Source organism: Anolis sagrei, chromosome 4 (assembly GCF_037176765.1).
Source record: "Anolis sagrei isolate rAnoSag1 chromosome 4, rAnoSag1.mat, whole genome shotgun sequence".
Taxonomy (NCBI): Eukaryota; Metazoa; Chordata; class Lepidosauria; order Squamata; family Dactyloidae; genus Anolis; species Anolis sagrei.
In genome coordinates this window covers 161,735,139-161,879,317 of record NC_090024.1, presented here as the reverse complement: position 1 = coordinate 161,879,317, position 144,179 = coordinate 161,735,139, and the positions used below count along the sequence as shown (strand labels likewise).

General features: G+C 38.8%; 2 protein-coding genes across 5 annotated transcripts; one reads left to right on the top strand and one right to left on the bottom strand.

The window, feature by feature from the left end:
• Window positions 1-69,006: 69,006 nt before the first annotated feature.
• On the bottom strand, window positions 69,007-126,653 carry LRRIQ3 (leucine rich repeats and IQ motif containing 3). 2 transcript variants are annotated; one of them, XM_067467821.1, is made up of 9 exons: window positions 126,490-126,653; window positions 120,249-120,391; window positions 118,177-118,473; window positions 115,203-115,526; window positions 113,390-113,523; window positions 100,185-100,353; window positions 95,395-95,530; window positions 78,326-79,043; window positions 69,007-73,538 (listed from the first exon to the last, which is right to left on the bottom strand). In XM_067467821.1, the coding sequence occupies exons 3-9, from the start codon at window positions 118,438-118,440 to the stop codon at window positions 73,325-73,327; spliced, it is 1,959 nt and encodes a 652-aa protein (XP_067323922.1). In that variant the 5' UTR covers window positions 118,441-118,473; window positions 120,249-120,391; window positions 126,490-126,653; the 3' UTR covers window positions 69,007-73,324. The 2 variants fall into 2 exon arrangements, with proteins under 2 accessions (XP_067323922.1, XP_067323923.1); XM_067467822.1 differs by having other exon boundaries at window positions 118,330-118,473.
• An 83-nt stretch (window positions 126,654-126,736) lies between these two features.
• On the top strand, window positions 126,737-141,118 carry FPGT (fucose-1-phosphate guanylyltransferase). Of its 3 annotated transcripts, XM_060773732.2 has the most exons (4): window positions 126,737-126,835; window positions 134,545-134,712; window positions 136,674-136,766; window positions 138,491-141,118. In XM_060773732.2, the coding sequence occupies exons 1-4, from the start codon at window positions 126,757-126,759 to the stop codon at window positions 139,930-139,932; spliced, it is 1,782 nt and encodes a 593-aa protein (XP_060629715.2). In that variant the 5' UTR covers window positions 126,737-126,756; the 3' UTR covers window positions 139,933-141,118. The 3 variants fall into 3 exon arrangements, with proteins under 3 accessions (XP_060629715.2, XP_067323924.1, XP_067323925.1); XM_067467823.1 differs by lacking the exon at window positions 136,674-136,766; XM_067467824.1 differs by lacking the exons at window positions 134,545-134,712; window positions 136,674-136,766 and having other exon boundaries at window positions 126,756-126,835.
• The last annotated feature ends 3,061 nt before the right edge of the window (window positions 141,119-144,179 follow it).

Genomic DNA, 144,179 nt, shown 5'->3' with positions numbered 1-144,179 from the left:
GAAAGCAGCAGTTCCAGATCCACACCATATTGTATTTTAATGTAATGTAGTGTAGTTGTTTTATTTTATTTCCTTTACCCTGTCATTCCCCCAGCATGGGCTCCAAAGTGGCTTACAATAATTTAAAATAAAACTTTCGTTAAATTGAATTAAAATTATATTATAAATACAGTCAACTGAATTGCTGTTCTTCTTAAAAGGCACACCAATCACAACTATTTAAAACACATTTAAAAATAGAAGATAAAAAATACAGCACACCTTTCAAACGCCTTCAGCTATAGAACTAGAAGTCAAAGACCTGCCTAAATTAAAATATCTTTGCCTGCAAAGGGAAAGAAAGATCTCCTGTGGACAGGAGATTCCCTGGCTGGGAGATGCCACCTAAGCTTTGAGAAGTCTGTCCCTCTGTTTCGGATATACTCATCAGGTGAGCTTGTCATGGTGGTAGGGAAGTGATTTCAGCTAGGATAAGAAGGTCTGTGGCCAGTGAGGTTCAGCTAAACCACATCATCTAGAACAAAGAACAAGCACTCTGGGTTGAAGGAAAATTACAGAGGTTTATTACACTTTGGCTAAATGGATGCAAGTACCAGCCAATGCTCAAAATGTACAAACATAATTCCACAGAAAATACAAGACATGTTATACACTTCTGACAGCTATTCAAACTTCCCATGCCTTCTGATTGGCTTAGAAATTGCATGGTTAGGATCCACACAGGGATTGGGGGTTTCCCTGGTTTCACAGAAATGAGCAGGAGATCCCCATGGCAAGAAGAAGAACAGCTGATAATTGGCAGGTTGAAAGGTCCAATCTGCTTTTCTTTTTTAAAAAAATGCAATGCATCTTTCCAACTTAGATCTCAAAATTGTTAATTGTTTATGCTGTTTTAAAATATAAAACATATATTTTTAAAAGGTCCAATCTACATGAAACTGAAGAAAATGACAACATGGGTATGCAGATGATTGCGTGATTAAGTGTTCTGTTCCATGAAGACAAAGGTGAGGGGCATGGAGAACATAAGTTGATAATCCTGTATGACCAGAGGTTTGGCTGCCCTTTCAGAAGGCTAATATATTTATATTTCCTTTAGCCTTTCCTTCCATGAAACTGTGAGCCCCCAGTCATTTTTAAACAGGTGAACAGTTGGGACACAGCCCTGGAAATAAAAGAATGGTCTGTCATATATCTGTATACAAAGGATATAATGATAGAACACATTTACCACTGTTAGCCCATCAAGTTTCAGAACATTTCACTTATCCACAGAGTTTTGGGGAATTCTTAAAGTTTTAATAAACAACATTTTTAAAAAATAAACTACAAGAACTATCTACTTAAATTTTCTATACAATGACACAAGATAACAAGGGATCATTCCTCCAAACAGCTATCTCATTGAATGTGTTCCATATTAACCAATAGAACTTCCAGTTAGGGATTTCTTCCCAACCTAGCACAGAAATTTACTTACTAAAAGTATCAGTCTGTCATCCTCTTTGAAGTTTTAACAATTTATTAGAACTCTGGCTGCTGCTGCTGCTGCTATGGAGGAACAAATTTCTCCCCTATCCTGATTGGGACTTTCTGATACTGAGCGGAATTCTGGGAAAATTTGGTTTAGAACAAGGCCTTTTGAATTCTCTCCCATAGCAGTTCTCACCTTCCCAAACTACATTTACCAGAATTCTGTGGTTCTCAGTCTCTTTCCTAGCAAACTATGCTTTCTCCAAGCTGCTTTCCTCTCCTAATGGTGAAAGGCTATTAATTTAAAGAGGAATGGCAGCCTTTTTGGCTTTATTTTGTGTGCACTGAAAATGAAACTGACTTTGGGAGGTTTACAAAATTAAAACAAAATAGTATTGGATAAGTTTCAATTCTTAAGTTTTTTGTGCGGGCTATGCCTATGTGTTGGATATCACATTGTAAGTACAAATTTATTCCAACTTATGAGGACTAACAGTAATTTTACACAGCCCTAGTAAATGGGAGGTGGGGGTGGATGCGTGCATATAAGTTTATACATTTTAGGAATTGATACGGTACACAAGCAATACAAGTTACACAAGAAATATCACTTTATTCATTTATTAAAGGGTTTGGACACAATATAGTTTGGGGTACACTTGCTGCTGGGTCCTTTTGAAGCCTCCAACAGCTTTGATATTGTGAAACTTTGAAAAAGCAGAGAATGTTGAAAAATAGAGGGAAATATCGTATCTCTTGCTTGACATCTCTCAGAAGGTCCAGATCAATTGGCGGAGGGAGCTGCAGTGGCTCAACAACAGTAGGACTGGGAGGATGCAGTCAGTTGAAGATCTTAAAACTTTAGCTGGCTCATGTAGAAATATACCATCTTTCAGATAGTCTAGACTCCAAGACTATTATAGAATCACCTTATATATGAATTCAATATCCATGGTTCCACTTGCTCAAAAAAACGATTCCCCCTAAAAGTGTTTATGGGTCTTGTTACGTTCTCCAGTGCAACTCCATGGTATGCTTCTGGCCCAGGTAACGTAAAAATATAAAGTTTGCTATTACACAGCCCACAAAAAATATTTCTTGTTGTCTTGGTTTTCAGGCCTGTTCCTGAAGTTATCTGATTCAGAAAATTGCATTTGGTAGACCACATCAGCTCTAATTTCTTTAATATGGTTATCCTGATTTTCTGTGGGTGAACAGATGAAAGCTGATATGTAGCATATATCTTAAAAACTAGAGCTGATGGGAAAAACTTGAAATCAGCAGGTCAAATATACCTCAAAACAGACCTAACATCTGAGGCACCAAAATGTGTTAGTGTTATCCAAGGAGGTGGGCTGCCTTGGGATGTCTCTCCTATGGTTACAGGGGTCATACTGTATAGAGCTTTAAATATCACAACCAGTACTAGTATGGTGTGTGTAATTATGTAATTATGTCATGCCATATCAAATGATATCATATCATCAAGACTAATTTTAATGGGAAGGATATGGAGCTCTTCCTAATGAATCCGAAGCTGGGCCCTTTTTAAAGCTTTCTATTAGTAGTTAAGAGGCAACTCCATTGCCCTCTTAGATAACGTATTTGTAAGGCAGGGTAATGGCTGCCAGATAGCAGCTGGGCATTGTCATGTCATCACCCTAATCCTTCCCTCTTCAGTGCAGACTTCTGTAAAAGTAGCAGGTTGGGGAAACATTATGCTCTGCCAACTTCCAATGGATTTTCAGTCTGCCAGTACAGGCAACCCCCAAGTTACAAACATTTGACTTTCAAAGGACTCATAGTTGAGAGAGGGGCTGAAACAACAGGAAGTGAGAGAAATCTGCCCCTAGAAAGGAAAATTCACTCCTGAAAGAGTTGTCATGGGAGAAAAGTGTCTCCATTAAAGCTTTATCACCAATCCTTGTTTCCACAACAAGCATTTTTTTTTTCAAAATCCAATTTCCACAAAGACAGAAAATGAAGTGAAATCTTCTGAACAGGGGCACAGACCTCAAAACAAACCCCACGGGGTGCTAATCCTTCCCTATGCTATAGTGCTCCCCCCCCCTCTCTCTATATGTGTGTGTGTGTGTGTGTGTGTGGAGTTACACTTTAAAAATGTACCTCTTCTGACTTACAAATTCAACTTAAGAACAAACCTATAGAACCTATTTTGTTCATAACTTGGGAACTGCCTGTACTTAATATGATCACACTTTCCACAGTTTATCAGTTGCCTGTATATGCATCTGTGAAGAATCAAGAAACCGATTCTCCAGAAAAGAGATTTGGAGAGTGCTGTGCATGATACTGAATCAGCTTTTCCCTCCCAATCCCACCATCTCCATCCTAGACTATTACAAGGATTAAATCTTGTCTGGCCCTTTGCTGATCTGAAAACAGTTTTACATGATTTAACAACATCTAGACAGGATTACTGTAATTTGCAGTTCATGGTCCTGCCAATGTCGTCATTACGGAAACTGCATTTGCTTCTGAATGCAGCTGCAGCAGCTTGAGTGATCTCTGGCACCTTTTGAAATGAGCACACATTACCGTGGTCGTCAAGGCTTTTTGCTGGGAAAAGACTATATGCTTTCCTTTCAGAATTACAACCCCATAATAGTTTGAGGATTGATTATCTCAGCCAACTTGTTTTTTTAAAAAAATATATAATTTGACCATTATGGGCCCAACCAAGCTATCCAATAAGTGACTTTATCTGGCGCATAGGACCATTAACTCTGAATGATGTCCTATGGAGAAAGGGGGATTACATGTGCTTGGTGCACAGATCAATAGCTTTAATACTGGCCTATTTATTTTCTCTTTATTTCTAAAATTTCTTCCATCGGAAGGACAATTTCAGAGTACTTGTTTCTTCCCTGCTACCCCAAATCTGTTATATTTTCATTCTAAAAATAGTCCTGGATTTTAAAAGTAAAAAAAAAAAAAAACTTTCCACAGTGGAATTGAGCCACATTAGCTAAAATGGGCTGTAAACTCAGTAAAATTTAACCACATATAATAATTGTTGAATTAACATATTTAATACTTGTGAATTTCAGTAGGAAAACTAAACTTGTAGTTAAATTGGGAGATACTAGAGCGCATATAATTTATTTGATTTATTGAATTTGTATCCTGCCTTTCTCTCAGAATTTTACATACTCAAAAGGTTTCAAGTTTAATCCTGTAGCACCTCCTAGTTGGTGTAGTGTTCCTTCAAATAATTTCCAATTGAGTCCTAGTCCAGCTCTTCAACCACTAAACCATGCTAGCTTTCTCCAGTATGTCTTATAGCTTTTCTTAAAAGTTGGAGATCCTAGAGAGTTCTGTTAGTCAGAAGTGATAATATTGGGATAGGCTAACAAGGGACCTCTTCCACAAGACCTGAGAAATCAATGGGGAATTTAAACTAACAGCAGTGATGCTTTATGGCCAGCATGGCAACACATTACATGACCAAGTGGAATAAAAAGACAATGGAAACAATACACAGAAAAACTTTATAAAAGAGCTGAATGGATGACTGATTCATTTGAGGAAGAGCCATTTGAAGACAAACTTCTAATTTTAGAACATGACATGGAAACTTCACTCAAAATATTTGAGGAAAATAAATCAGATGGCATATCAATAGAGGTGCTTCAGGAGACAGAATTTCTTCTAGTTCTAATTTAAATCCATCAACAAATATAGATAAGAAAACAATGGATCACAGTTTGGAAATGTTCAATATGCATACCAATGCTCATGAAAAGAGAAGTTCTGTTCAAAATTATACAAGAAAGACTTATATGGAGAGAAAAATGCCATATGTTCAAGGTGGGTTTGAGAAAGGAAAAGGCTAACACATAGTTTGGCCTAGTATTTGAAATGAAGCATTTGCTTATTTTTTTCTAACATACAGAAATGATTAATTTCATGTACCAGCATCAGAAGCAAGGAGGAGACCAACCTAGCATCCCTTGGGGGGACATTATGCAAGCTTAAAGCAGCCATCAGGTTTGCAGCATGATCCCCTTTTCCATCTTCACAAAATTTGATTACAACAGTTTAACTTTATTGATGTAAGATAACAGTGTTTCCATATTGTCAAATGGAATTACCTGCAGTGTGCATTCATCTGTGTTGTTAACCACCTTGTGTCCTAAAGTGAGGCTGGATATGAAATAATGCTGGCATTCTGTTTTGGAATTACAGATGTGTGAGTTTTCTATTTTCATTAAATTAATCCTCTAGCCCACCTTTGGGAAAAGCAGGTCTCTTCAGTCACCAATAAGGGTTCAAGGGGGAAGATTTTTCCAGCCGCATACTGCGAATATTGACCCCTGTTGCAATTCCTTAGAGTGGCTTTGTTCACTAATAGACCTTGTTAACCTTTACCTCCTTGTGCATTGAATGACACCTGAACATACCTATTCCACCCGTTGTGACTCCTGGATGTTAAGGTGGGCTGGGGTGGAAGGCACTCAGGCCAGAATTTAGAATATTGGTGTAAATAAGAAAATAAATAAATACATCATTGTCATCTGCCCATGTCATATAAAATGCTCTTCTTGCAATTTTAAAAATTATAATGATAACTGGAGGCTACAGGTCTGAAACAAAACAATTACCATGTAAAGCTGTGGGGCATGCATCTAAATAAAAATGTGTAACAAAAGTTTTAGACTATTCACAGACAGTACAAAAATCTGGATTTTTAATCTAATTGAAATTCCATGAATAAAATCAATACTTACATGGATCAACTCTCATGTTGCATATTTCAATCATAAATAATAGAGATTATACTTTCAAAAGGACTTAAAATATTCATTAGCCTTGAAATCTATTGCAAATCAAAAAATATTGGATTGAATTTGTATTGATGTGGAATTTCCCCCAAAGCAAAAACAGTGGATCCTTGCTATCTACTGGGATTTGGTTCCAGGACCCCCATAGACATCAAAATCTGTGGATGATTAAGTCCTGTGATAAATAATGGTGTAGTAGAATGAGTTCCTTTATATCAAATGACAAAATTGAGACTTGCTTTTTGGATTTTAAAATATTTTCAAGCTGTGGATGGTTGAATTTGTGGATACAGAATATATGGATACGGCTAACAGTAGTAGCATCATAGTAGGGATGTTCCTCAAGACAGAGCAAAAGAAAACAAACATTAAAAACCAGAGAATTAACACACAAACATTTCTGCTATGCTATTTTTTTGTCAGAATCCTGTCCACAGAATTAATCAGCCACTCACTGTCACATAGTCAAAAAGCAGACCAGAGTTATACATAGTAGTCAGTCCAGACAAGTGTGAAACATAAGAGTTAGGGCTGGGTAACCACGGAAAAATTTGTTTCTAAACTCGATTCGTTTTTAGGGGGTTTTTGCGTTTCGTTTTTTAAAAGAATTCCGAAATTTTTCTTTAAAAAAGTTCGAAATATACAAAATTTCGGAAATTACAAAACAATTACGAAACAATTACGAATCGATTCATTAATGGCGGACGCGATTGCGCAATATGCAAAAAAAAACTCCAAATGGGACAGGGGGAACTTCTGAAGCTTCCCTCTCCCTCTGTTGTTGACTGTTGGTGTGATAATTTATTTTTTATCACTGATAAATCAAACAACAACCCTAAAACTTGCACCAGACATACGGAAACAATTACGAAACAATTACGAAACAATTTCGAAACAATTTCGAAACAATTTCGAAACAATTTCGAAACAATTTCGAAACAATTTCGAAACAATTTCGAAACAATTTCGAAACAATTTCGAAACAATTACGAAACAATTACGAAATAAATTGAAAAATTTGTTTCGATTTTTAATTGCTCCTGCATGGCTCGATATCGGATCGTAAGCTAATTTAAATACGAATTAATAACGAATTACGAAATTAACGAACGAAACCGCCCAGCCCGAATAAGAGTAGTCCAGAGTTCTTTCCAATAACTTCAGTGCGGAACAATCTCATCAACACAGAAGCTGTAAACCAAAAATGTAGTCTAATTGCCAGAGTCAATATCCAATCAAGAGTTCACCAACAGATGTTCCAGCTGTAGCAGTTGCACCAACATTGCTCCCAGCAGCTAATTGATCCAGCCTTCAGCTACTTATGCCACTTTCCCAAGTGCTCTCACCTGTTGGCCCTCCTCTGAGCCAATTGACTAAATCTCCTCAGTTAAATGGCATCAGTCTTTAATGGCACCCTAGGTGGAATATCTAGCTCCTGGTCTTCTTCTTGAAGCACCTGACCCTGCCCTGACTCTGTATCCCTTCTTCCTTGAGGCCGCTGCTCCTGCTCTACAGAGATCGGTTCCTCAAGCTGTTTGTGCTACTGCCCTATGTTTGCCCTTGACTCAGATGCTGAGCGAAGACCACCTTCATCTTCATCTTCATCACAAGCTCTGACAACCTTTGAGAAAGATCTATTGAACATCACGTCTCACCTGGACTTTGCTGGGGGGCACTAGATGAGAAAGATAATTCAATCCAGAATCCTCTTACTGAATTGCATCAGCACTGGCATGTGTTCCAAAGTTGTGCAGTAGTGTTCAGTGCAGCAGTCTATTTCCTCAGTGCCTTACTTCCTTTAGTTCTTTTTCCAACTATGTTGCTATGTCAGTGTAGCACACCAACAGTCTGAGGGGACCTGTAGAATTAATGCAGCTTGGTGCCACTTTAACTGTCATTGCTTGATGCTATAGAATCATAGGAGTTGTAGTTTTGTAAAGTCTTTAGTTTTCTCTGCCAAAGTATGCTGGTGCCACACCAAACTATTACTCCAATGAATCCATAGATTGAACTATGGCAGTTAAAGTGGTGTCCAGCTGCTTTAATCCTACAGTGTAGATTCAATTTAAGACTGTAAACCTTAGTTCTACTGTTTTTAGGACCAGACTATCAGCCAAACAAGATTGTACTTGAGGCTGCTGGGAGTTGAAATCCAAAAGACCTGGAGGACCAGAGTTTGGGAAGCACTGTTTTAGTGTATCATTTTATTAAACATTTTACTCTACGGTGCACAAAAAAGGTTTACTCCAATTATTTTAGGAATTATTGATGAGGACATTCACTCGGAGGGAGAAGGGTATTCATTAATTAAATGGAAAAGGAAGTGGCTATTTCCTTAAAAGGTCTAATATTTTAAGTGAGAATTCCACCCAACCCCACACCCACCAGAAATAAGTAGTTTGGATCAAATAAAGTTTCTGAAAGGATTTCTGCAGTGAGGTAAAAGGTAACAAAGACCTTTGACATTCTTGGCTATACTGCCTGCTGCAGCTGCGTTCCCATTAAAAGGTAATTCAGCTTTTAATGAACTAGATTAAAAGGCCTATCTAATTTTAATGCCTAATGGTGTCTTTTTTAAAAAGTTAGTAATAAAATTCAAAGTGCCTAAGGATATAGCTGTATGTTCTAGTCTCTGGTAACAAGAGTATATTTGGCCAGACATTTCAAATGAAAATGCCTATCATTCACATAATTACTAATTTCATAATGTATACAGTGGGACCTTGGTGTCCACTGGGGTTTGGAACCAGGACCTTTTGCATATATCAAAATTCATGGATGCTCAAGTCCCACTGCATTTAATGGCATAGTAAAATGATGTCCCTTATATAAAATGGCAGAATCAGGGTTTGCTTTTTTGAATTATTTTTTTTCCAAAAAAAAAATGATTGTTTTATCCATAGATGCAAAATTCAGAGATATGTATGGGTCATCTGTATTCTTATGATACACGTGGTTTGCCCTGCTATGTAAACCTTTTACCCCATAGTCCTTAAAATGAAGGGAATTAATGCTATTGCTTTAGAGCTGTACAGTTAGAAAAGTGTCATCATAAGCACAAATGCAAGGCAATCCTCAAATGTGGGAGGAAATATGTTCACTATGGCACATTCTTGTTAAAGAAAAACATTATCAGAAATATTAACAATTATTTTTTCTTCTTCACATCTGTGATTTCCCATATGCCTGACATAGATATTAATATGTTATTGCAATTATCATATTAATATTTACTCAGAAAGAATCCCCAGTATATTCAATGGGAGTTACCTATTGGGTTAAGTGAGTACAGGATTGTAGCTTAAAAGTCTGTTGTTGATCTTGGCCTTCTGGATTTGTGGGAAAGAATATCCAAATACAGACTATAGAGCAGTATTTCCCAAACTGTGGGCCGTGAACCAGCAGTGATCCGCAAGAACAAAAATATAGTGTGTGGCCTCATTATTACTATACTGTTGCCTCGAAACCACACAGCAACAAGAGCAACTGGCTTCGCGAAACCTTCTTATGTTGGGGATGTTGGGAGAGAAGAGGCTGACTACCCATAAAAGATTAACACTACCATATCAACTCTAGATTATTAAATATGGTTTTCTATGGGTGAGTAGATGGCAACTACTAGATAATATATGTTCTGTATCAGAAACTAGAGTTGATGTGATCTTTCAAATGTAATTTTCTGAATCCGTACCCCAAATAACCAAACTGAATCTCAAATTGACCCAAAACTGATTTGTAACCCTTTTGGTACTAATGTTGAAGAATGGTCCCTGGTCAAAGTGGTCCCTGGTCAAAAAAAAAGATTGGGAACCACTTCTATAGAGGGAGCAGGCTTGTTTTCCACTGCCCTGGAAACATGGACTCAGAGCAATGGGTTCAAATTACAGGAAAGGAGATTACACCTGAATACTAGGAAGAACTTCCAGACTATAAGAGCAGTTCAGTGGTGGAATTCCGAGGCAGCACATTCCCTGCCTCGGAATGTGCTGGAAGCTTTTAAAAAGACGCCATCTGTCGGGATGGTCCAACGGTCTTCAGGCCCCACATACACTGCCATATAATACAATTTGAAACTGCATTGTATGGTAGATGGGGCCTTGGTTCCTCTGCCTTTCATATTTTTCACTTCTGCAGCAAATAGTATCTTCTCCCTGTGTAGTCTTCCATACATCTGAAACCTCTCCATACATCCAAAACAACTCAAAAACATACAACAACAACAACAACAGCAACAACAACAAGGACATGTTGCACCTATGTTTTCTCACTTGTCTTTTCTTTTCCTTTTCCCCTTTGAATGTTTGGTATAGAAATATCTGGATGGGTCCATATCACCTTAAACTGTGCCTTTCTACAACACAACCAAAGTGGACCAGTCTAATCTGATCTGTACCTTGTTTACCTGGTTTGGATTAGAATTTACACAAATCAAATGCAAAACTCTGATCTGAGAGTCAGAGTGGTGTTGTGCTTTGTGTGTTGGACAAGGATTCTGGGAGATCAACTTGGAATCTCCTCTGCTCAACCATGGATACCCACTGGGCAAGTCACACTGTGCCATCCTACTGGATGGCAATGGCAAACCTCTTCTGAACAGATCTTGCCAGGAAAAGTCTGAACCAACATGCAGGTTCACCCCAACAATAGGAGCAACAAATAAGCCTTATCAATAGTATTTTTTTTTCCTGAGGCGAAGTCTGTGAATATACCCTTAGGGTCTCCACTTAGCTATGCCATTTGATTTTCTTTGTTATGTAATTTTTCTAAATACCTTTCAGCAAATATTACATCATTCCTTGAGCATTTTACTGTTTTTCTACTTTTTTGTCTGTCTAATAATCACAATTTTAGCTTGTAGTAGCTTTAGCTTGTAGTATCTAGTTTTGTGGGAAAGTATAATTTGCAAAAGATGTGTTAAATATTTGGAGATAGATTGATTGATTCCCTAGATGGTCTGGCTATTGTGAAGAATCTGTTTTTCCTCCATCCTATATACAGTGTATTATAAGGTATGTTTTTTGAAAGAAGATACAAAATGAATGGAATCAAATGCCATTTTCCTTTGCAGGCTGTAGTATTCAATAAGGTTTGCAAATAATCTAAGGTTGAATGTGCCAAAAAAAGTTTGAGAAAGAATAAAAACGTTTCACAATTTTTGTAAAAGCCAGTATTCAATTGATTGTATACAGAAAATAGCTTGCTAAAAGAAGGATTTTAGCCAATTTTTATATTGTTCCCAGTTCTTCTCTACCATCAGAAGACTGTACCCTTTATCCATTGACTAAATTCCATAGAGCATAAATATAAAGCGAGAAAGCATTTCTACACTGAGGTGTTGCATAGAGCCTGTGAACTTTGAAATCCCACCATTCCCTTCAAATACAATGTATCATGACAAAGTTCAGACTACAAATCTCCCCCGTGGAGGCAGGAGCACACATCCAACCAAAGTATGCATGTACAAGCCCTGCATATTCAGATGAATGTCTACAAATCAGTGTCTGGACCATTGATCCTAATTCCTGTTTCCATATTTTCATTACAGATAGAGTTTCATGGAATTTTATGAACTAAAAGGAAAGTGAAGCTAGAGGACAAAGCTAAACATCTGAAAATCTGCCAGTACAATTTTCTTCTATGTTCAGGTTGTGTTTTTAAAAAACTCAAAAACCGAAAATAAACAAAAAAAAGCATGTCTTTTCATCTTGAACACAGACATTTTTTTTAAAAAAATGGATAAAGTCTTCTAACAAGAACAGAAATGGAAACTGTCTCCATTTAGAATCAACCTGTAGAGCATGAAAAGAATCATTATTCTTGATGCCTTCTATAAAGATGTTAAATTTTATAGAATTTGAGAAACTCCTTGCAAGAGATAGCAAAACTAAGAAACTCATCGCATGGAGGGAGGCCTCCATTTCTACACACATCAAAGATGAAATCCCATGGATTCCATTAAATGATGCATGGCCCATTCTGTGGGTTGCCCATGGGATTCTGTCTCTGCAGCATGTAGAATTTACAGATGGGCTGGGATCGACTCCACTCAGCTCCCTGCACTAAGAGTTCAGTATTTTTCCATGGGATGGTAAATGGTGCAATTGCCCGTTTACAGTTCATTTTGTGGCATCTCAGTGTGGACATGCATGTGGGTGGGTTTTTCATGCCCCTCAATGCTCCTTCTGCTGCCATTACTCTTTAAACACTGAAAAGGACTGATAAAAAATTATATCCACCTTTTTAAATTAAATTATCCATGGAGTGCCCAAGTCACAGGGTGATTATTTTTAAAAAAATCATGCAATTGCAGAATGTCAAAGGGTTGAAATTGAGCAGTTATAGCAACATAGGGGTTTTTTTTGGGGGGGGGGGGGTTGGAAGGTTAACTGTGTGATGAAGAATGAAACGCATGGGCAGAGGAGCATTTTGTGTGATGGGGTTAGTAAATTATTTGTTTTCTTTCAAGATGGAAAAAGATGGTCCCTCCACATTAACACTACTATAATTGATTTCTAAGGAATGTGAAACAGTGTTCTTATTTATTTATTTACTTTGCTTATATACCGCTGTTCTCAGCCCGGGGGCGACTCACAGCGGTGTACAACATAGGAAGAACAAAATTCAAAACACAGTATAAAAACAATTCACAATCCATTATACAAAAACATTATACAAAAAGCATTATACAAAACATTGTCATTACTACGAAAACCATTCAGCGTCCTCTGAGAACTAAGCACTCAGATTCTTGGACTTGTTGGATAAATCTGTATACATAGCTTTCTATTGATTCACATGTTTGAAACCTCAAATTCTTTGCATTATGGATATGAGAAAACTGATGCATTTTGGTAAATTCTTAAGAAAACAAACTGTAATGAATTTGTTGTCCATCCCAAGATCATCTACACACAGGAAGCTAATAAGAAGTCCTTTTGAATTTGTACCAATCAAAATCAAAATAGAAGATGGGTCATAGTGTGGTGATTTGGAAATGAAGAAACAACTTCATAAATTGATTCATTTTGGAAGTGCTTTTAACTAATACAGTGAATTTCACCTAACAGTTAATTATCCATGAACAATGTGCACATTAATGCTTCTGCTTAATAGTTTATTTATGAAGTCTTTTAACAATCTTATCTTCATAAATAGGATTTACTTTCCGTTTTAAAAATTAATTCTTATTTCTCCCCAAGTGACATTGGCTTGAATGTTTGCCAGTAATATTGTAGTATTGCACTATATATCAATCCCAGTGGTTGAATATGCTGCTGATGAGTGAAGGTCAAAAAGTACATCATCTGTTACTCATACACATTACTCACTTTCTATTCCCAGTTTCTGTTGTAAGCTGAACCTATCCATCTAAAAAAAGGCATCAGTGTAAGAGAGCCTATGTTACATAACAGCAAAGAAACTGGTTTTCCCTTTGCTCTTCAACAAGAGTTACACGGCTTTCAAGTCTATGCATACAGACATGGTATGTAGTGAAGGGGAGAGATTTAAGTCCCAGCTTGTAGATACAGCAGTAAATGTAAAGTGCACAATGCAATAGAACACAAAGGAGGAAGAAATCTTTTAAAATAAGTCAATTCATTAATTATGATTTTAAAATATGCTTTTTGGATTGCAGAAACAGTACTTCAAACAAAAATAAAACTGTTCCTGAACAAGACTATTTCAGAAAGTATGGAATGAATGTCATAATTGTTTGCTTTGTCAGATTTTTATTAAAAAAGAAGTTCTCAAGATAGCAAAAGCTAGCATATGCAGAGGTGAAATTTCACAGAACGTTGTTATTCTGAGTGGTATAGTGACTCGGCATTAGTCCATAAGTAACTTGCATGAGGAGAACATTCAACTGTGTAAACTCATTATTCACTAGTTGATTTATTTGATCTTCTCTAATGGGCGTAACCAGTGTGGGGTGGGAATTATGCTTATCCCATATTGAAGAATGCTGAAATTTGCAGGCCATCCCTATCTGGAGGATCACATAATGTCCATCCCTGATCTATCAGTGTTTACTTAGTCCCATTCAACACACTGAGCTTTCCTTTCAAAAATGCAAGTTTAGGATTGTCCTACACAAGCCATTCTGTCATTAATAACACCCAGAAAGCTGGTTATGACATTCCTACTTAAGAGTTCCTTTGTTCAGAACCTGTTAAATTGGAAGGGTGCTTCATGTTTCATTTCTTCACACTCCCACACCCTCAACACACCCACAGGCACAGTCAGATCTCATATGTGTCCACTGGAAATAGATTTCAGATGAGAAAGACCTAAAAGCTGAAATGACCTAAGCAAAGAACTAATTCATCATTCCAGAGAAGACTGCTGAAAGGAAAAGGGCCAACTGCTGACTTGTATGCTGTACTTGAGCTGAAGTACTCAACACTTGCAGTCAGCGAGGAACATATACATCTTGAAAATGATGGCTTGTCATAATACTTGAACCCTGAGATATCACACTGGGACTTTGGCCAGAGATTCAATTAATGGATTACAGTCTGCAGCGGTCACCGTAGAGATTATTTATTTATTCATTTATTGCTTTTGGTGACAGGTGGCACTTTGGGGAAAAAATAGAGGAGGCCAAGTGGATATATATTTCTCCCCCTAGCTATATATGGTGCCAGCCTCGGGCCCTTCTGCGCATTTTGATGGCAAATAAATAAATAAACCCTCAAAGGTCAAGCAAATGACTTTCTCTTTTGCAATTAGGGAGTCAAAGAGGATCTAATGTGATGGAAAATATTCTGCCCTCTCAAAGTGGCTCTTGATTGCAGAGCAATTTGCACAGCTGGGCAGGCCCACAGGTGGCCAGAAGTGTGATAGGCAGGTGGTCGCCTATTAGGGAGGAAAGTGATATGCAACAGATAGCAGCTCTCCCAGGGATGCGATTTTGCCAGCTATTAGCACGGGTGGCCATGGAGAGCAGGTGTCCAGAAGTGCAGGTCTGGCTATAGAGTAGACCCCTAATTATTAAATATTAACTACCTCATTATGGCAAACAACAGTTTCATAACAATCTATTTTGGGGGAGGAGGAGAAGACCTTTAGATTTCATATGTACAAACAGCTTCTTAAAACCCTTCCACAGAACACTGCAATGGGAAACCCCTGATGACTTTAAATGCCTTGTGTCTAAAGGGATTTAAAAACTATAGAAATATGAGCAGATGACAAGAGGAGGGGACTGTTCAGGCTCTGACTGCTTTCATGAGTTTTTAATTATGTTTTTATGATGTTGTATATGTATTCTTATTGTGTTATATTTTATCTCTGTATGATTGGACTTGGTCTCCATGTAAGCCTCCCGAAGTCCCTTTGGGGAGATGGTGATGGGATACAAAATAAAGTTATTGTTATTAGGGCTGGGCGATTTCGTTTCGTTAATTCGTAATTCGTTAAAAATTCGTTATTTTTTTTGTTAACGAAGCGATAACGAACCATTCTGGAGCAACTTAAAAATGAAATGAATTTTTCAATTCGTTTCGTAAATGCTTCGTATTTCATTATGTATTCGTTTCGTTATTGGTTTGAGGTCGTTTCGTTATTATTTCCGCATGTCTGGGGCAAGTTTTATAGTTGTTTTTTGTTTAATTAGTGAAAAAAAATTATAATATCACACCAACAGTCAACAACAGAGGGAGAGGGAAGCTTCAGAAGTTCCCCCTGTCCCATTTGGAGGTTTTTTAGCGTATTGTGCGTTTGCGTCCGCCATTAACGAATCGATTCGTTATTGTTTCGTTATTGTTTTGTAATTTTTTTACCATTTACGAAATTTTGTAAATATCGAACTTTTTTTAAAAAAAAATTCGGAATTCTTTTAAATATCGAAACGCAAAAAACCCCAAAAAACGAATCGATTTTAGAAACAATTTTTTCCGTTGTTACCCAGGCCTAATTGTTATTACTATTTTAACACAAAACACAGTATGACACAGCAAACGAGACATATATGCTGGATTTCATATCACAAAATCACAAGTTGAACACTTCCCAAGTGTTTAGGACTGTGTGACGTATTTTTGAATGATACACGCAGATCCAAGTAAGCTTTCTACATCCTTACATGATTGTGAATTTTAAAATATTTACTAGCTAGACAAATCTGTGTACACTTAGCCTTCAGAAGTACTTCCTTTTCTTTGGGTCTCATATAGCATCCTTGCATAATTCTAGAATGTATGACCAAGATATAGCATGAGCGTGTGGGAAAGACTACTAAATAAAGGCTAACAAGCCATCTGCTTCATGACATGCACTTTCATAAATGTCATGAAACTTTATGCTTCCATAAAACAGTGCATTGGAGGAAAGGACCTCTTTTATTATTTTGCAGCAAAGGGCAAATGCTCTTTTTTGCTTCTTGTCAGGGCTCGAATACAGAAAGACAATGAAAAATAAACACACAGAGAAAAAATATTGCAAAGCAGATCATGGCTTTGGGAAGCACCAGAACAAAAAAAAGGAGTTTGATTGTTGTGATGTGGAACAGTATCTTTACATAATAAATAATATACTTATTACCCTGCTTTAAATTGTAAGATCCACAGGGAGCAGTAGAAATTGTGTATCTAACCCCTTAAGAAATGTTGCATTGTATGTCTTCAGGCATTTTTATCACACGGTTTAGGATGTTCATTATTTGAGTCTCTGGGAGAACATTATATTTTATTTTAATACTCATTTTGCAATTCAGTAAGGTTGTGCTAAATAAATGGAAGAGGCAGGTGTGAAAGCTGGTGCATTTCTGCCTTGTAGCTTGATATGAGTAATCCTGTGGCTTTATTGTTATCAAAACTGATAGACTCCAGTTTGAGTTGTTTAAATGAAAACCTGAAGCCTTTGATTTTGAGAATTCCCAGTTCTGTGGTCTTGACTCTTGAGCAGTGTGGGTTTGACAACAATGTTATTACATTACATCACTTGAAAAGTATCCAAAATTACACACACACAAGCTCTTACATCAAACACTTTTCTTCCTAGTCCAGCAGAGAAAATCACAAGGAACAAGTTATATGATAACATCAGAGCAGGCGCTGTACTTGAACTTTTGATCCATTTTCAAGTGACATGTGAAACAATACTAAAATAAAATGTCTATGTGCTTTTGCAGTGCGCTATTCCACTCTGTTGAGCAAGAACAGTCTACACATTTGTACCCATTAAAAAGTCATGTGCTTTCAAACCATTCATAGTGCAATCCTACAAAATTGTGGGATCTAGAGTTTGATGAGGTACTTAGAATGCTCTTATAGAGTTCTACTGCACTTCCTTTAATTATAGTACTAGAGGTCTCTAGTAGAAAATTCTAAGTACCCCATCAAAGGCCAAACCCTACAATTCTATAAAATGGCACCATAATAACAACCAAATTATTTAAAGGAGATAGGTCTGTAGATAGGAATTAGGAAGCCTGATCTTCAGGATATGAAATGTGCATAGCAAGCAGACTTTTAAAAATCAATCATTTGGGAAATGTCCACCTGCCTGGATGTCTAATTTATCTGAATCAATGGTTCCCAAACTTTGGTCCTCTAGATGTTTTAGATTTAGCTCCCAGGATTCCTGACTGTTGCCCAAGTCAGCTAGAGCTTTGGAGAGTTGAAGTCCAAAACACTTTGAGAATGAAAGTTTGGAAATCATTTATTTAAATAAACTAAGAGTAAAGGGAAGAGGGGGGAAATGGTATAATACTAATTATAAAGAAATAAAACATGTATAAGTAGATAAGTAGATAAGAAATATGCCCAAAGATGTATTTGATTACTTTTACTGTTAGATTGTATATAATATGACAAATTCTTCTATCTAAGATGTTGTAAAAAGAGGGAAGAATGTATGCTTATACATGTTGTTTGATAAATGTATAATAAAAGCAATTTAGATCATAAAAAAATTAAATAATATGATTTGCACGTAATTTCTGTTACATGGCACATGTATTTCATTCTTTTTTAAAGTATGAAAATATATTCTGGAATTTATGACTCATGCCTCTAGAATCTAGGTTTCCCTTTTTGGCCTAATCTCCCTAGCACTGAGAAATCTGAGACTTGTCATCCGATTAAAAAAAGATTAATGCTTCTTGATGGAATCCATTTTCCTAGACTGTTTCTTAGACCCAGTCCTTATTTTCTATAGTGCTATTTCAATATTTATAACAAAGGCATTTAACAACTATACTTGATTTAATGCTTTCTCAAAGTCATGGGGCATGTTGAGACAGGCAGCTGGAGAGACCTCTCTGGTTTCTGCCACAATTTCTTCTCTTTATGACCAGAACAGTGCTGCAATCATTTTTTCCCTATGTCCCCAATCCACAATACCTTGGAAACCCTTTACTTGTTGTGCTGCCCAGCATATCATCTTTAACAACCATAAACATGAAGCATGTCAGCCATTTATTGTTATTTATTTCAAATATAAGATGAAAAAATGATACAATAAAGGTAATGTAGCTGTTGTTAATTTAAAGTCAATTTAAAGTCAATTTAAATTTAGGGAGACCCAATGAATAAGAATCCTCCATGTCACCTTATCATCAACAGCTGTGCTCAGGACTTGTAACTCAAGGTCATGGCTTCCTTGATTAAGGACCTCTTCACACTGGTCACTGGAATTGCCATGCATCGTGGAGAATCTAGTGACCACCATCAGGGAGTGGGGAACCCGGCATCCCACATTGCCCAGCTTACTGGCAGGGCAATCCCATTGGGGGAAGTATCGACCATCCAGCTTCCCTCCATTGAGCAAAGGCAACACGGGAAGCCTCCTGTGTTGCTGTCAGCGTGGCATGCTCCACTTCACCACTGCTTTAAGCATGGAGTCCTGCCAGAAGTAAGAGTACATGGTGTAATGGGAGCCAGCAGGCTTTGTGCTTAAAGGGGTGGCAAAGTGGAGTATGTCACTGATTCTTCCCCCATTCTGATGAGGTGGGTTGATCCATCTGTAATGCAGACTTACTTTTTCCTACTGTCTTCTACCTTATCAAACATATTGCCTTTCCTAGTGAGTCATGCTTTCTTATAATATGGCCAAAGTACAGGCTTGATTTCCTCTAGGGCCTATTTATTCATCTTTTTAGCAATCCATGGCATCTGTAGAACAATTCTCCAACAGCACATTTCCAATGAGTTGATTTTCTTCCTATCAGCTTTCCTCATTGTCCAGCTTTCACAATCATATATAGAAATGGGAAATTCAATGGCATGGACAATCTTCACTTTGATATTCAGCAACTGATCTTTGCACTTCTGAATCTTTTCTCTCTCTCCAAGTCCTAGTCTTCTTTTGATTTTGAAATTTGGGGCCTGAGGTAGAAATAACATGCAAGGAATAGGATTGGGTTCCTGCAACAAACACATAAAGAAGCAGGCCAACATGTCATAGCAAATGTTTTTGTTTTAAAAATATGCATTCATAAAACAAAACAACAGACTGAGAAAATTCTTGCATAAGTAAACAAAAGCATTATGGATGTCCGTAAACCCACTTGAAGTCTTCTTGAAACATTTATTTCACTAGCCTTCACTTTTCTTACAATTTCAATTTTGGTGGTCAAATGTATAACACAGGCAAAGGAAAACTTTGGCCTTCCAGATGTTTTGGACTTCAGCTCCCACAATTCCTAACAGCCTACTGGCTGTTGGGAATTATGGGAGTTGAAGTCCAAAACACCTGGAGGGCCAAAGTTTGACCTTGCCTGGTATAGAGGTTTGCTTTAAAAAGCATGCTGGGGATAGCTGGTGTGACAATCCTATCTGCTCTCTTCTTTTTTTCTATCAGTTTTGCTGTTCAGCTACTGCACGTAGGCAGGGACACACAGTTGCAGCCGCATCAGCTAGAATAGAATCCCATTATTTCCACAGCTCAGGCTTTATTTATGTGTTCATAATGGGCATATTGCTGCAACATAGCACAGAAAGTCTGCGTTCCTCCAGTCCTCCCTCAACATAGCAGTGTCTCTCAATGCCAAGGAAGTAAAACCATCCAGCTAGAGGAGATGGAAGAAAAAGAATGGGGTGGATTGTCGAAGGCTTTCATGACCGGAATCACTGGGTTGTTGTAGGTTTTTCCGGGCTATATTGCCATGTTTTAGAGGCATTTTCTCCTAACATTTCGCCTGCATCTATGTTAAGCATTCTCAGAGGTAGTGAGGATGCTTGCCATAGATGCAGGCGAAACGTCAGGGAAAATGCCTCTAGAACATGACCATATAGCCCGGAAAAACCGACAACAACCCAGAATGGGGTGGGATAATGTAAAAAGATTTTATAAAAAGGAGCTTCATCATCAGAGGCTTTGCTCACAACGATATGCAAGTATAATTTGAAAACTTCAGTACAGACCCTGCATCACAGACTGTAATATGTAACTTTACAGCAGCATGGCTTTTAAATAATATACTCCTTATGATGATGTGGCCCAAAATTCCATTGGCTTTTTTTAGCTGCTGCATCACATTGTTGGCTCATGTTCAATTTGTGGTTTACATAAGAATCCAAGATCTCTGGAACATTACACATCAGGAGACATTCTGTATCAGCAGGCCCGTGGCCAGGATTTGGATTTGGGGGGAGGCTGAGTTTGTTTCGGGGGGGGGGGCTGAGTCTGAGTGAAAGAGGGTCTACCCTAGCAAACCTTTTGTATCGTTACCCCAATACCCCCATGCATATGGGATATATTGAATATGGTGATCAGATCATGATATGAATAAACATAACAGTTTAAATAATGCACCAGTAAGGCCTTTTCACAAACCACCATGAGAATTGGGGAGGGGGGGGTGCTCAAGCCCCTCAAGCCCCCCCCCCCCCCCCGGCTACATGCCTGTGTATCAGGGCATATTGCTCCGTGGGACATGTTGTGCATTTGTACACATTGTGCAATGGATATACTTGATTGAGAACTTTGCATAAGTGGATCTACTTGTGCAATGGTCTCAATAATATAGTTGTGTCTCCCCACCCCACCCCCACCCCTGCCAAGGATATAAATGTTATATAATCCAACTTTGTGAGATTATAAGTCAGCTGTGGTGACATAATTTCACAATAAATTCCCCTCTAAAAATGAATTCTTTTCCGAATCTTTTTAAAATGAAAAACCTAATGTGTGTTCCTTTTGCAAGTACACAGAGGATGACACACAATTGACAATAGATGTCATCTGAGGAAATGTCTCTTGGGTAGTTTGTAGCACTTAGACCCCAGATCCTAAAATTCAGTACATTGAATCAGCAATAATGAGTGAAACTATTGCAACTCATTAAAGAACTTCCTAATCAGTTTCTTAATTGAGGCTATCAGCGTCCCATTATGCCAAGACAAATTAAGCAGGTTAAAATGATTCTCAAAAAACATCTGCTGTATCAAGTCAAAATTAATGATAAATAAAATTGCGTTCCCTTTGTGCTTGACTCCCTCTTCCCTTGACCATCATCCATCTGCACTTATAAAAAGGCTATTAAGAGAAGTAATTCCTTATTTGTCAATTCCAAACTGGGTTAAGCCTTCTGAAAATACCACTTCAACAACAAATCGGGGTTTTTTTCTAGGTAGTTAATACAATGGAAAAGAAAGGATTGCAATTAAATGGAACATAAGAGTCCATAAGAATTTAATATAAGACCAAATACCATTGTAGTCCAGTATTCTGTTCATATAGCACCTAGCCATGTGCCTATCATAAACAAATAATGGCTTGAAAGAGCTGGGCATGTTCAGCCTGCAGAAGAGAAGGCTGAGAGGAGACATGATGGCCTTATATAAATATGTGGGGGGAAGTCATAAGGAAAAGGGAGAAAGTTTCTGCTGCCCTGGAGACTAGGACATGGAACAATGGCTTCAAACTACAGGAAAGGAGATTCCACTTGAACATTAGGAAGAACTTCTTAACCGTGAGAGCCATTCAACAGTGAAATTCTCTGCCCCAGAGTGTGGTGGAGGCTCCTTCTCTGGAGGCTTTTAAACAGAGGTTGGGTGGCCATATGCCAGGGGTGCTTTGATTGTGCTTTTCCTATAGGGCAGGGGGTTGAGCTGGATGGCCCATGAGGTCTCTTCCAACTCTATGATTCTAGGATTCTATAAATCTTGTTGGTTAATTTCAACTCAAGACCCATAGAACCAATTGAATCAACATGTAGGCAAATTTAATTGCTTCAATGAGCCTATTTGGTTAAAACAAATAATAGGATTCAGTATGCTGACAGCAATAGCAACCTAACAATAGTAAAAGCACTCTACTGTTTGTGTTTCCCAGCAACTGCTATACAAATGCATGTTTCTAGTGACACTGAACATAACATCCAAAAGAAAGATATGTCTTTCTGTTCCAAAAAGAAAGAAAGAAAACTTCACTGTAAATCCATGGTTCTGGTGAAGAATCTTGCAAATGGCTGCCACCCCAAACAATGCAAAATGACAACTCTCCCTCCCTCCCTCTCTCTCTCTCTCTCTCTCTCTCTCTCTCTCTCTATATATATATATATATATATATATATACATACACACACACACACACATACACACACACACACGTTTTAACAATGTAGGAGAAATTGTATGAACTGCCTTCTTTAGACAGCATTGAATAGAGAGACTAGTTTTTTTTTTCACATGCTCACCATTAATAAACAGATTTCTTTTCTGAAATCAAATATTTGTCAAAGAAGAAAAAGGTTTTCCCCTGGCCATATTTCCTCACCTTTTCCCAAATTAGACACACAGAGGGCAATCTCCTTCTTTATCTCCCTTCATCCAAGCTACAGCCGTGATGTGAAAACAACAAGAGCAAAATGTACTGTATCATCTGGGAAGATTTCCAGATCGTTTTGAAGTGAGAGATAGGCATAGCACAGCATGCGCTGAGCAAGGTACTTCTCTGTCACTTTGCCACCAGCCTCATCAGACAGAGCACGTGGAGGACACTTTGCTTGCTGGATGGTGTGCTGGTAGATAACAATGATTTTTTCCCTCCCACAGCCAAAGAGCAGCAGCCTACTTGGTAAATGAGAGAGTCTCAGTGACACTGATAGGCATGTCACTGTGGAGCTATTTCCTCTTTTAAAATGGCCGCAGAGTGTTTTGCCTGTATTATCTATTCTGTCCGATGACAAATGGCCCTGAGATTTCAGCTGCTCAGCTGAATGTGTTTTTCCACTTAGGATTTCACTTCAAGATTCCTCCCCACCTTCATTGTCACTGCTGCTGCGGTGCTTTCTTTCTAACAGCTTTTGGTAACCTGGGGTTCAATAACCTTTCTGTTGACCTTGCTAAGATGTTTCAGAACTCAATATCTGGCCTTTGCTCCCTCTCTGAAGGCAAGTTAGAAACCTGGCTCCTCAAGACAACCCAGAAGCATCGAAAACCATGCTTCATGCAGAGAGCTTCTACTAAGAACTTCTTTCCCATGAATTTTCTATTCTTTATAATTAATGGAGTTTCTGCCAAACTGCAATTACAAGATTCGGCTTTGAAACGGCAATATAGAAAGTATTTTTATTTGTTTTTTGCAATCTGTGGATGGGTAGGAGAGAAAGAAAGACAGCAAACATGTAAGAGGGCGGTTATTCCATTAAGAGCAAATGCTCCCGGGCAAATATTCCATTTAAATAAATTTTGAATACATCCTTTCGGAATGTGTGTACATTTCACAGTGAACTGCTGACAAATAAATTGCACCACAATTGCCCTTCCTTAATGATACAAATGGGGTGGTTTGTGCACAAATGTGTCAGAATTGAGCCACTCTATTCTGGCACACACCGGAGGAATTTGCAAAAGGAGCATTGGAAGGTGTGACCTTGACAGAAAATTGAGCAAAACTGTCAAGGTAAAATCTAAAGGTGTCACTGGGAGAAGGGGTGAATTGACTGGTCAGTTTCAGTCTTAGCTGTGACTTCTGTTCTTTGCAAGCTCCGATCATCAAATATGAGGAGATGAGTTGAACATGGGATGTTTTTATCACCGGTGTTATTATGGTACCTATATGTTTTGATTGTTGTGAAAATGTGGTGCCTGTGACAAAGAAGACCATGTTTAGGACTGATGTCTCTGTGCTTGTTTATAAGATTGCTGAATTTGTTGTGACTGATGCCAGTTCCATTGGTAATCATCTGGAAAAGATTGTTACAAAACCATGACAGCCAGATCACTTAAAGAGTTGTGTTTGCCAGGCATGGGATGAATTCCAGATATTCAGAGGTTACATTGTCAACCACACAGGGAGTGCCAAGTGCATCCCATTTTCAATGAACATGTCAAGGAAACATAATGGAGCATCACTGATGTATCTATCGATGCTACTTTGGCAGGCCTAATTAGAAGTGCAGAAACAATGAAATATCTAATTTTTCAACTACAATTCATCTAATGCCTAAGTTAGTCTCTGGAGGGTCATTTTCATAGTAAATTAATCTTTGTAATGTCAGGTTTATATTATCAGCAGTGACATGCACAGCCACTGTGTTAGTAGGAGCAATGGCTGTGGCAGCTTGGCTGCAGCGATGTGTGGTAGTAGAAACTGATGTTATTGAACCTGACCATGTAAAAAATTGGTTCAGAATTAAAATATAATAATTAAAATAATTCTCATTACAAGCAAAATGGGGTGGGGTTTGTAAGGAAACACCATAGCATAAGATTGTTTACAAATTACAAGTTTTGTTCATTTCTGGATGGGGGAGACAGAGAAGGTATAATGACAAATACGTGGAAGAATAGGAGCACATGCAAATTTTACAGATCACCTTTAAAACACCTCTAGGAATTGCTAGGTGCTCCAGTTGGCCATTTGTTATGCAGGGCCTAGGGATTTCCAACAGAAAAATCAAACTTGTGAATAATCAAATCTATTAAAGATCTGGGAATTTCTTGGTTGTCACATCAGCTTGGCCTGGGTTATGCTGGATATTATGGTGAGTGATGGCTTCCATGGCAGTAGAACACTGAATATAATAATAACCTTTATTTATACCCCACCACCATCTCCCCGAAGGGGACTCGGGGCAGCTAGTATGAGGCCAAGTTCAAAGATACAAAACAGCAAAATAAAGTGCAAAATACAATAACAAAAATTACATCACAATAAAGTACATACAGTGGCAAAATAAAGTAAACAAAGCAAAATATCATGATAGAAAATTGAGCACAATGGGCAGGCCAAATAGACAAGATAAAACGATAAAACCCTGGATGAGGTAGTAGAAAAGGTTTATTTGAGAAGAGCCCAAAAAGGATGAACAGTACAGTTAGGCTTTCAATTTACGATGGGGACAACATTGTAGATGGAACAGACAGAAATGGGATAAATGGTCACTCTCCAAAGGTGGAAGAGCCAAGTTTTCAGATCTTTCTTAAAGGCTGCTAGGGTGGGGGCTTGCCTAATCTCACCAGGTAGTGAGTTCCAAAGTCGGGGGACCACAGCGGAGAAGGCATAGAGTGCATTGCAATAGTCCAGTCTAGAGGTAACTAAGGTGTGGACCACTGTGATCAAGTCAGACTTCACGAGGTATGGTCGCAGCTGGCACACGAGTTTTAATTGTGCAAAGGCCCTCCCATCCACCACCAACACCTGCGCATCAAACATCAGCACCAAATCCAGAAGGACCCCCAAGCTGCGGACCTGTGTCTTCAGGGGGAGTGCGACCCCGTCAAGCACAGGTTGCCACCCAATACCCTGGTCGGATGTACGACATATTTGAATTTGCTATGTTTTTAGTCTACATTTTAAGAGGTATTCTCCATGGTATGGAGTCCTCATGGATAGATTCTATATACTGTTGAAAATACTAAAATTCTACGAATCAAAACTGTAAGCAGATTCATCAACCCAGTGACAACGGGCCTCTAGCCAACTACTGTTTAGTAGGGCTGTGCAAAATTATCCTTAGTCCTCATAAGTCAGATCCATTTCATTACATTAGTACTTATGGAACAATATCTGACATGAGGGCAGATACTGTGCCATAAATGCCAAAGACTTAAGAATCAGCATTTACCTAATGCATTTTCATTTGAATTTTGTAAACCTTGGAAGCCTTCCAAAGTCAATTTCTTTTTCAACCCAAGGAAGCAAGGCAAAACCAAAAGGCAACCTTTTCTCTTTAAATTAATGGCCTCTTGCCATTAGGAGGGGGAAGCAAGAGGGTGAAAGCAGAGTTTGATGGGAAAGAAAGCACAGAACTTTGGGAAATGTAGTTTGGGAAGGTGAGGAGCCTTATTCCAGAGAATGCAAAAGGCCCTACCCTAAACTACATTTCCCAAAATTCTGCTCAGCATAAGAAAGCCCCAATCGGGATAAGGGAGAGTGATTTTCCCTCTGTAGCAGCAGCCAGCCAGGGTTTCAATAAATTGTTGAATCTCCAAAGAGGAAAATTGACTGATACTTCTAGTAAGTAAATTGCTTCTGTGCTGGCATGCAAGCCGTTAAGTGACATCAAAAGATGAGATTATTTATTTTACTCTCCTTTCATTGCTAATCCCAAGATATTTGCTATCTATCTATCTATCTATCTATCTATCTATCTATCTATCTATTAGGCCTGGGTAACAACGGAAAAATTTGTTTCTAAAATCGATTTGTATTTGGGGTTTGTTTTTTTCCCTTAAAAAAGTTCGGTATTTACGAAATTTTGTTAATATTTACAAAACATTTTGTAAAGATGGCACCCTTTTTTTTCAATATTTTTTCAATATTTTTTAAATTTAATTTTTAATTTTTAATCTGGGATAAACTGAACACCTGGGATCAGATCCTGGGATATAAGTTCTGCCTGGAAGGGCCCTGTGATAATCCAATCAACTCTGGGGTTTTTTGTTTTTTTTTTTGTACATCCCCCTGCCATTTGTATTCTGGATCATGTAGTTGTGCAGTGCAGATTGCCCTAAACCTCCCTCTGCACTGCCATATACTCATGGTGAGTGGGTGGCTGGGAGTGGAGTGAGGAGGAGGTCGGCGGGAGAGGTCGCCCCCGGCTGCTCTTGCCCCACCCCCATGGATGCCCCTTCCTGCCGCCGCTGCCCAGTCACTCCAAGCTTGAGATGGAGCCGGGGGCAGGGACAGCTCAGCTGGCCACCACCCCACCAGTCTCCCTGATAACCGGGCCTGCCGCTCCTCCTCCTCTTCCTCCCCCCTCGCCCTCAGCATCTCCGAGCGGCGCGGCCTGAGGAGGAGGAGGAGGAAGAGAAAGGGTCGGAGGATTGGGGGGGAGGAACGGAAGGCCCCATGACCAGGGAGACTGGCGGGGTGGTGGCCAGCTGAGCTGTCCCCGCCCCTGGCTCCCTGTCAAGCCTGGAGTGACAGGGCGTGCCGGCAGTGGAAGGGCCATCCACAGGGGCGGGGCAAGAGCAGCCAGGGCAAGAGCAGCAGGCTGCGCCGCTCGGTGGGGGCGGGGAGGAAGAGGGACCCTGCTGCTGCTGCTGCTGCTGCTGGAGGCGGAGAAGGAGGAGGATGGGAGGAGGAGGAGCAGCAGGCTTCGACGATACCACCAGCAGCAGGGTCCCTCTGGCCTCTGATAGCTTCCCTCACTCTCGGCGCCCCTGGCAAAATAAAGTGTTCCGCAACGGCTTACTTGATTGGCTCCCGGAGCTCCCAGCAAGCATCTAGCCAGTAGCCATCTTACGTATTTCCGAAATGGACGGAAATACAAAAATATTTGGCGCATGCTGTTTCGATATTTAAAAACACTTCCGGGTTTAAAAATAAGTTTTGTAATCGTTTTGTAATTGCTAAAATTAACGAATATTTAACGAATTACAAAATTAACGAACGAAACCGCCCAGGCCTACTATCTATCTAGACCAGTGGTTCTCAACCTGGGGTCCCCAGATGTTTTTGGCCTTCAACTCCCAGAAATCCTAACAGTTGGTAAGCTGGCTGGGGTTTCTGGGAGCTGAAGGCCAAAAACATCTGGGGACCCCAGGTTGAGAACCACTGATCTAGACACAAACACACACACTTGCTGGATTTTTAATGCTAGAAGGGCACAGTTGTGCTAAAAGTAAAAACTATAACTACAACCAAACCACATAGCATGTTGGTTAGAGAGTAGTGCAGGAAGACAGGATTACATGTGTGTGTGTAAGTCTGATGACAGGCCCGTGGATTGGCAAATCACTGCAGTTGTGTTACCTAAGAGAGGTTCAATATTGAAGGTGCTCAACTTGGAATGTATCTATTATCTAGAGCAGGGGTTCTCAAACCTTTTGGGCCATTGAGCCCTTTTTGAAGCAAAAATTTCTCGTGGAGCCCCAAAAATATTTATATTATACATATACATATACATATACATACACACACACACACACACATATATTATATCAGGCTTTGCTTTTTGAGCTTTGATTCCTTGCACTGTGATCAGTGATCAGAATTTGCTATATGCATAATAAAAATGAATCTTTCACCACTTTAATCTATGAATTAAGAAAAACTTTCATTTTTTACAATATTTTAAATAAGCAATGTTTTTAATATGGTAGTTTATTTAATTTTTATCTTTTTTCTACATTAATATATGTAGTGAACCATCTTGAGTTCTACACTTGGAGAAAGGTGAGGTATAAAAGAAAAAGGAAGGCAGTGAAAAATATGAAACTGATATTGGAAGCCTGATGAGATTTACAAAACTATAACCAAAAAATATGGAGTACATTTCAATTTCTAAATTTTTGGTGTGTGTGCATACATGTCGGATATTGCATCATAAGCACAAATCATATGAAAGTGATTCAACTTATGATATTTTCCCATGTTTTTGCACATGCCTAGTAATATAATTACAGTAGGAAAATGGGTAGGTGTGATAAAGTTTATAAACTGATCTCCAAGGATAAAGATTCGTGGGATTTCTATCACAACGGCTCTCCATGGAGCTAGAAATTTTCCCATGCTGTGCAAGTCTGAGTCCAAAGTTGTAACTTCTTCAGTCTCTGTATCTTTGTGTATGGTGTGGATATAAACTCTTTGAATACTACACTGTAATTAATCAGACACGTTGGCCTCACATAAAAAGGATGGAGTGATATGTCAAGTTTCCATTCTGTGAATGATTCACACATTTGATTAATTTCACAATCCCTAGTTTTATTCCTTTGCATGTAAGTGGAAGTGCAATAAAAAATAGTGGGACATCTGTTTTATAACCTAAAACTTCAGACATGAAACTGAATGCCCCCTTCCCAAAAAAGCAAAACAAAAAAGGCAATTTATTAGTAGTGACAGTTTCAATAACAAAACTAGCACTGTACGGAAGAACTCACACTATCAGGGCTCGCGCAACACTGCAAAATGTAATGATCCTTGCTGCAGCTACTGGACCATTGACTCTCCAGCTTTGTCCCATGTGTTCATACAAGCATAAAGTACAAGCAGGATTCAATAGACTGATATGTTTTTTTGATGTGAACAAGAGACAGCATGTAAGCAAGCACGCTGATCCACCTGTGATGCCATGTCTTTGGAATTTGGCCCAGGTAATTCACTGCACATTAGGAAACTTATCACTGTGACATTAGAGTTAGAAGAGTGCATCATAAAGACTGATGATCCATAAAAGCAATGGGGAAAAGTGCAACTAGTTCTCCCTGACATTGATGATGTTTCCATCCCCTCTGTCTTAAAAATGAAGAGCCATTTCAGTTTGAAAGATGTTGGTAATGGATCGAATCCAAATAGATTTATTCTCTGTTGATCGGCTTTCATGCTGCACCATGATTTCAATTCAGTGCAAAATAACGGGGGGGGGGGGGGGGGAATAGTGTGTTCTTTTGAAATGTTTTTTTTCTTTAAGGTAATGGTTTATCTACTCATAACCACAGGACTGATATACTTAAGCTGCTTAAGTAACTAATACCAGTGAATAATAATTAGGAGATGCATTGTAACTTTGGACAGCAGAACCATCATGGCAACTCTTTCCCAAAGAACAGGAACTGCAGAATAAGGACAATAGTGAAGATAGTGATCAGAATTTGCTGTATGCATAATAAAAATGAATCTTTCACCACTTTAATCTATGAATTAAGAAAAACTTTCATTTTTTACAATATTTTAAATAAGCAATGTTTTTAATATGGTAGTTTATTTAATTTTTATCTTTTTTTTCTACACAAATGTATGTAGTGAACCATCTTGAGTTCTACACTTGGAGAAAAGTGAGGTATAAAAGAAAAAGGAAGGAAGTGAAAAAAAACCTAGATAAATATTTCTTCCATATATATTCCAGTACAATCATGTACATGTCAACACAATTCTGGCTCAATTACAAATCCTATCAACTTCTATCAGTCTCCTGTGCATGTGCAAACTAAAAGTCTAGAATAAAGGTTTCAGTGATGGGAGAAGAGAGGGAGGCTAAACAACAACTGGAGGGTTAAAAGGGAGAGAAAACCCAGATTGGGATGAATTTCCCTCTGTTGCTTCCATGCAGAAAGAGGAGACGACAAGACATGGTGGAGCTTCTTCAATACCCTCATCTTCTCATCATCATGTGAAGAACAGCGAAGGCAGCCTGTCCCTCCCATGATCTGCCTGACTTCTTTTGCAGAGGCCTTCAAAAGCTTAATTTAAGGGTTTAAAAGGGTGGAAGAGTCTATGGGGTAACAGATTTTAGAGCAGAAGAAGAAGAACTCAGACCAAAACAGAACAAGTAGAGATGTGAAAAGGAAAAGGAAAAGAAAAAAAGTTCTGCAATAAGAATCTGAAAAAAAAAGAAGAAGAAAAGTGGCAGGTAATAGTTTGGAGACTGAAGAAAACATTGTACAAGTTGAGCATCTCTTATCCAAAAGTCTGAAATCCAAAATTCTCAAATAAACCAGAACTGTCCACGTGGGTGGCTAATAGAGGTGTGCACAGTACCATTTTTCAAAACGGGTTCTATGAATTCCAACAATTCCAGAAATGGGACAGGCAATGGGGCTCAAATTGACTCAGCTGAAAAGGACCACGTGACAACTGAAATTGGCTTTTTCTGTTCATTTCAGTTGCACCGTGGCAGTGGCCACACACACGAGGGATTCCCCCCCCCCTTAGCATTGTCTGAACCAATCAGAGCAAAAAAGCAGATCACGTGTCTTTTTGTCAAGGTGTCTATATATACCTGAGCAAGCTCCTCCATTTTCCGGTGGTATCCTGGTGTCTGAGAGATATCATGTGCTAGATAGCTTCATGTTCTATTTCACAGATTGAACATGGCTAGGATTGCTTTTTGACTCAGTTTCAAACTTTTTTCTTTTCTTTTCTTTTTTTTAAAATATTGCTTCTCTAAAAACATTGGTTTTTAAACATGACTCTGTTTCTCACAATATTTTTTAATTGGTTTTCTGTTTATTCTATTGTAGTGTTTTTCCTCTATGGGCCATGCTTCTTGAGGATGCTGGCATCTTTCATTACATTGACAACTGTGTAGAAGCGCAAATTCTGTGTTGTTGAGGTTTTCGGGCTATATGGCCATGTTCTAGAGGCATTCTCTCCTGACATTTCACCTGCATCTATGGCAAGCATCCTCAATAAAAATTCTTATCAGTAAAAAACACTTTTAAAATTTCCTATAAATTGTGTGGTGTGTGGATTTTTATAAAAGTTAGCAGGAATGATGCTCTGCTGCTGCTTGTATGCTGTCACTGTGGAGAAATTCCAGGGGATACCTCTTTGGAGTTTTTTAAAGGCATTTTATTCCTAGAAAATTTAAGAGTTTCCTAAAAATCAATGGATGATCCAAACTTTCTGAAACTTGGGAAGGCTTTCAGTCATAAATGTGTCCTCATGTGTGGCCATTTTTGTCTCAATAACCTTAAAAATGATAAAAATGGGAACCTCGGAATTTCCCCCATTACTGCCAATGGCCAGATCTTCCCAGAGCAAAAATGAAACCTCAAGCTGATGGATCATGAAACAGCATATTCCCCCTCCTGATTTTGGGAAGTTCCCAAAAAATGGAATGGGGGTTGACTGAAAATCAGCACCAAAAATGCCATGGTTTTTTTTCTAAATTACACACCCCTAGTCATTAAAATATTGATCGCTTTGCTTTCTGATGGCGCACACACCTAGTTTATCACACCAAACTATTACTATCAGAAATATTTCTGACCCCTAACATTTTAGAAAACAAATACTCAACCTGGAAAAACTGAAATTGCATATGTAAAAGTAACAGAAAATCTTACTGAAAAAACAATTTGAGATCATCCTGAAGGAAAACCTTAAAAGTGGTGAGAGAGAGACAGTGGAATATAGACATGAAAGTAAAATTATAAAGAGACACTTTAAAGGTGAGAAGTGATTTAAAAAATAATAAAAAAAGAAATGAAAACAGATAATCAAAGAAAATAAAACTGTATTCTGTGTAAACTGTGCATTTTTAGCCATGCCCCGGTTTACTATATACAAGCTGTCCCCAGGTTACAGACAACATAGATTCTCTAAGTTTTTAATTGTTTACAGAAGAAGGGGCCCAACTCAGTTTGCTTTTGGTAGAGTGCTCAGGAACCAGCAAAATGATCTCCAATTCAGTCCCAATCTCAGTCATTCAACTATGACAATCTCAACCGATCCCTCTTGAGCACCCATACGGCTGCTTCTGACCTACATATCAGGCCAGTAGACAATTTTATGACTACAGATCAATACCCACCATCTTGTCATACTAGCAACTAAGAAAAGCAAATGAAGTAAACATATTTTAAATGATCACTACTGTATTAAAATATGTCCAGACAATGCCTAAATCTCAAAATGTATGAATGAAAACAAGTTAAAACAGACTAAATGTATAGTCATTTTGTTAAAAGGAAAGAGTATTTGAATATTGCTATTCATATTTTCAGAATAGGATTAGAAATTATCATCTTCACTTTTAGTTTCTAGTTTTTTTAATTTTTATTTTTAATAAAGGTATGCACACAAGTGAAGTGTGTACACACAAAATACACAAATATCTAATCATCGTTATACCTGATAACAAAAACAGAGATGTATAGATACGACCAAATAACAGCTGAGATATCCACTCTTCAAGTTAGCCATGCAGAAACCTATATTAATAGGAACATCCTATCGACATAGCAAGTAATTATCTCTAAATCAAACTGTATTCTTTGTAAATTCCAATGTCAAGTAAATGTGATTGATGAATGGAGCTTAATATTATCAGGTTAAAAATACTTGTAAGTAGTGATGGGTAAAGATATCGTGTCAGTTCATTTTGAAAAAAAAAATGCCAAACTTCAGAAATCTTCCTTTCTATTCAACCATGTTGTTGCTGAATTAGGGATAAAAACATCCCATTCATGAAGATCATTGACCCATGGCATTAAAGGGATGCCAACCTGCCTTACATCTACAGTGTAGCTTCATCCACAATCAATTGATGTTGACCAGGGATCCTCTCACATTCCTGAAATATACCACTAGGGCTTGATCTACACTGCCATATGATCCAGTTTCTGAATCCAGATTATCTGCTTTGAGTGTAGACTCATATGATCCAGTTCAAAGCTGTATTCTGAATTCAGAAACTGGATTATATGGAAGTGTAGATCCAGCCAAAGATTCAGTTTCAGCTGCCATGGGAACAGTTTGCACAATCCTTGTGTTTGTAGCACTAGAGTTATCTGCCGGCAAATAGGAAATATCCCTCCTGAAATTAAATATCCCAGGACACTACTTGAGACCAGCAGCTTTGTAGGATTCAGGTGTTTGTGTGTGTTTTAAAAGTAACTAAAGTAACTAAATAGTGACTTCAAAAATTGCTTTACTGTTCCCCATTAGTGTTTGGTCTTTTAAAGTAAGTTGCTGATGAACAGCAAATGGTCCTTTTCTACCATAGGATAGAACTGCCAAAAATCTTATTGGCTCACTAAGTCTGGGGCTACTAACAGTGGGAAGTCTGGTAAATTATAATTCTGTGATAGTAGAAGGTAGTTCAGAGCAAAGAATTACATGAGCTCCATTACTCCTCTTGTGGAGAGCTCTTCTGTGCCATGCAGAGGCTGATTTTATGCAGCCATGCAAGACAACAAATTATTTCCCCAAGTGCACTGTGACACATCACAGACTAAGTGGGAAGGGTAACAAAAGAAGTAGATAAGTAAATAGATTTTGTTGGAGGAATAGAATAACCTGAGCAACAAAACAATTTAGGGTTAAGGGGGTGGATACAACATCTCACATGATAAACAACCCAACACAAAACAAGAGGAAGGCCAAGAGAAAGTATATGAGAGGCTGGGCATGATGGCACTTTTAGAAAGCTTGACACCTAAATGAGCTTCAAAAGAAATAACAGGCAGCCAGAGCCCTCTATCAGAAATAGAAGGTTTAGTTGCTTCTCAGACATTTCTGTTTATTAGGCTTTTGTTCTTCCTAAAAGGATTTATTTCAAACAAAGAATTAGCTCACAATATATGACAACATTACTCTCACTCTTCCTGAATGTGTGTGTGTGATTTCTGAATGCATCTTGGCAAATGATGAGGAGAGAAAGAGAGAAAATTATGAATTATTGAGCTTTCCATTTTGGATCAGAGTGCAAAAGTGTATGGCAGAAGAATGACATCATTCTTTCAATGCTTTATTAAAATGATACATCAAAACTCTCAAAAATAAAAAAAATACTTTGCAGTTTGGTTTGGCTTTTGAGAAAGAGAAAGATCCTGTAAAATACATTTTACTTTGTTAAAGTGCATTAAATAGTTTCTCATACCCTTTTGACCTCACCACTTAAAGTCAGTGTCCAATATTTTTTGTTACAGCATGGAAGCTACTTAATGGAGACAGTCCAAGCTGGGTGTTTGGATGTCCTAAGATTTTAAAATGTTAGCTGAAGAACACAGCAGTAGTTACTTACTTAGCAAATGCTTGGCCTGCCCCGTGCTGGGTTATAAACATTTTCTGACGCACTGGTACACAAATAACAACAACAAAAACTTGTACACACCTACTCTCCTTCATTTCCTTCAGTATGATAATAATAGATTAATACTTAAATAGAAAAGCTGAATACATAAGTGCCTAAAATGTATGGTATATAAATCATGGGAGGATGGGCAAAAGTAATGATTTTCTTAAAGCTGACTTGAAGCCAACATTTTGAGAAACTTCAAAAATTCATGACAATGGAGAGCTAAATGTCGTCAATGGCATCATCAATGGAAAATAAGAATCCAATTTCTGGATCAGGAGTAGTGGAGAGAAAAGAGCTAATAACGATTGCTTTGCATTGGTGAATTTCAAATTATTCATGAGAGTACTCAAGACATAGATATCATTTCCATAATTGATCTCACTATTTAGATACTAATCTCACTCCTCATTATCAAATTCTTTGTGCCCTTCAAAAAACAAGGGCGCATTGTGTGAAATTGCAACAAACCAGAGTGAAGCGTCCACATAAAATTCTCTCTAATTGCTACTCTATACTAGATATTATGGCTGCAACTTGGTTGGGAACATAAAGATGCTGTGCTTAATTATCAGGAAGAAAGTTCAGCTGGCTACAGTTACACTTATTTCCAAGTATACCTTCTCTGATTTGGACAGAAAAATGAATACAGTGACTGTTCAAGCATTAGTCGTTAGGAAAAATGTGGCTGACATGGCAGGCGAAAAATGTGATTAATCCACTTTGGATTTTAATCCAGACCTCAGCCTGATTTTGCTGGGCATGTTCTGGTTTTCATCTGTGAAATGATTGAAGGTATGCATATTTTGCTTCCCATTTTGACCAACCAACCTTGTGAAGACAATCCATTGCCCAAGGTCATGTAGGGAGATTGATATCTTGGACTTCGCAGGTGTCAGGTCTTTGTTTCAGCTATCCAGTTACTTGCTATCTCTTAGGACTGATAAAAGTTAGAGATATCAATGATCTTTTTCAACTTCCCTATACCTGTTCATACCAATGAGGTATCCATGTTTAATCTGGAACAGAGCATAATTCATTTTCACACTATACAATTATAGCACTGTGTTTTCATTTTAACTGTTATGGCTGTGGCTGCATCCTGTGCATTTTTGAGGCTTGTAGATTGGAAAAACTTTTGGCTGAAAATTATGAATGTTCCTCCATAACATGAATCATAGTGTGTTAATTGTATAGTGTGAATATTTCAACTACCTTTTCAACTACCTCAGGGTGTGTATTCACTCAGAACACTTCCAGATAGTGCCAAAATGTGCATTTTAAATCTGGGGCAAAAAATCCAGGGACCTGACAGCAGGCCCACACACAAACCTGCCAGTCCCAGGAAATGCTCAGCTGCTGTCCTCACATCTTCCTTTGAAGCAGATTGAGATGAAGGGGAGATGAAAGACATCAGTGGAAGTTTTTTTTAAAAAAATCACTGCAGTATGTGCTGGACTTCATATATAAATATGCAAATATAGTAATATAAACACAAGCAGATTTATTATCTCTCTCTTCACCAAATTGTTAATTCAAGGTCTGTTTAATATTATAAAATATAAAAGAAAGAGTTTCAGATAGTTCTAATTGCTTTCCACTTGTGCTTCCCTTGAGCCACCTGTGTGTTTGTGGCTCCATGTTTTGACAGCCTGATTAGTTGATGAGCTGTTTTGGGCTTTTAAAAAATGTCAGTGTGATGGAGCAGTTCATGCAGGAGGAAGGGGGAAGGAAAGCACAGGTTTTACATGATTGCAGGGATATACAGACATGCAAAGGTGCACATTTTTGGGCAAAGCTGGGTTTTAAGCACACCTTTTAAACATGTGCTTTTCAGCTGTTAACGCAATCCCACCCACACTTTGGCTAAACAGTGTTTAGCTGCCACAACCCTTTTAAAAAAACTCAGTTACTTCTGGGTTCTTAGCCATGTGTAGAAGAACCCTTGGAGAAAAAGCAATTCTGCAAATACATAAAAGTACAGAGAAGCATTTCCCTTTCCTTCCCCCCAGAAGAAAATATTGAAAGCAACATCCACTGTAAAAGGTAGATTATAGTTTTTGTTCCCCCTGTTTTGATAACTATAAAGCTGAGTTATTTTTGGACTATAATGTCCAGATTTCCTGAGTCACCGTGGCCATTAGATGTGCTGCTCAGGGATTCCAGGAGCTGTGGTCCAAAAATGACATATCCAAGTTATGACATAATTCATCTTAATCATAATTTTTACAAATATAGAGTACAATAGAAAGTCATGTATGACCAAAGACAAGGCTCATGGCTCGGATTAGGTTTAACACTGCTTAATGAAGTCCAGACAACTAAAGCATAAAGCAGGATTCACATGCTACATGTCCTGTGAGAAGATGTGGTCATCCTTTGGGATGTTTTAATTATTATTGATAGCATATGATAATTTCATGAAAAAAAGGCCTGATTTAATTTCCTTGTTTTTCTGATGGTGGTCCTTCTTTCTTCATGGATCACACAAGGGATTATTTCTCTTGCCCCTTGGAGTTGTCTACACTCAAAAGACTGTTCTGAGGGGCTGAAAATTTTCTAGAGTAACTTTGTGTCCAGCACAGAGAGTTTCATGATGAAAGGGAAGAAAGTCCTGTCATGTTAGCAATTTGGGGGTAATGCAATGCTTCCTTTTTGTCAAAGTGGCATAATAAAATGATGTGAGGTTTACTGTCAAAGATGGTTACATATATTAAGCATGTGTAATCGATTAAAAATTCTTCAAAAGTCATTACAAAATTGGAGGGTGCTGGCGTTTCATTTCTAAAGTGTTTTTAAAGTATCATTAGTAAAACTTTCATTACTATAATGAGAATAATGAAATTTCATTACTTTTTTGTTATAGTAATTGCGCAAGTGGGGAGACTTCAGAGACTCCTTTGTCCCTCATTGTTACAGCTATTGGGGTGAGATTTGCAACAATGGTAGAACCCATTTACCAATGTTAGCCCATCAAGCTTCAGAACATTTCACTTATCCATGGATTTTTGGGGATTTTTCAAAGTTTTTATAAACAACTTTTTTAAAAAAAAACTACAAGAGCTATCTCCTTTAATTTTCTATACAATGACACAAGGTAACAGGGGATCATTCCCCCAAACTTTCAGAAATAGATATACATCTACTGATTTTAGGGATTTTTTAAAAAGTTTTGACAATTTTTTTTAAAAAAGCCATAACCGCTATCTTATTGAATGTCTCTCATATCACCAATAGTACTTCTATTTAGGGATTTCTTCCCAGCCCAGCACAGTGTTGGGGTTCAGCCTGATCCTGATCTGTGTGAACCAGATTCTCTGATAGTTTTTCCAACTGAGCAAGCTCTCCCTGACCCTGACAGTGTGGAATCTGTTGTTGACGCTGAGGTCAGCAGTGATGAAAATGAAACTCAACAGCTGGAGGAAAATGTTTTGGAAGCTAGTCGTGATATCACTAGCCGTGATATTTCTCCACCTGGGTTTTTTAATGAGGGTCGAAGAGAACAGATAGTTAGAGACAGAAATGTTTCCCAGTTTCTACGAAGGTCACATCGTTTACAGGAGAGACAGGCCCAGGCTTCAAAGTCAAGGGGCATTTCAAAGAATAGCTTCTTTGGTTTAAGAGGCCTCCTGCCAGGTGCCTCTTTAAATCAAGCAACGTTTAGGACTGTGGCTGTGCCTTGGCAGAATTCCTGTGTTTCATGGCCGGTAATCCCAGAGGCTTCTATCAAGTTCTATCAAGTTCATGGTTAGTAAAAGGCTAACAGGTTCCTGGTTCTTGTATTGTGGCTTTTGAAATTTTGCTCAAGTTCAGAGATTCTACTGACTGTGTTTTTCTGTGGCTTTTTGACTTTGCATTTACTTTTCTTTTGTAATCAATTTTTCATCAATAAACAAGGATTGCTTTTCCTACAGTCCAGTGTGGTGGATTTAATCTTATGGTCTCGTTTCTTGAACTGGGATGCAACACTACGTCCCACCCCGGAGTTTGAGATCATCTGGGGAGGCCCTGCTCTCGACCCCACCACTGTCACAAGTGAGGCTGGTGGGGACGAGGAGCAGGGCTTTCTCAGTGGTGGCCCCTCACCTGTGGAACTCACTCCCGGGGGAAATCAGGGCATCATCATCCCTCCTTGCCTTTAGAAGGAGGGTGAAGACGTGGTTATGGGACCAGGCCTTTGGGCACTCTGGCAATTAAATTAGACAATCAGGCGAGTAAGACCAACAGGATTGATGAAGTAGAACGTAAAACTAGATCTATGAGTTAGCGAACGCTGACCATGTAAGAGGAGAAATTGGGTTTGTATTGGTTTTATTGATTTTATTGATTTTATGGTTATAATGCATGAATTGTTGTCAACTGTGAATTGATGTAATTTTATGTATGATTGTTTTATGCTGCAGGCATCAAATTGTGCCTTTGCCTTTGTAAGCTGCCCTGAGTCCCCTTCGGGGTGAGAAGGGCGGGGTAAAAGAACCCCAAATAAATAAATAAATAAATAAATAAATAAATAAATAAATAAACACACAGAGATTTATTTACTAGAAGTATCAGTCAGTTCTCCTCTTTACAGATTCAACAATTTATTGGAACTCTATCTGGCTGCTGCTACGGAGGGAAAATAGCTCTCCCCTATCCCAACTGGGGCTTTCTTATGCTGTGCAGAATTCTAAAAAATGTAGTTTAGGGCAGGACCTTGTGAATTCTTTGACATAGGGCTCCTCACCTTCGCAAACTACATTTCCCAGAATTCTGTATTTTCTCAGTCTCTTTCCTAGCGAACTCTACTTTCTCCCTGCTGCTTCCCTCTCTTAATGGTGAGAGCCCATTAATTTAAAGAGGTAAGGCAGCTTTTTTGGCTTTGCTTTGCTTCTTTGCAATGAAAATGTAAATGACTTTGGAAGGCTTCTGAGACTTACACAATTCAAACTAAAAAGTATTGGGTAAATTCTGATCGTTAAGATTTTGGCACGGGCCATGCCTGTTCATGGATACCACGCCTTAAGCATGAATTTAACAAATTTGATACAACTTACAATGACTAACAAAAAATGGCATGCCCTTAATATATATGTATCAATACATAAAAATGCACCTAGCATTTAATAGAACCACTTAGACAATGCTTAATTATTCACGTTCACAATTGTTCTTTCTTCCACAGTCTTTATTCTTTTAATCAACGTGTAAACAGTCAAGAAAGATCTACATTTGCTTGTTAACTGCTTAACTTTTTCAGAGTGTACAGCATAATTATAAGCGAATTGATAAGTAATGAAAGCATTAACTGTTGTATACAGATTATAGCTCTGAAGCCTGGTAACACAATTAAATTTGATGTTTGTTTCTCTCTCACACTGTGAATAATGATAAGGGCTGCCTTTGTGAATATCCAAGCAGTATATTGATAACATTCTTCTAAATAAATAAACATTATGCTAACAGCTCTGATAGCTGATACCATTCATTAATAAAGTATGCAATTAACAACTTTATTTTATGTTCATTTTAATGATCCCTCCCAATTATATCAACGCATAGCCTTGAACGGGTTCTCAGAGTATAACAGCTGGTCTGGTGAACATGTTTTGAGTAAGCAATGACTAGCAGAAGCCAGAAATGCAAAGGTGGGATTTGTTCATTCCCAGGCTAGCTCAAGTGCTCGTTTTAACCAAAGGTCTAATACAGCTTGTGTTCTCACTATGTGAAAATCTATGTTCTCCTATTCCAACCTGCACTGTCTCTTCTTTAAGTCCCATCACTATCACTGCCAGGTTTGGTTGGAACATCTCAATAATAATAATAATAATAATAATAATAATAATAATATCATCATCATCTTTATTTGTACCCCACCACCATCTCCTCAAAGGGACTGGGGGCGGCTAACATGAGGCCAAGCCCAAAATTACAGTAAAGCAAAATAAAATAGAGAGAAGCAGAAAACACCATCAAAAATAAATAGATGATATAACAAAATAAAATAAAGAATTACAAAATAACACAATAGAAAATAGAACACAGTGGGCAAGCCAAATGCACTAGGATAAAATTAATAAAACCCAGGATGAGATAAGTGATGGGAGAATGTGTTTCTGAGGGAAGAGCTCAAAAGGAACGAACAATGGGGTCAGATCTTCATTAAGGGCAGAGGGAGGGAGTGCATCATGAGGACAGAACTGTAGTTGGGACAGACACAATATGGAATATATGTTCCCTCACCAAAGGCACATCGGAAGAGGTGGCCTTCTGTATATCTGGTCCCAACTGTAAGAAAGTTGGTTGCCATCCCTCACTGTCCTAACTTCACTGGTAGTCAAAGACATTTTGGCAGTTGATTGACAGCTTAACAGATCAATGCTGGACTTTTTAAATTTTGTATTTTTAAATTGCTTTTTAATTATCTCATGCTTATGATTTTTTTTTAAAAAAATGGTTGTTTCAAAGTTCCAACCTTCTTTTTATCATTGGGTGCTTTGATCTAGAGACTCAGTTTTGGGGGGAAAGCAGGATATAAACTAACCGTTTTGTTATCAATTTGTTATGGGCCTAACACTTAGTAGAAAAGGATGTCCTGACACTATGGATCCTAGGATGCTTTCAGACTATCTAGAAGGGAGACCTCTATGCCAGATATCACATTATGTTGTGTGAATTCTGGTGGAAGCCACATTCCCAATTAGGGTGAAAGCATTGCTGGATGTTTTCCCCCCACACAGGAGGCTTCCCATGTTGGGCTTCTCTACAAGTATCATGCTTTCCCTGTGTGATGAGGAAAGTTTTGCAGAGAAGGTGCTGTGTGTGGAGCAACAGATTCACCCCACTTCTCCCTCTTTACTTCAGGATGTTTTGTTTGGACTTTATGATGAGGCTGGTGTTAGAATTGAACTAGGACCTTGGAGAACAGGGTCTGAATCCTCACTCTGTCATGGAAGCCCACTGGATGACCTTGGATGAGTTCCTCTTTCCACCTTAGAGGAAGGCAAAGCCCCTCTGAAGAGATCTTCCCAAGAAAATCTCATTACGGTTTTGTCTTAGGACCGTGGTAAGTCAAAACTAATTTGAAGACTAACACAATTCATTTTACATAATTTTATAAGTTTTTAACATTATGATGTTCATTATTTAAACATTTGAACTGTTTGCTTTTGATTTAATCATTTTTTGAGCTGCTTTGGGTCCCATTCTGGGAGAAAGGTGGCATATTAATGAAATAAATACATATCAAATAATATATCTACATTTGTGGATAAGAAATGTAAGGTAACACATACGTGCCCTGAAGATGGGTTTCATAATAGGGGATCGTCTCACCCCCTACCAACCCCAGAGATCCCTCCGTTCTGAAGACTAAGATCTATTGGAAGTCCCCAGTGTCAAGACCTTGCGTCTAACGGCAGCCAGACGCAGAGCCTTCACAGCAGTGGCGCCATCAGTCTGGAATGCTCTGCCACCTGAGGTTCGTGCCCTGCGGGACTTACAAGCTTTCCGCAGGGCATGCAAGACATACCTGTTTCGACAGGCTTTTAATGTTTGATACTGTTGTTTTTAAATTGTTTTAAATTGCTTTTAAACTTTGTTAGATTTTAGCTATTCTTGTAAGCCGCTCCGAGCCCCAGGGGAGTGGCGGCATATGTTATAATAAATAATAAATATAATAAACATCTGAAATGAACAGATTTGTAGAAACCTCCATCCAATTTATATAAATGTCTAGCATTTTAAAAGTCAATGACTAATAAATAGCGCATTTTTTGTGTATTTAGAAAATACAAAAATGAATAATATAGTCCTAAACATGGGATACAGAAAGTCATTTTCCCAAGAAGTGTGTTCCCACACAATCTTCTGAGAAGAACTCAGAAGAGTTACCTTTTCCAGCACATCTCCCAGACCTCCAGCTTTCATGGTTAATAGTAGGGCTAGCTAGGAAGGGTTTTAGTGCTTCTAGAAGTTGTAATCAAAATAGTAACTATCAAGCTGTCTTCTTCAATCTGTTAAAACCGAATATAGCCATTTAATAGTGACTGAAGCTCCATATTTCCTATTATGGGTTCTTCTTCAGGTTCCCCATGCAACACTAGCCTTCCCCTGTTGTGATATCTAGGCTCTGAATTTAAATGCCATACTGCTTCTGTACTGACTGGGATTTTGTAAAGAAGAAATGATGTAATTCAATGGAATTGGTCCTCATGGACAAAAAAAAATAGAATACTAGGGCTCCAGGACATTGGAGGAGATTGAATTATTCATTGCACATCATTTATTCAACATATTTTCAGTTTATGATATTCAAGAAGGCATTCAACATATTTTGCTCATTTTCTGACCAGTTCTAGTAACACTATTGACACATCACTGTCAGCTATGAGTAAGATGCTAATTCTGAAATTGTGATCATTAAGAGTTTGTTCATTTGTTAATATAAAACGCTTGCTGTTCCCTTTTCCCACCATCTCTCACAATAATGTCTGAGCATTAAGCAATTTGATAAGTTGATTTTAATGAAGAAATAGTTATATTTATTTTATTTATTTATTTACCATATTTATATCCTGCCTTTTTCTCCCTGGATAACAATTACGATTAAAACCAAACAATTAAAGCCAGAATTATTAAAATCAATAATTAAAATCACACCAACGAAAACATAATCCAGGGCTATTCCATTTGCCAATCACATTGTTTCATAGTCACTTATTGGACTGCTCCAGTTACTTGTCAAAAGCTTGGTCCCAAAGCCACATCTTAAGTTTTTTTTCCTGAAGGTCAGGAGAGATACACCTAAAATCATAAGGAAGATAACTTTGATTTATCCCCATTCAAAATAATAATTAAAAAAACAGATCAGTCCTATATTGAGAAAGCTTGGGTGGCTTTTGATCCTCAATATTGTTAATACCACTTTCTGTTCATATTTGCGGTTGTCATACCATTTAATTGACTGCGTTTTATTCAGATTCTAAGCATGCTAACCAAGCCCATACCTCTCCCTTACCTTATGGTTTTCAGGTACAAGGTAAGGGAGAGGTATGGGCAGCAGAACAGAAATGGCAAATACAAGAGGGTATTAGGAGAGGGCAGGGAGGAAGCAACTGGCTGCTAAAGAAAAACAAAAGAAGAGTGTAATGTGAATGTCCTGGCTCATGTACAGAGGACTAATTGTTTAAAGTTACAGACAACGTGGTTTCTGTTGCCTGTTTTTTGGTCAAAACTATTTAGCCACTTGTGCTCCTTCTATTTTTATCAATTTTATATTTATTTATGCAGTGCTTTTGATGCGAAATAAAAAAAATTTAAAGGTATAAGAGGAGGTAAGGGAAGAAGTAGAAGTGAAAGGAGAATCCATGGTAAAAACAGAAGAGTACAAGAACCTAGAAAGGAGTGAGATTCAAAGAAATGAAATGAGGAAAGGAGCTGGAGAGAAGGGAAAGTAAGTGACGTGAGTGACATATTGCAAAAAGCAAGAGAGGTGGGCAGGGAGAAATGTAAGATGCAAGCCAGGGATATGTCACAAGTGTAAGGAAAGAATGGGAGATGCAGCAGCAGAATGCAAAGAACAACAGGGGAAGCCGTGGAAGAGAAGTGGAATGGGTAAATAGAAGCTTATTATATTAGGTGTTTGATGTGGATCTCTGGATTTTGTAGAAATGAATCCAAGCAATAATAATTTTTTAAAAATGTATTTTTCATAGAACTAGTTCCATATTTATTGTATGGACATTTGAACTGATTAGAAACATATATATACTAATAAATTAAATGGCTACAAGATGTATCTACAGAGAGAATTGAATAAAAAAACCTTTATTGTCATTGTACATTGTACAATGAAATTAAATGCCACTCCAATACACATTATATATGTAGAATTACAAAAACAAATCTCCCATCCTTCCACATTCTAATTCCTATTGCATAACCCCTAACGGAGTGCTTCTCAACCTGGGGTCCCCAGATGTTTTTGTAGGCCAAAAACATCTGGGGAACCCGGGTTGAGAACCACTGCCCTAATGCCACATTAGTGTGAAACCACAGAGTTCAATATAGTCATAGTTCTAGGATTAAAGCTATATCTCAGCCTATTTGTCCTTGTTTTTATTATCCCAGATGGTAATAATTTTTTAAAAAAAGAATATCCAGGGTGAGATGGATCCTTTAGAATATTCTGAGCTGTCTTAGGCAAAGGGAGTTATAAAATTTCTACCAAAGAGGGGAGAGGGCAACCAATAATTCTTTGAGCAGTAATGATAACCCTCTAGGGCTCCTATCTGCCACTGTACAATTAGCAAACCATATGCAAACGCAGTAAGTTAGAACACACTCTATAGCACAGCGGTAGAAAGTCACCAGGAGCTTTTCATTCAATTGTTTGTTCCTTTAAAGTCTCAGATAATACAATATCTGCTGAGCCCTCTTAACCAACGCCACAGTATGAACATCCCAGGTCAGGTCCTCCTTAACAATAGCACTCAGGAATGTAAAACTGGCCACCTGCTCCACTCAATCTCCATTTATAACCAAAGGTTGAATTTCTGAGAGAGGGGTGGGTGAGGGAGATGTGTTTTTAGAAATGCCTATTACTAAATGTTTGTGCACATGTGGTGAAAGAATGTAATGTGTGTGGTTACAAGGAATAAAAATGTTAAAAGTACCGTAACTTGAATTAAGCAAAGGTTAGAGTGCTCTCACTACAGACATTCTAGCATAGATGAAGTATGTACACTGTTCTGAAAAGTCAAATTGGCCACAGAAAGCTGAACTAAATTGTTTTCTAGTCACAATAAAATGTTTAGTCTGTACCTCTATAAGAACTCTCACCCTGCTTTTTACTTCAATTATTGCTGTTTGTTATTACTTACCTCTGCATCATGTCCTAAGAATCAGCTGGCAGACACACTCAAGGACCTCTTGTGTTATTCGTGGATCTATAGATTTTTAGTATTAGTAAAAAGTTGATGTCCCTCTCAACACCCTTAGAGTCACGCAGGTTTTGTTCCCTCTCCAAGCTATTATAGGACTAGGGAGATCCTATTTTTCAATCAGGAAGTGAGGCACTTGTAATTGGAAAAAATACTTCCTCTGGACTAAAATGAGGAGGGAAATGTGATTCCATTTTTATGGCCAAACTCATAAATAAGTGCTTTTTTTTAAAAAAAAAAAGTATGTGCTCACTCACTCTCCTGTATTTTGTTGTTTGTACATGCTCAGTAGGAGATTCTGTTTACATTACCTGTTGCAGATAGGCATACACAGCTGCAACAAGGTCAGTTAGGGAAGAATTCTGTTTTTTGCTGGCAAAGCTTCATTGTGTTGTTTCCTCTTACTACAATCCAACGTGGAAGTCTGTGTTCCTCTAGCTCTACTTTACTGTCCTCTCAGTGCTGCTACTGGTAATAAATGAATAAATAAATAAGCTCAGTTAGACAAAAGACAAGGAGTAAAGGGGTTAGTTAGATGTAAAAAAAATACTTTGTAAAAAGTAACTTCTTTGTCAGAAGCTTTGTTAACTGAAGTATCCTGTAAATGTAAATATTGCTATCAGACCATCTTTCAAGATTCTCCCCTTCAGTCTAAACATACCCAACTCCCTTGGGTGTCCCTTAAAAGTTTTGCATTCCATACCTGTTACATTGATCATCTTCTTCTGGACATGATCCGCCTTTCAATGCCTTTTAAAACTGTGATGCCTACAATTGGACAGAGCAAGATACCAAGATATTAAAAACACCTTTAAAAGAGTGTGATCCTTACTTCTGCTTTGCCTATGTCTACTTCTTTCTCTTCTGGCTCTGTTTCTGTTGAGCTGAATTTTTCAATTTTCAATTATGAAATTGTTAATTAATGATCCTGCTGTGTGAAGTGTGAACAGATCTGAAACCTCAAATTCATTCACCATCCCCAGGACAGGATGGGATGTTCCCTATGAACATTTAGCTCTGGTTTGTAAATGAATTTCTAATCTCCATCCCACCCCCAGTTGTCTCCCACCTTCAAGCCTGGTAGAAACTGAAGGTTCCACCATGTTATAGAGAAAGTGATTGATGCTGAATTCACTAAAAGATAATTAGATGCTAATGTCACCATTGTGCCAGGATGAAATGAATGTCACTTCATAACACTTCAGTGTAATACTAATTTCAAACTGACTATAATGTCACCTTGAAGCTTGTTTGAGGCATTATGATTGTGGTAATGATTATCCAATTGTATTGTTATCCTATATGTGTAGGTGTTTCATTTCCGGGATAGAAAAAGAAACACACCACTGTTTTAGAAACATAGAGCAGGCGAATCCATCATTCAGGCAAAATTCCAGGGGGGAAAATCATAACCATAAAGCAAAAGCAAACTCGTTGCATTAGTTATGCTCCATTCAGAAGTAAACTAATTTAGTAAAGTGATTACAAATTCTAAGATCTCTGCTTTGTCAGTCAGAAGATTATCTAGCAAAAGTTAAGCCAGTGAATTCAGTGGGAAGATTTTAAATGGTTTCAGTTAAAATAAATGTAATTTAAAAGTGTTTAACTTTTCCTGGAATGTGCCCAATATTATTTTATTCAGGAAATGGAACTGAAGAACAACTGGCAACCAAGAACTTGTTTAGAATGTTAATCCCCTTCTCTTGTGCATGGCTGTTAGTATCACTATTTTGGCCACAAAAATGAGGAGAGTGGCATGTCCAAGGTTATATAGTAGGTTTCCATGGTTGAGTGGGGATTCGAATTCAGGTCTCCTGAGCATAGTGTAATGCTCATCACTATGCCATATCAGTTCTTGACTAGGGTAAATGTCTCTCCAAATAATTTGTCCCATTAAGCAAAATCCTTGACCTTTTATGGAATACTGTTGGTTTCATGGGTCTGTCATAAAGACATGTGACAAGGGCTGTTCTTCTTGAAAATCATTCAAGCTGTTGTAAGGTTTCTGATAATTTTCCATCATGCCTGAATGTTACTGTTTGGTGTGTTCAAAGACTGATCCATGAGGAATGAAGTAACAATTAATATACTGAATGGTGATGAGGAAGGGGAAGGATCCTGTACAATAAGAATATGATTCTTGAACAGAATCAAGAGAATTGATCATTCTACAGCATTCTTAGGGAAACCACAGGCAACAAGTTAAATGAACATGCTTAGTGATTATGAGACCCCATTGACAAGAATGTATTGATTTTCAGGAAAGGTGATGCACTGAATCTGATTTTTAAAAATAAAATCTGAAACCAAAAAACTTTTTGTTTTCACCTAGATTTTTCTGGTGCTAATAAAATAGAAAAATAGAAAATTAGTAAATATGTGTAGAATAGATTCAAACATTAGTTAGGCCTGCTGTAAGGATTGCTTTTAATATGCCTTCCTTAGGTGGGTGAGGTATGTGTATGTAAGTGCATACACGCTGTGTTTTAAGCAAGACACAGGGAGGGGGATATTGGAAGAAACTCCTCCCCACACAAATTTTATTGCCACCAAGATTTAAAGCCATCATTCTTTGCTGAAAAAAATGGTCCACCAACATCAGCAGCACTAGGGGTATGCAATTCGGATAAACCCCGTTCTATTTTCGATATCTGGATTTTGGTGGACCCATACATTCATTTTCTCAGAGCCTCCTGAATTCAGTCAGGAAAAAAAATCAGTTTTTTAATCTGGCAACCAAAAGATCCAGAAAGATCTGGGCCATTGGCGGCAATGGGGAACTAACAAGGCTCACCTTTCCATAATTTTTAGGGCATCTGTTTTAAGAAACCAACCTTTCTGGGATCCTTTCCCCTTAGATCTTTCAATAAAATATGGATTAAAGGCATCAGAGTTGAGAAACCATCCTTTCTGGGATCCTTTCTCCTTGGACCTTTTAACATGCGCAGCCGGTGGTGCTCACCCTGCACCCCACACAATCCAGGCTTCCCCCTCATTCCCCTCATCAAACAGCGGGAAACCCAAGCCTTGGTAAGCTAGCTGGGTTTAGGCTTTAAAAAGGGAAACATGCTTATTTCTCTTTCTCTCATCCTGCTTTCCTAAGCTCCTTCAAGCCTCAAACTGGCTGGGTTCAGGTCTTAAGAGAGAGGAGACCTAGCTATTTCTCCCTTCAAACCTCAAGGTGGCTGGATTCAGATTTTAAGGAAGACTTGGCTATTTCTCCTTCCATTCTCCCTTCTTTTCTCAACCTGGGTTTCACATTGCCAGAGGAAAGATGGGAAGCCTCTCATCTTTTCTGGGATCCTCCCTGGGAGCCCCTGGTTATGTAATGGGTTAAACCGCTAAGATGCTGAGCTTGCTGATCGAAAGGTTGCAGGTTTGAATCCAGGGAGTGGCATGAGCTCCTGCTGTTAGCCCCAGCTTCTTCCAACGTAGCAGTTCAAAAACGTACAAACGTGAGAAGATCAATAGGTACCACTCCGGCAGGAAAGTAATGACGCTCGATGCAGTTACGCCGGCCACATGACTTTGGAGGTGTCTACGGACAACGCTGGCTCTTTGGCTTAGAAATGGAGATGAGCACCAACCCCCAGAGTCGGACATGATTGGACAATGTCAGGGGAAAACCTTTATCTTTACTTTCTCCTTATATCCTTTAATAAGACTTGGGTTGAAGGCATCAGATTAAAGAAACCACCATTTCTGGGATTCTTTGCCCTCAACAGCCCTCCAATGAAGCTGAGTTAAGGCAGGCACCCTTTTAAAACACTTATTTCAGTGGGAGCCACACTACCTGAAGGAGTATTAACCATTCTTTTTAAAAAAGATATAAATTACCTCCTCATTTTATGATGACTTTAGAAATGGTAAGATACATCCTCTACCCCACAACTGAAGATTGCTTCATGTGAAGGGAACCATCGGTGGTAGTTTCTTAAGTGTGTAGAAAGTAAACTGCTTTATTTATTTATTTTCGTGTCAAAAGCATTATATACATAAATATAAAACTGATAAATATAGAAGGAGCACAAGCTGCTAAATAATTTTTGACTCAAACCAGACTACAGCAACCATATTGTCTGTAGCTTTAACTGCTTATTTATTGCTATTTGAGTAAAAACACAAGTGAAGCCATACAGAGGTGCAAGTGGCACTGAGAATTTAGTTCACTGATCTATCTATCTCAGAAGCCTGCTTGCAACAACCAAAAATATATAGAAGCTCAGCTTGGCTAAAATACATGTCATGACTTTCTTCTGTTCTGATTGGCTAAACAGGCAGGGCTCATAGGGAAACCCCATGCAGGTGCACGGCTGTCTCTTCACACTCCACATGTAACCAAAAGGAACAGAAAGCAATAGTTTTTGGCAGCCATGTGATCTGTTGCAGCCAGAAAAATGGCAGCAAAGCCTGTGCTGTTACAGCTGGCCAAAAGGGCCGAAACAGCTGGAGCCTGTTTTAAAAAATGGATCAATGCACAACCCTAAGCAGCATGGTCTGTTAGAAAACCGGGTGGCAGCTGCTTCATATGGGAAATGCTTCAGACACCAGCAAGACACTGAAAGGCAAAGCTGTGTGTATACCACATGGCCTATATTGGACCTTGTAAGTCAGTATGTTGCCATCAGATGCAGAAGGCGATGCTGGGCCATCACCAGTATTGCAGGAGTCAATTAGTAATCCAGTCATCTTCCATAGCTGAAATTATAAATAACTGTGTTATCATTTGCCCCAGGCAACATAATGTCTTTGACCACTCATGTCCTTCGGCACCACGGTCTGATTCCCCTCTGGGTGTCTTCAGCACTTCTTTGGATCATTTCTTCTGTCTTTAACACTTCCTTGGTTACTGAGCACTTTCAAGGTCAGGCAAATCAAGATGTCAGTAAATAAATGTCCCTGTGGTTTGTAAGAACCAAGCACATATGTTTGAAGCTGAAATGTTTTCTACTGGGAATGCTATAGAAAACCTCTTCCTGAGAATTAGATGATTTCATGCCTCATAAGTTTAATACTAACTGCCAGAAATCAAAAGGAATTAACTTTTTTTGCTATTATAACTGTGCCAGAAGTAGAGTTCTCCAGTGTTGTTCCACATACCAATTTTTAAAAAGATGAGAGAGCGAACCATTAAGCATTTTGGTACTTTGGTTGAATTAAAACAATGATGCTCTCCAATAGAACAATGGTAGGTTATGTACTATATCAAGGGAGAAATTGTGACTTCTACACTCAAGACAAAATAAAAGTGACATGTAAATTATTGGGGAACATCACAAGCCTTTTTCTAATAACAATAGTTGTAGTTATTGTATATAAGTACAGAGTTGACTATTCTGAGCTCTTTATACATATTCTGTGGGTATTCAAGTCCCTGTAAGATAGGTCAGTCAAGAACTATGCTGAAAGCAGTCAGTTACTGAATCTGTGGGTCTTAAACCAAATGTTCTGCTAACAGGTATCTTGTACTGTACTGGTTGAGGAATTTCTGTCCTTCTGCTGTCTGAAAACCGTGTCTAGATAGTTTACAAGGACCCAAGAAGAGTGGGAAAGGAAGACAGTTGCCCACTCATTCCCACCCCACTTCCATTCAAAGAAACAGTTCTCAATGGAACAATACTGGTGCTTCCTCGCCAGCGAAGTTATCTAACAAAGTTATGGCTGGGTTTAATGAGAAGCTGATGTTATAAATGGGCATTTAACTGAGTATCTAGTTTTATTGTGGCCTGAGGTTTTTCGGTAATGATTAGATGTAGTTTTCCCATTTTTTAAAAAAACCAGGATAAAACAAGAATTGGAATGGAGGATAGCAGGAAAGGGCAAGAAAGTACTCATTGGGCTGGATCTGCTTTCCTATGAAGAAGCATTCAAACATTTCAGGCTCTGTAGTTTTTTGAGGAGATGATCAACTGCAGGGTCACCCCATGGAACTGACTACTAACAAATGCATGGCAAGGGATCTGTACAAAAAGGACCTCTTTAAATATCCTACAATGTATTTTATGAAATCTTACATCAGAAGCTATGCAGATGGCAGCTCCCTGCATTGAGGGTGTTAAAGGGGGTTGGACAATTCACGGAGGATATGTCAATCTGCAGCTATGAGCCAAGACAGAAGTGCATTGCTTATATTGAAATGCAGCATGTGCCTGAATATCAGCTGCTGGAGACCAAACAGCAGCAATGTTCTGCATGTGAGATCTGCAGAAGCATCTGGCAGGTCCCAGTTGGAAATAATACCTTGGACCAGATGGATATTTAGTTCAAGAATATGGGAGTCGTCTTAGGTTTAGATATTTCTGGTTGACATTTTTTAATAGCAGAGCTTGGAAAGGCCTCCTGATAGGTCCTTGACATGGTATTACTAATTCGAATAGCAATACTCAGCTAGACCAGATGGCCATGGACTGTAATTGCCATCATCCCTGAAACTGAGCTGAAAGTTCTCCAACATGCATTAGGCTGATTCTGCTAGTTTCATATATTGCAGGGGTGGACAATGACAACTTGTAGGCCTATGGATGCAGCAGCATCCTTCACCACTGACTCTATCAAACTGATGAGACATGCAGCCTAACATCTGGTAGGCCACATAGTGTCTTATTTATCCCACAATACAGCTACAAATGGAATGCTGGCACTATGGTAATCAAAACAACAATTTGCCTGTGCTAGGATCCTTTCTGCCTCAATCCATCATTCATATATTTTATAGCACAGTAGAGTTATAAACCAAACAAGAATGTACTAGAATGCACTTGGAATAACTGTTCCAGTTCTTAAGAACTCTCAGTGGATTTTACAGCCATTTTCTTACTTCAACAATCAAAACCTGCCTAAACTTCTGAATCCCTCTACAAAGATGAAGGGCACCCTTGACACTCAAATGCCCAGGAGATGGCTAAATTCAGAGCCTCATTCCCAGATGCACACTGCAACCTGTTTAAGTGCAAAACCTCCCAGAGGTTTTCATAGCTCTGTCATATTTGTGCATGTAACTTTTGATATTAAAACAATCAAAGTAGCCATTTAGACATCTATGCCACAGCAACCCATTGGGTGTTGCGATAATTTAAAGCCCTTGCTCTGAATCAAGAGAGCAAAGCACATTGGAGAATTACACTCCAGTTATAAAAGAGACATTCAAAAAGGGTAACCATAAAGTCATCACCACAGGCATGTGACCTGGTTTGCAGTACAATAATATCTCAAATACATGAATAGAGAAGTATTTAGTTTTGTCACTCTTTGTAATATCAATTTCTCTTTTTTAAAAAAAATCATTATTCAATCATTTTGGTTTCTTATTAAGCGATCTTTTTGCATGTTTGTCGGATTTCCACTCAGTTCTTTGAAATATTTATTTTTCTTCCCTCTAATTGAAATGTCTCTTGGCTCTTTTGTACAATGTCTAAAGGATGGTATTTACAGTCTTGTTGTATTTTCATTTTCTTTATTCTCATTCTGAAGGTGGCTGATGCCTACTTTCTTTTTAGTAAAAGATATCATAAAAGGGCAAATACAAACACCCGTGTTTTCACAGGAAATGCCACTGATCATGTGATTCATGCTTCATGCTTTTTAAAATCATAAATGATTACTATAGTAAATTCGATAAAATAAAGTTGCACCTACCTCATAGGCTTTCTTTCAAAGTACGAAAACATTTGAGAAATATTGCTTGAAGATAATCAAAGACGGAACTTCTTGTCCCCAAAATAATTTCATTATTGATTTTCTCTACCTTCTCAGAATTAATGTTATGTGGCTAAATGAGTTATAACTATTTCTTGTGTTTGGAAAATGTATTTTTTCCATTGTTATGGTCAAATAATATTGACAGATTTCAGTAAGGCAATATATCTGATATATGAAAAGGATTTTTTCTATTATTTGCCCAGTCTCTATATGCCTTGTAGCACAAGAGTAAGTTTCATCATGCCTCCACTATCTCCTCTGCAACACTGGAAGTTTCATTACAATTTTTGTATCAACTTTCATAATGGCAAAATGAGAAAAAATGTTTTATTCCTTGCACCTAAAAAGCCCTTCAGGAATGATATAATCAGACAAGTAAAGAATAAGCTCAAATTATCAAGTGATCCTAAATAGAATGACAGAAATGACATAATAATAATAATAATAATAATAATCATCATCATCATCATCATCATCATCTTTATTTATAGTCCACACTATCTCCCTAAAAGGACTCTGGGCGGCTTACAACAATATAAAACACAATGGCAAACATTAAATGCCAGTGAAACATATAACAAATCAAAAAACAATTTAAAGAAACATGACATGTTTAACACATTTAACATATTAAATTCATTAAAAACTCTTAAAATCTGACTGAAATAATTGGGGTATACAGATAGTATACAGCAGATAAACAAAGATAGATGTTCAACAACAAGGTGAGCTGTATATAAAATGTAATAATTAGTCCTCCCCATTTGAAAAAAAGTTTGATGAACAGTTGCAGCAAATGTGGTACACAGAGACATGAGAGAAGCCTCCCACAGGATGGTAAAACATCTGGATGTCCCCTGGGCAACTTCCTTGCAGATGGCCAATTCTCTCACACTAGAAGTGACTTGCGGTTTCTCAAATCTCTCCTGACATGAAAAAAAAATGTCTTGTAGAAAGTCATTTTTAAGTAACAGGTCCAAGATGAGAACCTGCCACCTCCAAGTATGTAGCCAAGGATACAGCTGGGAGTAACCTGTACCTGAGACTAGTGATCCTAATTCTCATTGGTATTTTCCTTCTATCCTTTTTTTGTACTGGCTTGCAAACCTTTCTTACCACATTAAATTTTTATTACGTACTTCCCAGAATATGAACATCTATTTGTAGATTTTCCCCTCATATATGGAGGCACGTATCTCATTAGCTAGTTATCTTATTTTGAATTCAATGTGGTTTTAATCACTCACATTTTAAAATGTGCACAGTTTTACGCAGACTCCATTTCTCCTAAGTGTTTCACAAATGTGTTACTTCTCAAAGCAAGGGGCATTTTGTCTGACAACAAGATGCAAAGGGACATCTTTCATCAAGATTGTTATATATAGCACTTTTTTTTCATTCCCACCTGAGACCTGGACAGTGAATTAGCATAGATAAAAATTTGGTTGTATAAAACCAGGTCTTTTTTTTCATCTTCTTTACATGTAGGTTTCCTTTATTCTTCTCAGAAACCAGCTCAAATTCCAAATCTAAACCAGCATGCATTTCATATCATAAAGATATAGCTGCATTTCTTGTGAAATTCATTAGAAATTGCTATGACTGAATTTCAATGCTACTCTAGATGCCTTGCTCTTTATACAACCAGAGACACTACTATTGATTCAATATTCACAGGATAGTTTCAAAGAATAGGAAATGGAACCACCTGGTAAATAGTATTATTTTAATTGGAGTAATACCATTCCATAGGTTGGTATTATGATAGTTAAAAGTGGAATAATAATGCTATAGTTATGTAGTGTGAATGATATGATCTGAATAGCAGCAATATTCATGTTGATCTCCTGTACACAGAGCTATAGTCTAGGGGCTTTATCACATAGGAAGGGGTAAAGCCGGGGACAGTGGGAGCAATCGTGGGGCACCAACATAAGCTGTCAGTCAGGCTCTGTTACCTCTCATTGGTGCCCATAGTCTCCCTTTCCCATGATATTTCCCTGTCTGTCCCCGCTTTGTGTTTGGGTCTTCTACTCTTCGGCTCCTCTGCACTGCTGGCATGGAGTCCCCTTGGAGATCCACCAGAAGTAACCCTGCATCATATGATGGACTCTGGGGGATTCCATGCTGGCAGTGTGCTGGCCCCCGGTGCCCCCGGTGGCGCAGTGGGTTAAAGCCTTGTGCTGGCAGGATTGAAGACCGACAGGTCGCAGGTTCGAATCCGGGGAGAAGTGGATGAGCTCCCTCTATCAGCTCCAGCTTCTCATGCGGGGACATGAGAGAAGCCTCCCACAAGGATGATAAAAACATCAAAATCATCCGGGCAACGTCCTTGCAGACAACCAATTCTCTCACAACAGGAGCAACTCCTGACACGACAAAAAAAAAAAGTGTCCTGGCAGCACGGAGAAGATGTGTTTCAATCTCAGTGTGATGAGGCCCTAGAATTCTGGTTCTTAAATTATAGGCCTGGACCCCAAATGAGGTCCCCCTAGCTCAATGCTGGAATCATGAAAAATTTGGCAACACTAAAAAGTTTCTGATTGCCACCCATTTACACAAATCTGTTGACAACAATGTGCAGTGTTTATAGTGGACTCTGCACAAAATGCTTCAGTTAGACTCCACCAAAAAAATCACTCTGTTTAGCTAAGCTTGCAAATGTTGATTTATTGTCACTAAATTTTCAATGTTATACATACTTTATATACCAATATATCAGAGGTAATGTAAAAATGTATTCTGCAGAAAGGGATCACCACTTGAAGAAGAGTGGTAAACATACTAAAGAAGGTTGTAGACATTAAAACTGGAATACATGGACAAATCTTGCATGCTATTCTGAGGAGGGACTTCCCAATTACTAATATCGATCAGAGACATCTTGCTGCCTGAGGGAGATCAGCAAATATGACTATCTGTCTCCCAGCAACATGTCAGAATGCATAACACCCAAATCCAACCAGGTTGTTATGGCAAAAAAAAAACCCCTCATGTTTTCCCTTTCCTGGAAATAAAAATGTAATACTAACCAGTTCAGTAACTAACAACATGCTGCCCTCTCATGACACCCAAATCAGATGCTTAAGGTGGCTGCTTCACCCTGCCTTAAGGTAGGGATGGCCCTGCCAATTACAGTAACAAGGCTGAAAACAATTTATAGCTAGTGAAATGGCACAACAGTTCATCTATTCCCTCTCCAAGGGCTCTGTAGCAGTTTAGCAAAACTTCATTTTTTTTGCAATTGCACTACATTGATGACTCTGTTTGTTTCCTTAAATCAGTTTGTGAATCTAGGGTGAGCTAAAGGCTGTTTTATAACATTACACTAAACTGTTCAGGATAACAAAATACTTGTCCATGTCCTCAATAAGCTAACCAGCTTTTAAGCATATCTTTATGTTTGGAACAATAGTCAAACCTGGTTGGGCAGTGTGCTATACTATTCCCCGAAGAGCCATGAACTATTTTAAGGCAGTTTGGACGAAACAGCTATTGTGCGCTGTGTATTTCATCACAGAAATGAAGTGGCATACAACAGTTACATAATGCCAGTGAAAGTGATGTATCTTTTTGGAGATTGGTATTAGGGGGAAAGACAAAAATACTCATTTTCAAGGCTTTATCTGTCTTCTTGGCAAAAGTAAAAATGATTTTTTAAAAAAATCAGAAATGTTGTAGATATTGTTAAAATAGGAAATTAACATGTGAAACTTATTATTCAGCACTCAGTATTCTGGCAATAGTTCCCATATTCATGATTTAATCAAAGTTAGAATATTTTTATACATTGTCCTTAGCATCAGAGTTCATATCTTTGCCTTTGCCAATTTTAGTCATAAACAAAACCCCACCACTGCCAAAGATATGACTAATATATAATAATACTCAGGTGTGTGGGTGGCATGGAAACCTTCAGGTGGTACAAACTCAGCTTCATTTTAGATTCAATATTAAAATGATAGAAATGCATACAAGCACATTAATTGCTAACTCAGGCCACAGAGTTTCTCCTCTCATGCAAATTCACCCAAATTACCTGCCTGTTTTCTTCTCAAAGTACCTTATCTGGTTACAGTTGTAGCTTCACTTGGGCAGTGAACCTACTCTGGGCTTTGATTCAAACTTAGAAGAAAATATCCAATATGAGGAGCCTTTTGGAGGATAAGATTCAGCATCCCATTGACATGGAAACCACCACAAACTTAATTTCTGTTCATTTGACATCCTGATTGCCTTGCTGTTTTCCTTAAATATTGTTTGTTTGTTGTGTGCCTTCGAGTCATTTTCAATTTAAATTAGTCATTTCTGACTCAGGCTAACCTTAAGTTGTGTTGGTTCAGTGTAAGTTTGGCCCTTTCTACATTGCCATATAAAATCCAGATTATCTGCTTTGAACTGGATTATATATCAGTGTAAACTCATATAATTCTATGAGTCTACACTGATATATATATAGTTCAAAGCAGATGTGAATTATCTGAATTGATAATCTGGATTAAAAGGCAGCATAGAAGGGGCTTTTGAAATCATCATCCTTTGAAGCTGAGAGAAGATGGCTTTCCCAAGATCACCCAATGGGTTTCATGGCCAGGCAGAGCTTTGAATTCTGGTATCCAGAGTCCTAGTCCAACATTCAAGCCAAAACTCCATAGTGGACCTCCTTCCTTTCAATACCTAGCACAATTTAAACAGTCACAAAATTCTATTAAGGATTTTCTTTCTGATGGCATGGAAAGCACAAAGCTTAGCCGAAAACATGCAGAGCTGGTATTTTCAGAGCTCAGCAACACAGAGATAATTTTAATTGAAGTGCTGCCACATTGGCCACACAGCATCAGAAAGGCAGCTATATCTGTCTTCATTCTTGATCTATTGTTTTCTGGTGTTTCATCAAGAGCATTTATGGGAAAGGACACTTTTAACAAATAATAAGGGAATGTCTAAAATATCCTAGTCCTTTTCAAGTGACAGGTCCACACTGAGACTGCCATCTTCAAGTACTATATACCCATGGACTGGACTGGGAAAGACTTATGAAAATGTCTCCATTGGTTTTGTTCCTTTGTCCTGAAGCTCATCTGCATTTCTTTCCATCCTTTTAAAATTATGATTTGCACACCTTTGCTTTCTTCTCACATGAAATTTGTACACATTTTTTTAGATATTTCCCAGAATGTGATTGCCTTTTTTGCATGTTTCTCCATCATAAATTCAGGTGTACCTTACTCACATGCTATATGTGCATTTGTGAACACTACATTTAAAAGTCTCTCGCAAATGTGTCAGTTCCCAAAGCAAGGAGCATTTTGTCTGGCAACAGATAATCAGAGATCCAAAAAGGACTTCTTTCATCAGGATTGTTATGTCCAACACACTTCTTTTCCCTTCCTATCTGAGACTATGTACAGTAAATTCGTAAGCAGTTTACTGGTATTGACTTCCCTCAATGTTGGTTCTTGACTGCCTTTCATATAATCTGCCAGTGCATGTTTCTCTTCTACCATTTGTTTCACTTGCAGAAGCCCTCTGCCTCCTGATTTTCTGGGCAGGTAAAGTCTATCAATATCACTACATGGATGTAATGAGTAGTGCATTGTCACCAATTTTCTTGTTTTTCTCTCCAGATCATCCAGCTCTGCTTGTGTCCAGTTCACAATTCCAGCAGTGTATCTGATGGTGGGGATGGCCCAGGTATTATAGAATCATAGAATCAAAGAGTTGGGAGAGAACTCATGGGCCATCCAGTCCCACCCCCTGCCAAGAAGCAGAAATATTGCATTCAAATCACCCCTGACAGATGGCCATCCAGCCTCTGTTTAAAAGCTTCCAAAGAAGGAGCCTCCACCACATCTATAGTATTGATAGCACCTATAAGTATTGATAGCCTTGATCGCATTTCCATCATTTAATTTGCTATTCAAAACCTTTCTGACATATTCTTTGCTGACTACATTTTTCACATGCTTATGCTTGATATTGTCCAACTGTAGTATGCTCAGATATTTATAGCCTTCAGGCTGGTTGCATTTTATGGTTTGTCTGTTTGGTATTTCTATGCCCTCGCTGTGAGTATTTTCCCCTTTCTTTAATGCCACTGTGGCACATTTGTCTAGGCCAAACTCTATTGATGTCAGTGCTGAAGATTTTTTACTGTGTTGGTCAGTGACTGGATTTCAGTTTCTGATTTTCCATAAAGCTTTAGATCATCCATGTACAGCAAGTGGGAAATTCTTGGTGAATTTCGTGCTGTTTGGTAGCCCAAGTTTGTTTTCTGTAGATTTAATGACAATGGGATCATTGCAGTGATGAACAACAGTGGTGACAGTGAATTGCCCTAGAAAATTCCTCTCTTGATGTTAACTATTCCATTGCTTCCATTGCCCACAAACAACTCAGTTTTCCATTGTTTCATTGCATTTTCAGTGAACTTTCTAATATTTTCACAAACCTCGATGGCATCTAGAAATTTGATGATCCAACAATGTGACAGTAAGTCAAATGCTTTTTTTGTAATCAATTCAAGTTGTATAGAGGTTTGTTTTGCGGCTGTTGCAAAATCATTGTTGTTGTTGTTATGCCACCTCAAGTTCACAAGGGGAGATGGGATGGGTCTTAAAGTTGAGTTGACTTGTCTATTAGTTTTATGTTTATTTATATCCTGCTTTTTTTCTCCAAACTGAAACTCAAGCGGCTATGTATTTGCACATATGCATGAAGAGGCTTTGTGCCATGTAGACTCTGTTTTTGGACCCTTTGTGATTTCACAATTTTTACATATAATATAGAGCCCTCTTTTCTTTCCTAAAATGAACAATGGCTTGTGCTCCTGGCTGAAGAAAGCCATAGAATTGTATTGGAGGACCCAGAGATACCTAGAGAAGTATTCTTTCTAGGCCTTCAATGCAATTCTATGATCAGCCTCCAGTAGAAGTTGACCACAGAATCATGCTGGAAGCCTAGAGAAAACATTTCTGTAGGCATTGTCAGGTCATCCCATTTGATTCTATGGAATTCAAAGTTTTTTTTGCATATAACTGACACTGTGCCCAACAAGTTTACATAATAAGTGGTTCTACTGTTTAAAGATAATAATGCCGTTTTAATCCTTCGTTCTCACCTTCCTTTTCCTTTTCTTCTCCATATGCCTAGCATTGTTTGCTGTTTAAGAACTAGTTAACCTTTTAATGGAATTTATATTGTAATATTTCTATATTTGTCGGAAGCAAATTAATTTCCAAAAGAGATTAATATGTACATTTTGATTCTCTATATGCATATGAAATGCATAGCCTCATTGAAAAATATTCCTGCCATGATCCAAGGAGCACTTATACTCATATATCTCAAAACATGCACAAGTTCATGTTCAAGTCTAGAGGAGTCATTTACTAACTTGTGATGTCTGTCTCTATTTTGATCCATGTGTATGCAGTGAAAATCTCAAAATTTGTAGTAGTTTTCTTTTCTTGCACATACTCTTATATAGAAGGTAGATCTGTTTAGGAAATTCATGTAATGATAGCAGAATCAATTTACATGTTCTATTTTTACGAATGAGAAGAATGGTATATTTTAATTATCTGAATATCTCATCTGTACAAAACAAAAGCACCTATAAGTAGCTACAATGCTTTGCCACTGTTTGCTGCTTTGTTTTAAAGGAAATTAGACTAGAAACATTTTTACTGCAGTATTTCTTGCACAACATAGTTTAACACAAAACAAAAACAAACAAATATATTCAGATCAGGCAAACGGAAGATTAATTTTACAAAAAAAAAAATCCCATTAATATACAGTTCTGTACCAACCTTTACTATTGTTTATTAATACTAAAATCAAATATTTGTGACTGTATGAAACATGGATACTTTAAGCAAACGGCATCTTAATGACTAGATATTTAGAATCACTGGGATACTTGTGGCCATTTCCTTCCCAATTAAGGGGTATTTTCTTTGTAATTTACTCAGTCTTAACATCTAGAAAGGCTGACTGTATGCTGCCATCTACTGGAAAGTCCAATATAAATTCATATTTAAAAATCAAAGCTACAGCATAAAGATATATTTTTCTTACATTACACTTTTGGACTGTAATAACAATTGCAATGGTAGTTCCTAGAAATACCAAAACTTCCTCTAAAGTGAAATTAAAAACAAATTTGGAGATTCTTCACAGAGAAAACATCAACATTTCTAGTCATTCTAGAAATAACAAATTGAATTTCCAAATTCAAGGAAAATAGCAATAGAATAAAAGGTAAAGGTTTCCCCTTCACATTAAGTCTAGTCGTATCCAAATCTAGAGGGTGGTGCTCATCTCTATTTCTATGCTGAAGAGCCAGCATAGGTCATGTGGCCAGCATGACTGCAAGAAGCACCAATACCTTCCTGCCCGAGTGGTACCGATTTATCTACACACATTTGCATGTTTTCAAACTGCTAGGTTGGCAGAAGCTGGGGCTAACAGCAGGAGCTCACCCTGTTCCCTGGATTCAAACTGCCGATCTTTTTGTCAGCAATTTCTGTAGCTCGGTGGTTTTGCCCGCTGTGCCACAAGTGGCTCCTTGGCAATAGAATACAATGTGATAATTACCTGCATTTTTGGAAAATTTGAGTCTGGCTTTTGCTTATTTTGTGCAGTATAGCCTTGCTGAACTCATCAAGAACATTTCTACAGGACAACTTCACCTAATGAAGCAGATGTGTTCCTGATTGTTACTTCATTAAGACAAACTCTGGTACCAAAGGCAGAAAGAACAGGAAAAGGTTAGGGAAGGGTTCCTATTCCACAAAAGTTCAACAAGTTTCAGCCATGTTTTTAATCGAAACTAACAATATCCACATGTGAAATCTTATAACCAGGTCAGGATACCTTGCATAAGTAAAGAAAAATATTTTGAACTTTATAGAGACCATTTGAAAGATTCTTCCATTTGAAAAAAAAGGTTCTTCCAAAATCCATCCAACGTCAATATTGTTTTTTCACAAGCCTTCACTTTTATTTTGAATTTTATTTTGTTAATGAGTGACAAATCTATGTTGAGACTATTGGTGGGGTAGGGATATTAGCTCTTCCCTATTATGTCTGTCTCTTTCAGTTTACAAATATCAGTAAGAGATTCTGGTGGCAGCTGCTGTTAACCTTGTCTGGTGTAGGCTGCCACACACAGATACAAGAGGCTCAATTACAGCAACATCCAATTCTTTGCCAGCAAAAAATTACTGCAGTACTGACATCTGCGGCAACCTAATACCAGAAAATGTTGTTCTCCAGAATTCCCTCACAACCCTTTCAAGATCCATGCTATAAAACAAAAATCAAAACCCTTCCAAACTATACAAAAGACCAAGAGATTATGCAAGAACTAGGCAGACTATAAAAAGGATTGTCTTTGTTAACTGAAATATGTGTATATGTGTTGATGTCACCTGCTGGCACCATGGATTTCACAGAGTTTTTTTAGGCAAGGAATACTGGGATGGTTTTCCTAGCTCCTTCCTCTGAAAAATGGCCTACAGAGCCTTGTCTTCTTTGGTAGTCTCCCATGGATGTACTAGTTGAGGCTGACCCTGCTTAGCATCCAAGATCAGACAGCTTTATGTGCTTTTACTTAGGTATACTTGCACTATAAATGTAAGGGATAAGTAGGCGGATTTACTTAATAGATTCCATTCAACATTTCTATGTCAAGAATTAATTCATGAATGAGGAAAAAACAGTCGATATATCAACTGTCAGTGTGTCATTCATACATCCATGAAATATGTTTGTGGAATGGTAGAATAGACTCCCGTCTTAATTCTTTTTTCTTTAAAGCAAGAAAGGTATGGGTGATGAAAAGAAGAGAAGCCTGTAATATCCTTTTGTTCTGCTAAGAGACATTAATTCAACCTCCCGGACTTTTAATTTATCTTCTATGACATGGTCACAACATGCTGTTGTCATATTAAGCAAGGTTTTTCCTATTTCACATGTTGCATTAGAGTATAAAGTATATATGAAAATTAACATGACCTTACCAGGAACAAAATGGTTCAAGTTGGCAGAATTAGTGGTATTAGACTATTACTTTGCTACATAAACACTGAATAAAACATTAATTTCTCAAAGGAAACACATGCATTCAAGCATTTATGACTCCCAGGCTGCTTACATAAGTTTCTATCTTTAAAATTAGTCAGAATTCGTCTTTCAAAATACTAATTTTGGGCAAAACTTGCCACTACATACACTTTTCTTTTTAATGAAAAGCAGTCACTGGAAGATTGAGGTACAAGAGGACAAATGGTAGGAAAAGAGGAGTAATTACTACTTCTTATACACTTAGTGATGTGAAAACTTCATTTTTGTGGCTACCACAAACTATGTTGAATTGGTTGAGACTGCAAAACTATAGAAAAACGTGCTGCATGATGTCATGATGGACATAGAAGGCATTGGTTCTGTATGTTTTAAATGGTTTTAGTGTATGAGTTTAGAAATTTGTTTAAATGTTTTAAATTATATACTACACATTGTTACGACATCGAATGGCTGCCACGTTGTAAGCCGCCTTGAGTCACCTTTGAGTTTGAGAAAGGCGGGATAGAAATAGCGTAAATAAATAAATAAAAATAATGTCCCACAAAAATAAAAGTTTTTGCAATTAAATAAACTTTTTACATGTTCTATGATAGAACCAATTAGGAAATGATGTTTATAACCCAGGGACGAAACTTGTGTTAAATAGTTAAATATCTTTTTAGTGATGTAACCTGTCTCAGGCCACAAGGAATGACAGGTAAGAAATAAAAGAGTAATAATAATGAAATAGGATTTAAGACCCGCACCTATATGTAACATCCAAGTTTGTTCCTCATAACGCAACATATTTTGAATAGCATTTAAAAAGAAGCAGAGCACCATAGGAACATTGAATACTAGAAAATGGAAAGATCATTGTCCATGACCCTCACTGCACAGTCACTGAGAAGCACCTGGAAATACAATTTCCACAATGGCCTTCTCTTTGGTTTTTCAAAATGGTTAAAAACAAATCCAACCACATCTTTTCTCCTTTTTAGCAATATCAACTAAGAACACTTGATACAATGTCAGTGATGACCAAGTTCAGAAGCAATCCAACATTTCTGTTGCTGTTTTATCCTTATTTTTCCCCAGATTGGGACTCAAAGCAACTTACAGAAATTAAAAAAAAGACATTGCTAAAAAAACCAAGATGCAAGACTTAAAACAAGATTAAACAATATATTTGCCATTGACTCTAATGCGCCCCTCCATTTACAAAATCCTGAAAACAAAAAAGTACTTGTTAGCGAATGTAATTCGCAGCAGCAGAAAGTGCATTCTTTATAATTTGGCCAAGAAGGTGTGTATTACAGTGGCTGCAGGCTTATAATTCCTTCTTTACAAACCAAAGTGTTAGCACATTAATGCTTTCAGCAATGGAAAGCATTCTCTGTCTACATTTTTGACATAATTCCACTGTGGACATATGAATACGTTTCATATTCACATGCTCGTTTTTTCATATTCCAATACAATGCTATTGAAATAAAAAGAGAGAGGAAAAGAGAGTATGGCCTTGTATTTTTGTTTTTAAAAAAACCAAGTATAATAAACTGTTATGAGACTATGGATAAATTGGTAAGTTGCAATAGAAACTCTTGAAAGACTGATGCTAACATGTACTAGTTCATCTCTGATACTTTACAAAGTATGTCGCATGTAATAAAAACAACCTTTTGAACACATCTATTCACTTTCCCTAAGTTTGTTTTTGAAGGACTAGGGAGTCACAATTGCACCAATAGTCACTTAACAATTGCAAGAGAAGTAATGGCCTTTTTATAGGAGGGACTGAAGTTTATACGAGGGGGTGCTGATCTTTGGCTTTACCCAGAAAGAAATGAGATAGGAAGATGAAATTTTACATTGATTCCACATACTCTCCACTGATATCAACACATTTCTTACATCGGTATTCCACATTCTGTAAACCTTGCAAAAAGGATTTCGGTTGTGCCTCAAACCAGTCATCTGTAGCAGCCATGGCATCAGAAATGGTGTGAAATTTGGTATCCTTGGGGTGTTTCTTCAGGTTTGGAAACAGATGATAGTCAGATGGATTTAGACCTGGTGAATAAGGTGGGTGGTCAACCAGGTGGAAGCCTAGCTCCACCGGTTTTGCCATGGTCGCTTGTGCACTGGGAGTTAAGGTGTTGTCTTGCAGGAACAAGATTTCTTTGGACAGCTTGCTGTGCCTTTTGGCCTTCAAAGCTGCCTTCAATTGGTCCAAAAGTTCAATATAATACCTTGCATTGATGGTGGAACCATTTTGAAGGTAGTCCATTAGCAGCACGCCCTCCTTATCGCAGAACACAGACATCATCACCTTAGTGGCTGATCTTTGCACCCTGAACTTCTTTGGACGAGGAGAACCACGGTACCTCCACTCTTTTGACTGCTCCTTGGCTTCAGGGTTATACAAATAAATCCAGGTCTCATCCATAGTGACCAGTTGATCCAGGAAGTTCTTATCAGTTCGGAAACGCTGATAAAAGGACCGGAAAGTTTTCACTCACATGCTTTTCTGATCTGTTGTCAAACATTTGGGGACCTACTTTGCAGATAGCATCTTCATGTTCAAATGTTCATGGATAATGAAACAAACACATTCTCGAGAAATCCCCATTATGTCTGCTATTCCTTTAGCTGAAATTTGCCGATTCTCCAGTATGAGGTTGTGTACAACATCAATGATCTCTGGAACAACAACCACTCTTGGTGTGCACGGACAACTGCATCAGGAGCTCCAATTTTGTTTGCTTTGCATTGAATGTTTTTTGTAGTCCTAAGTTTCAGGGACTCTGCAGATAGGTGGCTTCTATTGGTTGCAATCATAGGGCAAGCCACCTGTCAATTATAGTTAGGTTCCCTAATCCCGCCCCCTTTTTGGGTTCAGTCCACACAGAGAAACCTTTCATGCAGGACATAATACCAAGAGCTCCTGTAGAAAGCTTCGTCTTCTACAGCTTGGCTGGGGAGATATACAGCCCCACGGCTTGGCTGAAAGATATACAGCCTTATAGCTCCTTCGCTGAGGGACTTCAGTCAGCCATCACTGAAACCTGAACTCCTTTTTCCCTGGAAGTCTACAAAGCTCTGCTTGGTAAGGGTCACTAGCGGAAGCCAGAAGCAGTTGGTACCAGGTGCAGCGGCTCCACGCCAACAGAGGCAAAGACAGACTGCCCAGATTAGAAGTTAAGGATTTCCCTATTAGCTAAAATACAGTTTATGAAGATAGTGCCTGTTCCCTGTGGACAAGATTGAGAGAGAGCAAATAGACTGTTAAGAAAGCTTTAAAGTACCTGTTTGTTTTCATTAATAAAGAACATTGTTGAACCTTTAAGCAATCTAAAGACTCTGTTTTAAGGAAATCCAAGGGCCTTTAATCTGAGGCAGCCCCAGCATCCCGTGGGGCACACAGAATTTATGTCCTGTCTACAGTCTTATGCACAGGCCCAGTGTGCGACAGCACACTTGGTTATCCAGGAGATTCCTCATCATTGGTGCTGAAGTGGCCCGTATTAAATTTGGCAACCCAGCTCTTAACTGTAGAATATGAAGGGCATTGGTTCCCCAATGTCTGCAACATATCGCCATGAATATCCTTCATGGAGTTTCCTTGCAGAAACAAGAATTATATCATTCCTCTGCTCTCATTTGCTGTGAATATCACCTTAGACTCTACCATTTTGTTTTCCTGCGTGCCTAAATTACTGTTACCATAAGCTACAAACACAAAATTTTGAAAACATATATTAGACACATAAAGCTTCCATGTGATGAAACATTCATTACTATAGTAACAAAAAAAAGAACACAAAACCAAAGACTTATTAGCAGCCCCTCATACAAGGAAATAAAGCTCATACATCATTCATTCTAGAGAATGCAAAAACAAGCATCTTAAGTATAAAAAAAAAGTGGTATGGAGCACAGATGAACATAACATGAAGTGGGTCACTTCCTGGAATTACTGGCAGCACCTGATCTGGATATGAGTATCTGACCTTACCAGAAATTGTGAAGACTAGGGAGTCACAAGACTAGGCAAGTCTTGCCTCTGTCAGGTCTATAAAGACAAACAGCAGCTGACAAGCTATTCTCCACAACTTGGTTGATGACAACATCAGACAGCTAGTTAGTCAACAAAGGCTACCTTAGGAGACATTATGACACATTGTTTTCTTGTGGGTCTTAAAGTAAATTCTGATATATGGTGACCATAAGGCAAACCCATCTAATGATTTTCTTGACAAAATTTGTTCAAAGGAGCTTTTCTCTTGCCTTCCTTTTGAGGCTGAGAACAGGTTTCCATGGCTGAGTAGGGATTCAAATTATTATTATTATTATTATTATTATTATTATTATTATTATTATGCCACACTTTTTCCTCTCCACAAAGAAGTCTCAAAGCAGCTGTGAATTCACTGTTGAAACACAATAAAATGTTTAGTTCAGTTCATTTCTGTGGTTATAATTGTGAAGAGGGTAAACCAATTCTTCCTTTGGCAGCAGGACATCTCAGTCTAGCTCTGTGAATATTGCTTCAAGTACACATTATTTGGTTTCATCTTTGTTCACACTTATTAAACACCAAACATGAAATAAAGAGGTCAGAGAGAAAAGGTTAGGTAAATACGGACATTTTATTGATCTAGAACAATTTATTGTTGGATTCCTGAGACACCCACTAAGGGTGAGGGGGGGGGGGGGCAACCTGATGTGAGTCCTTTTCATCACCCAAAGTTGCTCTGCCGCTTGTTCTAGGGGAAATAAATAATTTACACTATCTAGGTGTGCTTAGGACACTTTGAGTCTACTTTTTTCGCTCCAGATAAACAGAGTTAGATGGAATAGCAGGAAATGGGAATTCCTAATCTTCTGCAGAAACAATTAGGCTTTTATAATACTGACATTACTGGCTAGGGAGAATAGAAGGGGAAATATGGCCTACATAGATGGAATACTTGCAGAAATAAGCATATGGCAAGTAAACAATAAAATCTGCATATAATGTGATACTTAGTAAAACATGCAGCTTTCAGAATTATACCTGAAGATAAAAACAGCATTTCTGAAGTTGAGCGGGAAGAATATCAAGCAGAAAATCTGAAATGTAAATCACATTTTTATTCAATTTATGCCAAAAAGAGAAAGTGCTAATTATGAGTAATCAAATCAAAGCTACTAATGGGGATGAATCATAATAAAATAATAAGGAAATTATAGAGACATATCTGTTAATATTAAGCATGCAAAACCACAATACATGGAAAATACAAGAGTAAAATATACATTGTAGCATTCCTAGTAACTGCATGAATTTTTTAAAATTACAATGCAAAAAGGGCAGCGGCCCTCTACAGAGTTAACAACACAATTTGATTGTCATACTAATCACAGGTAACAGGTAAGATATATAGTAAACAAAAACCCTGTGTGCTACCATTTTCCTCAAAGGGAGGGGGTTTTCTTCAAATAAGGCACCTCTTAAAACCAAATTACATTTGATGTAGGAGATATTAGTAGCAACTCAATGGAAATATATTGGTGCCATTAACTTTTACCTATTATCAGGTTCCTCAACTGAAATCACAACATAACCTGAAAAGTCAGTGGATTCAGAAGACAAGGGGGAATGCTGTTGCTTTTTGTACATTAATTGGTTTGCAGCATGGAGGTATTGGCAGGAGACAAAAGAAAGGTAGCTGGGTAAAAACAAAGAGAGATTGGGAGAGAACACAATATGGCTTAAGAAATCTATGACAATAAAAGAGCAAGAAATCTAGACAGCCACACATATATTGAAAGTGGAAATGTGTAAATCACTCAACATTTATTACAGTGGAATAACAAGGACTCTGGTGAACGATATAAGGAATTCAAAATAGATAATCCTAAGAATGATAAGCACACGAGAAACCCTAATCTTGAAAGGAAAGTACTAAAAAAATGAAAGCAGTTCCAATAATTTAAAAATGGTAAATAAAGAATAATACCATTTGGACCAAAAACTTACAGAAGAAAATGCTAGGAAGTACTCTCCTGTTAAATAACAAGACCACATGGTCAGTGGAACTGTAGTTCTGGGTCTGAACTAGTACTTATTCTCAGGAAGGATACCAAGTAATTAGCAATCAATGAAGCAGATCTGTAGTGGAGAACACAGATTTCTGGAGGTGAAATAATTGCTATGTGCTTGAGTCAAAAAGGAGCTGCCCCACAATTACTTTGCAACACACAAACATCAGGAATACCTTACATTCAATACATTTATTCTATATACTCCATCAAGTGTGATGACCACACACAATATCTACTACACCTTGTGTACTCTGAGAAGCTTGCTGCAGTAAAATTCAAGGTAGATGTGGAATGTCACACTGAACATATAGGAAAATTTTGAACAAAATGAAGAGTTATAATCAGATTTGTCTCCTTTTGAAGTATGTAATTCCAAATTTCTGTCAACTGAATTTCATGTTCACATGGCATTGGACAAACCATTGTATCCAATTAGCTTGTATTCATAGAAACACCAGCAATTTATTACAAAAAAGTTACATCATGAAAAATTCATCCCAAAGAAATATATTCCGAGAAGACAGAATTAACATTTATTTGTATTTTGCTTTCTCCCCATACTTTAAGTATCTCATAATGACAACACAAAAGCCAATGAAATCCCTTCAACACTTTAAAACAAACCAATCAAAAACAGCAGTAGTACAAGTTGGCCCTAAAACTACACCATAAACCTATATACATCATCACAGTAATCAAAATATGAATTCATAAAACACCTGGAGAATCAGCTCAATCTTCTCGATGAATTTTGGAAGAAACTAACCTTGCACATCTGAATGAACATGTGCATTCATTCTCCTTCACAGGAAGATGATGTTATTACAGTTCTGGTGGTAACTTAACTGTCACTGATCCCTTTTATGTCATTCTGCATCTTAATGTAATAAATGTCCCATATGTAGATGTGCTGGATGCCAAGACAGATATGGAAACTAGCATGATAATAGAACAGAGTCATTGGTGTTTTAATTTTTTTTAAAAAAAAACAGCAATATATCCCTTGGAAATGTGAAACAATATACAAACACCTGAAGTTAAAATCGATATTGATTTCCCCTGACCAGTGATAAATAACAACAGAATACTAAGTAAATAACAAACGAGTGCTTCTGTTTTACAGCCTGGTAATTCTCAAAGTTTAGGACGATATGTAGTGAGAGTTTAACCTCTATTTTTCTCCTCCCTCTGATAAGAGTAACATGTAGTTTAATTTATTCCAACTCTTTTTGCTGACCTTATAACTTATTAAATAATCTTTATGAAATCACATTCCTTTGTTAGCATTCTCCTCCCCACTTTCCCACCCTACTCTGTCTTTGTTCTTCTCCAAAGTATCATTAAAAAACAATGCTTTGATCCTTTGTTGTAGCTTTCCCCAGGGCTCCCAGAAATCACAAGAGAAGCACAAAAGTAATATGATTAGCAAAGTATATTCAGGTCTTTTGTTCAACTCAATGTCTGTTTCAATGTACACTGAGGCTATGTTGATTCTATTCTGTTTTACAACAGAATTTCATTGTGTGTTGGTATTTCATGGAGAGCCATTAAAATCAGTAGTATGTATTAGTTATGACTTATTTAAATCCCATTTCTTTTAATGGATCTGCTTTAACTCCAGTTGGATGTAACCCTCCATTAAAGGAGATTACATAGCCCAATCTTTCTCTATGATTAGCATGTATCTCCTTTGGCCAAGACAGTTAACTGAGAAATCCTTGTTTTGTTTCAATACAGTTTGAAAAGTTCTACAGCTTAAGATAAATTCCAAACTGTGAAATGTTGTCAGGATTTGCATTTCACTCAGAGGATAATAAAAGTAAAGTATTGCAGTTGAAGAATGATCACACATAGGAGGAGATGGCATGGATAGTGAAAAGGGATCATACTAAATTAAAAGTCAATACATTAAAAAGACAATAAAAAGTCAGAATACATGGTACAGGATGACTGAGATTACCTCACATTTCATTTTCTAAGAATGACAATGTGAATGTACTCCTTCATTACCTGCTCCTCTCAAATGTTTCATAATAAATTTACTGCTATTTGAAAATAGAATTGCAAGATTTTTCAGATTTAAAAGCAAAAGAGCTGTTATGTCGCAAAACTGAGTGTGAATATCTGCACTTCCAAACTAATAAAAATAATATTTATTGGTTTGGAAAAGAAACAGGACATCTACGTTAGGAAAGAGAAATGGATGAAATGATGTAAATGGAGGACTGTCAGAAAGGGAAGAAAGGGCACAGCATTACTTGCCACCTATAGAGAACATTGCTTTGTAATGCAATTAGTGGTTTTGATCCTTCATCCTGTTTGGGATCATAGCAAGGAAAAAAAGTTAAAAATCCCATAGTTCTGAAATTGTCTCTTTGTAACTGCCACTTTTTCTTCATTGCAAATTGCATGTATGATGTTAAGGCTAATTTGGCTACAATAAACTAAAAAGTGTTTGTCTCTAGTATCAGATGAAGTCAACTAGAGCCTCATTAAATGGAAAGAACATTTTCCCACCACTTGCAAGGCCATGCCTAAAATCCCAAGACTCCATTCAACATATATAAAATAATACTCTTTGTAAGAGAGTGGGTAAAAGAGGGGTTTCATTTCAGGGCTGGGAGACGCAAGAAAAGACCTCACATCTCTCCTGGCAATTGTTCAGCTCTTCTTTCCCTGTGTGCAACACACACACAGAAATATATATACAAAGAATTAAGTAGAATCAACTTGAACCATAATTAATTACACGTAGGAAAGCAGCTAATGAAACTAATCAAAGTACACAGTGTGTTAATGAAAGTTAGCAGCTGGGACCAAATTATTGCATTAGGCATAGCCAGAGAGTAACTGAAAATACTTTCTATCCAGAGCTAATGGCTTATGGCATTGTTCAATATACAGCTACTGAAGAATTACTGAGGCAAAGCTCCAGCAATCCTGTCAGCAATAAGGATAGTCAACATGTTTAATTGCACTCATGCTACTTGCCTACATTAGCAACTGGTGAATTTTCTCACAATTATTTTTATATGGCATCGAATCGTTTAATTTTAAACTTAAGTACAAAGGTAATTGCATGTATGCTTGAAATGTTTTCTGCTTATAGGTTGATATTTGCTAACAATTAGCACAATATTTTACAACGGTGTTATCTTCATATGGAAATGGTTAAACATGTTTATGTATTTGTGTCTAATCATCAGATTCTTATTTTTCTGGATATCTTAAAAGCAATACACACAGTTCAAAGATAGACAGGCTATACATTTATAACAAAATAGAAGTGTTGTCTGTACAATTTAAATAACATGTCACAACTGGATTTATGTTTGCTGTCCATATTATTCATTACCTCCTAAACCAGGATACTGTAGTACAGGCAATGCAAATCCAGAACTGCCAATCACAGGCAGTGAGTACTGGAGTTTCACTCTGGGTATCTTCATATCTTTAACTTTCCTTCTGGATTGTTCAAATCTCTCATTAGCCACTGCATGAGCTAGACATTTATAAAAATATTTTTCATCCATATTTTGTCTTTGTAACATCTTTTGCCTGGGGAAGGAAGTGGAAAACAAGACAGTTTCAAAATCTTTCATTGCTTGTAACTGCATTTGACTGGCAGTCAGATCTCAAAATCTTGAATGTATTCAGCATGAAGACATTTTATACTTTCTTTATAATCTATAGGACTTGGTAACATGTATAAATTCAATTATTTTTACTTCTCCATTGAAAAAGTATATTGTATTACAAATTATCAGCTCTCATAAAGGATATACCAAAACGGCAACTTAGACATTTGAAAAGAACACATCGGGCTGCTTCTTTTTCAAAAAAATACTTTAAAAAATATGATGGTACAAATGTTACTAAAAAGGATGCAGGCTTGGCTACTTTTTATTTATTTTTATTTATTTTTGCAAAATGTCACTTTACCAGATCTTCGATTCAGTGAAGTCAATGATCATAAAATATGGGTTGGGTTGCCAGGATTTCAAAATAGCAGTAAAGGACCGTAGAAATTGCAATTTTGGTGTGTCAAGAGAGGCAATAGATGCCTGGAGAACAGAGACATCTGAAAGAGGAAGATGACTGGCACCTGGCAGAAAACATCACTAACTAGGCTTTCAGAAAGTGCAAATCGGTGGCTCTCTTGGAAGAGAAGATCAATGCACTGTAGCTTAGTGTTGAGACTCTTGAACATAGGGATCCTTAAACTTTTTAAGCAAAGGGCTGGTTCATGGTTTCTCAGACTGCTAGGGACCTGGACTATAGGTTAGAAAAAAATGAATGAATTCCTATGCACACTGTATATATGTTCAATGTATTGTCGAAGACTTTCATGGTCAGAATCACTGGGTTGTTGTGGAACATGGCCACAGTGCATGGAAAACTCAGAACAACCCTGTTTATATGTTATTTGTAGTGCAAAAAATATATGAAAGAACAATACAATATTTAAAATGAAGAAGCAGTTTAACCAACATAAACTTACCAATATTCCATGGGAAGTGTGGGTCTACTTTTAGCTGATGAGATAGTCAAGTAAATTAGGATTGTTATTGTTGTGTGTGCCCAAGTCGTTTCAGATGTAGGGTGACCCTAAGTCTAAAGTTCAGAGCCAGGGCCAGGAAATGACCTTAGAAGGCTAAATCCAGCCCACAGGCCTTAGTTGGGGATCCCTGCTTTAACACATGACAGAACACAAACACCTTGGGGACAGAATAAAGGGAGAATTGATCAAACTCCCAAGTATTTCTATGTTTTATTTTAAGCAGAGTGAAGAGATAAGTATATGCTTGAAATGTTTTCTGTTTATACGCCAACATTTGTTGACATACTGCCAGACCACGCGCAAGGGATTAGAATCCACTCCAAGTGAGAACTCGCTTTTGACATCTTCCTGAAATGGCTGTTACAATTTGTTCATAAATATCAAATTGACCATATTAATGTTAACTTGCTTGTGTATTTCCATGTAAAATTAACATATTGTCAAAAACTACATGAGACACACATTTCTATATGAAGGGCACACACTCTGAAATAAAGGGTCTGGGGGCATTTTGTGCAGGCCATATACAAGGGAAAGATTTACAGCCCTCAAATAGGAGACATCCCTGATAATAAGAGACACCTAGCCACCCTAGTTTTTAGCACATGTTGCAGTCACTGTTCTGAAGCTAAGGTAGTCTGGAATTGGTTGGTGCCTTGATGGAAAACTTCCCGAAAACCCTCTAAATTAACTGTGTTTACCTCTATAATAGAAGCATGGTGTGATGTTTACATACAAATACATAGCCTTTTGGAAGTGGATGATGATAAGGAAATGGACTAGATGAGCTGTAGTTTGTGCTGGTGGGTCCAATGCCATATAATGAGCTAATTCTTATCAAACAAAAATCAAAATGCTAAATTTCTTTAAGAAAACAATTCTGTATTTGTGCCATGATGTTATGGGTAAGATCCGGAATACCAGCAGTGGAAGACGATAATCAAAACCTGGTTTTTCTCCCTACTTTTGCTCCCTTGGCCACAGATTGCAAAAATCTTCAAAGGAGCAAATATCAGTCAAGACTGATATTTTCTTCATTAACTTACTTCACTGTTAAACTGTAATCAATTATGTAAAGATAAAACAAATACATTCACATTTGCATTTATGCTTGATTTTTATGCCTCAGTTTCATTAACCAAAGTAACAAGAAATGTGGAAAAGACTGAAAATGAATTTAATTTGTTCTCAACAAAACCCAAAAGCAGCAAAAATGGAATTCTAGGTCGCGTACATTCCTCTTATCTGTACAGGCAACCAAATGTAGACGGACTGGAGAAAGATGTCTGTCAGTTCACATTACACTTAACAAAATATCACTTATTGACTTTAGGTTAGCAAATGGAAACTTCCTGAAGTTGTAGTGTTGCCCACCTGTCACTAATATCATGAATTAAAGACAAAAAGATGGTTCAGGTATAGTTCCTAATTTGACATACAACATTTTTTTGGAGCAAAGATGAAAAAAAGCTAAAATATTGCAACTTCTGGGGGCAAAGAGCTAACAAAATGTAAAAACACAAAACACTACAGAATTCTAACAAAGTGGTAGCAAACGGAAAAGATTATATAACATACATAGGACACAATGCAGTTCACAGCAAAAGTAAAAACAAAGTTCCACTAAATTATTATAATACTTTCAAAAATATGAAATGCAATATTCCATTTAAACACTACCAAATTAGAATAATTTTAAAAACATTTGAAGAGTTTTTCAATATATGATTACAGATGCAATAATTATATATACCTAGAAGTGGAATATATAATCACTGGCAAAGGAAGAATTATGTGAATTGGCTAAAATGAACAAACTTACTATGTTAATTAAGGAGAAATCTTTGAAAATGTTAAGAAAGATTGTGGCGTAGCTGGCTGGTAGTAAGCTGAATTAAGATCACTACTGACTAGAAGGTCATGAGTTTGAAACCAGCCCAGGTCGGAGTGAGCTTCTGACCAAAATTGTGTAGCTTGTTGTCGACCTTTGCAGCCTGAAAGACAGTTGCATCTGTCAAGTAGGAAATTTAGGTACCACTTATGTGAGGAGGCTAATTTAACTGATTTACGAGGCCATAAAAATCTCCAGCAAGTATGCAAAGAATGAGGAAGTACTTCATCAGTGTCACAAATGGATGGTGAAGCGACAGCTCCCCTGGTGGCCAGAAGCTGGAATGTTAAATAACCTCTGAGTGTCTGTCTATATATGTTGTGTGTCTATGGCATTGAATGTTTGCCATGTATATGTACATTGTAATCCACGCTGAGTCCCCTGCGAGGTGAGAAGGGTGGAATATAAATACTGTAAATAAATAAATAAATAAATAAATTTTATAGTATAAAAAAGGGAAGGCTGACGAATATTTTAATACGCACTAAGTAGTGGCACAGTGGGAAGGTAACGGCACTCCATGCAGCCATGCCAGCCACATTACCTTGGAGATGTCTATGGACAACACTGGCTCTCTGGCTTAGAAATTGAGATGATCATCAACTCCCAGAGTTAGACACGACTAGACTTATTGTCAGGGGAAAACCTTTACCTTTACTTTAAGAAAGTAATTGAGCCTCCAGTGGCGCAATGGGTTAAACTGCTGAGCTGCTGAACTTACTGACTGAAAGATTAGCAGTTCGAATCCTGGGAGCGGGGTGAGCTCCCGCTGTTAGCCCTAGCTTCTGCCAACCTAGCAGTTCAAAAACATGCGAATGTGAGTAGATCAATAGTTACTGCTTCAGTGGGAAAGTAACGACCACTCCATGCAGTCATGGTGGCCACAGGACCTTGGAGGCCAGCTCTTTGGCTTAGAAATTGAAATGAGCACCACCCTCCAGAGTCAGACACAACTACACTTAATGTCAAGAAGAAACTTTAGCTTTCAGAAAGTAATTATTAAGAGTATGGATTAGATATTTCCTTTTGCAATGCCTTTATGGATTTTGCAACATGAAGTAAAGGTGTAGAAAAATGTTATTGGGAATTGAAATGGAAGAGGATACAGTGAAAAGTGTATGATAAAATGGAAATGGAATATTGGTTCTTGGTTGCTTGTCGAACAGTGGGAAAAATTATGATTGAAAAATCTGAAGTTCACCTTAAGCTAAGATTTAATTTTTTTTTATAAAAATGATATACAGGTGGTCTGTGACTCCAGATTTTTTTTTCATATATGAGAATGTTGAGAATAACTGTTGGAAATGTAAAGAAAAATCAGTCATTTTATCACATGTGGCAGACATACAAGAAAACCCAGAGATACTGGACTGAGGTCCATATGATGATGGAAGGTATAGTGAAACAAATCTAGAGTTATATTTGTTGGGAATGTTAGATGAACAATTGGAGATGAAATATGGGAGAGTTCTTCAATATATGATTACAGCTGCGAATACTGTGTATACTCAGAAGTGGAATATAGATTCACTGATAACAGAAGATTGGCTAAGTTATGTGAAATGGCCGAAATGGGAAAACTTGTGATATTAACTAAGGAGCTATCTTTGAACAATTTTAAGAATGTTTGGGATATATTAATTTATTAAGTTAATCAATTTAATGAAACATAAATGGGGAAATGCACGGATCTCAGTAGTAGGATTAGATACTAGGTATAAGCATGTTAGTTATGAGTTAGCAACAGCCAATTGTTACAAGAAAGGGAGTCACTTGTATACCAACCCCCAACCCATATACACACTTTAAATTATTAATTTGTGTTGTAATTACACACACACACACACACACACCTATATATATATATATATGAAACTGTGTTTTAATACATACTTCTCCATTTGAATTGTTTTATCTCTCTGTTTGCGCTTTTTTTCTTCATTTGTTATTCCTTTAACAAAATGCTTCTTTTCACGCACAAATTGGTCGTGTTTCCTCCCACCATCAAGTCTTATTAAACCTTTTGACAAAGAAGTATGCTGAGTGCTGAAATGTTGAATGAATGTGTTGTCTGCAGCCTTCCTCTCCTTGTTCTCTAAAAAACTGTTATACTTGAGTTTCATTTTACTAATTAATATTGCCTTTTCCTGTTTGTGTTCTTTCAAAATATGATTAGTCATTGTTTTGTCGTCTTCATATTTCTTCTGAACATTCTCTTTTTTATCTTCATATAACCGGCTAACGTATTCTTTAGCTTCACTTTTGGCCATTAGCAACCGCAAAGCTTCCCGCTCCTTTTTAACCTGGATGTCCAATTTATGACTCTGCCAATATGCTTTGTCAATGGCACACAAGGGGAGGAGTCTTACAGATCCAAATGCTTTGGCAAAAACCCTCTTGTCAATGCTTCCTGGTTCAAGCATAGGCAAGGTTTGTGGTACAGGACGTGCGAAGTATCGCATATGATAGACACCATCGAAAAATCCTTTTTCTTCATCTTGATATCGTTGCATCTCCTTCCTCAATGAATAAAAAGGCATTCTGTGCACTGGAAGTCTAAATGCAGTTGCCATCTCATCTTCCATTTCAGTTTTTGTCTCATCCAAGAGCTCTAAAAAGAAGTAGTGTAATGTCATATCATTATTTTCCAAGGTATTTTCAAGTTGCCAACATTTTGTCACACAAGTATACCTCAGTCAACAAAGTACATTTGTTCCTCATTCTTCAGAGCTTGAAGGCTACACTCCCTACCTACACTATTCGTTCCTTTTTAAAAATGGAAAAAATGTTGAACAAAATTATCTGGCACTCATTTTGATGGCTTCTCACTAGAATTGTTGAAATCACTTCAGACATTTTATTTTATTATTTCTAAAAGAGATTATGAATGGGATACTTTCAAGAGAATCTTCTTTCTCCTTGGATATCTATGTTTTGACATGAGCAATCAAGGGGTGGGGGGAACAATCTACAAGTTAATACAAGTAAAATATCAATATAAGGTAGATTTGTATGCTGATTAACCTTTTAAATCTCTGGTCTAATATTTCTATTCCAGAGGCAATAGAATAGGTTTGGGGTCCTTTCAATTCATATATACCAGTGGTTTCCAACATTTGGTCCTCTGAGTTTTGTGGACTTCAGCTTCCTGAATTCCTAAATCCTGGCCAGGCTGGCTGGGACTTCTGGGAGCTAATGTCCCTACTTATCGATATTATTAATTGGTCTAAATCAGAAGCTATGACTCGGGGTAAAAGAATCACTTAGCCGATTTTCTAATCATTAGCTTTATTGGAGTCCAGAACAATAATAGATTAAATAATATTGGTCCTTCAGGATATTACTCATATTAATAAACTGAATTTCTTAGCATTGTTGGCTGGTGGGCAAACTTGGCCCTCTAGGTGTTTTGAACTTCAACTCCCACAATTCATAACAGCTGGTAAGCTGGCTAGGATTTCTGGGAGTTGAAATCCAAAACACCTAGAGGGCCAAAGTTTGCCCATGCCTGGTGTAACTCAAGTATATGGGAGACCATTCTAGTGTATCATCATTGTTTTACCACTGCTATTGTCCATTCTTTAAATTTTCTCAAACAGCCACAAAAGTTGGAAGATAAGATTATTGAAGAAGAAGAAGAAGAAGAAGAAGAAGAAGAAGAGGAAGAAGAAAAAGAAGAAGAAGAAGAAGAAGAAGAAGAAGTTGTTGAAGTTGTTTATTTTTCTACCCCGCCTCTATCTCCCCGGGCGGCTTACATGGGGCCCAAGCCCAAGGCAGAATACAATTAAAAACAAATCAATAACAATTAAGACAGCATAAAAAAGCATAAAACAGCATAACAATAATAGCTAGCAACATCAATAACAGCAGACTAATTTTGGAAGGGGGGGGGGGGGGGAGAAAGCCACTGCATGAGCTGGTTAAAGGATAAGGTGGTTTAGTACGGTGGATAACAATGTATAATGGCATAGGAAATATCATGGAAACAGAGCAAATTAACTGGATCAGAAACAATTCAGTTAATATAATATAGGACATCAGATTAAATGACGATTCAGGTCATGATACAGGTCGATGTCATAGGAGTCGTCAATTGAAAGCATGACAAAACATCCACGTCTTTAATTCCTTATGGAATGTGGCTAGGGAGGGTGACAGCCTAATCTCCCTGGGGAGGGAGTTCCAGAGACGGGGGCCCACCACCGAGAATGCCCTCTCTCTCGTCCCCACCAACCGTGCCTGAGATGGGGCAGGAGCGAGAGAAGGAAATCCCCGGAAGATGTTAAGGAACGCGTGGGCTCGTATGGAAGGAGGCGGTCACACAGATAGGCAGGTCCTGAACCGTTAAGAGCTTTATAAGTGATAACCTGCATCTTGTATTGGTACCGGAAACTTATCGGCAGCCAGTGGACCTGTTTAAACAGGAGGGTTGACCGCTCCCTGTAACTTGCTCCAGTTAACAATCTCACCGCCGACCTTTGCACCAGATGTAGTTTCTGAACCATCTTCAAGGGCAGCCCTATGTATAATGCATTAAAGTAGTCTAATCTTGAGGTAACTAAGGCATAGACCACCACGGTCAAGTCAGACTTCTCGAGGTATGGTCGCAGCTGGCGCACAAGTTTTAACTGTGCAAAGGCCCAGCCACTGCTGACACCTGAGCATCAAGCATCAGCGCTGAATCCAAGAGGACCCCCAGACTGCGGACCTGTGTCTTCAGGGGAAGTGTAACCCCGTCAAACACAGGTTGCCACCCTATACCCGTTTGGCTGAGCGACTGACCTGGAGGACCTCTGTCTTGTCAGGATTCAATTTCAACCTGTTAGCCCTCATCCAACCCATCACAGCGGCCAGGCACTGGTCCAGGGCCTGAGGGGCTTCCTTGGATGTTGGTGGAAAGGAGTAGTGTTGTATGTCATCTGCATAGAGATGACAACGAACTCCAAAACTCCGGATGACCTCCCCCAGCACTTTCATGTAGATATTAAAAAGCATGGGGGAAAGAATAGAACCTTGCAGGACCCCACAGGTCAAAGGCCAGGGGTCTGAGCTGGTATCCCCTAGCTTCACCAACTGGGTGCGGCCCTCCAGAAAGGACCAGAGCCACTGCAATGCAGTACCCCCAAGACCCATTCCGGAGAGCCGTCCCAGAAAGATACCATGATCGATGGTATTGAAAGCCGCTGAGATGTTCAGAAGAACCAACAAGGTCACACTCCCCCCGTGTTTGGTCGGGAACACTCCGAGATTTCCGCCAGATGCACTCTAGTCTCCATCTCAAGAGCTTCATCAATGCCAGATCCTCAGAGAACCAAGGAGTTGGATTGACTCTGTACAGCGAGAGGGGATGTTCAGGGTCGATCATGTCTAACGCCCTGGCTATCTCGGTGTTATAGAGATCCATCAGGGATTTGAAAGGATCACCAGCTATCATGACAGACAGATCCCCAAGAGAAATCAGGAATCCTTCCAGATCCATAAGTCTCCTGGAGCGGACCATCTTAATAGGTCCTCCACCCCTGCGGAGGTTAGAGATAACTGATAGTCTAAAACTGACCAGATAATGGTGGGTCCATGATAATGGAAGAATTTTTTGCTCTTCCACACCAACGTTATCTCCGTTTGTCACAAATACTAGAGCTAAAGTATGCCCCGCCTGATGAGTAGGCCCTGATATCATTTGGGACAGGCCCATGGTTGTCATGAAGTCCTGAGCTGCACCAGACAAGGTGGCCTCAGCATGAATAACTTGAATAACGTTTGTAACTTTCCTCCTTACTGGGCAGAAAGTTAACAGCGTTTCTCCACAATACTGAATACATATCAGAGAACATTACTTTTGTGTTGTACAGCAAATAGTGGTAATAGGGTGAGGTAGTTTGAGTATTCTCCCTGCTTCTAAACCTCCCAGGCCCCTTTTACACTGCCACATAAAAAACAGATTATCTGCTTTGAACTGGATTATATGGCAGTGTAGAGACTCATATAATCCAGTTCAAAGCAGATAATGTGGATTATCTGCTTTGATAATCTGAATTATAGGGCAGAATAGAAGGGGCCCCAATTGCTTCCAATACTGCTACACTGCTAACCTGGAAACAGGGAGAGAATGAATAAAGTGTTTCTTTCTATTATTTTTTATAAACATAGCTAGTTGGCAGCAGTGTTTCTCCTTTCTCTCTAGTTAAATCACCCTTCTCTTTTTCACTACCCTTGCCAATCAGTAGTTGGGAGCATATGATAAGTGTTATGCCAACTTCATGGTGGGTGTTATGTCTTTAAATGGCAACACTGGCAACGGTAACATCTTTTGGAAAACCGACATTTGGGCTTATCTCCTTGTTCATTCCCTGGGGAACCTGCACATCCATTTCAGAACAAAGATGTGTCAGGGGGGAAAAACAGAGATATAAAGTGTAGCACCCAGGGTCTTTTTAAAAAAAGCATGCACACATTAGTTATTATCATTATTCTTTCGCCATGCCCTCTGGACTGTGAAATCCCAGCTTAGGGCCCTGTGGTCTGTCTTTAGTAGTGCCACAGAAGTAGATCCTATGTTCCATAGCCAGTTGTGATTTCTCGGGTTCCATTTAGATCCCACTTAACCATGACATCTAGGAACCTAAACATTAATGATGCCTTTTGAAACATTTCCAGCATTTGCAATGGGATTTCTGAAAGCTATTTTACACCAGCCTCACCTGTGCCATTTATTTCTCCTGCACAATTTTAAAAGTCCAAGTGGCCAGAAAGAAAAACAACTATAAAGAATAACAGTAATAGATAGGGTCAATATACAGCAACTTGATTCTAGCATTCTTCTTCTTCATCAGACAACATTTTATCTAGATAATAATTATGAATCAACCATATGCAAGCTATAGTACACAGAAATAACATAGGATCAGACCAATTAGAACACATTGGGCAAATGGGAAGAAGAATGGTTTTGTTATAAAATGGTAGCAGTACAAATGGGTTAAGACTACCCAACAATGGATCGTGCTGAATACACTGCTGCAAAGCTGCTACTTTGGAAATTGTCTCATCTAGTGGCAAGCCAAATTTGATATTACATTGATTCCCTACAGCCAAACCAAGCCAGGAACTGAATACACTAAAGTAAGGGCACTGGATTTCATTTCTCTTTTCCGAAATGTAATTTAACATCTATTTTCATACTGTTATTTTTATATGTTGTAAGATCTTTCAAATACAAGAAGTGAGTTTATTCTGAGAGATCTACGAAGAGAATGAAAACAGGGAAAGGAAGACACGGATAATACAGTACTTTTATGTTAGATTTGTGGTACATGTAATATATCTATATTTATGTCTAAGTACATCAAAATAGTTTATCATGCTGCAAAATTTTCCTATGTAGAATGAAATGGGAATGATTTCATGAAAATGTGCATGTATAGTGACTGCTCCATACTTGTGGGTCTCAGAATATTTACAGTGCTTTTTTCCCATGTCAGGAGCAACTTGAGAAACTGCAAGTCATTTCTAGTGTGAGAGAATTGGCCGTCTGCAAGGACACTGCCCAGGGGACACCCAGATGTTTTGATGTTTTACCATCCTTTTGGGAGGCTTCTCTCATGTCCCCGCATGGGGAGCTGGAGCTGACAGAGGGAGCTCATCTGTGCTCTACCTGGATTAGAGCCTCCGACCTGTCAGTCTTCAGTCCTGCTGGCACAAGGGTTTAACTCACTGCGCCACCGGGGGATCCTTTTTACAATGCTAGTACAAGTGAACAATGAAAATAAATTAGTCACTTCAGAATAATTCTTGTTTCAGTTTGAAAATATATATCCAAAACCACTTGGGGAATTGTGGCACTATAATAGTTTTGTTTCTGCTTTTTATTAATACCAAACATTATTGATTGTATTTGTACACCCAATTCTTGTCAGTTTTCCCCAAAGGATTGCTCTATATCTCACAACAGCAGATGCAATCACAATGTGGAAACACAGAAGATGCCTTTTTGGCCTCATCTGCTCTGCATTATATTAAACTGCATTATATGGCATTATTAAACTGCATTATATGGTCAGTGAAGACTCATATAATGCATTTCAATGCAGTTAAAACAGCATTATATAAATCTAACTTATCATATGATGTAGATTGAAACTGCATTATATGGCAGTATAGATGATGCCTCTGTTGTGGGGCTTCAGCTACAGATTGTTTCTCCATCAAGTAATAAGCGGTACTGATGTTGGCCTCATTATGCCGCCAAATTAAAACCTGGCTCTTCACCAAAGCTTTTGTGTTCCCTAATGAACTCCATTTGTGGTGGATTTCTGTGGTATTACCTGAATTGTTTAAAACTATATTAAATTGTTATTTGATGTTTTGTATACATTTGTTTTATTAGCTGTACTCCAACTTGAGTTTTTTATATATAATGAGAGATGTAAATATTTTAATACAGCTAAGCAAATATTGTAAATATATCTAAATAAGGTGCCTGTATGTTGCTTTTTTCTCAAAACCCATTTTTCACAAGAAAAGCCTCCTCCTGAATAACTGTTGTTTTACATAAGAATATGCCATATTGAGATGAGTCACATGTCAGCAAACAATTTTAATTAATTATAGCATGCTCTCATACAACAAAAGATCAGGCTGTAATTGATTAAATTTGGAAATCTGCTTTCTAAGAAATTTTAGGTTCTTTCTCCTCCAGCTCCCAACCATATAGTTTATGGTAGTGATTCTATGATTAATTCTTCTGCCAGTGGTGAATATTCATTGCAAAGTACAGGATACAAAATCGGATATAATTTCATTAGTTATGAATGCATTTTTGCAGTCTTTGAATTGTTTGTAGCCTCTATACCACAGACATACGGAAAGCAATGTCTTTACTTATTTCCAGGTTTATAACAGCTGACACGGTCAATCTGAACTGCCAATAGCAATGTTGAAAAAAAAAGAAAAGCAGTCACCACTTTCTATTTACAGCTTGGGAAGCTGACATGCCATTGCAAAGGCCAGTATAAAGGGATGCAGTCCAGCAACACAGAACATTCAGAGGTAATATTTCTCCAAAAAGATTCAGAAGGATGAAATGATTCCCTAATTATGCATATCTTCTCTTGACATCCATTCTTGTATTAACTACCTGAGAGACTGCTCTGACCTACATAGCACACAAAGAAAAGGCTTTACTTATCGCAGTCGCATAATTATTTCTCATCACTGGTTCCTTGTCACTTTTTGGAGTGAACAAAGTCTTGTATGGATCCAGCCTTCCATGATCAAGATTCACACAGAGAGAACTTATATCTGCATCACCCAGCTATACAATTTCTCTTTTACTTAAATTAATCTGGTATTGGCCTTCTTTGCACCCTTCTTCCATTTTCATCCACATACTAGTGTCTTGTTCTCTGCTCCTGGAAAAAAATCCATATTTTTGCCCAGCTATTCTCTCTGTACTGCCTCAAATTTCTCCTGAAAACACATATTTAGAAATCCATATATGCTACAACCTCTTGCATCAGCATGATATGGATGGGAAGCTCTATATTCTTTGCTACAAACGGTTTTGTTAGAATAACTCTAAGCAGCAAGGGCTAACCACCACAACTGTTCTGGAATATTCCTCCTGAGAAGAGGGCATGAGAAGTTACACTTAAACAAGCCATTATCTGGATCTTGCCAGTAGAAATGCAGTGTTGCAGATAATGAAAACACTATCAAAGATAAGCTCGGATCATCAAAGTTATCAAATGAAAGTAGAAAGAATTCTTAGGAGGATAGGAAAGGTAAGCCATAAATCAAGTTGTAAGAAAATAAAAGAGCAAGGAACATCACAGACAACTAAGCATTGTATCAATGACTTGGTCAGGAAATATTTGCTGTAGTTTTTCACAACTGTATAGGATAAATATTTTTCTCAGTTGTCACAGTGCAGTGTTCACCAGGGACACATACACTATGCTTTTCAAAGCTGACACCAAAAATAATTAGAATCTGTATAGATGCAACTGAGAATGTAATGATCATATTTCCCCCACAATTCCTTTAACCTTTGCAGAAAGACATTGCTAAGCAGTCTAGTTTAGTACATTTTATGCAAAGAACTTCCTCATCATTAACACAATATAAAAGATTAATCATGAAATTCACACTCCACATCAGGAGAATTTTTATGTTCTACAATGTTAATATAATTAAATAAAAATAGCTTTAAAGAAGTTCTATGTAACACTAACAAATATTTCTTGTCAAATTTGGTTAACCCATTAACTTGAGAATGGCCATATGATGGCTGCAGCCTTGAACAAGACAGACAGGACTAGATCTCAAAAGGTAGTTGCTGCCGGTGACGATGGCAATTCTATTACTTGGCTTTTACTACTCTTTTCTGGTTGCTTCTGGTTTGAGAGAATCAGCCGTCTACAAAAACATTTCCCAGAGGGCACTCAGATGTGTTGCAATCCTTCAGGGAGGCTTCTCTCCTGTCCCCCTGGGGATCACAACCAGAAACAGTGAAGACATCTACCCTTGCACTTTGCTACTCTGTTGCTGAGTATGCATGCCCAGTGTGGAACACATCTCAACATGCTAAAACAGTGGAGGTGGCTCTTAATGAGACATGCCGCATTATTACAAGATATCTATGCCCTACACCACTGGAGAAATTATATACTGTTTAGCCGGTATTGCACCACCTGACATCTGCCAGAACCTCAAGTCATGGCTGATACTGAATGAGAAACTCCCCCCTGGGCACACAAAAGACTGGGCAACTTGGAAGGTGCTGAACAGACTGCATTCTGGCACCATGAGATGCACAGCCAACCTTAAGAAATGGGGCCACACAGTGGAGTCCATGGTATGCGAGTGTGGAGGAGAGCAAACCATAGACCACTTACTACAACACAACCTGAGCCCTGCCACATGCACAATGGAAGAGGCACTCCAAGTAGCCAGCTTCTGGTCAAAGGACATTTAATATAATGGCAGGTTTTTAAACTTTGTGTTTTTAAAATACATTTTCAACTGTATCCTTGGTTTGCTTCTGATACGATAAATAAATAAATAGGCACTAGTCTTTTCCTCAGTCCTCGTATACTCTAAATGGGATAGGATATGCCAAGCTTTCCTCAAAATCATCTTAAACACCACCTGAAGTAAACATCTCCAGACATAATGATCCTCACATAAAGATTTGTAATATTTTTCCCTGATGAAGAAGAAAATGAGCTTTAAAAACTAGTTCAATATGTTTTGCACTTTTTGGTTGACTAATGGAGATGTCAAGAAGTTTATTTTGGATCTTTTAAATATGTTGCTGTATATTTATTTATTTATTTATTATTTGCACTGGTTAACCGCCACTCTCAGCCCGAAGGCGACTCGTGGCGGTGTACAGAACATAGAACATAAAGACAACGGTTACAGTAAATTCAGGGCCATAACACACATCTTACTAACACACAGCTAATTAAACTAAAAATCCGCTTCGTCTTGTTTGGGTCATAATCAATCTCGTAGTCATAGTCCATTCCGGTGGTCATTCCAAAACGTAGCACTTAATTGAAGGCCTTTTCGAAGAGCCAGGTTTTCAGGCCCTTGCGGAAGGCCAAGAGGGAAGGCGCCTGTCTAATTTCAGCAGGGAGGGAGTTCCACAGCCGGGGGGCCACCACCGAGAAGGCCCGCTCTCTAGTCCCCGCCAAGCGTGCCTGTGAGGCAGGCGGGACCGAGAGAAGGGCCTCCCCGGATGATCTCAAGGTCCTCGTGGGCTCGTAGGCCGAGATGCGGTACTCAAGGTATTTTGGGCCGGAACCGTTTAGGGCTTTGTAGGTTAGCACCAGCACCTTGAATTGGGCCCGGTAGCTAATCGGCAGCCAGTGGAGCTGGGACAGCAAGGGCGTTGTGTGCTCCCTGCGTCCCGCTCCGGTTAACAACATGGCTGCCGCACGCTGGACTAGCTGGAGCTTCCGGGCCGTCTTCAAGGGCAGCCCCACGTAGAGAGCGTTGCAGTAGTTGAGGCGGGATGTGACCAAAGCGTGTACCACCGTGGCCAAGTCAGACTTCCCAAGATACGGGCACAGCTGGCGCACGAGCCGAAGCTGTGCAAATGCTCCCCTGGTCACCGCTGAAACCTGGGGATCCAGGCTCAGCGATGAGTCCAGGGTCACACCCAAGCTGCGAACCTGCGCCTTCAAGGGGAGTGCGACCCCGTCCAGCACAGGCTGTAACCCTATACCCTGTTCGGCCTTGCGACTGACCAGGAGTACCTCTGTCTTGTCTGGATTTAATTTCAGTTTGTTCGCCCTCATCCAGACCGTCACAGCGGCCAGGCACCGGTTCAGGACTTCGACAGCCTCCTTAGTAGCAGGTGGGAAGGAGTGACAGAGTTGGACGTCATCTGCGTACAGGTGACACCGCACCCCGAAACTCCGGATGATCTCACCCAGCGGCTTCATGTAGATGTTAAACAGCATGGGGGACAGTATAGAGCCCTGAGGAACACCACAGGTCAAAGGCTGTGGCGTTGAACAGGAGTCCCCCAATAACACCTTCTGGGTACGACCCTCCAGAAATGACTGGAGCCACTGCAAAGCGGTGCCCCCAAGGCCCATCTCTGCAAGGCGTCCCAGAAGAATACCGTGGTCGACGGTATCGAAGGCCGCTGAGAGGTCCAGAAGCACCAACAGGGACACACTCCCCCTGTCTAGCTCCCGGCGGAGATCATCCACTAAGGCGACCAAGACCGTCTCGGTACCATGTCCCGGTCTGAAGCCAGACTGTGCCGGATCCAGATAATCCGTGTCTCTCAAGAATACCTGGAGTTGTGAGGCCACCACGCTTTCCATGACTTTGCCCAAGAAGGGAAGATTGGAAACAGGCCAAAAGTTGTCAAATTTAGTGGGGTCTAGTGATGGTTTCTTCAACAGCGGCTTTATAATAGCCTGTTTTAGGCTCGCTGGAATCGTGCCTTCCCGAAGGGAGGCATTAACCACCACCGTTACCCACTCAGCCAATCCCCCTCTGGCCTCTTTCAGAAGCCAGGATGGGCAGGGGTCTAGGATGGACGTGGTAGGCCTCATTCCTCCAAGTATCTTGTCCACATCCTCGGGTTTCACAAACTGAAAAGAATCCATCAAAATAGGACAAGCAGGTGCTTGTGTCACATCCACAGAGACTGCATTTAATGTGGCGTCCAGTCCAGAATGGATCAAAGCGACTTTGTCTGCAAAGAACCGAGCAAGTGCTTCACAGCGCGTGTCCGAGTTGTCAGGGCTCCCACCTGAAGTAGGGGGAGTTAAAAGACCTCTGACAATCCGAAACAACTCCGCCGGACGGTTTTTTGCAGACGCAATAGTAGCCGCAAAGAAAGTTTTCTTTGCGGCTTTTATTGCCGCGGCATATGCCCTTAAAAAGGACACAAACCGTGCTCGATTTGGCTCGCTTGGGTCCGAGCGCCACACGCTCTCTAGTTCCCTCTTCCTTCGCTTCATCGCTGCCAGCTCCCCAGTGAACCAAGGAGCTGGTTTAGCTCGGTTACTTGAGAGGGGACGTTTCGGAGCGATCCTGTCAATTGCCCTGGTCATCTCCCCATTCCAGAGAGCGACCAAGGCCTCGACATGGTCACCTACCGAGGTGGCGGGAAAATCCCCAAGAGCCGTCAGGAATCCGTTCGGATCCATAAGCCTCCTGGGGCGGACCATCTTAATGGGTCCTCCACCTTTGCGGAGGTTAGGGGGCGCAGTGAGCCTAAATCTGATCAGGAAGTGGTCGGTCCATGGCAACGGAGAGATGGACAACTCCTCCACACCGCCACCTTGCTCCCATCCCTGGCAGAAAACCAAGTCCAATGTATGTCCAGCACAGTGGGTGGGGCCAGTTATTTGTTGGGACAGCCCCATGGTTGCCATGGCAGACATGAAATCCTGAGCCGCTCCTGTGAGGGTCGCCTCGGCATGGATGTTGAAGTCCCCCAGCACAAGGAGCCGTTGGGACTCCACCACCAGGCTCGAGACCACCCCCGCTAGCTCAGGCAGGGAGACTGTAGTGCAGCGAGGTGGACGGTACACTACAAGAATCCCTATTCTGTCCCGGTCACCCACCCTCAGGTGGACGCATTCGAAATTTGTGGTCTGCGGGATGGGACTCCTGGTCAGATGGATGGAATCTCTATAGACCACTGCGACCCCGCCTCCCCGTCCTCCGGCTCTTGGTTGGTGTTGCACGGAGAAGCCTGGAGGACAAAGCTGGGAGAGGTTTACGCCCCCAGCTTCATCCAGCCAGGTCTCCTTGATGCACGCCAGATCTGCCCGCTCCTCCAGGATTAAATCCTGGATCCAGGTCGTTTTACCGTTGACAGATCTGGCGTTCAACAACACCACCTTCAAACCTTCAAACCAGAGGGCCCGCTCACCTGGTTACACCAATTTACCTTAGGAGACCGGTTGGGGGTTGTTAATATAGATAAGCGGTCCGAATTAGGCCGAATTCGAGGTCTCCTTTTCCCGCATCTCCTCCTTCCCACCACGACCTCTATGGGGGCCCCTCGGCTCATGGAACACCTCCCCCCCTCCATGCCGCAGACTAACGCCAAGATCTTGCTTTCTGCTTTATTCGTTGCTTGACTTTCCGGTCTTTGCCAATCTCCTTTCTTCCCCACTACCCCCCTCCCCACCTCATTTTTATTTATAGGGTCCAACCCACCTCCCCCCCTGTCCCTCACACTATACAATAGTAACAAGGATAGCACACAGAGGGGGATGGGGGACCACATGGATAACAACAATACAAGGCAGTGTTGGATGTTCTGGCCACACCACTAGAATAGTTCATAAAGTGCACAAAAAGAGCTAGATCTAAGGTGCAATCGCTACAGTAGCTAAAGTGCAATAGCTAAAGTGCAGTAGCTAAAGTGCGGCACGGAGGGATAGGAAGGGGCGAAAGTGCTAATGCGGTTGGCGGCACAGGCAGGTGCCTTAAAGTGCTCTCTACATAAAGTGCTATATCTCGTGTTAATATCACATATTCAGCCGATATAGGCCCAGGAATGTGCAAGCTGATGGTATATAATCCCCTCCTATGGGGCTGAGATGATGGTCAATTAACTCAATGCTATTATGACCCAGATGGAGTCTCAAGACGGTTGGAATGAAGCGGATGGGGGCTTCCGGAGATGGTAACTCGGTAAGGGCAGCACAGTTGGTCTAAACAACGGTCTACACAAAAGGTTACACAAGAACTGCACAGAGGAGGCCAACACAATATCAGGTCTACACAAAAAGGTCAGCACAAGATGTCTGTTCTGGGGTCCGCACCGAGACAGCCAGACCCTCCGCAGTCCGCAGCCCAGCTACAAGCTGGTGATGATAGCGGCCGCGGCAATGGTCTGGCCGGATGGGAGGCGCGGTCCTGCTGGCGATGTCTGCGGCCTAGTGGGGCGGTGGTGGTGGTCCCCCGGCGGTGACAGCGGTAGCGACCCGGCCGTAGCTCGGCGATGACTCACCAGCAGAGGAGCTCCGCAGCTCCGCAGCGGCCCAGCGGAGGCAGCAGCCGCGGCCTGATGGAAGAATGGCGGCGGTAACCCCGGCGGCGGCTCAAGCGGCAAGCCTGCAAGTCTCCAGGAACTCGGCGCTGGATCTTCCTCCCAAGGGGAGAGGCAGTCGTAGCGTGTCTCTCTCCTCAGCTCTCTCCACAGCTCTCTCCTCAACTGCCGCAGCAGCAGCGGCGGCAGCAAGCGGGTCCGAGCTCCCCAGTTCTCTCCTCAGCTGCAGCAACAGCAGCAGCGGCAGTAGGCGGGCCCGAGCGGCACTACAATCCGCCAACGGGACCAACCGCGTCCTCACCGGGAGCCGGGGAGCCCGTCCTGGCAGCGCGGCGGATGATGGTGGATGATGGCGGCGGCCGCAGCAGCGAGGCCCGGTGGAACGATGGTTGCAACAGCAGCGGCTTAACAGAGGCCCTCGTAGGAGGCGGCAGAAGTCTCGTCCGGCAGCCCAATGGCGGCCGCGGCCTGGTGACTCGGCCGCAGCCTGGCCCCCGCAAAGGGGCGTCAGCAGCTTCGTCCGGCCCGCGATGGCGGCTCCAGCGGCCTGGCGGTAGCCACGGGCGGCAGCGTCCCAACGGGGGCAAAAGTCCCTGGGGGTGGAAGGCCTCCGCGGCGATGATTTGGCCTCCCCGGCCTCCACGCGGCGTCTGCCCTCAGCGCCTGGCCTCCCTGGGGTGGCAATGGCGGCCTGGCAGAGGGAGCAGCGGTGGCTTGGCCTCCTCGGCCCCACTCGGCGGCGGCGGCAACGGCGGCGGCGGCTTGGCCTCCTCGGCCCCACTCGGCCCCTCCTCGGCAGAAGGAGCGGCGATGGCTTGGCCTCCTCGGCCCCACTCGGCGGCGGCGGCGGCGGCCCGGCGACGGCGGACCAGTCTGGTGGCGGCCCCAGTAAAGGGCGACGGCAGCGGAGGCCCCAGCAGTCGCGGTGGTGGTCCGGCCAGCCAGCCCAGCCTGCCGAGCTTGGTGGCCAAGCGGCGGAGCCCAGCCAGCAGCCAGTCGGAGGTAAGGTAGAGCGGCCACGATGGGATGGCGGCGGGCGTTTTTCTTCTCCTTCTCCACCTTTCCTCCGCCTCCTCTAGGCCTTCCTGGTTCTTTCCCGGCTCTTCACCCCTCTATCGAGAGCCTGAGGATAGGGGGTCCTCTCTCTCCTTAATTTGGGGTGGTAGGCGAGGAGGAGGCTGTATAGCCAGCAAAATGTAATATGTGTAGTAGAAATATCAAACACAACTGCCTTGAATATACATTTTTTCCTGTGTTATTCTGTTTACTACAGGAAAATATTTTTCATAAATGCTTTCCTTCACTGAAGGCAAGATAGTCCCACTAGCCTAAAGTGCTGTGGAGTGCCAGATCAGGAGAAAAATGCCATTGCAAAGGCCTAATCCTATTACTGGTATAGCAACACAAAAAATCCAGATAAACCCTACTAAAAATTTTCAAGCAATCTTCTGGATTTTAAAAAATCCATGCTCACTGTTGACTGACACCTTTTAGCCTAAGAATGGTAGGCAAATACTATTCGATCTACAACCTGTAACAATACGAAATATATTAAATATTATTAGATTATCACCTCCAGCTAATGTGACTAGTTTATGTCCTTCAGCCCTCTACATATTTCTTACATGGTTGTTAATGTTCAATAACCTTGCTTTAATCAAACATGGGATAAATTTCCAAATCCTATTTAAGAAGCCTTGAATTGTGCAGTTTATAATGAAGCTTCTGCCTTAAACTATTCATTTGAATTTCTTTCTCACGAAGAGGAGGATACTAAAATTATCTTGGATGCCCTGAATTCTATAGAGGGAGATGCTATAACATTTCCCTGCCAACTTGTTTCTATGATGCTTTCTACCAAATTGCACATTGAGGGCAATGTATATTCCCTATCATTATCCTGGGTTGTTTTTTTTTTTTTCACAACAGAAATTCCTCAGATATTTGCTTCAGCAATCTGATTTTCAAGTTATGTCAGTGTTTTCTTTCCAAAGTGAATTCCAATGCTATGTTTCCAAAGGCACACTAAATGTCAGATATGAAAGAGAGGAAAATGGAAGTGCTACCATAAGAATATTTTATACCACTTGAAGGAGCACCTGATAAATGTATTGTTTAGTTTGACCTACATTATTTCACAAATGTCTTCTTATATACCCATCTCTGGTGAACTAAATCACTGCATGCTCCTTAAATAAATATTAAACATGCACCGTATTATGTCTATATATATATATATATAGAGAGAGAGAGAGAGAGAGAGAGAGAGAGGGAGAGATGATCACTGGTAGTTGAGTATGACTATCTTCCAAGGCTAGGGTCTTGAAGGTGAGTCTGTAAGTGACTGTGGAGACCTATTCTGGATCCACAGTCTTTCACATTGACAATATAGATTTCTAGATGGAGGGAAGTCTCAACAATGATTTTCTTGGCGCACCTTCCTACTTCACATTTCTCTCTTTTGTCCTCTATTTGTGACTCTTCAAAATACGTGGCACAATTGGTAACAGCTGACCTCTAGTTAGGTATTCCAAATTGATTATGCTTTATGTGTCTTTGTGGCAATATGATACAAGCAACAGAAAATAGCTAGGGAGAATTAAATTACTGGAAGACATTTGATTCTGCACCTGAAGTAACTTTCTTTCACTCTGGAAGTGGTTGAAGGAGCTGACAAAGATATACAAAGTATACTCCACATGAGGAACATTACATTATATCTAGTGACTGCACTACAGATGAAGACGACACTAATGAAAACTGATGACTGGTAGTTTCAGTCTCATGAATCAAACCCAATTTTGCTAACTATGTAAAAAGTCCATGTTCTTTGACAAATGAAATACACCCATGTGTTATAATCTCCTACCTCCAGACTGTAGAGAGTGGTAATTTTAAAAACTGATTCTCTCAGGTTTTGTAAATGAAATGAAACCTCTTACTTCATCATCACAAAGTATAGACCACTAGACAAGTTTTGTTTCCTTAAAAAAAAAAAAAACATAAATGCAAGCTCTGGAAATTATCACCTCCAGCTAATGTGACTACTATGTCCTTCAGCCCTCTACATATTTCCATTATGGTATAAATACCATTAGGCATTTATAAGAGATTCATGGATTGCTGAGCTTCTATTCCTATCATTTTCTATTCCTATCCATATCACTCATGGGAACTGAAATCTAACATCATATGGAAGATGACATATTCACCAACCTTAACGTATAAGGGTGAAACAAGATTAAAAGTAAGCAGATGTGACATGTAAGTGTAATTTTATGTAAAAAAAATAGATGGACATATAAAAACTATCAACAATAAAAGCACAAAGCAATCTATGAGTTTCTATTGTTCAAAAACAACACAGCAGCTCATAAAATATACTTAGTGTTGCCTTGGGTACAGAACTGATGGTTAGGTTACTAACCCTTTCTTGGGGACAATCTTGATTTTTTCTGTTTGATCTTGTTCTTTTCTTCCATTCTGAGCATGGATGATACAAGGGGGTATTCCAATCGTCTCAAATATGAATGAAGCTCCTTGCGATTTTTCAGGTCTACAATCTGTTAAAATCAACACTTCGTTTATCAAACGTATTACAGCAGCAAAATTCCAAAGCTGAGGACAGCATTTTACTATAGATTTTACTAATTTTCATTTAACAGAAGTAAAAATCATTTTAGTTCTTCTTTTCTGTCCTTTCATGAAAAATTATTCATCTCTCTAGGTAGTATCAGTGTTTGCATGGATGAACGAATATTTGTTTCGATCTCATATCCCTATGCTCCTTGAATAAATTCTAACTTTTAGACTAAACGGCCCTTTCACTCATCATCTGTTACACCAAGATGCATTTCTTTGCAGCTTGTAGATGACAAGGGCACCTTAGATTTATCTGTGCAAACAAGAGAAGCATTCTGTTTAGGAAGCATATGCTATTGGTGGGGAATCTGAACATCACTACGTAGTCCCCTTTCATATAAATATGCATAACTAAAGATCTGTGTGGTGCATCTTTATTGTAGAATGCAGGTTTGCTCCACTGTAACTGCCATGGTTCAATGTTATGGTATCATCGGAATTGCCTTTTAACAAGGTTTTTTTGCATTCTCTGCCAATGGGCGCTGGTTCCTCACCAACCTTTACTACTATATGCAGTTAGCCCTGCAACGGCTAATCACGGTACAGGGCTGATCCATCGTAGTGCGGGGCAAGGCCCCCCTAATGTGACCTTGCCCTGCATTACCCAAAGTTTGGGAAAATTCTGAATTCTGCCTGGAATTCTGCCAGTAGGGACAACTGGGATGGTTCCCAAATGAAACGGCACCACACCTCACTTCCCATGTCATAGGAGGGGTGGATTTCCTCATCTCCCCCCCCCCCCCACCTCAGCACTCCATCACCCCAGTTGATGTCAGGGTATGCAATGGCAGAAAGATAGGTCACGAGGGAGGGGGGAACTAGGGTGGCCACTCAGCAGTGATGAACTACCTTCAATGCTGCTGAGTTGTGAGGATGCCTTTTAGTCTCTGCGGATGTTTGGGGAGTCTCTGTGGGGAAACTTATCAAGGCCAATCCAGCATGCAGAACTCTGGATTAGTCCCAAAAGAAGTGTTAGTGCACTTGTGTCCCCAGATTCTCATGATTCCATAGCACTGAGACATGGCAGTTAAAGTGGTATCAAGCTGCACTTATTCTACAGTATATATGAATCTGTAGACAATAATATTTAATTGCCCAATATTTAACTGTAGTTTCTGGATACAACACTGTTTAACATGAATCTAAAAATGATACACAAGAGATAGAAACTATTCCATTACCATTCCATAGGTATTTTATTTGGATCAAGGTGGTTAGTTGGTAAGGAAAACAAGTTTTTTGATACCGTGTAGACATTTGCTAAACTTCAGCTTGCTTTCACTTTCTATCCAGGCTAGCATATCAACTGTCAATATTCTTGTGTTGCTTCTATGCCAGTAAAAATTCATGGCCATGGATTATTGAAAGGATTGGGGAATTTGAAGATCCAGGTAGGCTTTCATTTATAGGGTGCAGTGGAGATGAAAGCCTCATGAAAGTTTAGAATGTACAGGAGATACAGAACTTAAACAGACACAGAATGAAAGAAGTTGTAAGTAGATTTACTGGACAAAGAAAACAGAAAATATAACATATGTATTTTTACTTAGCCATTTCTTATTTTGACTTTCATTCTTTTCCCCACTGTCTAATCCTGAACTTAGGAGTGTTTTTGTTTTAGGTGTAATTTTTATACACTGCCTAATTGTTTAAGATGCCCAAGGAACAATACTGGTAAAGACATATTCAAATAGTAAGTGCAAACTTGGCTTGAATCAACTTATAGAAATGTATAGGTAAAGAAGCTTTATTTATGTAATGACACAATGTATTTTTTTCTAAAGAACTAGTCCCTAGTAGTATGGTGATTAAAGGGGCTGAAAATATATTCAAAAATTGGTTGAAAAAATATCTTTTTGAGTGTTAAGAAATTCTAATGGGAACAATCTTGGACTGATGACAATCTTTGCAGTTCTGGATTTGTTCTGTGCAAAAATTGTTGTACATGGTTGCACAGAGGACAGCACCTTCTATGCAGCAAATAGCGTGTTCTGCTCAGAAAATAGCATTTCTGCATTGAAATATTATTTTCTGGGCAGAAAACATTGTATTATCTGCAAAAGGACTACATGTAATTGCTATAAACTGAATTGAAAATAGCCCTTTAAAATTATCTGGCTTTTGAAGCCTCTCTCACAGCAGGAAGAAAATGCTTAAATTATTTGCTGCTACTTTAAGAAGATACTTAGTGAAGAATTACATCTCTAGTGCTTAAAGGAAGATATTTCAGGAAGGAGGGAAGTAAGACATCTAAGGGTGTTTTGTAGGGGTATATTTTGAATAATATATTCAAGCTATTTTGTCTAAATATTTTGGAGCCATAGGCCACCATCACAGAAACTGATAGCAGATGTGGCCCACCCCAAGTGAAGCCATTTTGTGTCAATTTAAAATATAATACTGCAATTCCCAGTGATAAGCAAGCCATTTTATTTTGTTATATTCTATCTGATGCAGTTTGCAGTCAAATTACTTTAATAATATTTTCTCTTATTTTTGGTATAATTTAGATACATCAGTGCTGAAATCCATTCAACTACTTTCCCAACAGACTGGCAGTATTATTTTGTATCAACACAATAATAATAAAAAGTATCAATTAAGCCTTAAGAAAATGATGCAGAATGCTTGACTATGTTTTTTTCTATTTTAAAAAATTGCACTTTATATGATTACATCTGGTAGCTCTATTTCTTTTATAAATCATTTTCTTTTTTTTAGAGTGCTAACTACCACATAAACTGTGATCATAAAAGTAGAAGATTCTGCAAAAATGAATAAACTTTAAAGTAGGCTGGAAAGATACAGGTTTTTTTTAAAGGAACAAAAGACAACATTTTGATTCCCTTGACTGACAGTCACAGGGTGGCCATTATTGTCAAAAAGAGGTGAGAGACTATTTGTATTACCAAAATTTCATTAAATTTCATGTGTTTGAACATACACAGATATACAAACACATTGTAAGAAAGTATTGCTTTATTACTGTAATTTAAATAGAAAAAGAAGTCTAATGAGAGGGTCCCCCATCTCTTTTAGGTGGGACCAAATGTAAGTATGTGTCATAATCTTTTGTATGTCCTATATATTTATCAACATCCCATCCACTCATTGGTCTCACAGGGAAAAGATAAAACCCTCCTTTCTTTTCTTCATGTTTTATTTTCTTTATTGTTCTTATTTTATATCCTTGTTTGAATCTCCCTCAACTTCTTATACACATTATTCATCAATAGTCTACACAAATACATAACCCTCACTTTCCTCTTCCTTGTTCCTGGATTAAGGATCCACAACAGAGGTAGATATGGCTATAATCGAAAAGCAGGATTGATTGTTCTCTTCCCTACAAGTAAGTAACAATCAAGAGGCCATCTCCAATGCTTTCTCCAATGTTCTCAATGCTTTCTTTTCTTAAAATAATTGGAGATTTTTAGGCTTTTGCATTTCCTGCCTTATCTCAGCATGAGATTCAACAAAGACTATTTAAAAATAGTACAACTAAAAATTAAAACCCAAAGAAATCTCACTTTTGTTTAATTTTTTTTAAAAAAAAAAAAACCAAAGGGCCAAAGCAGTTTAAAAAACTCATTTAAAAAACAATAAATGCCTCTCAATCTGCTGCAATATATTAAAAACCAAATTCCTCATCTGCTGGTAAGGATTTCTGAGGAAGAGAGTTCTAAAACTTGGAGGCAGCCACAAAGAAGGCTCTCTGCTTGTGATGGTGGTGGGACCAACAGAAAGCCCTCCAACAAAGATATTAATGGTTGGGAATGCTCAAATAGGGAGATACAATATTTTGAACACTGTCTTTTTTGATTTGGAACTCTGTAAGAGGAACGAAGAGAACTCTAGCTCCAAGAGCCACTGAAATTGAATCTAAATCCAGAAAGTGTCTCGAGAGCAGCAACACTCAACTAGACTGAAATAAAAAACCTCACTGCAGAAGGGGAGAACAGGGTTGGACAAAATTTAGAAAAATATTCTAAATTTTTCAAAATAATAATCTGAGAGAAAAGTGGGTGTTTGGCCATTGAAGAAGTCAAAAGCAATTGAAAAAAAAAGATGAAGTAATTATTCCACCAAGTATGTATCTGATGAGTAACTATGACTCATTTGTAAGTTAGATGTTTGTAACTCAGAGACTTCCTGTATATGTATCACATGGCTTAAATATTCCAACATTTCTGGGCCGGCATAGTGATCAATGGAAGGAGAGAGAGAAAACACTGAGCTAATACATTAGGAACATAGCCCCTACTCAGTCTGGAGAAGATAGCTTGTTATGGTAGAACACATTGGGGCTTTTCTATCAGTAGGCTTTTCTATTGTTTCATGAACATGTTGGACATATACTTCAGCATACTGATAGAAGCTAATCATGCTCCCCAAATTCTTCACATAATCGACTTCAAAATCCTCAGTCCTACCAAAAACAAAGAATTTCCACCTTTTAATTATTTAAGATTATGAAGGCTTTTCCTTAGATCCATGGAATGATTCTACCTGTTATACAGAAAGTACAGATTTTTTAACAATTGTTTCTAAATTAAGTATAAACAGTACACTTACTTGGATCGGAGATGCAGGTTTTTTAACAGCAGCTTGTTGTTCTATCTTACTGGTGTGAAGCATAGCGCTTTTACTGCTATGTACTGCAGGTGCTTGTCGAATATATATTCTCTTCAGCCCATCTCTGATATAACGTTTATGTCGCAGAACTTCATTTACTGGCATCAAGCTATTTTTAAAAAGAGGAGGTTTAGCACTCTAATTTTGAGGACGTAAAACATATAAACATTCGAAAAATTCAAAACAATGAAGAACTATAAACATTCATTTTAGTATAGTTTCTCTTTTGCCCTCTTTTTTCAACAAATGGCAAATTACGTGCTAAAGTAGTCTTCATATATTACTAAGAAAGCATATCAAGAAGTTGCATTGAAAAGATAACACACAAACATCAATATCTACAACAAGATATCATTCATTCTCACAGTGTTACTGAAGTTCAATCATATGCATGTTTGTATGCATAGTAAATGTGCAGAAAAGCCCCACTGTGTTCAACAAAGCATACTTCCAGTTAAGAGTCCACAGGAAGACATCTTTTACCACTATAAATATGTTATGGATAGCAGTCCTTTAAATGCTAGTGATATATATGAACATGATCATATTGTGAAACAATAAAAGTTGCTGGTAATCCAGGCTTATAAGTAACAGACAAACATGCTCGTGTTTATTTTTATGCAAGGATAAAGGAAACTGTACATTCTATCACCCTATAACTGTGCTATAAATGAAGAGAGAAATAAGCTTCCAAACCAAAAATGAACATTCTATGCTTTTTAAGTGTCAGATGAAATACATTTTTAAAGGGCTTTAAAAGTGCATTTCATTAGAGTGTTGGGATATATGTTTGAACATTTTAAACCAAAGCAAGAGTAAATCTTAGACAAAACCATTTGCAAGTGACATTCAAAGTTAAAGAAAATAAAGGCAATAATTTGGCAAGTATAAATAGTTGGCAAATCTTTTATTTTACAGTGCATCTAAAGCGGGATGATGAAACATAATCTGAGAAGGGCTTTATATTAACATACTGATGAAGCAGTTTAGAAGCAATGGAAATTGGTACTATTTGATTATCTGGGTGGAGGTCACGAGGTGGTGGCAGAGCGAAAAGGATAGTGCATGCTGCATTATCACAGGATGTCTACACCCTACACCTCTGGAGAAATTATACTGTTTAGCCAGTATTGCACCACCTGACATCCGTCACCACCTCCCTCCTGGGCACACAGAAGGTTGAGCGACTTGGAAGGCACTGAACAGGCTGTGCTCTGGCACCGTGAGATGCAGAGCTAACCTTAAGAAATGGAGTTACAAAGTAGAGTCCACAACATGAGTATGGAGGAGAGCAAACCACAGACTACTTACTACAATGCAGTCTGAGCACTACCATATGCATAATGGAGGACCTTCTTACAGCCACACCAGAGGCACTCGAAATGACCAGCTTCTGGTCTAAGGAAATTTAGTACATTGCCAAGCTTTTAATTTTGTGGTTTTTATAATACATTATAATTGTATTATCATCTGACTTCTGACATGATAAATAAACTGGTTATTCCCCCTCCACACTTCCTATTTCATAAATAAGGGTTGTTTCCACAACAGGGACCTAGATAGGAGCAATAACAAGAAAACAGGGAGAAATGGTTTTCCTCCTTCAACCCACCCTCCACTTCCAAAGAGGGAGTATCCTTCTCTCTCCAGCGCCCTATTGTGGCCTCAGCCCAGCTGTAAGTAAAATATGTTTGCATTAGCAAATTAATGAATGTTAAAGTATTAGGGAATATAATAGAAAATAGTATTTTGAAGCAATCCTAAATGCACTTAACTTGAATAGAATGTTAAGTCCCAATGGTATAAAGTAGAATTATTCTTTTCCTGCATCAGAGTCCCAGTATCATCCGATAACCCGCCACCAGAGATTGAACTGTTAAGACCACAAACCAATTGTAAACCTCTGCTCAGTTTTGTAGCTCCTGCCAGCATAATCAGGTCTTTCTTCCTCCCCAGAACAGATTTTTAGAGCACTTAGGGGACTCCACAAAAAAGATATGACTGCTCCTTCTCCAAGGGTAGAAACAGTAGGACGACTACTTAACCTTAGAAACATAAAGGTGTACCCCATAACAGCACCGTTTTTATACTGATAAATTGCTACAGAGCTAAAATTATGCTGTAAATTACTATTTTATGCAAGATACAAATTGGCATGGGTTTCTTCTAGACTGAGAGCCTGAAAACCATTATTATCACATAAGTACTTTCACAGAAATAGACTATCTTGCACACAAATAATATCACAGGTATGTTGTTTATTATTTGCTTTGCCCTTCTTTCCTCTTTTTCTGATGCACCAACCGCATTACTGAGTAACAGAAGCTCTTCCTTTGCAGGAGCTGATGCCATGAACTAAAGCAACTTAATTTCTTTCCTTCTTCCTGGCTGTGCCTTTATCACATGAGTGCACATGAAAAAGTTGGAAATTATATTTCATATGCATTTTACCATCTTCCACCATATTTACTTTATTTTGCTAGACTAAATTTGAGTGGTGGAGGATTAGTTGTTTGCGCAATTCCACTGTTAAAGTGATAAACCAATGTCTTTCAAACTCCAGGATGCTTCATCTTCACCTTGTATGTTAACGTGATAATTTAAACCAGTGTACTAGTGTCACACAACCTTGCCACCAAAGAGAAAGAAGACGAAGATGAAGAAGAAGTTGTTTATATATGTAAGATGCCGAGTCCCCTTCAGGGTGAGAAGGGTGGGATACAAATGTCATAAATAAATAAATAAATAAACAAACAAACATGATCCCCCATGTAATTTGTGGTAAATGGGGCTGTTGTAGTAGAGTCTGTTAGCAATGCTGCAACTGGTAGTAAGGGTGCTAGAAAAGGGAAGAGGAGTGCTCAGGAGTTAGATGAGGAGCAACAGAGGAAGAGGATCCAGGAGATACTTATGTCACTCACGGATGAAAATTCCTTAAAGGGTTTTCTGAGAGTGAAATGAGTGAGGAGGCAGAAGGAGATACGGTCAATGGGAATAGGGGAACTAAGAGGGTTACTTGGGAGCAGGAATCAGATGAGAAGTGACAGAGAAAGAAGATTCGTGCTCCCACAGAAGAGGAGGATTTCATGAGTTTCTCTGGGAATGATGTGCCTGGGAGTGATGGGGATGAGGATGAATCACTGGATTGGACTAAGGTGCAAGAGGTTCGGGATGTGTGTACTCAACCAACGTCTAGTGACACGTTTGCGGGATTTTCTGGTGGTGGGGATTGGCAATTGGGAGATACTGGGGATTCTTGGAGAGAACTAAGTCTTGACAAGAGGTGGAGGAGTTGGAGAGATGGGTGTCGGCGTTCAGGTGAAGAAGCTAAGGCAGCTGTGATGATGACGGGGTGGAGGGCAGCTCATCGTTGGATGATGAGTTGTAAGATAAAAGTAGGCACTGAAGTGATAGAACTTTGCAGTAGGCAAAGTGTTGGTTTCGTGCCTTGGGTCTTGTCGCTGCCGCTTTCGTGTTGGGCTTGGGTCCTGGATCTGCAGGTTGCTGTTTACCTTCGTATTACAACTCAGCTTGGATTCTCATGAGTGCGGATTCCCCCTTTCCTTGACTGCTTTTGACAACGACGCTGCCTCCTGGACTTTGGAACCTCGCAACTTTGGACTCGGCTTTCTTCGACTTTGGACTGCATTTTACCACGGCTCTTTCTTCACAGCTCTTTGTTTGATCATCCTTTGTTTGCTGTGTGATTTTGCGGGATTTTGCAAGTACTTGAGTTTAATCTGGATCTTTTTCCTGGATAATACGGATTATTGCTTTAGTTTGCTTTTCAAGCTAAATTTACTGCTACTTTTGAGTTTTTGACCAGAGGCACTGAAGCAAGTGTCTCTGAGTCTCTTTTGCTTTGTATCAATAAACTATTCTTTTGGACATACTCCTGAGTCTGGCTCTTTAAGGCGTCTGGGTTTCGACAGGGGCACTTAACCTTGAAATGGTAGGATGAGGCACTTCTCCTCAGACTATGAGCCAGCATGATATACCCCAAACTGTTCCCCCCCCCCCCACATTTATGCAATATGAATCTCTTGTCTGTCAAAATAGGTTACTATATGGCACAGGAAGCTAATGTAAAAGAAACACGGGTTTTAAGATCTCTAGGACATTTAACATCACCTTTTCTACCTGTGAACCGGCTGTGAATTTTACTTATTTTATTTTGGAAAACCATAATTATGTTTTTAAAAAAGGAATAATTCTGCCTCAGATGCTGGTTGATATAACCCAGTTTATTTATTTTTATTTTTTTGTGGATTACTCCCTTGCAGACTCCAGAGAGTTTTTATTAAACTCAACAGGATTTATTTGTAAGTATGTGTGCAAAGGATTGCAGCTAAGATGGCAATAAGTGCCAAATCACTTAATCAGAAATAATTTTACAAAGACCTGTATGGGACTAATAAAGAAGTGGTGCTTTTGATCCATACTCCCAGACTCATACATGTAGTATTTGCAACATGAAGATAACATGTAGATAAAAAATGCTGATGAACTTTTCCCTGCTGCTAACAAAGAATAAATGAGATGTAGCTTGAATACTCAAAACGATAAATATTAATATTACATTTGTTATATCTCTCAACTCAGTACTTAGCTCAATGCAGATCTGAGGTACTGAAATTATGCTTGAATGGTGTTAGATACCAATTTTCAATTGTTTTTCTCCATTTTTTGGTTGATTGATTTGATTAGGCTTGGGAGGGGGGGGGGGGTTAACAGCATTTTTTAATATCTTAGAGAAATATGTTCCCTGAAAGACTCATGGTGATCTAACAGCTAAGTATTCTTTTGACAGCTCTTCATGGCTAGACACCAACAGACAAAAATAATCTATTGTTAATTCCAGAGAGCTTATTTGATAAAATAGCATTGTTTATAAGTATCCCAATACGATACATTTTTGAAAGAATATGTCACTTGGATCTTACAATACTTGCACTGATGTATCTGCTCACAAAATCATGGTGATTTCCCCGCAATATCACAGGAATAGAAAGGAGTTTATATTCCGATTAAACTTTTCAGCAGCACGCAGGTTGTCTGCAGATGCACAGCATGGTGCCAACATGTAAAGACTTGCATTTTGTATTTCATATTCTGTGCACTCTCTCTCCAAGATGCATTTGATTCAAAGACGATGCCTTCCACAGGTTTTTTATTAGCTGAAAAGGGGAAAATTGCCACTTCCCCAAAGAAAACTTGACCTTCTGCCAAAATGGTGCAGGGTCTGTCATTCTTCATCGGAATAATAGCTTGACAAGATTATTGTTCAAATATTTTCACTTTTCTTACCAAACAGTTGTCCGTATCAAAACAAAAATGACTGTCAACATTTAGTTATATTTTAAGCAACAAGATATTTAGATAGGGAGGTAACAGAACTACATAGCTTTTTGGTATGCAATGAAAATCTCATAAGATGAAACATCAGAAAAATGAACAAAATCCTATTATCATAGGGAGATGCTAGATTAATCAGCAATACCATTCTATTACATTTTGTTTTGTGTCTGATACTTACTCCCAATATTTGCCATTTGGCTGTTTTTGTCTCTTTTCCTTCTCAGGCTCTTTTACATCTGCCGTTACTTTTTTTCACTTTCTCCTATGGATGCCTCAAGCTGCCATTACTTTTTCCTCCACCTCTTCCTGAGGTCATCTGTTTCAGTATGTAGATTTTTTTCATGTCAGGAGTGAGTTGAGAAATTCCATTGGAGCCTGCGCAGGCGCAGATATTCCACATGTATGCATTCACAAAATCCACAAAGAAAAAACTGTAAATTGCTTACGGTGTGAGAGAATAGGCTGTCTGCAAGGATGTTGCCCAGGAGATGTTTGGATGTTTTACCATCCTGTGGGAGGCTTCTCTCATGTTCCTGCATGAGAAGTTGGAGCTACCAGGTGGGATCTCACCCTGCTCCCCGGGTTCGAACCACTGATCTTTTGGTCAGCAGTCCTGCCAGCAAAAGGGTTTAATCCATTGCACCATTGGGGACTTGTATGTGAATGAAGTAGGGGAGGATCCTCAGTGCTGTCCCTACAGCAGGAGTAGGCAATCTGACGACCCCCCCCCCCCCTAATGTTGATAAATTACTACAGTACTCCCATCATTCTTTACTACTATCCAAACTGGCCCTGGCTGATGGTAACTGCATTACCTGAAGGCACACAACTTCCCCAGTCCTGCACTACAGTACAGTCCTACAACAGACTTTAATCATACACCTATCTTGACCTGCCAAGAAGCTGCATTTAGACTGCATGGAAAAGGTGCATACATAAGGCAGTTCTCATATCACTTGGGCTGCCCCAGTCCTATACAAATGACCAGTCAAACCAATGTGGTATGCAGTTCATTGATCGAAACTGACAACCTTTCTATTACCACTCAGCACAAGATGCTGGGATTGATGGTGAGTGTTTTGACAGATGTGGTTTTCTTGCTTGCTGAATGCTTCACAGAGCACCATCTGTGTACAAATAATACAAAGGCACAAGTCGATGCTTTTCATCTTAGAAATTACGATGCTAAGCATGAATTTAACATCATCTGGTGTGGGGTACAGTTCACTCACAACATGAATGCAGAGTACCTCAGAGAATATACTTTCTTTCAGATTTCACACCAAAAAGACCAAAGCAAACTTTTAACATCTGTAACAACAACTCAGTAAGTCATTCTCTTCACCTTTCCACAATGACATTCACAAGGCTTTATTATGAATGTTGTTCCCCTGAGTTGTATGCCATTTTTGTTTGACTGCTCTATTTTTGGTAGCATATTATCTTTATTAATATTGTTAGTAGTGATGCTATACAGTTGTACTTGTTTGTATGCAGTTTGTGTGTGTGTGTGTCAGGAACGACTTGGGAAACTGCAAGTCACTTCTGGTGTGAGAGAATTGGCCATCGGCAAGGACATTGCACAGGGGACACCCAGATGTTTTGATTTTTTACCATCCTTTTGGGAGGCTTCTCTCATGTCCCCGCATGGGGAGCTGGAGCTGACAGAGGAAGCTCATCTGTGCTCTCCCCATATTCGAACTTGCGACCTGTCAATCTTGAGTCCTGCCGGCACAAGGGTTTAACCCACTGTGCTACTGGGGGCAGTGGAATGCAGTGGAATGGTTAGAAGATTGTACTGGGATCTAGGGGACCCTCAGAGGCATGTACCTCACAGGGCGATACTTGGCCAGTCACTCTCTTTCTCAGCATCACTTATTCTCTGGGTTCTTGGAAAATAACATGGGAACAGCCAGAATTTCATCTTGTTAATTGCAAATGACTAAGTAATAAATTAAGTAATGGATATCCCCATATCTGCACAAAGCCAAAGCAACTGGCTATTCTTCTCTCATCACATTTATGCAATATGAAAACTATATCCATTAAATGACAAGGCACATGAGGTATCTTGGTAAAAAACTTTGCATGGAAAAAGTACTGCATGCACTAATGTGATCAAACTACTAAAATAACTTGTATAATCAATTGAAGTGTATAGGAAACAAATGAATTTCAGATTTAGATTTAGGTCACAACTCCAAGTCATCTCATTATGTATATGCAAGTATTTAAAAATCTGAAACACAGAACACTTTTGGTTTCAAGCATTTTGGGTAAGGTATACTCAACCTGCGGCATATTTACCAAGTCATACTGAGAGATAACGTCTCCGTCTTTAAACATGTATTTCTATCCTGATAGGTACACTACAGATCCAACTAAAGTGTGATTAAAGAAACTCCTGAAGACCCAACAAAATCTATCTGGAGGCCACCTGGCACAGCTTCAACCACCTCAGTATATATAAATGCACCTAAAGTGATATCCTTGCTGCTGCTAAGGTTCCATACCTATTTGTTACATATAGGATCCAAAAACCCATCTCTTCCCAATTCACAGATCACCCCCCCCCCCCCCAGCTACCATTCCACCAAAGGGAGCTTTAAAAAAAGAGAGAGAGAGAGGGCGGACTTTTCTACACAGAGAAAAAGTCTGGTTGGACTTCTATCCTACACCAATAAAAACACTGTGCTTTCCTGGGGAGAGGAGGGTGTCCAGATCCCCTGCCAGATATTCCGGCAGCAACAAAAAAAAAACCCAATAAAACCCTTTAAACTAAAAAATTACTGACCTGGCCACCATTAGCCTGCTGCCAGCCCTCTCCTGGCACATTGAAATGATGTGCCAGGAGAAGGGGGACAGGAGCTCTTTTCCTCCTGCCCCCCCCCCCCCTGGAGCATGGATAATGGCTCCCTCTGGGTTTTCTGGACTGACAAGATTTCTGAGGAGGCAATCAAGACAGCAGCCACACTCTCAGGAAGACCCGGGTCTAATCCAGTACCTAATTAATTCAGCACTAATTAATTCAGGTTTTCCTGTTTTGTGCTGAATTAATTTGCTTTTACCTGAAGTGTCGTTTGGTCGCCCCAGGTAAAAAGTATAGGAGCTTCCATTTTCTGCGAGCTGTCTGGATGCACCCTTAGAGAAGAAGAAATATTCCCCTCCCCCACTTCCCAAAGATCTTTCCACAGCTCCAATACAGTTGAGAAGTTTGGCAAGTGGCAATTCCTCCAGAAAGGATTCTCTCTCTACCCTAGGATAGGGCAGCAAGGTTAAGCAATACTGAACAAGAAAGAGAAAGAAAGGTGTCCAGTAGCTCCTCTTTCTGATCCTTCTGTATTTGTCAGCAATCTTCTCCTGCCTCCTCTGCCTATCCCCTGGGAATCTTCAGAATTCTCCACAGTCGGAGCCTGACTTAGTTGTAGATACTTTTGACATGATGAATATTTCATGAGCTGAGCTTACTTTATACCAGGATAAAGTTTTATGAATCTTATGCAAGTTTCTTTTAGAATCCTTATTAAGGATTTTGAATAACCCCTGTCTTATGGAACGTAAGAATGAATAAATACTTTTACTCAACATAATTATTATTATGTGAAATTATTATATATTACATATGTTTGCTGTGCCATCAATTGCTTGATGTTAGGTGTGTTGACATAGTTCCAATTGATGTAACTGTGGCTCCTGCTTGTCCAGTGTTGATGCATCTCTTTCAATTTGTGCAGCCGGAGGATGTGGACAGGATCCTTGTTAACAGAAAGAACATTATATTCCCATAAAATTGGGTCTAATAAAGCAATTTGTTAAAGTTTTGCCAACTGAAAGAGACTGTTTCAAGTATTTCATTTTGGCATTTCCTTGCTTGTCATTTGAAAAGAGAAAGGCCGGTGTGCTTGATGGTCTTCAGAATCAGTTGCTCAATAAAGATGAACATTTCATCGGGACAATGTCAGAACTGACATTGTATGATGCATTTAGGAATGGTTTTAAAGTTTGAATATTTTATGATAGTTTAATGTATGTTTTAGGACGTGTGACAGCAACTACTAATATTTGATTTAAAATGTTTTAACTTCCATTATGCATGTTTTTCTCTGTTGAAAGCCACCTTTGGCTCTTAATTGGAGAAAGGTGGAGTATAAATTTCTTAAATAAATAAGCAAACTACAAAAGAATGCTTGCTTGTTATTCAAAAACCTTGTCAAGGACTTTCTTGGAAATACACAAGCATAGAATTACACCAAAATTGTTCATTAATTCTTGGAGAGCTTCAAAATGCTTGGTTCCAATATTTTCTACCTAGCCATTTTGCTGACTTCCTGGAAAACCTTATGCAATCAGTGATGAGCAAGGTAAATGGTTCCACCAAGATTTAAAATTATTTTTATCCTTATGGGTAGAAGCAATTTTACACAGCTTTGGTCTCTTATGGGTGATTTTAGACCCAAGAGAAACCTTTAAAGTGATTCAGGAGTGAACATCTGTTTTTAAAGGCCTTTCCTGCTGCTAAAACCACCTGGATGGCATTTTGGTTAAATTCATCCTCAACAAAACAACAACAACAGCAGCAGCAGAAGCAAGCATCCCTTGCACTTCCCTATCTTTTCTCTGAAAAGTGTATTTTCATACTTTTCACTTTTTATATAGAGTCAACAGAATTTGCATCAGTGTGTTCCAGATTGGCATGTTAAGATATTTAATATGTTCCTTAAAATTCCTTTTGTAGACTACATGAAAGGATAGACTTGTGACTGGTGTGACTGGATTCTGAAATACTACAGAACACATCAACTCTGACAAATTTGTCTATATGATCAATTGTTTTAATGCATATTCTAATCTGTGTTTTAGTTATGGTATGTCAGTGTTTATTAATTCTATATTTACTTACCTTTGATGTTTTGAAAAACAGATTAAAAACACATAGTAGTGTCCTATATATGTTTCATCATGTCTAATATCACATTTATGCATCTGAATGACAGCATATTTTCATTAATTGAAGGTTATATAAATGGGGACCACCACAAGTCTGTGATAATTAGATAAAATAAACTATGATGAGTCTCACATCTTCAAAGGTTTTCATATACTAAAATTGTCGTTTTCTCTCCAAAACAATTGGCAACAACTGCTTTTCCAGTTGTTTAAAGTATATTGTTATAGCAACCGTCAGAAAACACTTTTCTAGGGCAACTCTATACATGTCTACTCTATAGTGCAACTCCATAAATGAAATCCAATTCACTTCCATGATACCATGATAATAATGTTACATTTTGTTACAAAATACTGGACAAATCTACAATTATGTCTTTGTCCCCAAAAGAATAAAGAACCAAGACAGCTTACTACTATAGCATGTCCACACACACAAAACCTCCAGATGTTACAATATGCTTAAAACCCAGCTCATCAGAAAGGCTGAAGAATAAATTTCTGTTATGCAGTCAAAATACACGAAGAGGTTGCCTATAGTATGTCTCTAGCCAGATAGTTTAAAGAAAAAGATAAGTCAAAAGTTAATAAATCTGTGTACTCAGATTTCTAGAAAAACTGTGTTGAAAAATTCCTTATTCAAACTCCAGCATCACATTTATGGATATTTCTTCATTCAACTTGGCTTCCTTCTTCTCCCTTCCACGACTGGCAGTTGGTAGTTTCCATTTCAGAAAGGAAACAAATCCACTTGGGGTTTTTCCTCCAAACTTTAACAGAGCTATTCAAAATACTAAGTTCAATCCCACCCACCCCCCAAACAGCAGAGCAAATTTGTTGCACCAATGACATGGAAGCCACCAATGTAAGCAATACTTTTCCACACTACACACTGAAAAGCCTGCTCTGCAGTTCCATCACTCAAATGGTTGAAACGAATACTATGTTATTATATCTCACAGCATTAAAACATTACTGTTACATCTTGAGTCTACCCCTAAAAACATAATAAAATATTTTTGAAGATGTAAAAATATGTAATTGCAAACTTTAGAGAAACACGGTACAGTCGGCACAGCTTGAAAATGTTCAGCGGAAGGAAAGATTCCAAAAAGCAAATCTTAATTTTGTGGCAAGTCAAGAACTATGCTGATGTGTAGGCATGCCCTGCTGTCATTTCACAAATCCTCAGGCTCTCTCCAGCAGTCACTTGATCTATGTGTGCAAGGGATACCATTTTACTATACCACTGTAAACAATGGAACTCAGGAATCCATGGATTTTGTTATCCACAAGGAGCCTAGAAGCAAACCCTCCCGAGAACATTATGAACTCAGGATAATCATGCTATGTGTCATACACATTCTTAGACCAAAATTGGTATTATGAGGAAGTTGGAATGTGGTCACTATCTGACTGGAACATTTCAGTATTCCAAGTGATTTACATGTATTATATCACTGCAGCTGACACATATTTTGGGTGCAGGCTAAGACTGAGACAGAGTGTTTGAATGCCTTTAGATAAACTACTTAGCTGAATGGTGGTAGAAGCAACATCTGAACAATTAAGTTTCTATTTTTTTTACTCAGTTTTTAGTTGCTGTTCTAGACCAACTCTGATGTTGGCAACCAAGACCCAATTTTCAGAAAATGTAGCGTGCCAGGTATCTTTTCCACATTGTGGTAATAGATAATAAAATATTTAACATTCATAACACTATCTGCCAAGAGCTACTTCTACAGCTTTAGAACCAGACAAACTAATATTAATTACTGTAAAACAGAGGTGTTTATAATTTAGTCTTTGTGTTTAACATTTTGGCAGGTTTGTGTGTTTTCAAGGCACTCTGCTCAAGAACAAATCCTTCTGTGTTTCATTTTTTTCCAATAAAAGTGTTCACATAGAGGACATTAGCCTATTTATTACAATACTATATACATAGCAGATAGCATCCACAGTACTTGTAGAGCATGTTTGCAAAACTATAATTTCAACTCAGTGTAGACAACCTAAGGACATGTAAATAAAACATACTCAAAATACCTTTATTTTTTAATTTTGATATTTTAGGTGGGAACAAAATCTGTGATGGGCCGGATTAGCAGGACACTAGCCAACATAATATGAAACTAATCCATCAGTAAGTAGCAGCTCTATAAGGAAGTGGACTCTTTTTCTGTCATTATGTACCTCGTATATAAATATCTACAGCAGATAACTCTATAGAACAGGGTTTCCAGTTTACAAAGCCAAGATCAGGTTATGTTCTGAAGGATTCATTCTTGAAACTTGATACCAAGGTGTTAATTCAATAAAGGCTCAGAATGGTTTGCCTTATCGACTATGGTATATTTCTTGTACATTTTATATGTATTGACTTTCCATCAGAATAATGACAGCAGCATCTTTAAGTAAAAAATCTCTGCTGGAAATGTTTATAATCTAAGTGGTTTTGATGGTGTGATCACATGGATAATTTGTATACTGTAGAACAATTCAAATCACTATGTATGCAGCCATATATTAATAATGAGCTATTTGTTAGCCATACAAATTTCCACAATGCTGAAAAATACAAGAAAGTGCTCAATAGATTGAAGAATCAGAAACTATATCCTTCATTTTTGAAATATTTCAGTAAAATAAGCTGATCTCCATATTCAATAGTTTCTAATTGTTTCAGTATACATTTTAAGAAGGTTTGGCACATATTTTAATGCATTACGGACTTGTTTATGTGTTTGGTAAAAACTTTGAGAAGCCAACTTAAATTAGAAAATCTGTTCTCCATTAAAAAAAAATCTCCTGATTAAAATTAAGCAAAAAAATATACTCACCACAATCTTTTTCTAATTAAATATCCTCTTATCCATTTCTGAATAATCAGGACTGGTGAATGATGAGCTAGAACAAAATTGATCTTGGAAATTATCTCTCTTATCATTTTCATTTCTTCCTGATATGTAATTTCCTATTAAAAATGAGAATGTTATATCAATGTAAATTAAAACACACTGTCTTTAAAATCAACTTTTGTAGAACAGCATTTTGGAGAAATAACTTTTAATGTGTCATCTTGGCCAGGCCTTTTTTTTTTTTTTTTTTTTTTTTTGTGATCTCGGCATATTTTGGTAAGAGATTGCCTTTGAATTTTCTTAACTGAACACACAAAAGATCATAAACTCCATCATAGTTTCCAGTTTTTCCATTTAGTAAGGAAGCAAATACTAAAAGTGCAAAGTCTTCCAACTACCTTCTGTGACATATATCCGTTTTTATACCTTCACACTATAAATATCTGTGCCTTCACTAGCTACTAGAGAAGTGGGATTGGGATGGGAGATATTAAAAATGAAAACTAATATTACAATGATTGAGAATTCACCAAAGATGTTATTTTCAACTACATGTGTCCATTATCAGTTTGGCAGGTTGAATCCAGTGAGTTTTGACACATTATTGACTCTGGTCTTGCCTTGAGGTCCTGCAAGGTTCCATTTTTTTCTCACATCTTGCTCAACTGTTATAATTACTCAATGCTGAAGTTTGAGGAGAACTGTAGTATAGCCCCAGCACCCATTTGCATGAGCTTTGTCCTTGTTCATAAGTACAATTGTCATGAATCCAACCACAATCTAGATGTTGACAAAGAGGCAGAAGGAGTAGCTAAGTCAGAAATCTCACTAGTGGATATTGCTAAGGTGCCAAATCCAGGCACTGCCAGTGCTATCGAACTGCAGTCTTGATTTCCTCATCTGAATCCTGTAGGTTTCCTCATACCATAAGAATCACCCTGTGTATATCCACTGCAATCAGTGCTTGCAACAAAGAGCAAGACAGAGCTCACAGAGTGCTAGAAGGCAGCCAAAGGATTTCTAGGCACTGTCTCTTTTGTAGAGCAGTGGAACATGGAAAGAAACAGAACTTGAGAGCATGCTCTTAAGGACGAGTCTGAGACAGTTAAAAATCAATCTCTGCCATGTTTTTCAGTCCACGATTTCATATCTTAGGCCGAAGCTCTTTATTTACACTCAGTGACCAACTTGATACATCTGTTTTACATGCTTCCTCATGCCCTTCTCAACTCACCAAAGTCTAATTACAGGAAAAGGCAACATAACTGAATTTGTTAAACACTATTTTGAAATCATACTATCTGGCATGACTGGGAAAAATGTGGACTTACATATGTCACCACCAACTCCAACTCCTTTTCACCCCAAGGTATGATTGATTGGAGTTGGTTAGTACAGTCCATATGGAGAACTGCATGTTGCGCATTCCTGCCTTACATGCTAGAAAGAGGACTCACATTCTTCCGTAATCGTTTGACTTCATTTAGTCAAACAGACTAGCCCTGGAGCTGCTACACAAGGGCCCTAACTGTAACTAAAAACGTATTTCATAAATATTCTTCAAAGAGATAGATCTGTTATACTTTTCTTTTGAGAAAACAAATTATCCACGGAAGACAGCAACATTTCACAGAGTATCTGCACAGGTCTTTCTCAAGAGAGAATCTATGTATTTCTAGAACTTTGAATGCAAAATGTAGTGGCTAAACATCAGCTAATGAATACGGATTATTGCAACATACTTGAAAACTTAACAAGGCTACCCCCCAAAAATGAGGCTATTGAGTTTGCTTACCTTTCCAGAAACAGGGGAAAAATCAACAAAAAAGCTAGGAGAAAATGGCTTATATATTGCTGGAAGCCTCCAATCCTCCATTATTTCTTCATCAGAAATGACATAACAGTCCAGTGCCTTGAGTGAAAAAATGCTGTTAACCACAATGTGCCTATAGGCAATTTTCAGACACAGTGGAGTATTGAACAAGGTAAGCGCAGTCAGATTAGGAGAGAAAGATAATGAGTGTACATTCTCCAATGCTGAAATTCCATTATCATGAAGGTAGAGTAGTCTTAAGTCTGCCATTTTTTCCCAAAACATTGGACCTGGAAGTTCTTCTAGCTGGTTTAGTATTGAAATGAAACAGGTTTTTTTCGGGGGGGGGGGGGGGGGGGGAGAAAAGATGGATATTGGTTAGTAAATGTACTGATTAAATTTCATACAAGTAACCAAATACTATATAATATACTTTCCTCAATAACCTTCAGAATGGACACATCTGAGCATTCATCAGATTAGTCCAATATATAACCAGATAACCAAATTATATAATGGGACCATGTAGACAAAGAGATTTCCCTATTTTGTTTTAAATAGGCATACCATAGTAGAGCAAAAAAAACAAACCAAAACAAAAAACAAAAAAAATTTCCCCCCACACTAAATTGGTAGATTTCAACCTGTGAGTCCCCAGATGTTTTGGCCTTCAACTCCAAGAAATCCTAACAGCTGATAAACTGGCTGGGATTTCTGGAAGTTGTAGACCAAAACACCTGGGGACCTATAGGCTGAGAACCACTGTACTAAGTTAAGACCTAGGAACATACCTCCCTCTACGAACCATCAAGGACATTAAGATCATCTGGGAGGCTCTGCTCTTGGTCCCACCACCTTTGCAGGCGCATCTGGTGGGAGCGAGAGATAGGGCCTTCTCTGTGGTGGCTCCTCAGCTGTGGAACTCCCTCCCAAATGACATTAGATCTGACCCCTTCCTCCTCAGCTTTAGTAAAAAACTTAAAACCTGGCTATGGGGTCAAGCCTTTGAACAATAGATGGAATAACTGGAAAGAGAATGTTTTAGTGACCACAATAGACGGCCTTGGAATATGTTTTGAACTGGCAAACTCTTTTTAAATTGAATGTTTTATAATTGTTTTAACTTGTCTAATTGTATCTGTGATTTTTTAATGTACTGTGTTGGCACCTGATGGGTGAATATTGTAAGTCGACCTGAGTCCTCTTCGGAGGTGAGAAGGACGGGGTATAAATGCTTGAAATAAATGAATAAAGAAGAACCTTCTGACCATAAGAGTTGTTCAGCAGAGAAAGAAGCTGACCAGGAGTGTGATTGAGTCTCCTTCTCTGCAGGTTCTAAAACAATGACTGGGTGGTTACTTGTCATGAGTACATTGATTGTATTTTCATGCATAAAAAATGGACAGGATGGCAATATGCCCAGGAAACCATGCATGCAGAGATACTGACTACATTTTAGGTTGATTTAAATTTTACCATATTCTGGTGCATGATTTCTATATAGTCTTTTAGAAGAATTTTGCTTCTATTGTCTACTAAACTAAAAGTCAAATTTTGTATTTCTCTTACAATTTGTTTATTTATTTTATTTATTTATTATTTAAACTTATATGCCGCCACTCCCCTGGGGCTCGGAGCGGCTTACAAGAATGACTAAAATGTTATGGGAACAGTTTTGGCCTTTACATTAATGCATATTTTCCTGCTATAGTATTTCTTTGTATGTATTCAATTTGCTTGATCTTTCAATATTTGTATCACATTTCTTGAATACTATTTAGAAGTTCAGTTTGTATGTTGGTATTGACACTTGAAAAATGTATATAAATAAATTTACTTCTTCATAGCCTCTCCAAACCCCTCAGTTTTCTCTCTTTGCTTCTCTCTACCCCCATCATCTAGTTTACATGTTAGTTCTTTTCTGATAAGAATATAAAATATTTTTATAGTGAACTTTCTTCTCAGTGACATTGCTTAAACATACATTAATTTCAAGGACGTGAACACACACACACACACACACATACACCCCCACCCAGAGACATACAGACCCTTTGAACAGTATGAAATTTATTTTTATGGAAACTTGTTTTTCACAAGTTAAACAGTCTTATCTGAGCAGAAAACATCAAAAAGAAATGATCATAGAAAACATCTGCTGCATTTTTTTGATGTAAAACACATATCAAAACAACACTCTGGTCCCAAATTCCATATGCATTCTGTTGCATGATTGTGATCCTCCATTTGCTTCACTAGAGACAAAGATCAATACAACAACTAGCAAGTATAGGAGTACTAATCGGATGTTCAAAAATAAAATAAAATAAAATCCTAGCTTATAGAAAAATAGTGCAAAAATGCAATGGAAAATAGCAGGAAAATGATCAAGGAGATGACACTAATGCTGGATGTCATTTAACACAACAGAAGAATATTGTGAATGGGCAAAAGGTATCTTTCTTTTCTATTGCAGACCCCCCCCCCCCAAAAAAAAAAAAACAAGCAGAAGTCAGAGCTAAGAGTTGAACAGCTCCTACAGTGGATGATAGTGAGAAATTCCATAATGCACACCAGCATGATGTTGCATTATGCTCAAAGAGATTTTCAGATGCCAGGAAAAATCCAGTGTTCAGGATTAATATCAACATTTATGAGCGAATACAGAAAGAAAAAACATTTTTTTTTAGGCGGCCCCCATTATATTTAGATATGCTTATGTAAATCTAGAAATAAAAAAATTTACAGTAGTGAAAAAGCTGTGTTTCTGTGATAGCAGACATTAAGTGCTACCTTACTGGCTTCTATATATAACATACATACACCATTAGCAGTAATAGACACACTAAACTATGGAGAAACTTGGCAGCATTGTATGAGACTTGAAACAATGATCTATTGGCAAAAAACAGATACATTTATTTCATATTTGTCTTTTTAGAATACTGTTGCTCACCTGATTACTATGGAGATCCAGTTTAATTAAACGATGACAACATGCAAGCGCGTCAATGTTTGTAAGGAAATTACCAGACAAATCACATATTTTAAGCGAAACACAATATTGCATGTCACACAGATCACATATATACTGAGCATGCTGCCTAACCATAACAAGATCTTGTAGTTTCTTTGGATTATTTTGATCAGCAGTTTGTCCATATTCAAGGAGTAGATTTTCAGAAGCAGACACAAGGTAGCCTGTAAATCTCCCCTTCATTGTTATCTCTTTTACAGTTTATCCATGAGAGATCTAAAAGGGTAAAAAGGATTACACAGCACGTTACATTTATTTTACTTTTTATAAGAAAAACTTCAAATAGCTTAAATAAATATCTAACAGCTTGTTATAATACGTCCTGCTCTATAGAAAAACTAGCCACAACAGGGAAGACAAGGGGGAGGGAATCTAACATAGTATAGAAAATATGTGAGCATTTTAAAGCTATTGCCAATCTGAAGATTTTAGTATATTCTTTTTTTAAAGAACAACTATGCCAAAATGAGAAGATAATGCAAATAAATGTAATATACCTACTTACAGAATGAAATACATATACACAATATATTAAACTATGTTTTATTCATTCAATCAAATTATAATTTACTTAAGTCAATCATTCACTCAAATATTTATGTGCTTTGTTTCTGGGCCAGATTCATACAAGGAAACAAACAAATAAAATATATAAAAATACAACAAAATGAAATAGCAATCTTTAGAGCCAAAGCAATAAATTAATAGCAAAACAGCAATTTTACAAACAAAATATGATTTTAAATCAATTAAAATTGGAGTTTTAAAGCTCATATGAATTTGGCTAAAAAGCAACCCTTTATTTGTGAGTTCCTACCAGCAGGACACACATGTTGAACAGAAAACATAAAATGTCTGTTAGGATTGTCTAGTTTTATTTTTGGCTAATTTTTATTTGGGATTAAGTTTATAGTAATGGCTATTCCATTTTCTGTGATGTGTCATTTTTTTATGAATTCTGTCATATGTTTCTTTGCTGGCATTGAACATTTGTCATATGTGTTAAAAATGGCCTTACTGCCTTTGGGGAGATAGGGCTGTCTACAAATAAAGTTTACAATTATGATTATTAAAATGGTGCGGTCCATAAGGCTTTCAATGCCAGGGCAATATAATTACATCTATATAGTTTTACAATTACAAACAACCCTTTGAAACCAATCATAAGGCTGATGTGGTCCTCCATGAAAATGAGTTTGACACCCCTGCCTATGGACCACCAAAGCACCAATGATATTAAAAACATGGCAACAAATAATGCCACTGATGCCAAGAATGGAAAGAGACAAGCCTCTGAGTAATCTGGACCCAAATCATTTAAACATTAACATTCAAAATCAGCATCATCTCTCAGGCAAATAAATCTAGCAATAACTAGAAAAACTAATATATTTTGAACCTCCTTGTACATAAGAGAAGCCACATAGCCACATTCTCCAATAGTTGGAGTTACTACATCATCTTCAAAAACAGCCTTACACATAAAAAATTACAATACTGAAGTCCCAATGTAACCCATGCACTCTGTACAGAAGGTACATTTGTTTTGTTAAGCAGGATTGCTGCTTTTACCAGCTAAATTGAACTAGCACACACACACACACCATGCCTGCACAACTAATCAAGTGTACAAGACCCATCCAGGTTGCAAATTTCATCATTCAGGGCAGGAGAGTGCAAGCCCTTACATAAAGCTTATATACTTATATCAAGATAAGCTGATTTCTCTACCCACTGTACCCCTGTTTTACCGCAATCAAATTTCAGTTGAATACCATCATCCCTATGTCCTACATATTTGTCAAGAGTTGAAAGAAGCTATATAGAGCTATGGGCCATATTTCTGGGAGTTCAAACCCAATTTAGAAGATATAATAGAATTCTGTTTCTCCCAAATTTGCCACAGACTATGGGGCACAATGGAAGTCCTCTTTGCATCCACACAAAATAGTGATTGGGAAGGGCTGGTTCTCCTTATAGGATGCCTTTACCTGCAGCACTTTGGAATTATATTTGCTGATTCTCTACTCCCCTGCTTGGATATGCTTGGAGCCAACAGTGGAGTGTTGCTGATAAATGGCAAATTGACTGAACACTTCCTGTCCCATATCCATCAGTGGTGGGTCAGAGCATGCTGTAAATGGAAGCAGATAAAAGCCATGAAGTTAAAACAACATTAATGTAGACGGTTAAACTAGACAGGCCTTTGTCTGATCCAGCAAGGCTTTCCCTATCCTCTTATGGCCCTTACAATAACTAGAATTCTTAAAGTACAAAGTACTGAAGCAAGACAAAATTGTAGTAAACATTTTAAATATTGAATTTAGGAATTGTAGGTAAAATGCTGTTTTTTAAAAAGTATTTATTTTACCAAAATTGGATATAATTTTATGGTTGATTTCTAGAATAACAATTTCAAGAGAGAAAAAGCTGGATATGTTTCAAGCCAGAGTCCAAATCCTCACAGAGCTAATATGAAAATCAAGATAGAAAAAAAGGGCTGGGGGTTCTGAGGTATTTTGTACCTTCCAAACTCAATTCCCCAGAAAAAATATTATTGTGAAGGAGTCTAATTGATATTCACTGCTAAGCAGAGGAGAATGAGAGCAATGTCCAGCTATATTGAACCCACAGAGGTGCAAAGAGGGACTGGAGAAACTAGACCTTATCTATCCCCACAGATAACAAAGTAGGGAATACCTTTCCCATCCTCCAGCCTTGAGACCTCCAACTGAAGATTCAATGCATAAATATTAAGCCTGGGTAACAACGGAAAAATTTGTTTCTAAAATCGATTCGTTTTTGGGGTTTTTTGCGTTTCAATATTTAAAAGAATTCCGGGGTTTTTTTAAAAAAAAAGTTCGATATTTACGAAATTTCGTAAATGGTAAAAAAATTACAAAACAATAACGAAACAATAACGAAACAATAACGAATCGATTCGTTAATGGCGGACGCGACCGCGCAATACGCTAAAAAACCTCCAAATGGGACAGGGGGAACTTCTGAAGCTTCCCTCTCCCTCTGTTGTTGACTGTTGGTGTGATATTATAATTTTTTTTCACTAATTAAACAAAAAACAACTATAAAACTTGCCCCAGACATGCGGAAATAATAACGAAACGACCTCAAACCAATAACGAAACGAATACATAACGAAATACGAAGCATTCATGAAACGAATTGAAAAATTCATTTCGTTTTTAAGCTGCTCCAGAATGGTTCGTTATCGCTTCGTTAACAAAAAAATAACGAATTTTTAACGAATTACGAATTAACGAAACGAAACCGCCCAGCCCTAATAAATATGCCTTGGCAGTTCCTTACTAAGCAATAGAAATGAGCATCTGACAATGCAATCTCATATATATATATATATATATATATATTCACTCAGTAGGATGACACATTCAGTTTATTAGGACTTACTTCCAGGTAAGTATGCATAAGATTTCAGCCTTAAACTATAATCCAACCAAACTTTATACCAGCCAAAAATCTCACTTAGGTCACTGGAGATCTGCTAGAAAAGTAATTTGACTTCTCTAGCCTTAACAGTGCAAGAAATAAATTAAATGAGGCTATATTTTAAATTAATTTTGTGAGACCCACCTCATGTCCTCCTTCTTCGTCATGGTTTAAAGAGATGTCAAATTAATATTTACTGGATTAGTGACGAAATTTCAGACATATATTACTTCTATTTTTGAAGTATGTAGACCATCAGCATCTACAATTTCAACACTTATTTTAAGAGGTAGATAAAAAAGTCTTTTTGTTATGACCAAGATTGGGGTCTCATGACTTTTCATGTGCTTCTTTATGAAGTCTTCTGCTTTATTTTAAGGCTTCCTTTATTGAAGGATTTGTGTGTATAGTGAGACCATATCAAAGGGCACCAGTGCTTCATTTTCTTTCATTTGCACTTTGTACTCTTATAATCCCCCCAAAGGCTACATTTGATCTGACTCTTAAAATTAAAAAAGGAAGGAAGTAGAACTACTTGTCAATTGCCATAAAATAAAAGAGGCAATGGTATATAGAAAAGAGGTATCCACATATACCTTTATATATCAAGATGTTCTTTACATACTAAGACTGCACACTTGTTTGCTTTTACATATTGAATCTTGTGGCGAAAATAAGCAACATATTGCCAAGAAAATATTTACTAGACAGACAACAAGGTAATATTTCAATAAAACTGTAAAGGAAAGGATGTTCTAAACAAATATACTTTCATGATCATTAAATTGCAAGCCCACGTTACTATACAATAGATACCATATACTTTGTGGATTTGAAGTAAATAGTTGCTGCAAAGTTCACTGTGCAGTCATTTGAAACCATGTAGTTACCATCCATCAACTACCTGAAATATTTCCCGTCTGATACTATACAGATCCAACTATTTTTAGTTTTAAGCTTTTGTTGAAAACTCACCTATTTTTGCAAGCCTTCCTGATAAAAGCTCACTCTATTTCCATCTATTTTATGAATAATGTCAGTGTAATGTAAACACTGTATCTCATTTCTCATGTATAGTTTTATATTGTATATTTTATTACTATTGTACATCACTATGAAATCTTCAGAGATAAGCAGTTTATATATACTTGCAAATAGCATTAAAAAACAGGAAATTATTTTCCTACATATTTCACCTTAGACTCTGTGTATAATAATACTTTCCCATGGGATTTGTGAGGAAGCCATTAAGCTCAGTGGGTAACCTTGAGACTAAACCATATTACTGGCTGGGGGAAGTTAAAATGGGATTGGAGGGAGAGAATTACACAGTGAATCAACAGATATGCAGAGATCTGCTCATATATAAGTGCAGGTCTTTGCAGACCAGACAAAAGTAAAGTGCAGTCCTTCAAATGTTGATATCCAAGTCTCATCTATTCTCACCAGACTAGCCAACAATGAATAATGCAAGGAGTTGCAGTCCAGCACCATCTGGAGGGCTACTTGATGCCCACTCTATTTTAAGACTCATACACAACTGTTTGTATTGTAGAAGGGGAGACACTACACTTATGTAATGCAAGATTAAGCAACATGTATACAAGGATTGCATGCCACTGTCTCTAATAGCTCACCTGTCTTCTCCATTAGGAAATTTGCCCGCTCTCCACATGGGGCAAAGTACAATGATCCTAACACGAATGAGACCAGAGAGGCTAACCAGAGGGAAGAATGGTACAAAAAGAGAGGTAGCTGTTTTTCATTGAGGGAACAGCTATCAAGTTTTGCCTGTTCACTTGCTTTTTCTCATTTGTAGAATAGTGGGGATCAACATATAGCAACCCAATAAATTTAATAATATTTTATTAAAGAGCACGCAAGAGATGTTTTTACAGTCCTTTCCTCTGAAATATAGTCTATAGGACTTGGTATTTATTGGTGATCTTTAATCCAAGGATTAACCAGAGTGACACAATGGGTTAAACTCTTGTGCCAGTAGGACTGATGACCGAATCCGGCTCAGATGAACTCCCTCTGTCAGCTCCAGCTCCGGTAGGACTGAAGACCGACAGGTCGCAGGTTCGAATCCGGGGAGAGGCGGATGAGCTCCCTCTATCAGCTCCAGCTCCTCATGCGGGGACATGAGAGAAGCCTCCCACAAGGATGTAAAAAAAAAAACAAAAAAAACTTCAGGGCATCCCCTGGGCAATGTCCTTGCAGACGGCCAATTCTCTCACACCAGAAGCAACCTACAGTTTCTCAAGTCGCTCCTGACATGAAATATTAATAATAACCAGAATTGGTCCTGCTTAACTTTGAAGTCAGGATCAGTCAGGATCTAGTGGCTTTGGGGGTGTTTGGGGCTTTGCTTCCATTTTTTTTTCATAGTTGCTGATTCTGTCATTACATTCAATGAAATGTGGAAACTATGGTGGGCAAGTAACAAAGTACAAAAATCATTATCGTACAACCCTCATATCTGCAGGGGACATTCCAAGGCCCTCTAGGGACACCTGAAGCTATGGAGAATAGTTAACCTTATTGGTTTGGCTATATATGGACCAGAAGTATATCATAGGGTTTTATTTGAGATGCCCACAAACACTTCCAAGGAGGAATATTTTGTTGCATGAATAAGGGAAACTGTGGATATGAGAGCCATACTTTTTGGAATTCAGCTGTTATGTGCCTTAGCCAACAGAGTCAGTTTTGGAAGACAAAGGGAATAACAGTTCAACTATACTTATAACACTATGTAACAAAATTTGATAAAATTGTTCCTGGATTGAAAATGTTATTCCTATTTCATTGTACTTTGAAAGTAGTTGCTATACTCCAGAAACTTCATTTTGGGGGGGTGCCACAAACTATGTTGAATTGGTTGCGACTTGATGAGATATTCATTGATAAAAAGTATAGCAAAAATGTACTGCAGGATGTTCTGCAGAAAACAAAGTTTTTGCAATTTAATACACCTTTTCCATGTTTTTACGATAGAATCAATGAGGAAATGACATTTATAACCCAGGAACAAAGATCCTGTTACATAGTGTACATAATGTGTCTGTTGCTTATCTATGATCTCACTCTAACTTCATATTGGGAAGCTTGGGAAATGTGCTTTTCACCCAACATTGCTGCCGTTCATTGGTTTCTGACCTGAAGGAGAGAAGGTGATTTGCTTGTTTCTCCTTTTCAGTGCCAGCATAATCAATGTGGAACTTTCTCAGCGGCTGAGGGTACATCTATCTGCTTCTAAGTTTATTTCCAAGTGGCATTTGAGTCATTCCTTCCTTACTTCCCTCCCTCCCTTCTACCCCTCCTTCCTTCTCTTTTTCTTTCCTCCTAGGGGATGTTTAGCTGGGAGAAGAAAAGGTAGAGAGGGAACATGAGAATCATTTTTCAAGATTTCAAAGTGTGTCCCATTGAGGAGGAGGGGAAAACTGATTTTTCTGCTGCTCTAGAGACCGGGGAACAAGGGAGTAATGGTTTCAAATGGCAGGGAGTGAGATTTGACTGAAAAGATTAGGAAGAACTTCCTGAGAGTAAGAGCTGTTGGAAAGTGGCATAGCTGCCTCCGAGTGAGGTGGAATCTCCTTTTCTGGAGGCTTTTCCACAGAGGCTGTCTATTGGGAGTGCTTTGATTGTGCCTTCTTGTATGGCAGGGGGTTGGACTGGATGGATCTTGGGGTCACTTGGGTGCTAGGATTATATATCAGGAGTAGGCAATATGGGGTCTAATGGATACACTTTTTCTCCCCTGTCCACCATCTCATCTGACCAAGGCCAACCCCTTTGAGAGCCAAACGTTTCTCATCTTTCCTTCACTTTCTGCCTCCGAAAGAGAAGTGAAAGGGGAGGAAAGGGCATGGAGGGGGCTTGGGGAGAACCACCTCCCTCCTGCCTCCCCCCCACCCCACTCCGGCCCGCCTGTGGCCCCAAGTTAGAAAGTTTACCCATGCCTGGTTTAACCAGTATTGCACCACCTGACATCCGCTGGGAAGTAGCAGCCAGCAATGAAAGGACCAAGGCACTGACATCTCTGAGCCATCCTCTGTTCAAATATCAACCAGCAAGCCAACACATTAAATCAAGAAACAGCTTCCTAAGATCTACAGAGATACTGGTAGGAACCCCTCAGCAAGCAAGAGTCCAAAAGTGGCAGGTTAAATCCCACAAACCTCAATCAGTAGCTGAAAATGGATGAGAAACTCCCTCTTGGGCACACAGAAGACCCGGCGACATGGAAGGAAGGCACTGAACGGACTGTGCTCTGGCACCACAAGATGCAGAGCCAACCTTAAGAAATGGGGCCACAAAGTGGAGTCCATGACATGCGCGTGCGGCAAAAGCACAGACCACCTGCTACAATGCAGCCTAAGCCCTGCCACATGCACAATGGAGGACCTTCTCACAGTACTCGAAGTGGCCAGCTTCTGCTCAAAGGACATTTAGTAGAATGCCAAGCTTTTAACTTTGTTTGTGGGGTTTTTAATACACTATAACTGTATTCTCAATTTGTTTTTGACACGATAAATATATAAAAATAAATATAAACTATGCAAAAGTTAAAAAAACAAAAACCTCATACTGTATGGTGTGGTTGAAGAGGGGGAGACACCAACCATAGTGACAACACTGAAAAGAAGTCTTCTTTGGACACCTCTCACAAATAAGATGTTTATGGTTCCCTTCAAATTAAAGAGAGAGAGAGCGAGAGAGGGGTCTATTCCATACCAATATTCAGAAAAGTCTGCTCACCTTTCTCTGCTCTATGTATTGACCCAAGTTCAACGTGCTATGGGGTTCTTTCTCTATCTGTCTATTAGTCTTCCCCTTAAAAAAAATGCCTTGCAGTGACAGTAGAGGCGTAAGCAAACTTCGGCCCCGCGCGGCTCCCGGTTACCCTGGCAACGGGCTCCGGTTACCTCGGCAACGGGCTTGCTTCCTCCTTGCGGCCTACTAGGCCCGGCCCACTCGAGTCCACCCGGAAGCACCGAGGCGAGGGCCGAAGGGGCCGGCAGCGCCATGCAGGGTTTAAGCCAGGCCGAGGTCGGGCTGCAACAGGCCACCCGCGAGAGGCTGGAGAAGTTCACCAAGCTGAGAGGTGGGAGGGCGCGGGCGGGGGGCGAGGGAGGGCGGGGCTTGGGAGGCCTGGCCTAGAGGCCTTCCCTGCCGCCTTTATCCCAGGGCACAAGGAAGGTCCTCCTTACAGCCCTTTCGGGCGCCCACATAGAATGAGCACTAAAAGTAAATCTACACCAGGCATGGACAAGCTTGGGCCCTCCAGGTGTTTTGGACTTCAACTCCCACATTTCCTAACAGCCTCGGGACTTTAAGCTTAAGCGGCTGAGGGGGGAAAGGAAAAGTCCCGAGGCTGTTAGGAATTGTGGGAGTTGAAGTCCAAAACACCTGGAGGGCCCAAGCTTGCCCATGACTGTTCTACACACTGTAGAATTAACACATTTTGGTAGCCACCTTGGGTGCATCCTCATTGATGCATCATAACATCTCTTTTAACTGTCAAGGCTCAGTGCTATCAAATATTGGGAGTTGTAGTTTGGTGAAACACCAGCACTTTTCTAATAGAAAGGTCTAAAACCACAACTCCCATGATTCCATAGTATTGAGCCACAGCAGTTATTGTGTTGTAGGTTTTTTCGGGCTGTATGACCATGTTCTAGAGGCATTCTCTCCTGACGTTTCACCTGCATCTATGACAAGCATCCTCAAAGGTAGTGAGGTCTGTTGGAACTAGGAAAAAGGGTTTATATATCTGTGGAATGACCAGGGTGCGACAAAGGACTAGCTCCAGCAGACAAGAGTCCTTTGTCTCACCCTGGCCATTCCACAGATAAATAAACCCCTTTTCCTAGTTCCTAGTTCACTACCTCTGAGGATGCTTGCCATAGATGCAGGCGAAACATCAGGAGAGAATGCCTCTAGACCATGGCCATACAGCCCAAAAAAACCTACAACAACCCAGTGATTCCTGCCATGAAAGCCTTCGACAATACATATTATTATTGTGTTTATTTATTTATGACATTTATATGCCGCCCTTCTCACCCCAAAGGAAATTCACAGCGGCTTATTTATTATTTTTATTTATTTACAGCATTTATATGCCGCCCTTCTCACCCCGAAGGGGACTCAGAGCAGCTTACAAGATATATATACATTTTATTATTTATTATTTAAACATATATGCCACCACTCCACTGGGGCTCGGAGCAGCTTCCTGGGGCTCGGAGCGGCTACATAAAATATATTATATTATTAGCATAGTACAATTGTTGTTGTTCATTCGTTCAGTTGTTTCCGATTCTTCGTGACCTTATGGACCAGCCCACACCAGAGCTCCCTGTCGGCCGTCACCACCCCCAGCTCCTTCAAGGTCAATCCAGTCACTTCAAGGATACCATCCATCCATCTTGCCCTTGGTTGACTCATCTTCCTTTTTCCTTCCATTTTCCCCAGCACAATTGTCTTCTCTAAGCTTTCCTTTCTTCTCATGATGTGGCCAAAGTACTTCATCTTTGTCTCTACTATCCTTCCCTCCAATGAACAGTCAGGCTTTATTTCCTGAAGTATGGACTGGTTGGATCTTCTTGCTGTCCAAGGCACTCTCAGAATTTTCCTCCAACACCACAGTTCAAAAACATCTATCTTCCTTTGTCAGCCTTCCCTAAGGTCCAGCTCTCACATCCGTAGCTGACTATGGGGAATACCATTGTATAGTACAATATCAGTATTAAACATTACTATATTGTATTATACCATTATATTGTAATATTAATAGTAATATTACATGTAATATAAATATATAATTATAATATATTAGTAGTAGTAATATTATATTGCATTACATTATAATATTATTAATGTTATATGTATTTACAATATATTATATTATATTATTAACATAGCACAGGAGACAAGATGGAACTCTCTTCTGCCCCCCCCCCCCCTTAACTTTTATACCCTGCTTTTTCCCTCCACAAAGGAGAGTCAAAGCAGCTTACTTTAAAACACATTTAAATACAGAGGCTTTCATGGCCAGAATCATTGGATTGTTGTAAGTTTTCTGGGCTGTATGGCAATGTTCCAGAAGCATTCTCTCCTGACACTTCGCATGCATCTTTGGCAGGCATCCTCAAAAGGTTGTGAGGTCACAACTTCTGGGGATGCCTGCCATAGATGCAACAGGAGAGAATGCTTCTGAAACATGGCCATATAGCCTGGAAAACTCACAATAACCCAGCATTTCAATACTATTTGAAATCTACAAATATGCAAACATTTAAACAGAAAATAATATCACTGGTGTTTTTTAAAAAATATCTGTAAAACTTACTGAAAACACATTTGGAGTTAAAGAAAATCACTGTTAAAATCCATTAAACTTAACTAAAAACACATTCAAAGTTAAAAGAGGTGTCAAACTGAATTTAATTCAACTCCTTAACTGCCCCCTGGTAGCGATCTGGTGGCACAGCAGATTAAACCACTAAGCTGCTGATTGAAAGGTTAGTAGTTTGAATCCTGGGAGCAGGGTGTACTTCCACTGTTAGCCCCAGTTTCTGCCAACCTAGCAGTTCAAAAACCTGCAAATTTGAGTAGATCAATAGGTACTGCTTCAGCAGGAAGGTAACAGCGCTCCATGCAGCCATGCTGGCCACATGACCTTGGAGGTGTCTAGGTACAACGCTGGCTCTTTAGCTTAGAAATTGAGATTAGCACCATCCCCCAGAGTCGAACAATACTAGACTTAATGTTAGGGAAAACCTTTACCTTTACTTAACTGCCGAGGCTCAATGTTTTGGGATCACAAGAGCTGTAGTTTTACAAGCGCTTTCACCTTCTCTGACAGAGTGCTGGTACCTTGCCAAACTGCATATCCAAGAATTCCATCATACTGAACCATGGCAGTAAAAACAGTGTCAAACTGCATTTATCCTTAAGTGTAGACCAGGCCTGAGTAAACTTTTTCACATTGGGGCTGCATTGTGTTTTAAAATTTAACAGGATGGAAGGGAGGGAGCACACGCTGGGTGGGGTTCATGGGGGGCTGGACAGTGGCAGTTGGCCGGGGGGGGGGGGGCAAATTCATGTGTTTGAGCCTCACTCTAACTTCCACATCTCAAGGCTATGGAATCCTGGGAGTTGTAGTTTTTCAAAGTATTTAGCCTGATCTGCTAACGAGTGCCGGTGTCTGACACGTGAGTCCTCTGGGCAGTTGGGAGGGCCCTCCTCTCAGTATGAGAACGTGATGGCTCGCCTTGTCCTCATGCTAAAAGGAAGGTGTGACAAATGCAAGCTTGTTTTCTGCTTCCCTGGAGACTAGGATGTGGAACAATGGCTTAAAACTACAAGAAAGGAGTTTCCATCTGAACATGAGGAAGAACTTCCTGACTGTGAGAGCTGTTCAGCAGTGGAATTCTCTGCCCCGGAGTGTGGTGGAGGCTCCTTCTTTGGAAGCTTTTAAACAGAGGCTGGATGGCCATCTGTCAGGGGTGATTTGAATGCACTGTTCCTGCTTCTTGGCAGGGGGTTGGACTGGATGGCCCATGAGGTCTCTTCCAACTCTTTGATTCTATGATTGTATTTTATATCTGGTCCTTGCACTGTAGTTCCATTTGCTTTCTGTGTCTATGTTAATGGCTCAAAACTAAGAAAAACAAAAACTTTTTCTCCATGTGTTACTGCACTCTTGGCAATAGCTTAGATAATGAAACCCTCACAATTAGCTTCACTGAATCCATGCAGAGAAATAAGCACATTAATCCATGGATGCTGTTAGGAAACACAATACTACAATCTTGGCAAAGCTAAGCCCATCCAACTATGGCCAGTGGTTTGAATCAGACTGGGAACCTATGGAAACTGCTCTTTTTCGTAAAAAAAAAAGAAACAGTCGGATATAAGTGCACTAACTGAACTAACAATAAAGCTAAGGGAGGGATTACTAAATAGCAATAATCTGAATGCAAGTGCGGCATTTGATGGGGTGATGATTTTGACAAGTAGACCATCAAAGGAACAGAAATAGCTCCTTGCCTGGGGGAAGCAGTAATGTCTCCTAGCTGCAGTCTGAGTTTATCCTTTTTATCTTCTGGTGTATATAGTGAGAGGAAGCAGTTAACTCTCATATTGCACTCTCTCCCAGTACTGAGGGGTGGGGATTAAATAAAACACCAACAGGGAGGCAACAAATATAACTCCTTCCTTCAGGCAAGGAACCATAGCTAGTCCTTTTACTTGCCACTAGGTCAAAGAGTGAAGATAAACCAGCTCTTGAACTCACTTCAGCTTGCTTTGCCTTTTGGGATAGTCGAGAAAAAGAGTTCTATAGATTTCTACACATACAGAATATTCAATCTGGTTTATAAATTTCATTCTTTTCACTTGTATAGTTGGAAGTCCTTAGAGAGACTAGTAAATCCCCCTATCGCTCTCTTTAAGGTATCTCCTCTACATTCCAACTCTGAAGCTTTCCTGAAGGGAAATGAAGGATTTTATATAGTTCTTTAAATGGTTGCTCTTAGTCACCTGGGTGTTCTGCAGTCAGATTTAAAGCACAGAAGTTGTTATTGTCGGAGAACTATGTGGATCCCCTGTGGGTTGTTCTATTTTATTTTGTTTTGTTTTTCACATGGTTGTATTAAAATGTTAGTATTAACATAGAATGGACAACGATAGGGAAATAATATATATTTTACAGTCAGATCTCCACGCCTGGAGGTTTGATTTTGCAAATATGATAAAAAAATGTTCTCTCTGAATCTTTAAGTTCTCTAGGACTTCCGTCAGAAGTTGATCATAAGATAATGATGGAGGATTAGAATGGCCTAGAGATAACATCTCTCTAGGAAACGTTAGTTCTTCAGTTGTGATTCTTTAATCAACATCCAGACATTCCTAGAGAGGTGCATTCTCAGGTATTAAAAACTAGCACATTTCTATAAAATGATGTATAGGTGGTATGTGACACCTGAAATGCTCTCTAAGAGATATAAAAAAGAGCTCAAATATTTGCTGGAAATGTGAACAACAAGTAGGGTCCTTCTGTCATATGTGGTGGACATGAAAACATGCCAAGACATACTGGATTCAAATACACACAGTGATCCAGAAATTTTTAGGGGAAAACATCCAGCTAAAACCTGAGACTTTTCTACTTGGTCTGACTGACAAAAATAACCAGGACAAACTATGACAGTATATGACCAAGCTGCTATATGCACAGAAATGGAAGAGTACAATAATAATAACAATTGGATGATAAAAATGATGGACTTGGCTGAAATGGACACATTAACATGTCTGCTAAAAGAAGGGACATTGAAAACCTTTATTCACTTTTTGCATGAAGAAGAGAAGAGCTTGTCAATTCTAAGTTTTGAAGAATAAATTAAAGGTTTTTGTTGTTGTAATATGTGAAAAGAACTAGCATAGAGTGGTCTAGAGGGTGAAGCATATGATACTAGCTTTCTTTGTGGATAGACTGGGATAGACCTGAGGTTGTCTATCCCTTCCCATTTTTTAAAAAAGGGGTGTATAAAAAGAGAAGATGCAATAATGTTACATGTAAATGAAGCATGAAAAAGTATGAGTACCAACGGAAACTAAGTGTAGGCAAGATGTAATGTTGAAACAATAAAAACAAAAAGTGGGGAGAGAACTAGGACTTTTTATTCACAATTTTCACACTTTTTCTGGGGTTTTTCCATGTCAGGAGTGATTTGAGAAACTGCAAGTCGCTTCTGGTGTGAGAGAATTGGCCATCTGCAAGGATGCTGTTCAGGTTACACCCTTATGTTTTGATGTGCCCACATGTGGAGCTGTAGCTGACAGAGGAAACTCATCCACACTCTCTCTACATTCAAACCTTTGACCTGTCGGTCTTCAATCCTCCCAGCACAAGGGTTTAACCCATTGCGCCATTGGGGGTTCCTTTTATCTGGAGTGGTGAGCCTACAATCATGCACACTGTAGGGGCCGACTGTCATCTGCAATAACAATGAGAATATTAAGAATGTTGATGTTAATTATTTTGATCAATATTCTCTGAGTAAAATGTGTTGTCACAGATGGAGCATATTGTAGTATTTAGCATTCTTGTCTTGTATGCACAGTCACTAAGTTGGAGTGTTTCATAGCATTGCAAAATCCATAGTCAACCAATGCCTTTCTGTCATAAAGTTTATGAAGACTGACCAAGTGTCATAAGCTTGCAGGATATGACTAGAGTTCTGTAAACTTTTTATTTCACTTGTATAGTGAAATGCCACCTAACAGAAATATTACCATAACCCTCCCTTGATTGAAACTATAAAATGAAAACAACTCCTACCTATAGTCTTATGGCCCTTTCACTTTGCTGTATTTTTGCAAGCTCTTTCTGAAGAGTCACATTTATACAGTCAACCACCACATTTGCAAGGGGCTAACTTTTATGGATTTTTTTTGCAAATTTGCTATTTGCAGATTTGATTAAAATGTCATCTCTAGGTTCTCCAATACAATTCTAGGTTCTCCAATACAATTCTGCGATCAGCATTTGTCAATAGTTTACCTCAGAGCCAGGTTAGATGAGCTAGAGATTCCTAGGAACATCTTGGTCAGCATCTAGCCATAAAATAATGCTGGAGGACCCAGAGATTCCTAGACACCTATTTTCTCAGATTAAAAAACTGCAGTTTTATTATTTACAGTTTTGCACTTTCACAGGGGTCCGGTGCCTCTACCCCAGTAAGTATGGAGGGCTGACTGCACTGGGGAAGAGTGAATGTCAGAACATATACATATTTTAAAGGTTGTAGCACTAAGGAGTGTCTCTTTCAAAAGATGTCTCTTCCATTGCTTTGGAAAAAAAAGAAAAATCAGGCTACAGTTAAGGCCCTTTCACAGTGAATTAATTATAGCACAATTGTTTAACTATCATGATTCTGTCTTGGAAATCCTGGAACTTGTAGTTTGGCATGAAAGCTCTCTTGCAAATAATTTTTAAACATACCTCCATAAATTGGAAACCATGTGATAAATTGCAAACCACAAAACCGAAGCAGTTAAGAGTGTTGTCAACGTGCTATTATGTACTGCGAAATAACCTTAACGTTTATAGGACATCAAGTTTCAGCCCAAGAGGAAAACATGGTTAGGTGAAAGAGATACTGTATATACTCATGTATAAGTCGACATCATTTATAAGTTGTGCAGATTTGGGGGCCAGTATTTTGAATATTGATATGACCTGTGGATACATTGAGGGTTATTCCATAGAGAGGGGGAGGGGAGCACGAATGTCACCATAAGGGTGTAGTCACACATAGCTATTGCCACCAATTCCCTGCTGGAAGTGGTGCCACAGAGGGGGTCAGTGCTTCCTTTAGGTTCTCCCGCTGCAATATAAGCTCTTGCCTTTTGCCATTCTATTCAGAGAAGGGGATGGTTCCATTTTTGAGAAGAATTAAGGACCATTGGGCTGTGAATAGGTTAACCCAGTTTTGTTTTTGTTTTTTTGCTTTGCTTTTTTTTAAACTAACATGTAGACTTATACATGAGTATAACATAATCTGCAATAGAAGCTTTCCCAAGGAGCATGAAATACATGTTTGGGACATATCTCATATGTTTGGGACATATCTCAGTGAGTGGGACATATCTCACTGGAAGACAAGCTATAGGGCCCAGTTAGACAAGAGTGGGATTCACTCATCAAAACACTGGTCTATAAGAGACAGAACTCTATAAAAGCATTTTGGCATTTATTTCAGTTGCCTTTCATTTAATAGAATACATTATTCTCAACAGGTAGAACTGTGCAGCCTGGAGAATTCTGGGATATCATTGTAATCACAGCAGTTGACAGAAAACAAGAAATAGCTTACCAACAACAGCTGTCAGCAAAACTGAAAAGAAAAGAACTCCCTCTTGGTGTTCATTATCATGTTTTTGTTGATCCTCCTGGACCAAAAATTGGTACGTTCTTATATTATGCCTTGTTAATATTAGATTTTGACAGATAGGTTCTTTTGTAACAAGTTTAAAATGCAAAGCACAATCAAGGCCAAATTAAGCACTTTGATTTTCTGATGTTCAAATCCAAGAGACTTAAACATATTTAACTTTGGCTGGCTTGTGCCTCAAGTTTGCAATTCTCTTAACTTTTCCAGTCATCTAGTGCATAGAAATGGAGCCAATTTGGAGTTTAAATATTCAGTATAATTTGATTAATTTTCAGGAAGATAAAAAGGTTCTCCTTCTGGTACATGTTATGACAGCTGTATCTTTTTCACTGAAAGGTTTCCAGAATGTCATTAGAAACTGAATTATATTAATTAAACCTCCAAAAATATGTTCAAATACTATTATTATGTTTCATTTTATTCAAATGTGTAACTGCCATCAGTATTAATAGATCGGATGCTCTTTTGGACGAGATACCAATTAAATAGATTCATTAAGATTTATCCCACTTTTGGATATAGCTCTTGTGCTCACATGATATTTTATGGCATCTCAGTAATGAAATGCCATAAAATGTCTTTCCTGAACATGAATAGAGGAGTAGATGGGTTGTATTGGCAGCAACCACATGGTTAGCTCCATGACTCGTTCAGACTGATTAATATGCTAGTAAAACAGCCTTTATATGTTTTTACACTATTTCACCAAATCTGGTTTCAGATTTCTTGAAACTTGGAAACTTTTCTTTTGCTTGAATAGCTTAAAGTCACCAGCTCCCATCCGATCTTGAAGGCTCAGCTGGGTCATCTCTAATTTGAACCTAAATGGGAGACCACAAAGGAATATTATGAGCTTCAGCTATATCTGAGAGGAAGAAAATAGCAAAACCATCTCTCAGTATTACTTGCCTGCAAAAATTCTATAAAATCCATGGGGTTGCCATAAGTCAACAAATGACTTGCAAGAACATACACACATATGCACATAAACGCACAATTTCAGATTTTGTTTTTGAAAGGTAATCTTCAGTTTCAAAGTTAAAATAGAAATCACAATCTATTGGATAAACATACAAGCAGCTCAAGCTTTGCCATTATATGAGACTCAAGATTTCAGCAATAATAATGCTGAATCCTTGTTTTGTGGAAAAAATTGTCTCATTTACCATACCATTGCATTAGTATTATCTTTGGTCTGAAAACGTTTGAGAATTTCAGTACAAGTTGAGTATACCTAATCTGGAAATCTGAAACACTCCAAAATTGAATGAAGTTTACATGGTGGCTGAGGCAGTGACGCCTTTGCTTTCTGATGGTTCAATATACACAATATTGTTTCAAGCACAGCATTATTTTTAAAATATTGTATAAAATTACTTTTGGGCTATATGTACAAGGTGTATATGAAATATAAATCAATTTTATGTTTAGACTTAGGTCCTAACTCTAAGGGATTTCCTCATGTACATAGAGTATATGTAAGTATGAGTATTCTAAAAGAATGCATTTGATCACAAACTTTTCAGATAAGGGATACTCAGTCTATATATAAATTCACTGATATTCAGCTCTCCTGCATTTATGTTAGTGATATAGAGAAGCCAAGAGTTCAGAAACTTGTATGATTCCTCCCATGCCAGAATGCAATTTATCATATTTGCATGCTAGTACTCCTCCGTAGAAGTTAGTACAGTGGGTAGGCTCTCTCAGTTGAACCTTGCAATAGCCCTCTGTACATTAGACTGAGAGATGATGTCTGGTCCAGGTTTACCCAGAAAATGTCATCTCTTTCTTATAGTTTGAACTAATTTGCCACCTGGAATGTAAGGGAGGAGGAGCATTTCTCATCAGCCTTTCACAAATGAGTTTAGTTCAGTGGAGTAGTACTACAAGTGACTAAATGAATATCTGTGGCATATTAAGCATTTCTGGTTGTTCTTTCCAAATTGAAGTATGTGTTGAAATGTTTTATAGGAAACGGTGGATCAACACTTCATGTCCTTCAGTGCTTAGAAGAGCATTATGATGATAAATGGGATTCTCTTACTGTCTTGTTAATTCATTCTGGTAATCTTTTTCTTAAAATTACACTTCTCTTGAATTATGTGGAGTGGTTGCTTTTTTCTCCTTGAAGAAAGGAGAGCAGTGAAGGTGAATTGTATTTTTCCTGCTATAAAATTAAATTTAAATTAGATTGGCTTATTTAGGTCAAAGCTTCCCCGGCATCATAAGCTTTAAATTGTTAAAACTGCACTTTAGAATCCTTGATATGGAGGGAAGGAGGGAAAGCAGAACATCAGTATCCAACTAAATCTCAATCATATAATTCACCAAAAGTTGGAGAGGACAACTTATAACTCATAAAGGTTTGCTAACCTTGTGAGATCCCTGTTGCACACTGCACAGTGAATTTCACAAGTAATCATCAAATCTTTGGGCTTTGATATGGGATGTATCATAACGTTACTAATTTATTATGGATTTTCTTTGCTTATGGTGACGTTTCCTTGGTTACGTTTCCTTTACACGCTGAAAGTGCAGCTTTTACTTGTGATCAGGGTTATGTAGGATTGTACAGGCCAGTTAATACATTTCAACTGATGAGACATGTCAGCCACTGTCACTTTTAATTTGACCTCTTACAAAATAGTTACAGATACTGGTTGATTCATACCACATGATTTAATACACAATAGTTAGAGATACTAATTTGCTCTTGAAGTATCAGAAGAAACAAGGTGACTATATTTATTTATTTATTTATTTACTGCATTTGTATACCGCCTTTCTCAGCCAGAGACGACTCAAAGCGGTTCACAGTCGGCAGCGATTTGATTCCATAACAAATATCAGTGTACAGTTAAAAACAATTATAAAAACAGTTATAAAAACAGTTCAACATTAAAAATATAAAAAACAATAATATCTATAAAAACAAATCCTCAGCGTCTCCTTACTGAAATCGTGATCCAATTGCATCGTCAGACATTCCATGATCCATTTTCATCTAATTATGCTCCAGTAGTAAAAGCCTGCTCAAAAAGCCAGGTCTTAACCATCTTGTGGAATGTTAGAAGAGAGGGAGCTGATCTTATATCCCTGGGGAGGGCGTTCTGTAGCCGAGGGGCCATCACTGAGGAGACCCTGTCTCTCGTCCCCACCAAACACGTTTGCAAGGAAGGCGGGATTGAGCGCAGGGCCTCTCCAGATGATCTTAAAGTCCTTGATGGTTCATAAGGAGAGATACGTTCAGATAGGTAAGCCGGATCAGAACTGTTTAGGACTTTATAGGCTAAAGCCAGCACTTTGAATTGTGCCTGGTAGCAGATTGGCAGCCAGTGGAGCTGGCATAACAGAGGAGTTAAGTTTTTCTTTATGTCCAATTGATGCCAAATTAAGCACTGTTTTGAACGGGGGAGAGGGGGTGTTGTAGCATCTAAGAATAAAAACATAAAATAAAAACATTTATTTATTTATATACCACATTTCTTACCCCTGGGGGGACTCAAAGTGGTTCACAACATAATCCTTGGTAAAATTCAATGCCTTACACATATAAAACATCACATATCATATTAACCATATATAAATATAGAGTAAAACCATTAAAACTATCACAAACACAACATAAAACGTTTAGGTCTCACATCAATCCCAAGGTTATCTTTAACTAGTTCATATTTCTATTCTCTTGTCATTCATTGAATGCCTTCTTGAGCAGGTCTTATGTTGTTTCCTAAATGTCTTCTTTATGTGTCTTAATTATTCTTGTTTTTGTTTTTTTTGTGAAGGTGGATATAGTCAACGTTTACCAAATGCAAGTGCTCTTGGAAAAATTTTCACAGCTTTGCCTTTTGGAGATGTAGTTTATCAAATGCTGGATTTAAAACTGGCAATGTACATTGATTTTCCTGCCCATATGAATCCAGGTGTTTTGATTACTTGTGCAGATGATATTGAGCTTTATAACACTTGGAAAACTGAATTCATAAAGTTTGATCGGCCTGGTTTTACTGCATTAGCTCATCCTTCCAATTTGACCATTGGTACGACTCATGGTGTGTTTGTTTTGGAGCCACCATTGCATGGGACAGAAAAAGGAGAACTTGAATACAGATTTTGTCATCGTTTCCTGCATAAGCCTAGCATTGAAAGTATGCACCAATATGGAGCAGTATATAAAAAGCACAGTTGTCTGTTATATGAGCTTCCTGGAGAACTGGGAAACCCAACTGTAGACTGTGAATATGTGTATACAGATAGCTTGTTCTATATTGATCACAGCACCGCAAAACTACTGCTAGCATTTTATAAACAGATGGGCATGCTTCATTGTGAAGTAGATGCATATGGTGACTTTCTCCAAGCATTAGGACCTGGAGCCACACAAGACTATGCCAAAAACAATGTCACAAAAGAAGAGAGAGGTCTATTTGAAATAAGGGAGAAGTTATTTACTCTTCTCAAAGGATTGCCTTTGAATGTCATACTCCTAAATAACTCCAAATTCTATCACATTGGAACCACTCAAGAGTGTTTGTTTCATTTCACCTCTGATAGAAAGTTGAAACTGGAAATGGGTCTGCTGCCAGCTGTATTTAGCATCTGTCCAAACAGCGTAGGGGATTTGGAGAAATCGGCATGCATCATTCACAGTATACTCAATTCAGGGTGTTCTGTTGCTCCCGGTTCTATAGTTGAGTACTCTAGGCTGGGACCTGAGGTGTCAGTGGGAACTAACAGTATTATCAGTGGCTGTTCTATTGACACAAAAGCAGACATACCAGCAGACACCTTCATGACAACATTAAGTGTGAGGATTGATGGAGACTTAATGTATGCGAGCATGGTGTTTGGGATAGAAGATAACCTGAAAAAGAAGGTGACAGATCTGGCAGAGACACGGTTACTAAGGATTTTTGGAATCAGCTTTGAACAGTTCTTAGAGCTCTGCGGCCTGAGAGTTTCAGATGAGCTCTTTTCTGATGACAAGACACATCTGGCCTTATGGACAGCTCGGATTTTCCCAGTTTGCTCCACTTTGAGTGATTCAGTGAAAGTGTCATTAAGGATTTTAAATGTAGTGCAGAACAAGTCACCTTTTAAATTGAATGGTTTTAAGCTCTTGTCTGTTGAAGAAATGCTTCACTACAAAGATGTAGAAGACATGTTGAAGTTCAGACAGCAACTTTATGAAGAAATCAGTCTACAGAAAGAGAAATCTGATTTGTAAAAGTTTATGAAAGTGGTATACTTCATTCCTCAATTTGAAGAGGAGTGATTGCTTTCAAGCTTGCAGAAACTCAGAAGCAAGCACTACACACACATTTTTGTGTGTGTTTTTATTGAAGTAGAAATAATGAAACTGCATTAACAGTGTCATTGTAGCATAACATTAATAATGCAAAAATGCAGATAAACTATTCTTTTGATGAAAACATTAATGAAATATTTCAAATCTATGAAAACACAAAAGAGGCAAATTTTCTTAGCTGTCCATTATTATTATGTTTTCATTTTTTATTAATTCAAGTGTGGAACAGAACTTATTAATTAGAAATTTGATTGAAACCCACTTAAAACTTTTTGAAAGAATAATGCTACCTCTAGCAACATTTTTTTTTGCTTCCCAAGTTTGTTTATTATAAGTGAGCACAATGCTTGTGCATTTGAACATGTCTGATAAAAGGTTTGCTGAAAATTAAGACATCAGCATGAAAGTTAATATGTGTGTTTCCATCACCGTTCTACAGTTCTTGTGGAAATCACCGCTCCGTTTCTGTGTCTGTTTTTAAGGTAGATATTGCAGAGTGTAGAGAAGCAACATGAATTTAATTTTACCATTAAACCAAAGCTGTTTCACAAGCCGGAATAATAATGTTCCATTTCAAAAAAAAAATATTAATTGCCAATCACACATTTGGGACATCTTGTCATAATTTTGAATTGTGCCCACTTCAGTGTTTAAGTTACTCAGCTGTTCTTTCCATTTATATTCCATCTACACATTAGCACCTGATTATGAAATATCTGATCATTTGCCAGGGCATTTCCCTCATTAATTAGTAAAAATCTAATATATTCTAAGCACCAGATGAGAAAGTTGTGCTGCATAATCATCAGTGTGCTTATTCAGGAGTAAAGTATTCTGAGCCCAAAGGGACTTGCTCCTTGGTAAGTAGACATAAGATTGTTGGCTTACAGAACAATCCTAAACCTTTGTGTTTGAAACTGCATATTTATATATGGCAGTGCTTGGCAGATTTTAATTACTGTTGACTTTTTCTATTTTAATATCTTGCAATACTCTTTTTTTGTAATATGTTGTATATGACATTCTTAATTTGATTTATTGCTTTGAAAATGGTTTTGTAAGATGCCTTGGAGTAAAAAAGCAAATAAATAAAACAACTGCTTGATTAAAAGTCTGTTTTCAGGTTTGATTTTTTATGTCTACAGTGCTCTTCCCTTTATCATTCCTTGTAAGTGTATTCTGGAGGTTGTGCAATCTGCAATGCCAAAGCATTGAGTTGTTCCATTGTGCCTTTGTTCAGTTTGGGGGAAAAATAATAGTTATTTGTTAAAATTGTCAGGCAAGGCAAGAATGTAATACAATATACCAGCCCCTGTTCCATCATAGGTCCCTTCTACGCTGCCATATAAAATCCAGTGTAGGTTCATATAATCCAGTTCAAAGCAGATAATGTGAATTTTCTGCTTTGATTATCTGGATTATATGGCAGTGTAGAAGGGACCCCATTGAGACAAACTGGAACTGAGAGCATGTCTACGCTGCCAACTTAGTGTGAAACCAGCAGAGAAGGAAGTGATGTCATTGTGGGGATGATTATGTGTGAAGTCCTGGAACCGGTTTGAGACCTGGATGGTACTTATATGCACTATGGAGTCTGGCCTTAAAATTGTTCCAGAATCCGCAGTACCCTCAGCTTCATGGCTATGGAGGAATGGGAGTGGGGGAAGGTCCTGCTTGTCCCCAGTGCAACATACATGTGCAGATCTCCAAAGAACCCTGCTGCTTAATGAGTTTTGCCTTCTAATAAGATTTACACTTAGGAGTGCTGATGCATATTACGGGCTCTGTTGCAGAGTATCCCCTGATTTTGCTTATCCCAGTTTAAAGCCCTTGTGTATCTCTAAGCATTGCCTTCAAACTGCATTAAACAATTTCAGTGTAGATGTGCCTTGAGATTATTATCATTATCATTTTGATTTATACACCACTTTTTCTCTCCACAAATGAGACTCAAAGTGGCTTACATTAAAAGCATTTCAATACAATTTAAAATCTACAAATATACAAACATTTAAAGCAGTATTAAATATCAATGGTATTAAAAATACACAGCTAAAATCAGTAAAAATTAAAAACTGATTTAAAACATACTCAAAGCTAAAATCACAATACCCTTGACTTGATCTTTAAAACGTTTAAAAGCTTGTCTGAATAACAAGGTTTTAGCCTGCTGACAGAAGAATAGTAGGGAGGGGTCCATTCTGGTTTCCATGAGCAGGAAGTTCTAGAGTTGCAAGGCAGGCACTGAGAAGGCTCTCTCTTGTTCCCAGTAACTGAGCTTGTGGTGGAGGTGGGACCAAGGACCCTTCAACACAGCACTATATCCCAGAATATCAAGGCAGAAAATCCCACAACTGGTTTATCTGAGTCCACACTCAGATAATATGGGATTTTCTGCCTTGATGTTCTGAGATACAGAGCTATGTAGAAGGGACCCCAGAGAAGAGACTCTACTGAAGACCCCAGGGCCCAAGCAGGCTTATATAAGGAGATGCGGTCAGCCAAATAGCCTGGGCCATATGGGACTTTTAAAGGTCATGGCACTTCAAATTGTGCCTGGAAACAAATTGGCAACCAGTAGAGCTGCTGCAACAGTGAGGTTGTCAGCTCCCTGTATCCAGTCCCAGTTAGCAACCTGGCTGCAGCTCTTTGCACCAGCCAAATTTCCAAACATACTTCAAAGGTAATCCACATAGAGTGCATTACAGTAATCCAGATGGGATGTAACTAAGACATGTACCACTGTGGCCGGATCCAGCATCTCGAGCAACAGGCACAGTTGGCACAAAACTTTTAATTGTCCAATGCCCTGGCCACCACAGATGCCTAGGCCTCTAGGTTCAATGCTGAGTCCAGGAGGATCACCAAACTACAGAACTGTGTCTTTGGGGCGGAGTGTAATTCCATCTAATATAGGCTAGATCCCTTTTCCCTGATTTGCCTCCACACTAACCAGGAACACCTCTGTCTGGTCTGCATTAAGTTTCAATTTTTTTGTCCTCATCCAGTCCATTACCAATGGCAGACACTGGTTTAGGGTCAGGACAGCTTCCTTGGCTTTATGGGGGAAGAAGTAGTCAAGTTGGATGTCATCTGCATATAGGTGGCACTACACTCCAGAACTCCAGATGACCTCTCCCAGCGGTTTCATGTACATAGTAAACAGCATGGGAGACAAAACAGAACCATGAGGAATCCCACAGGACAATGGCCAGGGGTTTAAACAAGAGTCCCTCAGCACCACCTTCTGGGTACAGCCCTCCAGGAAGGAACAGGGCCACTGTAAAACTGTGCCTCACAGGCCCATCCCAGCTAGATGGCCCAGGAGGATACCATGGCTGATGGTATCAAAAGTCGCCGAGAGATTCAGGGGAACCAAAAGGAACACACTCCCCCTGTCCAACTCTCTTTGTAGGTCATCCACCAAAGTGATTAAAGCTGTCTTTTTTCCATAGCCAGGCCTGAAAACAGATTGAAATGGATCTAGATAATCTGTTTAATCCAAAAAGCCCTGGAGTTAGAAGGCCACCACATCTCCAAAACCTTGCTCAAAAAGGGAAGGTTGGACACTGGCCAATAGTTATCCAATATGAAGAGGTTCGGGGATGCCTTTAATATAGATCTCACAACTGCCTCCTTTAAGCAAGTTGGAATACTGCCTTGTTCCAAGGAGGCATTGACTCACAGCCTTCACCCACTGTGCCAGCCCCCCTCTGGCCTGTTTGATCAGCCAGGAAGGGCAAGGATCTAGAGTAAATGTGGTAGCTCTCACCACTCCAATGAGTCTTTCCACATCCTCAGGCTGAACAAATTGAAAGATATCCATCAACACTGGATAAGCAGTTAATTATATCGTTACATTCATTGGAACTGTATCAATGACAGCATCCACACCAGAAGAGATCTGAGTGACTATCTGCAAAGTGCCATGCAAATTCTTCACAGCAGGTCAGTATGTAATAGCCCTCTGATCACTTGAAACAGCTCAGCTGGGCAGTTCTTTGCATATTGAATGGTGGCAGTAGCAGGCAATAAAGGAGATGATCCAGAGGGCTGAGTAGAGGTTTTGTGGGCCTGAAGCAGATGGGGCTCCTTCCTCCAAAAGGAACTGTGCTCTAGTGCAGTCAAGGAAGGGTCTAGTAATATACACAGGAGCTGAGAAAGTA

Excerpts from the sequence above, each read along its gene's own strand:
- LRRIQ3 (XM_067467821.1), bottom strand. The coding sequence starts at position 118,440 with ATGAAGGGGAGATTTACAGGCTACCTTGTGTCTGCTTCTGAAAATCTA. Across the intron at positions 115,527-118,176 it reads TGGATCTCCATAGTAATCAG|CTAGAAGAACTTCCAGGTCC; the intron begins GTGAGCAACAGT and ends ATACTAAACCAG. Across the intron at positions 73,539-78,325 it reads AAAACAATTCAAATGGAGAA|GCAAAAGATGTTACAAAGAC; the intron begins GTATGTATTAAA and ends TTCCTTCCCCAG.
- FPGT (XM_060773732.2), top strand. The coding sequence starts at position 126,757 with ATGCAGGGTTTAAGCCAGGCCGAGGTCGGGCTGCAACAGGCCACCCGC. Across the intron at positions 134,713-136,673 it reads TCCTCCTGGACCAAAAATTG|GAAACGGTGGATCAACACTT; the intron begins GTACGTTCTTAT and ends AATGTTTTATAG. Across the intron at positions 136,767-138,490 it reads TGTCTTGTTAATTCATTCTG|GTGGATATAGTCAACGTTTA; the intron begins GTAATCTTTTTC and ends TTTTTTGTGAAG.